At 42.0% G+C, this 125,671-nt stretch overlaps 1 protein-coding gene and 1 non-coding gene across 19 annotated transcripts; one reads left to right on the forward strand and one right to left on the reverse strand.

The window, feature by feature from the left end:
- Positions 1-30,793: 30,793 nt before the first annotated feature.
- Positions 30,794-102,790, forward strand: TBC1D31 (TBC1 domain family member 31). Of its 18 annotated transcripts, none has more exons than XM_021942595.2 (22): positions 30,797-31,059; positions 35,322-35,468; positions 37,830-38,050; positions 44,501-44,679; positions 54,254-54,405; positions 57,956-58,115; positions 61,438-61,638; positions 65,687-65,863; positions 69,113-69,192; positions 69,270-69,416; positions 73,960-74,093; positions 78,886-79,019; positions 79,338-79,517; positions 81,126-81,358; positions 81,933-82,085; positions 83,061-83,196; positions 86,935-87,027; positions 91,252-91,392; positions 93,072-93,266; positions 95,529-95,667; positions 100,997-101,089; positions 102,443-102,790. In XM_021942595.2, exons 1-22 carry the CDS (start codon positions 30,983-30,985, stop codon positions 102,574-102,576), a joined length of 3,306 nt encoding a protein of 1,101 aa, XP_021798287.2. In that variant the 5' UTR covers positions 30,797-30,982; the 3' UTR covers positions 102,577-102,790. The 18 variants fall into 18 exon arrangements, with proteins under 18 accessions (XP_031525587.1, XP_021798288.2, XP_021798292.2 ...); XM_021942594.2 differs by having other exon boundaries at positions 30,802-31,059; positions 100,994-101,089; XM_021942598.2 differs by having other exon boundaries at positions 30,808-31,059; positions 37,977-38,050; positions 100,994-101,089.
- Positions 102,791-107,847: 5,057 nt separating this feature from the next.
- Positions 107,848-107,920, reverse strand: TRNAM-CAU. Its single transcript has one exon. It is a non-coding gene; the product is annotated as a tRNA-Met (tRNA).
- Positions 107,921-125,671: the final 17,751 nt, after the last annotated feature.

Below are 125,671 nucleotides of genomic sequence, written 5' to 3' on the forward strand. Positions count from 1 at the left end.
CGGGAGGTGGGGGTTGCAGTGAGCCGAGATCGCGCCACTGCACTCCAGCCTGGGGGACGAGGGCCAGATTCCGTCTCAAAAAAAGAAAAAAAGAAGAAGAAAAGAAAAGATACTGAGTAGAGTTTCCTGTTGTTTTGGGATTTGGGGCCTACAGTTTAAGATTGCTAAAGTCTTCCCATAAAGACCACCAGGAACAAACCTGTAGTCCACAAAGTTAGATTTATTAACTTGCTGCAGCAAGGGAGACTGCACTCCAGAGGAACCTCAATGCCTCTCATCAAACAGAAGTGTCATTATTGGGTTTTGGGAATGAGGGGAATTTTTGGTAAAAATTAAATGGAGCAGTGTTTGATAGACTCAAAACAAAGCAGAGCTGTGTGTAGCATCAGGTTAACATTAGACTGAGTAAGAAGCAGGCTTTTTCCTTGGAGATCTCAAAGTTAAGACAAATGTGAAACGTTGGGTCTGAAAACTCTATGTAAAACTTTGTACCCGTATTGAAAATCGTGTGTCAAAGTCACCTGCATGGCTCAGATGCTCTGGACGAGAATGGGATGTTCCATTCACACGGAAAGAATGTCAGACAGCAGAGTTTCCAACATTCTGTAATTGTAGAGAATATTTGTCAGCACCGTATCCTTGATGTTAATTAATAAAAACAGGTTTTGCAGAACAAAAAGGCATTAAATATTCCACAGTGTAATGAGAGTAAACAACATTTGGGGACCAATGGATAGCAAATATATAAAGAACACAGCCGGTGGGAATATAAATTGATACAGCCTTACAAAAAGATAATTTGGATATAAAATAAAAGCTAGCTATTTATATAAATAACAGATAATACTTGACGATATTGCCTGAGATTTATTCTGTTTATTTCCCTTTACCACCACCACTATTGTTTTGTACCCACTACTCATACCCAAGGTACAATGAAAGAAAACAGGGGCCATCTGGCTTAGGTGGAGGGCTAAGGAAAGTTTCTCTGATAAACTCATAAGTACACGTGCTTGAGAAAAAGACAAGAACAAGAAAAATACACACCCAATATCTGGCAGTGTTTATTTCTAAGTTGTGCTCTAGAATTCACAGAGAGTGAATGCTCTGGAATTCAACTTCAGCCTTTAGAAACACTGAAGTTTAAATCACAGCCAACGGTAGGCCAGGCGTGGGGGCTAATGCCTGTAATCCCAGCACTTTTTGGGAGGTTGAGACAGGAGGATCACTTGGGCCCAGGAGGTGGAGACCATCCTAAGCAACATAGCAAGGCCCTGTCTCTAATAAATAAATAAAATTATGGCAACACCACTTTTTAGCAATATCATGTTGTAAAAATCAGTTAACCTCTCTGTCCTTCCGTGTCTTTATCTGTAAAATGCAGAAGAGAAAAGTAATGATAGTACTGAACTCTTAGGATTGTTGTGAGGATTTAAATGAGATAAATTTATGTACAGTACTTGAAGCAATGTTACTGCTATTCTCTTTTGTGCTTAGCTGTCTTTTCTTTGAAATGTTTACTATAAAAGTGTATCACTTTGTAATTTTTAAAGAGTTAATTAGTAAGGGCACTTGCCTGCCTGCAAATTGTCCTACCCTAAGGATAGAGCAGCTGTTTCCAAATGACAGTGGGTATAAGGATCGCCAATGAGAACTTGGCCCCTCCCTTGGAGATTTCAAGTTTCATAAGTCTGGGACGAGCCTAAAAAAAATCTCAATTTTTCAAAAGCCCTCCCTCCCTGCAACTTCCGCGTGATTCTGATAGCAGCTGATCTGCAGATTATTCTTTGAGAACCATCACATTAAACATTTATTTTTCTGTTCTCTCTATATATTGGAATAAACTATTTTAGGCATAAAATACAAAGATAGTTTAATATTGGATATCTTAAATAAAGGACTTCCTCAATCTTCCCAGATAGTTTGCTTTAGAATTTATCACTTAACTTGTAAGGAAGTTCTTGGGTTGCTGCCATCAATACAAGCCATCTTTTAAAAACTTACAGGTAAATGATATTGGGCTAAATGCTACGAAAGAATATGGAGAGGTAAGGTGGAAAAAAAAATGTGGAGATGTAGGCATTCCATGAATTATTGATGACAATGTACATTGATTGGTACAGCCTCTACAGCAAGCAATTTGGCAATATTTAAATGCACTTCTAGGAATTTAAGCTTTAGATAGACTCCCACATATTTTTTAATGTAAAAGGATAGTCATTGCTGCATTTTTAAATATTTTTAACTCTGCGTTGCCTGAGGAGGTGCTGCATTTTTTGAAATAGCAAAAGATTGGAAACACCTGAATATCTGCCAATGAGAAATTGATTAAATAAACTTGTTTATCCATATAATCCAATGCTAGATAATCTTTATTAAAATAAAACAACTTTGTATACCCCAAAGTGGAATAATCTGTAACATATAGTATTAAGAACAAAGGGCTGGGCACGGTGGCTCATGCCTGTAATCCCAACACTTTGGGAGGCCGAGGTGGGCAGATCACGAAGTCAGGAGTTCAAGACCAGTCTGGCCAACATAGTGAAACCATTCTCTACTAAAAATACAAAAAATTAGCTGGGTGTGGTGGTGTGCGCCTGTAATCCCAGCTACTCAGGAGGCTGAGGCAGGAGAATCCTGTGAACCCAGGAGGCAGAGGTTGCAGTGAAACAAGATCGTGCCATTGCACTTCAACCCAGGAGACAGTGCGAGACTCCGTCTCCAAAAAAAAAAAAAAAAAAAAAAAAGGCCGAGTGTGGCGGCTCACGCCTGTAATCCCAACACTTTGGGAGGCTGAGGCTGGCGGATCACCTGAGATCGGGAATTCGAGACCAGACTGGCCAACGTGGTAAAAACCTCATCTCTACTAAAAATACAAAACTTAGCCAGGCATGGTGGCATGCACCTGTAATCTCAGCTACCCAGGAGGCTGAAGCAGGAGAATCGCTGGAACCTGGCAGGCAGAAATTGCAGTGAGCCGAGATCTTGCCAGTGCACTCCAGCCTGAGCAACAGAACAAGATTCCGTCGAAAGAAAGAAAGAGAGAAAGAGAGAAAGAGAGAAAGAAAGAGAGAGAAAGAGAGAGAGAGAAAGAAAGAAAGAAAGAAAGAAAGAAAGAAAGAAAGAGAGAGAGAGAGAGAGAGAGAGAAAGAAAGAAAGAAAGAAAGAAAGAAAGAAAGAAAGAAAGAAAGAAAGAAAGAAAGAAAGAAAGAAGGAAAGAAGGAAAGAAAGAAAGAAAGAAGAAGGAAAGAAGGAAAGAAGGAAGGAAGGAAGGAAGGAAGGAAGGAAGGAAGGAAGGAAGGAAGGAAGGAGTACAATGTGCATAATATTGTAGTATAATACAGTGTAATAGCCACTCTACCATTGCATTGTACAGAAAGCACACACCCAGATATACATACAGTGTTTGCTTAAAATAGCAGTTACCTCTGGGAAGAGGAGCTTGGAAGCAGGGAGACAGGGATGGGAAGATAATATTTTATTGCATATCCTTTTCTACCTTTTAAATTTGTTCCATGTATATGTGCTATGTATTTAAAAGCTAATTTTACAGATATAGGGAGATTTGTTCAGAAAGGAATGTGTTTAATGTCAGAAACTTCAGAAAGATCGAGGTAATAAAGATGGCCTTAGCCATGCCTTTCCTGCTATAATTGAAATATATTTCCTACTGTTTATATAAAAAAACAGAACCTTAAAAAATTGGAGGGAAACCAACATTTCAGTGCCCAGTATTGCCTAGCACTGGAGCTTGGCCCTGTGCTGCTGAACGCTACTGACAGAGGGCTAGGGACTCAAATACCACTCTGTCCCCACAGCCACAGGAGTACCATCCTTGTGGGATGCCTGCCAAGTCAGTGGCATCTGTCTTCCATAAGTTCAAAGCACGATGCAAGTATGTAATTAATCTTGATGTTGACTAGTAGGCAAATTTGTTAGTTCCACCTTGTAGATGAAGATGCTATGGTGGCCGGGCATCATGGCTTACACCTGTAATCCCAGCACTTTGGGAGGCTGAGGCGGGTGGATCACTTGAGGTCAGGAGTTCGAGACCAGCCTGGCCAACACGGGGAAACCCCGTCTCTACTGTAAATACAAAAATTAGCCGGGCATGGTGGCAGGCCCCTGTAATCCTAGCTACTCAGGAGGCTGAGGCAGGAGAATCACTTGAACTCAGGAGGCGAAGATTGCAGCTAGCTGAGATCGCACCATCACACTCCAGCCTGGGCAACAAGAGCAAAACTCCTCTCAAAAAAAAAGTAATATGTACGGTAGGTAAACTGGCAATAGGAATAGGAAACGAAAAAAGAAGAAAAGGAGATTTGGGCTGGTGAGGGAAGGCCTCGCTGCAAACTCAGAAGATATTGAGTACACACCTCGGGGTGGTGAAAGAGCAAGCAGTGTGGAGATCCGGGGGAAGAGCAGTTCAGACAGGGGGAATGGCAAAGACCTTGAGGTGGGAACGTGGCTGGCATGGAGACCTTAACCACGAAGACCCATGTGACTGAGTGGAGTGAGAGTGGGGACAGAGGGTCAAGAGACAAAGGAAGGAGAGAGTCACTGGAACCATGGAGGACGCTGTAGGTTATTGAAAGGACTTTGTATTTTGCCGTTCTTACCCACCAGACCACACTGCCTCTCGATCATTTTGTTGAACTGATTTCCAGGAGTGGGATTTAAAATAAAAAGATATTAACAGCTCAATGACTCTTCCTCCTAGAGATGGTGTGATTGTGAACCTAATCAAACTTAGGCTACAGGGCCCCTCACTTGCACAGGCCTTTCCAAGGCTCTGTGCAAAACTTTGTTTTTTTGTTTTTTTTTTTTTTTTGAGGCAGAGTTTTCACTCTGTTGCCCAGGTTGCCCAGGCTGGCATGCAGTGGTGCGATCTCGGCTCACTGCAACTTCCTCCTTCTGGGTTCAAGCGATGCTCATGCTTCAGTATCCCGAGAAGCTGGGATTACAGGCACCTGCCACCGTGCCCAGCTAATTTTTATATTTTCAGTAGAGATGGGTTTCACCATGTTGACCAGGCTGGTCTTGAACTCCTGGCCTCAAGTGACCTCCCCACCTCGGCCTTCCAAAGTGCTGGGGTTACAGACATGAGCTACCATGCCCAGCCCCATATTCACAATTTTATATGATGTTTCTTGAAGTAGGTCCTCCAAACTGTATAAATTCTAGGTCCAAAAAAATCCAGATCTGCCCACATACTTCATATTGCCATTTTGCTTTTTGCCTTAGAAAGGTGACTCTGGGCCAGGTGCAGTGGCTCGCACCTGTAATCCCAGTACTTTGGGAGGCCAAGGTGGGTGGATCACCTGAGGTCAGAAGTTCGAGACCAGCTTGGCCAACATGGTGAAACCCCATCTCAACTAAAAACAAAAATTAGCTGGGCATGGTGGTGCACACCTGTAATCCCAGCTACTCGGAGGCTGAGGCAGGATAAGTGCTTGAACCTGGGAGGCAGAGGTTACAGTGAGCTGAGATCATGCCACTGCACTCCAGTCTGGGTGACAGAGCAAGACTCCATCTCAAAATAAATAAACAAATAAAAATAAAAATAAAAATCTCATTCCAGTCCTACCTGCCCTTCCTCCCACTCAAGTCAAAGCCCTTCCCTCCCCTTCCTCTTTCTTTCTCTCTGAAAACAGTCAGATGCCCCAAGAGAATGGCATTCCAGAATCCTACAACTATAGCTTTACCACACCAATGAGTTATGTTACATATATACTAACAAGTATTAATTGCTTTCACCAGAAACAGGAAGAGCCAACCTTGGCAATATAGCAAGACCCCATCTCTACAAAAAAAAAAATAATTTTTTAAAAATTAACCAAGCATTATGGTATGTGCCTATAGTCCCAACTACTTGGGAGGCTGAAGTGGGAGGATCACTTGAACCCAGGAGGTCAAGGCTGCAGTGAGCCATGATCACAACACTGCACTCCAGCCTCAGCAACAGAGCAAGACTCTGTCTCTAGAGAAAAACCAAATAAAACAGGAAGAGGGTCTCAGATCGTGCCCTCTAGAATGTGAGCTCCATGAGGACAGGGACTTTATTTTGATCACTTTTGCGTCCCCAGTGCCTAGAACTGTGCCTGGTACAGAGCAGGTGCTTAATAAAGGCTTGTTGGCTGCAATGAATTGTGATTAATCCTAGAACTTTTCCCTACCCTTATCCCGATCACCACTATCCAGGCTAGGTTAAATACCCACCACCAACTTCCTCTGTACTCCTAGAATACCCTGCACAAATCACCATCATTGCACTTAGAACATGGTTTGATAACTGTATGTGTGGCAGCTGTCTCCTCCTCTAGAGTATAAGTTCCACACAGGTAGAACCTGGATTTTATGGCTCCTCAAACAAGACTAAATAAATTGCATGAGCAAATCCTGACCTCTCCACCTTCAAAATATATCCCAAATCAAACCACTTCCCAACTTTTCCACTGAGCTATGCCTGGACTTTTTTTTTTTTTTTTTTTTTTTTTGAGATCTCCGTCTGTCACCCAGGCTGGAGTCCAGTGGTGCGATTTTGGCTCACTGCAACCTCTGCCTCCCGGGTTCAAGCAATCCTCCTGCCTCAGCCTCCTGAGTAGCTGGGATTACAGGTGCATGCCACCACAGCCCAACTAATTTTTGCATTTTTAGTAGAGACGGGGTTTCACCTTACTGGTCAGGCTGGTCTCGAACTCCCAACCTCAGGTGATCCACCTGCCTCGGCCTCCCAAAGTCCTGGGATTACAGGAGTGAGCCACCGGACCCGGCCTCCATGCCTGGACTTCTGCAGTGGAGTTCCAATTGGTCTCCCTGCTTCCATTGCACCCCACTGCAGTCTGCAATCCCACAGGAGCCTAAATGAGACCCTGTCACTCGCTTGCTCAAAGCCACATTGCATTTTATTCTAGCTAGAGTGGAAAGCATGATGGGAGGTCCTTACCATGACCTTCTAGGCCCTATATGATGTGAACCCTGGCAATTTCTGTGACCTCTCACTTTTCCCTTGTCACTCTGCTCCAGCCTCAATACCTTCCCTGCATTGGACAGGCCAAGGCAATTCATGTGATTGCTACATCTTTAGCCTGAAACACACTTCCCCCAGAGGAGTGGTGCTCAACCCTATCAGACCAAATGCTCTCTTTTAAGATATTTGCTATCCCAATCCCACAATGAAAACCATAGGTTATAAATTACAACTCCAATAAAATAAATATAATGCCCTAATTGTGATATAATGAGAAAGAAAGGAAACCAACTTCTACTATAACATAGATTTTAATGTTAATGCTCAGGCACAACTATATTAGCAAATGTCATGAAAAAGTCTGGCGCTTGCAGTTATAGAGTTATGGTGAGTTGACAGCTATAAATGCAGACAGATATCCATGTGTTGTATTTGTGGCTCAAACACCACCAGCTGAATCAAATGGCATTGGTTACATGAGTGTCCACAATGGTGGACAGCCCTTGGAAAAATTCTGAATATAATAGAGTGCATAAAAATTCAAATGTGATAAAATAGAAGACAGATTCAATGATGTAAAAATAAAATGTGTTAGCATGACAAAAAATCACGTAGAGGTACATGACAAAGTGGGAGAAAATATTTCCAAGATATATCATAGATAAAAGGCTAAAATAACCAAGTATATAAGAACTTGTAAAAAATGAGGGGGAGAAAGACTAAAAACCTGATAGAAAAACAGATAAAACACACGAACAGATAATTCACAAAAAAAATTAAATTACTTAAAACATTAAAAGATGCTCAACTTTTCTCGTAATATGAGAAATGCAAATTAAAATCATACTGAGATACCATTTCTCACGTATCAGATTGGCAAAAAAAGAGTACAATAGGAAATGTATAACCATAGAAACAATACATACATTTACACTTTAACTTGCCAATGTCAATTTTAGTAGTTTACCTTGAAGATAAACTTGTAACAGTATAAAATATTGTACAAAAAATGTCAGATACCCTAATAAGTGAAAAAAGCAAAGTGTAAAATAGTATATAATGTGTTACTTTTCATGTAAGAAAGAAGAGGAAAGAAGAATACACACACAAGTGAAAAAGAATTAAAAAGCTGGGTGTGGTGGCTCATGCCTTTAATCCTAGCACTTTGGGAGGCCAAGGCAGAGGCATAACTTGAGGCCAGAAGTTTGGGACCAGCCTGGGTAACATAGCAAGACCCCATCTCCACAAACATAAAAATTAAAAAATTAGCCAGGTTTGGCGGCACCCACCTCTAGTCCCAGCTACTCGGGAGGCTGAAGTGGGAGGATCACTTGAGCCATGAAGTGGAGGCTGCAGTGAGCTGTTATTGTACCACTGCACTCTAGCATGGTCAACAGAGTAAGTCCCCATCTCTAAAAGGAAAAAAGTGAAAGGGAAAAATAGTACAATCTTTCACAATGAAAACAGCAGAACAATTAAAAACAAAGAAAGAAAGAAAACAGTAGAAGAGTGGTTGCATTTCAGGAAAAGTTAGTGTATACTGAATCCCTATAAATATTCTTTATGTTATATGTAAAACAGAGTTAGTTCTAGGTTCAGATATTACAAACAGGGTTTTCACTCACAGCAGTGTCTGAGGAACTGACAAATTGTGAAATGTCTTCCTAGCACCCCTGGCCCCTGCCCTATGTGGCAGCATGTCCCCTAGTTATTGTGATAACTCAAAACAACACTGTTGCAGATTGGATTGTGTTCCTCCAAAAGATATGTGGAAGTCCTAGCGCCCAGTACCTGTGAATGTCATATTTGGAAATAGAGTCTTTGCAGATGTAATCAGGTTAAGCTGAATCTTACTGAATCAGGGTGAGGCCAAATCCAATGACTGGTGTCTTTTTTGAGACAGAGTCCAGGCTGGAGTTCAGTGGCATGATCTTGGCTCACTACAACCTCCGCCTCCCACGTTCAAGCGATTCTCCTGCCTCAGCCTCCTGAGTAGCTGGGATTACAGGTGCCCACCACCGTGGCCAGCTCATTTTTTATATTTTAGTAGAGATGAGGTTTCACCATATTGGCCAGGCTGGTCTAGAACTCCTGAGCTCAGGCAATCCATCTGCCTCGGCCTCCCAAAGTGCTAGGATTGCAGGTGTGAGCCACCACACCCGACCGACTGGTGTCTTTTTTTTTTTTTTTTTTTTTTTAAGATGGAGTCTCACTCTTGTTGCCGAGGCTGGAGTGCAATGGCACAATCTTGATTCACTGCAACCTCCGCCTCCCGGGTTCCAGCAATTCTCCTGCCTCAGCCTCCCGAGTAGCTGGGATTACAGGTGCCCGCTACCACACCCAGCTAATTTTTTTTTTTTTTTTTTTTGTATTTTTAGTAGAGACAGGATTTCACCATGTTGACCAGGCTGGTCTCGAATTCCTAACCTCAGGTGATCTGCCCGCCTTGGCCTCCCAAAGTGCTGGGATTACAGGCGCGAGCCACTGCACCCGACTGGTGTCTTAATAAAATAAAATAAAATAAAATAAAATAAAATAAAATAAAATAAAATAAGACACCTGACTGGTGTCTTAATAAAAAAGAAAAAATGTGGACACACACACACAGAGAGAGAGAGAGAGAGAAAGAAAGAGAGAGAGCGCCATGTGGAGACAGAGGCAGAAATTAGAGCAACACATCTACAAACCAAGGAATGCCAAGATCGCCAGCAACCTCTAGAAACTAGGAGGAGGGTGTGGAACAGACTCCCCTTCAGTGCCTACAATAGGAACCAGCCCTGCCAATACTTTGACTTAGGATTTTGTGTGTGTGTGTGTGTGACAGAATCTCGCTCTGTTGCCCAGGCTGGAGTGCAGTGGCATGATCTCTGCTCACTGCAACCTCTGCCTCCTGGGTTTAAGCGATTCTCCTGCCTCAGCCTCCTGAGTAGCTGGGATTACAGGTGAACCTCGCCATGCCTGTCTAAGTTTTGTAATTTTTTAGTAGAGACAAAGTTTTGCCATGTTGACCAAGTTGGTCTTGAACTCCTGACCTCAAGTAATCCGCCTGACTTGACCTCCCAAAGTGCTGGGACTACAGGTGTGATCCCAGCCATCACACCCCGTCTTGACTTAGGACTTCTGGCCTCCAGGTATGTGAAAGAATAAATTTCTGTTCTTTTAAACCAAACCTCCACACAGTATAGTGCACTACTGAAAACCTATCTTGGGCCAGGCATGGTGGCTCACACCTGCAATCCCAGCATTTTGGGAGGCTGAGGCAGGAGGACTGCTCGAGGCTAGGAGTTTGAGATCAGCTTGGGCAACATGGTGAGATGAGACTGTGTCTCTAAAACAGAAGAGAAAGATGGGGGAGGGGAGGGGAGAGGAGAGGAGTTTTTAGGTCTTCCTTCTGTATAGCTTAGACAACACCCTTCAGTGGTACCTTCCCTGAACACTTTAACCAAAATACCATCCCACACCATCAGTCTCATCCTTTTATTCTGCTTAAATGTTTCCTTACTTTTCATTACCCAACATATCATTTATTTATTTTCTTATTTGTTCATTGTCTGTCTCCCCAGCTAGAATGCAAGCACAACTTGGTTTTGTTCACTGCTGTAGCCCCCGCTGACCCAGAGCAGCTCTTGCACACAGTAGGAACTCAATTAACAGTTATTGGCCAGGCGTGGTGGCTTATGCTTATAATCTCAGCACGTTGGGAGGCCAAGGTGGGTGGAGCACCTGAGGTCATGAGTTTGAGACCAGCCTGACTAACATGGTAAAACCCCTTCTCTACTAAATACAAAAAATTAGCCAGGCACAGTGGCGCATGCCTGTAATCCCAGCTACTTGGGAAGCTGAGGCAGGAGAATTGCTTGAACCCGGGAGGCAGAGGTTGCAGTGAGTGGAGATTGTGCCATTGCACTCCAGCCTGGACAACAAGAGTGAAACTCTGTCTCAAAAAAAAAAAGAAAAGAAAAGAAAAAAGAAAAAATTGAGCTAATAAATGGGCATCCCTTTATGAAAAGAGCACAAATGTGGCTGTGTGTAGTGGCTCATGTTTGTAATCCTAGTACATTGGGAGGCTGAGGCAGGCGGATCACGAGGTCAGGAGTTTTACACCAGCCTGGCCAATATGGTGAAACCCCGTCTCTACTAAAAATACAAAAATTAGCCAGGAGTGGTGGCACGCACCTCTAGTCCTAGCTACTCTGGAGGCTGAGGCAGGAGAATCACATGAACCTGGGAAGCGGAGGTTGCAGTGAGCCGAGATCGCACCGCTGCACTCCAGCCTGGGTGACAGGGCGACACTCCGTCTCAAAAAAAAAATAAAGAGCAAATGTAACCTTGGTATCATGAGGAACAGGAGAAAACCATTTACCCAAAGAAGAGAGCACAGAGAGGCACCAAGAACACCTGAGAGCCAAAAGACTCAGAGGAAAAATAAAATAATTTGAGATGTTTTAGTGAAAGTTGAATGTGCAAACTCTTTTAGTCACAGAATATTATTGCTGTCACTGCAGACGTGATGTGCAAACATGCATATGCTTGATTGGCAAGGCATTTGAGCCAAAAATGCTACATCTGTCATGTTTGTTTGAAGCCAAGCCAAATAGGCTGAACACACATTTAGAAAGCGCTAAGAGAATTTTATACCTTGTACTTGCTGTCAAAAGCAGCAGGGGAAAATGTGTTGAAAAGAGAAAGTGTACATACTAAACAGCCAAAATGGTGCATGTGGCAAGTTACGTGCAGGGTTTCTCATCCTGGGCACTGTTGACATTTTGGGTTGATAGTTCTTTGCTTGTGAGGGGCTGCCTGTGCATTGTAGAACAATTTGCAGCATCCATGGCCACCCCAAGACAGAAACTTTTCCCCAGTTATGACAACCAAAAATGTATGCAGACATTGCCAGATATCCTCTGTGGTGGGTGTGGGGGAGATGGCAAAATCACCCCGTTTGACAACCACTGAGTTTGTTTGGGTTTTTTTTTTTTTTGAAATGGAGTCTCGCTCTGTCACTCAAGCTGGAGTGCAGTGGAACAATTTCAGCTCACTGCAACCTCCGCCTCCCAGATTCAAGCGATTCTCCTGCCTCAGCCTCCCAAGTAACTGGGACTACAGGCACGTGCCACCATGCCAGGCCAAGTTTTTGTATTTTTAGTAGAGTCTGGTTTCATCATGTTAGCCAGGCTGGTCTCGAACTCCCGACCTCAAGTGATCAGCTCACCTTGGCCTCCCATAGTGCTGGGATTACAGGTGTGAGCCACCACACCCAGTGGAACATTTCTTTCTTAGATGCCAGCATCATGTGAAGAAGCTCAAGCTAGACTACTGAATGATAAGAAGCCGTGTGGAGAGAGGCCCTGATGGATGAGAAGCCATCTTGGATGTTCTACCCCAGCTGAGCTTCAGCTGAATGCAACCGTGAGGCCTTGGCTGTACCATGCAGGGCAGAACTGTTCAGCTGAGCCCAGTCAACTCATAGAATTGTGGGGAAAAAAAAATGGAAATCACAGTTGTTTTAAGCCAGTAAGTTTTGAGCTGGTTTGTTGCATGGCAATAAACAACTAAAGTATTATCAAATGTCTAAGTTGGTAAAGGTGAATGCACTGTTGCAGCCAGCTCACACCAGCTACAGGAGCCAAATGCTGAATTTTCTGGGTCAATTATTAAACACAGCTGTTATTAAAAATTAAATTAGAGCACAATTCACAATTGCAAAAATGTAGAACTAGCCTAAATGTCCATCAATCAATAGGTAGATAAAGAAACTGTGGCATATATATATATGATGGAATATGACTCAGTCATAAAAAAGGAATTAATTAATGGCATTCACAACAACCTGGATGGAGTTGGAGACCATTATTCTAAGTGAAGTAACTCAGGAATGGAAAACCAAACATCGTATGTTCTCACTCATAAGCAGGAGCTAAACTATGAGGATGCAAAGGCATAAGAAGGATACAAAGGACTTTGGGGACTCAGGGGGAAAGGGTAGGAAGCGGGTGAGGGATAAAAGACTACAAATTGGGTGCAGTGTACACTGCTCGGGTGATGGGTGCACCAAAATCTCACAAATCACCAATAAAGAACTTACGCATAACCGATATCACCTGTGCCCCAAAAACCTATGGAAACAAAAAATTTAAAAATATATTTTTCTAATTAAATCAGGCTGGGTGCAATGGCTCATGCCTGTAATTCCAGCATTTTGGGAGGCTGAGGCAGGAGAAACACTTGAGCTAAGAGTTTGAGGCTGCAGTGAGCTATGATTGCACTGCTGCTCTCCAGCCTGGACAACAAAGGTAGACCCTGCCTGTAAAAACAAAATTAAATTAAATTATATAAACTTATATTAAAACACATTATATTTCAAAAGATAATAAGTGCCAACTTTCTATTTATTTATTTATTTTTCAGATGGAGTATCACTCTTGTTGCCCAGGCTGGAGTGCAGTGGTGCGATATCAGCTCACTGCAACCTCGGCCTCCCAGTTCAAGCAATTCTCCTGCCTCAGCCTCCCAAGTAGCTGGGATTACAGGCATGTGCCAGCATGCCCAGCTAATTTTGTATTTTTAGTAGAGATGGGATTTCACCATGTTGGCCAGGCTGGTCTCAAACTCATGACCTCAGGTGATCCACCTGCCTCGGCCTCTCAAAGTACTGGGATTACAGGCATAAGCCGCCACGCCCAGCCTTTCTAATTACAGTAATGCATTTTACTGTTATCTATGCTCTTGAAGTCATTTATGTCTACTGTGTCTGTACAGTGAACATACTATATAATAGTGTACTGTTGCTCACCTTTGTCCAACTCTGCATTCAGTGATATTATACTGATAGCCTGAAATTGGCCATCACAGGAGTATTTCCACCACAGAAATTGCCAAATGTTATACACCAGAACTCTTTTTGTCCAGAGAGGCAGTCATTAAACATTTACAGCACATCACTGGTACCCGCCTGGCAGGGCTTTAATAATAGCTAGCACCCGTTGAGAACAGCCTGATGCTGTTCTAAACTTTTCCCAGCTCTGTGAGGTCAGTCCTATTATGATACTGATCTTACAGATGAAGAAATCAAGGAACAGAGAAGTTAAATACTTTGTCCAAGGTTATAGTACTATTAGAGTAAGCAATGGAGTGGAACTCAGGCGTCTGGGTTTCATGCCTTTAAGTATACTATGCATATTTTCCCAACCATTACTCAGGGTACAAGATCTAATAAATGCAAATGTATTTAGTGGGGAGAACAGAACAGAAAACGTGAAATTGGAGCTCTAGGTTTACAGTACCAATGAGTTAGAGGTTTTAATATAATGCAAAATTCAAATAGAACATCCTATGGGATTTAAAAACAAAAAGGAGGCCAGGTGCAGTCGCTCAGGCCTATAATCCCAGCACTTTGGGGGGCCAAGGCAGGTCAGTCACCTGAGATCATGAGTTTGAAACCAGCCTGGCCAACATGGTGAAACCCCGTCTCTACTAAAAATACAAAAATTAGCCGGGTGCGGTGGCGGGCGCCCGTAATCCCAGCTACTCAGGAGGCTGAGTCAGGAGAATTGCTTGAATCCAGGAGGCAGAGGTTGCAGTGAGCCGAGATTGTGCCACTGCACTCCAGCCTGGGCGACAGAGGGGGACTTTATCAAAAATAAATAAATAAATAAATAAATAAATAGGAAGCAAGACCAAAGAACAAACTAGAATAAAGTGAAAAGCAGCTAACACATACCTGGCACAGATGTCTAGTCAATGTTGCTTCCATTACCCTCTCCATGCCCTAGATGTTCACAACTACTTCCTTACAAAGAAATTCTCTGCAGGGTTAAGTAGCTGGGCCCAACTTCTAGGGCTTGATGTCACTAACAGACAGTACTCTTCCAAAGTCTATAGAGTAAATCAATGATCCATTGTGCTTATCCTCTTATCTTTTTCTTTCCTCACATGGAAAGTTGCTTGCAGTATTTCTCAAACCCATCAATATAATAAAAACAAAAACACTTGGAAAAAAATGGTTTTTACTACTAAGGCCACATAGAGAAGGAAACAAACCGAAGAGCCAGTTGATGTGATGTTTGGCTGAGGAGGGGTCTGTTAGATGCTGATTTCTTGCTGGTCATCCTTACGCCTCAGGGAGCGTGCCCGAGGAGGGATGCTGCACTGCCCTAGAATACTTTACTGGACAATAAATGCTTAGTTCAATCACTTTGTCTTCCATCCTTGCAGCAATTAGAGGCATTTTGCTCATAGTTTACTGGCATTTTCTCATGCTTGATTGAGAGCCTGTCCTCTGAGCTCACAAATGTTATTAGGCGCCTACAAATCAAGGCTAATTATTCAGTCCTGTGGAAAATTGTCCCACCATCTTTTGACGCCCACAGCCTTCTGCCCAGGGAGATCTTTGGAATAGGTCACTACCTGCAGATTATAATTTTACAGCCTAACTGATAGAATCTTCCCAAGCTGGTTTATACTAGTTCCTGCAATAGCACAATTAGATATTAATTTTTCTGGCACGCAGATGCAAATTTTTTTTTTTTTGAGGGAGAGTCTCACTCTGTCTCATAGGTTGGAGTGCAGTGGCACAATCTCAGTTCACTGAAGCCTCCACAGTGAGCTTGTGATTCTCCTGCTTCAGCCTCCAGAGTAGCCGTGATTACGGGTGCTTGCCACCACACTCAGCTAAGTTTTGTATTTTTAATGGAGACAGGGTTTCACCGTGTTGGCCAGGCTGATCCCAAACTCCTGACCTCAGGTGATCTGCCTGCCTCGGCCTCCCAAAGTGCTGGGATTACAGGTGTGAACCACTGCCCAGCCTGCAAATATTTTTTTAAACACAACTGCCAACAACTGGGAGATTATAAAATTATGCCACATCCTATGTGATGAAATATTATGTAGTTCTGGCTATGGCCCAAGAGGCTCTAAACTGTCTTTACTTCTTAGGACAGCTTTAGATGTCATAAAGGCTGATAATTCCACCCCTGCCTCCTTTCCTGGCCACGTGGAAGGGCTCTAAAGATGGGAAACTTGCAAGCAGGGCTCATTCTGTCCTGGGACTGGGAGTTTCACCCTTTGGGCTCCTCCTCCCTTTAGAGTATAGAAAGCCTTTTAGAAACCTAATCTATATCAGCAGTTTTCTCATTGTATGTGGGGATGGTCTTGCTGCCTGTCAACATCAACATCACATTTCCTCCTCTCCTCTGATATTGTACTACTTCAGCGGTAGGTGCCAAATCCTTTTGATTATACATGAAACACTGCCCTTGGTTGCTTTCATGTATGTTTTATGAGAACACCTCAGCATGAATATTTATTAAAGCAGCTTGGAACACATCTCTTTGATTTTTTTCTGTTCTGACTCATTAAAGTGGGGAGAGAGGGAGGTATGCTATGTCATAGCTCACCTGCAATGGTTTCTGCCTTCTTCCTCCCCCTCACAAGGCCAAATAGTTGAGCCATTTAGGCAATGGAAAGCATTGCCTAGGTTTGCATCAGTTAGCAGCATGACACATATTTTTGTTTTACTGATGAAACAGAACTGTTTCTTTTGCAATGCCAGCTTTCCTACACAATAGGTCCATAAATTTGTCACCTAACTGTTGCCTGATTTGGTCAACACTTCTTCACTTTTTGTGAAGCAAAAAAAGCAAAAAAAAAAAAAAAAAAAAAAAAAGCTACTGTGAACTATGACACAGTGTACCTTCCCTCTCCCAGTTTTAATGAGTCAGAACAGAAAAAATCAAAGAGATGTGTTCTAAGCTACTTAAATAAATATTCAACTTTTGCCTGAAGCTTCAAACTCCTCTGAGTGATCTTCCCACTGCAGTCAAAGGGATACATTTAGAAAAAAGCAGTTTCCCTAGAACCTCTCAGGATAAGATCCAACCTCCTTAGAATGGCAGATTTGGTATATGTATATGTGTATGTGTATATATATGAGGAAGTTTCGCTCTTATTACCCAGGCTGGAGCGCAATGGCACGATCTCGGCTCACTGCAACCTCCGCCCCCCGGGTTCAAGTGATTCTCCTGCCTCAGCCTCCTGAGTAGCTGGGATTACAGGCACCCGCCACCACGCCGGGCTAATTTTTGTGTATTTAGTAGAGATGGGGTTTCACTATGTTGACTAGACTGGTCTTGAACTTCTGACCTCAGGTGAACCACCTGCTTGGGCCTCCCAAAGTGCTGAGATTACAGGCGTGAGCCACTGCGCCCGGCCGGCCAGGTTGGTCTTGAACTCCTGGCCTCAAGTGATCTGCCCATCTTGGCCTCGCAAAGTGCTGGGATTACAAGTATGAGCCACTGCGCCTGGCCCCTAAAATATATATATACACACACATATATATACATATATATATTTTTTAAACACATTGTTTCAGTGTGTTTCTTGTTCTAGTGATTTTTTTTTCTTTTTCTTTTTCTTTTTTTTTTTAAGACAGGGTCTCGTTCTGTTGCCCAGATGATCGTGCAGTGGCACGATCTTGGCTCACTGCAACCTCCACCACCAGGGTTCAAGCGTTTCTCCTGCCTCAGCCTCCTGAGGAGCTGGGACTACAGGTGTGTGTCACCATGCCCGACTGATTTTTGTACTTTCAGTAGAGACAGGGTTTCATCATGTTGGCCAGGCTGGTCTTGAACTCTTGGCCTCAAGTGATCTGCCCATCTCGGTCTCCCAAAGTGCTGGGATTACAGGCATCAGCCACTGTGCTTGGCTGGGTCTTTTATATTCTAACTTCAGCATAACTCTCATTCCTCTGCCATTCTCCATATAGAAATAACAGTAACTGTTATTGTTATTATTGAGGGCTTTCAAAGTGCTAAGCATTGTATATGCCCAATGACTCCTTGTGCATCTGCCCTTTAGTTGAACAGAACTCTTTTAGTTTCTGGAAGGTATCCTGTCGCTTCACAACCTCCTGGATTTTTATGGATGCTATTTCCTCCCCTAATGTCTCCTCTGCCTTGGTAAGCTCCACCCATCCTTCCCGACTGAGCTCTTGCATCATCGCCTGCTGAAGCCTTCCCTCACCCTTTTTTTCTTCCAATTCCGTCTACTCTCCAAATAAGAGGAGGCAATGTTTTAGCTCTAGTACAGGAAAGTCAGGAGGCCAGATTAACTTCTGGGGCAATTAGAACAAGGGATGTGGCCGGGGGCAGTGGCTCACGCCTATAATCCCAGCACTTTGGGAGGCCAAGGCGGGTGGATCACCTGAGGTCAGGAGTTCGAGACCAGGCTGGCCAACACGGCACAACTCCGTCTCTGCTAAAAATACAAAAATTAGCCGGGTGGGGTGCCACATGCCTGTAATCCCAGCTACTCAGGAGGCTGAGGCAGAAGAATCGCTTGAACCCGGGAGGTGGAGGTTGCAGTGTGCTGAGACTATGCCACTGCACTCCAGCCTAAGTGACGACAGAGCAAGATTGTGTCTCAAAAAAATAAATAAATAAAATAAAAAAACAAGGGACATAAATGCTTCCACGATGCTCTCTTCCCACCGCTTTTTCCAGCTTTGTCTTGAGCTTTAGCTATCCCCTCTCAGAGTCATCACCACAAAGCTATTGCTTATGGCTACTCCCTATCTTTGCTACCAGGGAGTTCTCACACTCAAAAAAAAAAAGAAAAAAAAAAAAAATCCCAGCACTGGGTTCTGATTGGCTCAGTTGAGTCAGGCCCCAGCCCCATGCCAATTATACGACCAATGAGGGTGGGCTAAGGAGCCGGTCCAGGAAGGATTTGGCAGAGGGCAGTAGGTTTGCGGGTGGAAGTAAGAGTGCTGGGCAGGCGGAACTATCCATGTTTACAATCCTTCCCCAGCCCCACTTCCTCTGTGCTTTATTATGTTTTAAAAATGCTCTCAGCATTGACAGCCTCTTTATGTACCAACACTTCCTTTCATACGCAAAGGAACTCTTTTGCCTTTCCTTTCTTTTCTTTTTTAAAAAATTTTTTTAAAAATTTAATCCTTGCTTGGTTGAAACTTCATTTTCTTTCTTTCCTTTTCCTTTTTTATTTTTTAAACAAGGTAGGCTAGACTAAGCTATGATTGACGTTTAGTAGATTAGAACAGAATTTTGTTATAAAGGTTCCCAGAGATTTTTAACCCAGGTTAGCAATAAATTCTTTTGTGGTCTAAGCAATGGGTCTTTTGGAAGTATTACAGAACTACATCAGTCTAGCAGACCAGCAGACCCATCTACAAAGGCAGAGAAGCATAGGAAATGCAGAGCGAGACAATGGAGTCAGCTAGGTCTACATTTCAACCTTGGCTTAATGGCTGTATGACCATGGGCAAGTTACATAACCACTTCAAGCCTCAGTTTCCTCATTAGTCAAATGGGGACAAAATTACTGCATTAGGTGGGATGGGCAGTGTGATGGTTAATACTGAGTGTCAACTTGATTGGATTGAAGGATGCAAAGTATTTATTCTGGGGGTGTCTGTGAGGGACTTGCCAAAGGAGATTAACATTTGAGTCAGTGGGCTGGGAAAGGCAGACTTACCCTTAATCTGAGTGGGCACAATCTAATCAGCTGCCGGCAAGGCCAGAATAAAAAGCAGGCAGAAGAATGTGAAAAGACAAGACTCGCTGAGCCTCCCAGCCTACATCTTTCTCCCTTGCTAGACGCTTCCTGCCCTCGAACACTGGACTCCAAGTTCTTCAGCTTGCAGATGGCCTATTGTGGGACCTTGTGATCATGTGAGTTAATACTCCTTAATAAACTCCTCTTTTTTTTTTTTTTTTTTTGAGACGGAGTCTTGCTCAGTCGCCCAGGCTAGAGTGCAGTGGTGCAATCTCAGCTCACTGCAAGCTCCGCCTCCCGGCTTCACGCCATTCTCCTGCCTCAGCCTCCTGAGTAGCTGGGACTATAGGTGCCTGCCACCACGCCTGGCTAATATTTTGCATTTTTAGTAGAGACGATGTGTCACCGTGTTAGCCAGGATGGTCTCGATCTCCTGACCTCGTGACCTCGTGATCTGCCCACCTTGGCCTCCCAAAGTGCTGGGATTACAGGTGTGAGCCACCGCGCCCGGCCAATAAACTCCTCTTTATATATACATCTATCCTATTAGTTCTGTCCCTGTAGAGAACCCTGACTAATACAGGCAATAACAAGAAACCACCAAAACTCTTCCTTCTGTATAGAAAGCCTTTTCCACCTCATCCTTCCAGGCCTAGCTCAAGTGTCACTCTTTTTTTTTTTTTTTTTTTTTTTTTGAGATGGAATCTGCCTGTGTCGCCCAGGCTGGAGTACAGTGGCATGATCTCGACTCACTGCAACCTCTGCCACCCGGGTTCAAATGATTATCCGGCCTCAGCCTCCCAAATAGCTGGGATGACAGGCACCTGCCAATGCGTCTGGCTAATTTTTGTAGTTTTTGGTAGAGACAGGGTTTCACCATGTTGGACAGGCCGGTTTTGAACTCCTGACCTCATGATCCACCCGCCTCAGCCTCCCAAAGTGCTGGGACTACAGGTGTGAGCCTCTGCGCCTGGCCTGTCACTCTTCTTTTAAAATCTCTCTCTCTTTCCCAGATAATTAATCACTCCCTTCTCTGAAATTTACCAATACCTCAGTTATAGATGGTCCCAACTTATGACAGGCCAATTTATGAGTTTTTGACTTTATGAATATTCAAAAACAATAGGCATTCAGTAGGAACCATACTTCAACCCATAGAAGCATTCTGTTTTTCACTTTCAGTACATTACTCAATAAATTTCATGAGCTATTCATGGAATATTATTATAAATTTATTATAAATATTATTTGTTATAAAATAGGCTTTGTATTGGGTGATTTAGCTCAAGTATAGGCTAATGTAAGTTTTCTGAGCATGTTTAAGGTAGGCTAGGCTAAGCTATGATTGACATTCAGTAGGTCAGAGGTATTAAATTCATTTTTTGGCGGGGTGCGATGGCTCACACCTATAATCCTAGCACTTTGGGTGGCCAAAGCAGGAGAATCACTTGAGTACAGGCGTTCAAGACCAGCCTGAGCAACATAGTGAGACCTCGTCTATACAAATAATAAAAACATTAGCCAGGCATGGTGGCATATACCTGTGGTCCCAACTACTTGGGAGGCTGAGGTGGGAGAATCGCTTGAGCCCAGGTGATTGAGGCTGCAGTGAGCCATGATTGTGCCACTGCACTCTGGCCTGGGTAACAGAGCAAGACCTCATCTCAAAAAAAAAAAAAAGCATTTACTTATGATTTTTTTTTTTTTTTTTTTGAGACAGAGTCTTACTCTGTCGCCCAGACCAGAGTGCAGTGGCGTGATCTCTTCTCACTGCAGCCTCCACCTCCCAGATTCAAGCGATTCTCCTGCCTCAGCCTCTCGAGTAGCTGGGATTACAGGCACTCACCACCACGCCGGCTAATTTTTACATTTTTAGTAGTGGTGAGGTTTCACCATGTTGGCCAGGCTGGTTGAACTCCTGACTTCAAATGATCCACTCACCTCTGCCTCCCAAAGTGCTAGAATTACAGGCATGAGCCACCGTGCCTGGCCAACTTATGGTATTTTTAAACTACATTGAATTTACCAGGACACAACTTAATCATAAGCTGAGGCACATCAGTATAACACTGATCACATGGTATTACAGTCACACATGTATTTCTCCCTAGAACTTCCCATTCCACCCCAAGCTGTGAGCTTTCCAAGAACATGAAACTCATCTTATTTTGCCTCTGCAACTCCAGATACTTGTACAGGGCCTGATGCCTAGTTGGCATTCAAAATATTGAGTGAATGATCCACCAATGATTAAATCAATGAGTGACAAGAGCAAGATATGGCCTACCTATAGAGAGGATAAGAGCTAATCCAGGCCCTTTTCCGATTTTGATAGAAAGAATTTTGCAGACACATTGAATATGTCATTTATAAGCCTTAAGTTTTTCAAGAGTAGTTACTAAGCCAGTTTTTTTGAGAATCATTGGGTTGAGCTGCTGTCTCCAATTTGGGGTATCAAAAGTTGACTCTACTTGGGTAACAAAAAAGAATAGAGGTGTGGAAAATAGGTGCCAGGGTTTCTTTGTGACAAAAGTCAAAATGAAGTGACGTATCACATGTGTGTCATGAGAAATCCCAGAAGAAATAGGGAAATAAGTGAGGAGGGAATCCTATTTCCCACAAAAAAGAAACCTCTTTTGGAAGGTCCAGGCTTGATGTTGATAACTTCAAGGGGTATTTTCATAAAATGCAGCCATGTTTTTGTGTGTGTCAGGAAGAAAACTTGTGTGTAAACATGAATCATGTCTGCTTGTGGCCTTCTGAATGCATACCTAAAAATATGAAATAACATTTTCTTTGCAATTATGCAGAAGAAAAATGTCAAGGGATGCATAAATGAGCTTCTATGTTGTATATTTAGCAGCATGGGATGTGGGAAATGCAAGGGTGTTAAGGAAGCATTTTTCCATTCTTGCCATTTGCAGGTGAGGAAGGTGAGACTCAGAGAAGTTGTGACTTACCCAAGATCATGCAACAATGTAGTGACTGAGCTGGATTAGAAACTCAGCCTTGTTTTTTTTTTTCTTCTTCTTTCCCACTATAGTTTGATAAATTTTATATATATATATATATATATATATAGCCTGAAGTAGTTTAGGTTTAAATAATAGCTCAATTGTTCAACAAACATGTCTTAAGGGCTTACTATGTGCCTAACACTGTGCCAGATGCTAGGAAGCACAAAACAAGTCAAGTCCCCCACTCAATACATATATTTTGTCCACTTTTCTTTTTCTTTTTATCTTGTAGAGATGGGGTCTTGCTATGTTGACCAGTTAGTTTTGAAATCCTAGCCCCAAAGGATTTTCCCACTTCCGTCTCCCAGAGTACTGGGATTACAGGTGTGAGCCACAGCACTGGTCTTTTGTCAACTTTTTCCATGCCACACTCTGCTAGGCTCTGGGGAGCTGTCTTCGTGAAGTTAACAGTCCTGTGGGGCAGGCAGCATTAATCAAAGAATCACACAATTAATGAGTATCTTACATGGAGGGAAGAGAGTTCCATAAGTGTGTAATCTTCCCAATATTTTTCCTTTTCTTTTTAAAATTTTTTCTTTTTTTTCTTTTAAATAGAGACAGGGTCTTTGCTGCCCAGGCTGGTCTCGAACCCCTGGGCTCGAGTGATCTGCCCACCTCGGCCTCCAAAAGTGCTTGGATTACAGGCTTGAGCCACCGTGCCTGGCCCTCAACATTCTCACAAGGCAGGATTCTAGTTTCTGGGTCAGCTTCTAGGCTCTTTTTGACTCCTGTTAATGAGAAAAAGAGCTAAATAAGCAGAAAGATAAAGCTGAGCTTCTAACAAAGAGTTTAGAGTTAGAAACCCTAGTGTTTATGGGCGCTGAGGAAAGTTTTAGAAGAGAAAAGGAGGAAGCCCTGAGGGTTGTGGAGATTTTAGATACTGAGAAATAGGGATGGTATGGGAGTTTTTAATGCTTTTCACCAAATATTTTAGGCTCTGCCCCATTCCAAACACACAGTAGGTGTTGTAGATTGCATTACTGGTCCCCATTCTGCACTCCTCCCTGGATCCATGAAACTTTTCAGTGCTCTCCTGCCATGAATGCAATATAATACTCTGCCTTTGGGCTCAGCCACATACTGGCTTTGGCCATTAGGAAGAGGTGAAAGGGATGGTGTGCCAGCTCCAGGACTAGAAGAATTGCATGTCTGCTTGCTCACCTGCACCACTGCCGCTGCCTTGAGAGCATGCTTGGTTAGCTTGTGGGAGGATGAGAGACACTTGGAACAGAGTTACTGCGGTTGCCCCAGATGAGGTCAGCCTACAACGCTGAAAACCAGCTGGCCCCTAGATATGTGTGTGAGCCCAGCCCAGATCAGTGGAGCCACCTGCTGACTCCAGATGCATGAGCAATAAATGCTTATGGCTAAATGCTAAAGAGGTTTGGTGGTTGTTTTTTCACAGCTTTATTGCAACTATATATAACTGATTTAGCAATATTGCTCTTCCTAGTTCTGTGTTAAGGGTATAGCCATAGTTCTGAGGCATTTTTTATTCACATAAATACAATTCAAATAATCTCTCTAAGAGCATCAAAGAGAAAGCAGTTAATAACCTTTAGCAAACTTCTTAAAATATCCCCTTCCCACCTTATTCACTGAGGCTAGACTAAGTTATGCCACAGTAAGTTCATCGTCTTACGCGAAGGAAATCAAGTATGCAGACACAAGAAGTGAATTGCAGTAGGAACGAAGAGGTTTTACTAGGCACAAAAGAAGGAGAACAGCTCTCTTACCGAGTGGGAGCCCAAACGTCCAGCCTGTGGTAGAGTGCTCAGATTGCATAAGAAAGGAAAAACAGAGGAATTGTTGTCCTACACGAGGTTACATGGGCCTGAACCAGGTTTGGACCAGGTGTGACATTTGCTGCAGGCCCACCTGAGGGCTCAGCCACCACCCCTGATACTTATTATGCAAATGAGCTTTCTACTTGGCCAGCACCATGTTGTCATATCCCTTATATGTTTGTGAAAGAGAAAGATAGCAACGCCATTTTAATTGTCATAGATCCCAGGTAGCCTTTTCCTATTGTACAACTGCTGTGTTACCATCTAGAAACTTCTAGCTTGCTTGTCTATCTGCAGCTCAATTTGAGCTGCTCCTTGTTAGAAAGACTCAAAATGATTTGGGGGCTGCTTTTCATTAAAAGGAAAACCTTATAAGAACTTCCCCTACCCTCATTATCCTGCCTAAATAATTTATTCTTTTTTTTTTTTTTTTTAGGATAAGGTCTTGCTCTCATGCAGCCCAGGCCGGGTGCAGTGGCTGGATCTGCCCAGCTCTGCAAGCTCCGCCTCCGGGTTCGCCATTCTCTCCCGCCTCAGCCTCGAGAGTAGCTAGGACCACAGAAGCCGCCACCTCGCCCGGCTAATTTTTTTTGTATTTTTTAGTAGGCGAGGGGTTTCACACGTCAGGCCAGCCAGCATGGTCACCGATCTCCTGACCTGTGATCCGCCCGCTCGGCCTCCCAAAGTGCTGGGATTGGGGCTTGAGCCACAGCGCCCGGCTTGGCTAATTTATTCTTAACTCCTATATCAGTTCTGGTCATGAGTTGGGAGCAAAAGCAATAATGATGTTTCTGGGCTGGAACATTTAATTGCTGGTGTAAGAACCTCTAGAACTCTTTTCCTACTAAGCCATCAACCACAAACTTTTGAAATACTAGCTGCTCCCTCTGTCTGGATCCCTGAGAGAATGAGATAAGCTGAAAACCCAGCCAAAAAAAAAAAAGCTGTTTTAAGCGATTAATCTAACGAAGATTTTGAAATTGTTCATTACTGTGGCACAACTTAGTCTAGCCTCACTGAATAAGGTGGGAAGGGGATATTTTAAGAAGTTTGCTAAAGGTTGTAACTGCTTTCTCTTTGATGCTTTGAGAGAGATTATTTGAATTATGCAGTATGTGTATTTATTTTGAATTATGCATTATATTCTTATAGACAATAGTACAGTATATTTTCAATTATTTTTGTTAGCTTTTTGGGATAAGGTCTCACTGTCACCCAGGCTGGAGTGCAGTGGGCACGTCAAACCCACTGCAGCCTCCACCTGCCAGGTTCAGCGTTCTCACCTCCAGCCTCCCAGTGGCTGGGACTACAGGTGCCCACCACCACACCTGGCTTCAATTTTTTGTATTTTTAGAGGCCGGGGTTCACCATCAGTGACCCGAGGCTGGTCTTGAACTCTCCTGACTCAGGAATCTGCCTGCCTTGACCTCACAAAAGTGTTGGGATAGTGGTACCATTGCACACAACACCCAACTTCAATTTGCTTGCTAATCTGTTGACTGGCCTAGGTTTTTTGAGAGTTATCAATGTAGTTACCAAAGAGCTGGGAAAGAGAATAGTTTCACTTCTTCAAATATCTTGACACTTTTCCCAAACCAAAAGGGTATTCAGATGTTGGGCAATCCGCCGCTGTCCATAAACGCTCCCTCGCCAAAAGTAAAGTACTCTACTTTTTCTGTCAAATTATATATTATCATGCATAAAAAGAAAGGGCAATCAGCCTTCAAAAGCTGTGAGAAGTCGCCAATGTGTGAGAGCACAAGGAGAAAGGGCTTTGCAAAGCCAAATCTAAAATACCCTTAGACACACACGACTTTCCATTCTTTTCATATATTTGGAAATACGAAAAAACAAAGGAATCAACATGACATGGGTTTGGGAAAATATTTCTTGAATCACTGACGCAAAGAAATTACAATCATAAAAGAAAAGTGGATGGATATTCTGAACATTAATAACTTCTGCTTTTTGACAGATACTGTTAAGAGAATGGAAAAAAAGGCCATAGTCTGAGAGAAAATATTTGTGAAACATATACAGAATAAAAAGTTTGTATCCAAAAATATATAAAGATGCCGAAAGGTAGGCGGGCCGGGCCGCGGTGGCTCAAAGCCTGAAATCCCACTTTGAAGGAGACCAGGCGTGAGGATCCATAGCCCAGGTCAGGAGATCAGACCATCACAAGCTAACCCGGAGAAACCCGTCTCTACTAAAAATACAAAAAAAAATTAACCCGGAAGCTGAGGTGGCTGAGGAGGCCTGTAGTCCCAGCTACTCAGGAGGCTGAGGCAGGAGAATGGGCTGGCGTAAAAACCCGGGGAAGCACGGTGAGCAGAGACAAGGCATGGGCAGGACCTCATCTCAAAAAGAAAAAGAATAATAAAAGCTTTTCTTTAATAAGTTTAATAAAAAGCTCAAAAACAATTAAAAACAAGGCAAAAGATATGAACAAATACTTCACCAAGGATGTATGCAGAAGGCAGATAATCCCGTGAAAAGATGTCGAACGTCATTTGTCATTTCAGAAATGGAAATCATGAGATACCACTATGATATGGAATGGCTAAAATTACAGATTCATCATAGATGTGGAGCACCTGGAACTCTCTCATACTATTGGTGGACATCTGGAACTCTCTCATACTTTGGTGGGAATGTAAAATGGCATAACTACTGTGTAAATGCTTGACAGTTTCTTAAAAGTTAAACCTACTCCTACTATATGACCCAACTATTCCACTTCTAGGGTTTACCCAAGACAAATGAAAGCACATGCTTATACTAGGACTAGTATAAGAACGTTCACAGCACTGTTATTCGGAATAGCCAAAAACTGGAAATAACTCCAGTGTTCATCACCAGATAGATCAGGTGGATGGATAAACAAATTGTTGTATATTGGGCCAGGCATGGTAGCACACACCTGTAGTCCCAGCACTTTGGGAGGCTGAGGTTGGTGGATCGCTTGAGCTCGGGAGTTTAAGACCAGCCTGGGCAACACAGTGAGACCCTGTCTCTACAAAAAATACAAAAGATTAGCCAGGCATGACACCTGTAGTCCCAGCTACTCAGGACGCTGAGGTGGGAGGATCCCTTGAGCCTGGAAGGTCAAGGCTGCAGTGAGTCATGGTCATGCCACTGCACTTGTGTCTGAGCAACAGAATGAGATCCTGTCTCAAAAAAAAAATTGTGGTATATTGATGTATTAGTCCATTTTCACACTGCTTTAAAGACATACCCGAGAGTTGGTGATTTATAAAGAAAAGAGGTTTATTTGACTCACAGTTCCACAGGGCTGGAGAGGCCTCAGGAAACTTATAATCATGGCAGAAGGAGAAGAGGCACATCTTACATGGCAACAGGTGAGAGAGTGTCAAGTAAAGGGGATAGAGCCCCTTGTAAAACCATCAGATCTTATGAGAACTCACTCACTATCATGAGAATAGCATGGGGGAAACTGCCCCTCTGATCCATCCAATCACCTCCCGCCTGGTCCCACCCTTGACATGTGGGGATTACAATTCATGATGAGATTTGGGTGGGGACAAAAACCCAGACCATATCAATTGATGCCATAAAAAAGAATGAACTACTGTACATACAAAAACACAATTGAATATCAAAATCCCAAATTTATGATGAATGAAAGAACCCAGACCAACAAAAAAAGGAAAGACACCAAAGTACAATACATACACATAGTCTATGAATCCATTTATATAAATTTCTAGAAAATGTTAACTAAAGAAAGGAAAACAGATCGGTGGTTGCTTACAGGCACAGTGGGGTGGGAGTACAAAGATTACAAAGAGAAATGAGGAAACTTTTAGGGATGATGGATGTTTTCATTATCTTGATTATGGTGATGGTTTCATGGGGGGGTTTAGCTATCTAAAAACTTATAAAACTGTACACTTTAAATATGTAAAGTTTATTGAATGTCAATTATTTCTCAGTAAAACTGTTTATATGTACACTTGGAACACTAATTGGTAGTCACTTCTGCTCTAGTTCCTTTCTGAATTGTTAGTCACTCAATAACAGGTACATATGTGTCTATGTAATATATATACATATATGTATATGTGTACATTCTGTTTATATATGTATATACTATTTATATAGTACATACTATTTATATGTACGTAAATACATATAAAGGTACATATTTGTGTGTGTGTGTGTATATATATATAAAGTCGTGGCGGTCATGGGCGAGCTTCGCCATGCAGAGCACTGACCTAGGCAACAAGGAGAGTGGCAAGATATGGCACCGCAAGCTGTCCCTGGCCACGTGGGACAGGTAGAGGCCGTGGCGGGAGGGCGCAGGCTGTGGAGGGGATGGAGACCAGTGAGGAGGGGACGCCGGGCGTCAGGCATATATACACACACACACATAAATACATATAGGCTAGGTGTAGTGGCTCACACTTGTAATCCCAGCACTTTGGGAGGCTGAGGTGGGTGGATCACTTGAGGTCAGGATTTCAAGACCAGCCTGGCCAACATGGTGAGGCTGGTCTTCCCCATCTCTATTAAGGAAAAAAAAATACAAAGATTAGCTAGGCATGGTGGCACAAGCCTGTAATCCCCGCTACTTGGGAGACTGAAGCAGGAGAATCGCTTGAACCCAGGAGGTGGAGGTTACAGTGAGCTGAGATTGCGCCATTGCACTCCACCCTGGGCAACAGAGCAAGACTCCACCTCAAAAAAAAAGAAAGAAAGAAAACATATAAAGGTCCAAACTATGCACCTTTGTAAATACATATAAAAGTCCATATAAATAGTACACCTTTATACTATACAAAAGTATACTGTATACTAAAGGTATATTTATATGTAAATAGGTATATAGTATACCTTACATATGTAATAGGTATATAGTATACCTTATATATATTATACGTATATAGGTATACTTATACTATATATCTTTATACATATATATACCTTTATATATGTATTATGTAACATATATATACATATTCGTGTGTATATATACATATAAACAGTATGTGCCTGTTACTGAGGGACTAATGATTCAGAAAGGAACTAGAATATAAGAAACTACCAATTAGTGTTGTAAATGTATACGTGTGTGTGTATATATCCATATATACCCGTTGATAACAACATAAAGCTTAAACATCTGCATTAGTATTTTTTTTGAGAATTTGCTTTTCTGATCAAGAGTTTGAACTTTTCCAATATCATGAGCATACAATTTTTTTTAACGTCATTTTTCTGTTGTGGAATAACACAGAGACTAGGAATGGAAAGACTTAAGGTTTCCTTGTCTGCAAAAGTGGATAATATTAGTACTTACCTGTAATAGGTGGATTGGTGGTCCCCCAAAATATATGTCCACATACTAATCCCAAAATCTGTGACTGTTACCTTATTTGGAAAAAGGGTCTTTGCAGATGTAATCAAGGTAAGGATTTTGAGATGAAGAGATCATCCTGTATTATTCACATGGACCCAATGGCAAGTTTCCTTATAAGAGAAAAACAGAGGGAGATTCTAAACAGACAGAAGAGAACAAGACACATCCTGGAAGAGAAAGACGTGTGAAGATGGAAGCAGAGAATGGAGCCATGCGATCACAAGTCAAGAAAGCCAGCAACCCCCAGAAACTGGAATAGACAAGCCAGGGAATCTTGCTTAGAGCCTGAAAGGAGGCTGCAGACACTTTGATTTCCGATGTATGGCCTCAAGAACTTCCGAAGAATACATTTCTGTTTTTTACATCTCCAAGTTTGTGGTAATTTGTGAGGGCAGCCTCAGGAAATTAATGCACAACCTCACAGAGCACTAAAAATGAAGAGAATTAGTACTACATAACTTGTACATTTGCTACAAGGATTAATTGAGTTGATATATTCGGAAAGCAAGTAGAAAAGTGCCCCATACCTAGGAAACACTCCGGAGGCACTAGGTGAATTTTTATCAAAGGAACACTAAAGTCAAGGCAGCCAGTTGTTATTATTGCTTTCCCGGACCGTGATTGGTGGACTGGACATCACAATGCCGGAAGGTCCTGTCAGATTACGGAACTGAAGAAACAAAACAAAACCATGAGCATGGTGAAAAGGTCAAGAAGAATGGACTATTTCATCTGTAAGTTTCTTTTGAGCCCGAACGTTCTATGAAAGGAACCCATCAGTTCTCAATGTATTTGTCTCCTTCTCTGCATTTGTCTCCTTGCTTCTCTTAGTTATTTCTATACAATTCCTTAATCCCTAAAAGCAATTTAGAACGGAATGCAGAGACCACAGGAGAAAATCACTTTTATTGCCTCTGATGGGAGCCTAAAACCCCACGAGGGTCCCAAAAGGCAGAATTCCCAAGCCAATTCCTCGCGGCTATGATCCACCTGCAGAAAACTACGATTCCCAGAAGGCTTTAGGTCCGGGGGCGGGGAGACTGAGCTCAGAAAGAGGCGGAGTCTAAGAGAAGGCCTTTGGTCGATTCCATCGTCCAGAGAGGGAGTGGCCGCTTGGGCGGAGGTTGGTGGGAGGGATCCGCCTTCCGATTGGTTGTTATTAGAAAGGGGGTTGGTACGGCCGGCTGGTGCAGTATCCAGGCCGCCGTGGCCGGCGCTCAAATTTCCCGGGCCGGGAGCGCTGGGCCTGCCGGGAAGGCACCGGGACGGTTACCCAGCGGGCCCCCGGCGGTCGTGGGCGACCTTCGCCATGCAGAGCACTGACCTAGGCAACAAGGAGAGCGGCAAGATATGGCACCGCAAGCCGTCCCCGGCCACGCGGGACGGGTAAAGGCCGTGGCGGGAGGGCGCGGGCTGTGGAGGGGACGGAGACCGGCGAGGAGGGTACGCCGGGCGTCAGGTAGCGGTCCGAGTTCTGGCTCTGACCTTGCCCCACATCCTTGGATTGGATGACCTGCGGTGGAACAGGTGGCTCCGGACGCCAGGGTCCGCTGAGACCCCCTTCTGAGTTCTGGGAGCGGGGGTCTGGTCCGGGACAGGAGGAGGCAGGTGGTTCTCAGACGTGGGAACTTGCGGCTTTTGGTGTGTGCCGGGACTCTCCTGCTTTAATGATCACGGTATCCCGCTAGTGCCCCTGGCACGTAGTAGGTGTTCAGTGAGTATTTAACAGTTGCAGCTGGAGCAGAACTCCTGAGGGAGATGCAGGCTGGAAGAGCAGGACAATTCTGCCTCTTCCAAAGGCTGCAGTTTATCCATCCTTAAATCCTTGGATGTGTTTAGACGCACAAGCATTCATCAATTTGTTGAGCGCCTACTGTGTGCCAAGCACGCCTCTAAGTGCTGGGGAGGGCGAAGGAACAAAACACACTTCCGGGTCTCTGGAGTTCTCTAGAGTTTACATATTGGCGTGTATGTAGGGGCAGGGGCGTTCATTATGCATTGCCGGGGGGCTTCTAGTACGGCCAGCGCTACTTTTCATTCTGTTCCCAGTTACCTGTCCTGTTTGAGGCTCAGCCTGTCTTGTGTGATTTCCGTGGAAGCCTTTGCTACAAAGCGTTGCCATTTGGATTTCGATTTCTGCACGCAGAGTGGTCTTATTGCTTCTAATTCCCTAGGATTTCACGGAAATCGCTGGAGTTCCTGTTTCAGTGTGTTTCTTGTTCTAATAGTGATTTTTCTTTTCTCTGAGATGGAGCCTTGCTCTGTCGCCCAGGCTGCAGTGCAGTGGCGCGATCCGGGCTCACTGCAACCTCCACCTCCCGAGTTAAAGCGATTCTCTTGCCTCAGCCTCCCAAGTAGCGGGGATTACCGGCGCGCGCCACTACACCCGGCTAATTTTTGTATTTTCAGTAGAGATGGGATTTCACCATGTTAGCCAGGCTGGTCTCCAACTCCTGGCCTCAGGTGGTCCGCCTATCTCAGTCTCCCGAAGTGTAGGGATTACAGTCATTAGCCACCGCGCCTGGCCTCTAGTGATTTTTCTGTTGATCCTTTGGTTGCTTCTTGACAAATCAGACCTTTTTTTTTTTTTTTTTTCTCCTTGAGACAGAGTCTTGCTCTGTCGCCCAGGCTCGGGTGCAGTGGCGCGATCTCCGCTCACTGCAACCTCCGCCTCCCGGGTTCAAGCGATTCTCCTGCCTCAGCCTCCCGAGTAGCTGGGATTACAGGCGCACCGCTCCCGGCTAATTTTTTGTATTTGTAGTAGAGACGTGTTAGCCAGGATGGTCTCGATCTCCTGACATCGTGATCCACCCACTTCGGCCTCCCGAAGTGCTGAGATTACAGGCGTGAACCACGGCTCCCGGCGGACAAATCAGTTTTAAGTGCCTGCTATGTATATCCAAAGTGCAAGGTTTTACCAGCAGCTTGTTTGGTTCCTGGTTACTGTCAGGCCTCTTTATCAATGCCGCTGTCTCAACTACATTGAATAAAAAATTTTGTCTAAAGTGGGGATTCCTTAGGTTTTTCATTTTCAAATTTTGAGTTTGTGTAAATACCACTCCCACCTCTGGTATTCTCTAAACATTCTAAAAGTTATAGCCAACTCACCTTTCTCTTTCTTGCTGGTACAGAATATCTAGATATATGTGCAAGATTCAAAAAGTGAAAGAAATGAGTTGATTATCCAAATGTCTTGTTTGCTTTTTCCACTAAAACATAGCTTATTTCTGTGTTCGTTAAAACCCATTGTTCATGCTGTTTAGACAGGCAGAAAGCACTGACTTGGAGTCAGATGTATTTCGTTGAAGTAAATGTCCGTTTACCAACTCTGTGACCTTGGGCAAGTTAATCGCTAAGGCTGTCAGTGGGGATAATCGGATTTAGCAGACAGGTTGTCTTACACATTTGGTGCTTAGTAAATATTTGATATTCTTCTTATGTTTGAGAACTGAGGAACTCTGTCAGGCAATCTGTGGGAATCTGAAAGTAAGTTGCTCTAAAATAAATATTTTATGTGGGATTTATATGAAAAATCGGAGGGGCTGAATGTCACTATTGTGATTACATTTACAAGGTAGGATTATAATTGAGTATTTGTTTCTTAGTGTATTTCTGTATTTTTCATATTTTGAACAATGATTATGTAATTTTGTAGCCAGAACATGTAATAAGTGTTATAGAAAATAAGACTGGAGGAAAAAGTTGTTTGCTCTGAGTTTAGTTGCCATGAAACATTTTGATATTGTTTGTCATTTCTATACATTTATTGTTGTGTTTTTAATTCCTTGGGGACTAGATACAAATAAGCATTGTTAAGAATTTTACTGTTTCCTTTAACGAATCTAAAAAGCCTTATGTTTACATAAACATGAAGAAAATGTTTAATCCACTTAATTCAATATAGCATGCTTTAATCAAGTTTTAATGAAGATAAATGTTTCTAATATAAAATCCAAAAACTAGGCAAGGTGCGGTGGCTTATGCCTGTTATTCCGGCACTTTGGGAGGCCAAAGTGGGCAGATCACAAAGTCAGGAGTTCGAGACCAGCCTGGCCAACATGGTGAAACCCTGTCTCTACTAAAAATACAAAAAATTAGCTAGGCATGGTAGCAGGCACCTGTAATCCCAGCTACTCAGGAGGCTGAGGCAGGAGAATCACTTGAACCCAGGAGGTGGAGGTTGCAGTGAGCTGAGATTGCACCACTGTACTCCAGCCTCTATGACAGAGTGAGACTCCATCTCAAAAAAAAAAAAAAAAAAAATCCAGAAATTTATGAAAAATCAATTAAGATAAAATTTTCATGATTAAAAACTATTGTTGCAATAAAGAATGGGATTATTCTGGCCTTTGTGACCAGAATATACACACATATTATTTTAAGGAGTTATTTTGTGCTGTAATTTAATTTTATGAAGTTTTCTTTCAACAACAGGGTATATGATCCTTCTCTCAAAAAAGGGTAAATTTAAACAAATATAGCTGTGTATTCTTGTCTTTCCTGTTATGAAAATAGTATGTAATCATTAAAGAACATGTCTAAAATATAGAAAAGTAGAAAGGGGAAAAAAATTAACCATATCGCTATTACCTGCAGACAGCTGCTGTTAATATTTGACTGTGTTCATCTTTTTTTCCCTATATGTAGATTTTTCTTTTCCTTTGGAGACACGGTCTTACGTGTCACCCAGGTGGGAGTGCAGTGGCATGATCACGGCTCACTGCAGCCTTGACCTCCCCAGGCTCTGGTGATAATGCCACCTCAGCCTCTTGAATAGCTGGGATCACAGGCACATGCACCATGCCTGGCTAATTTTTTATGATTTTTCTAGAGACGTGTTTGGTTTTGATTTTTCTCATTTATTTTTTCTTCTAAGTGTGTGTGTGTGTGTGTGTGTGTGTGTGTGTGTGTCAGTGTTTGAAACTTCAGGTTAGAATATTTTCATTTTCATTTAACAGTTTAATCATTCCATATGTGTCTCTAGAATATAAACTCCCTTACTTTTTTATATAGAAGTATGATTAATATGGGTTTTAAAGAATGATTTCTTAAAGCATTTGTTCATTCAGCAGGTGTATTTTGAGTGTCTTTTGTGTATTGTAGGCCAGGTGCTGGGGTACAGTAATGAGCAAGCAGTGGTCCTGTCCTTACAGAACTCACCTGCCAGGGTATTCATGGTAGATACATTAGAAATGAAAGTAAACTCATGCGCACTGAATTCACTGTGAAACATTCCATACACAAAAACAAAATCTCATACCCTGTTGTTGTGTATCACTTAATCACCGTTTATAAATCTGTTTATATGTGTGTTTATTTTTTTAATGTCTGTCCTTACTACTAAACTGTAAGTGCCATGGAAGCAGGGAGCATATCAAGTATTCTTAGCACCTGCCTTGTTCTGCATCTGACACAATGAGTTTTCAAGTAATTGATGAATAAATGAACAGTAGCTGCTTTGACAATGAGTAGCTTCTGAACTGTTTTTCTGAAATCCTGGTAAGATTGATTCTAGAGGAGAGGCAGTATAGCGGTAGCAGTAGGAGAGGGAAGAATGAACAGACAAAATGCTTTACTTGCCACATTTTTCATAATATCAAGTAATATGTGATATAGAATTTCAATGTTTGGGTTTTTTTCTTTGACAGAATTATAGTGAACATCATTCACAACACTTCCGATTACCATCCAAAAGTTTTGCGATTTTTGAATGTGGCTTTTGATGGCACAGGCGACTGCTTAATTGCTGGGGACCACCAAGGAAATATTTATGTTTTTGACTTGTATGGAAACAGGTAAGCAGATACTGTTGATATCTACGTTATTTAACAAGTTATTAATTCACTGAGTGTTTTCATACTTGCTATTCATTATTCATTCAGAAAGATTTATTAAGTTCTATTATATTTCAGGTACCTTGCAAAACACTATCATAGGTGCTGAAGGAAGAAAGTGGGAAAGGACAGAATGATAATACGGTTCACATTTTAGAGAATTAAACTGCTGGTTTTAATAGTGTCTCTAGTAGTTTTTTTTTTTTTTTTTTCCCTTAAATTTAAAAATTTATTATTGCTATTTTTTTTTTCTTCTTCAGATGGAACCTTGTTCTGCCGCCCAGACTGGAATGCAGTGGGACAATCTCAGCTCACTGCAAACTCCACCTCCCAAGTTCCAGCTACTGTGCCCAGCCCATTATTGCTGATTTATCAATTTCTGGTACATCAGGCAATGTAGAAAGAGCGCAATTTTCCTTGCACATTGTTGTTATGGCATGCCATATCTAAGAATTTTAAAGAATTGATTTTCAACTGGGTGTGGTGGCTCAGGCCTGTAATCCCAGCACTTTGGGAGGCCGAGGCGGGCGCATCACTTGAGGTCAGGAGTTTGAGACCAGCTTGGCCAACTTGGTGAAACCCTGTCTCTACTAAAATACAAAAATTAGCTGGGCGTGGTGGTGTATGCCTGTTTTCCCAGCTACTCGGGAGGCTGAGACAGGAGAATCACTTGAACCCTGGAGGTGGAGGTTGCAGTCAGCCGAGATAGCGCCACTGCCACTGCACTTCAGCCTGGGCGACAGAGCGAGACTCTGTCTCAAAAAAAAAAAAAGAGTTGATTTTCACTCTTCTTCCTCTTCTCTTCCCTTGTGAAACAATTTAGTCTGAAAGCAATGAGGTGGGATTGATGGAGGTAGATATTCATGCAGTGGGGCTAGGTGGGAAGGAGAGCTTCAGCAGCCCAGAAAGAGAGACAGAGGGTGTCTGCATGGTGAATGGGGCAGTGATGGGAAGCTAGTTTAATACAGAGGGCTTTTATCAAATAAATATATTAGGGATAATGAGGGCCAGGTTTCTCACTCTTAGAAAAGAGACTTAAAAATTATGGAAGGCAGAAAACTAGAATAAACCCCTTGGCATTGTATTGGAATTAGACATATCAGTTTGAACCCCTGGTTTTGAATATATAGAGATAGATATAGAACTAAATAGAGGTATGTACAACTATATGTACACATATTCCTTAGCTTTGTACACTCAGAGGGCCTGGGAGCAACAGCATGCCGGTAGCAATGAATATACCCCGTGTTGAGTTCTTATTTTCAAAGTACCACGTTCTACTAAAAGGAATCAAGGATATTTGCAGAAATGGCCAATTTCAGAATGTGGACAGGGAAAGTACAGGAAGAGCCTGTAACATTTTGTAGCCAGAAAGAAGGAATTGTTCAAAGAATGTTCGGGATGTGTCAAAAAGACACAGTTGCCAGCTTGAAGGAGCTCCCTCTGGTCATGTTGGAGGTGGGTCGTCCATTGAATAAAATTGAAATCTATGAGTTCATGTTGGAATCAACAAACAGTTTAATAAGGAATGGATATTGAATAGTCACGAAGTACCTCCCCACAAAATACGTATTAATTATAGAGGAAAAAAAGAGTAATTATATAATGAAGAAGCCTAGCAAACGCTGCCTTAATCAAATGACTAAAGTTAATACAACCAGTAGTGGAATGAATCAAAATTTGTGTGCCACCTGATAGGATGCAGTGAGAAGAACACAGCATCATTTCTGTGATATTCCTGCCGAGATATATAACCTGAATCTAATCAGTGAGATCATCACACAAAGCTAAATTAAGGACATCTAATAAAAAAACTGTCCTGTAATCTTCACAGGGGTCAAGATCATGCAAGTCGGGTAAAGACTAAAGAACTCCTAATCTGAGGGAGATGAAAGGGACATGACAAAGGCATGAATCTGGGCTGATCCTTTTGCTATAAAAAACATTATTAGGAAAATTGGCAAAATTTGATTGGAGTTTTAGGATTAGATGGTGGTAATGTATAAATGTAATTTCTTGGTGCTGATGGTTATATTGTGATTATGTAGGAGAGTTTTCTTATTTATAGGAAACTTGATCTTGGTGACTTGTTCTCAAATAGTTCAAGAAAAGACGTGACATATAATTTACTTATCTGTGATTCATTAGGTAAAAATCTATAAATCATTGTTTCTGCCCTTTACCAGAAAAGTAATGGGTCCAACTTTTCTACCCTTTATTCTTGTTTAACTTACCTCACCAATTCCCAATCTGAAATCAGTACCACTGTATTTGCTAATACTCCTGAAAAAAAAAAGTAATTGTTGATTGATTTCATGACAGGATAATGAACTTCAATATTGAGGATTCTTTGCACTTCATTTGCTTATCTACCGTTACTTACTTTGCCTATTCTCCACCAAGTGTCGCAAACCTTTACCAATTTCCTTGTCTCCTTTCGTTGGACTCCATTCTTACTCTGACTGCCAGGCCTCCTGATTCATGGGAAAACAGACATCTTCAAGCTTTCCTTTCTCCTTCCGCATTGCAGCCTCAAGTATATTGTAAGTTCAGCCCCCATTACGTTATTCGTAAAGTTCAGCTCTCATTACCTTATTCATAAAGTTCAGCCCTCATTACCTTATTCATAAAAACAGGTGATCTTAATTTCTTCTCGTGCTAATCCCTATCTTCTATAGCGTCCCCTGAGACATTGCACCATGAGTGTTACTATTTTGTCCATTGTCCCCTTTTCACTATTGGTTGTTGGGGAGAAAAAATTACTTTTCCTCTACCCTTCTAAATTCTCAACTGGGCCCTTTGTAACAAAAGATAGATTAACAAGAGCAGAATGAACAAGTTATTAATTTGTATCATGCATGTAACACATGAGAATACCCAGAGTATCCAGGTATTAGTGTGAGACACTATCAACTTGTATCGTGCATGTAACACGTGACTGTCCAGGTATTACTAACTCAAAAAGTGGCTTATACTCTGGCTTATATAGCATCTCTGTCAAAGAACAGTACATTTTTAGAGAAGTGACAAGACAAAAGAAGAGGACCTTGAGTCTCTCAGGGGAGCAAATTGTGGGAAGGCAAATATATGGGAAACTAATGGTAGTCATATATATTTCTCTGGTGCTATTTCCAGGATGATGAAGATCTAAAGTCAACTCCTGTGATCAACTGTTATCCTTCCTGGTAGAGAAGGGAAGAGGGACACCTTTGTAAATGTATGCAAATTCATGTTAACTTTTAGACAAGGGCAGAGAGCTTTTCTTTTTTTTTTTTTTTTTTTGAGGTGGAGGCTCGCTCTGTCACCCAGGCCAGGGTGCAGTGGCGCAATCAAGCGCACTGCAGCCTCCGCCTCCTGGGTTTAAGCAAATCTCCTGCCTCAGCCTCCCAGGTAGCTGGGATGACAGGTGTGCACCACCACGCCAGGCTAATTTTTTGTATTTTAGTAGAGACAGGGTTTCACCACGTTGGCCTGGATGGTCTTAATCTCCTGACCTCATGATCCACCTGCGTTGGCCTCCCAAAGTGTTGGGATTACAGGCATGAGCCACCGCGCCTGGCTGAGAGCTTTTCTTATATCTGCTTTTTCTCAGTTACCTTCAGCTCAAAGTAATGCTCATGCCAAAGTGGCATGCTCTGATATGGCATATTCTGCCACCCTTCACTAAAAACATCTGTGGCTGAGCTGAGCAGTTAGCGGCAGAGCTCAGACTTAAAATCAGACTTGAGCTCAGACTTAAAATCAGGTTTGATCATAAAGCCCAGTATACTGGGCTCCCTCAAAATCTTCCTAATTGTTCAATCCATTGGTCACTTTTCAGTTCTCATTTTACTAAAACACTAACCACTCTTGTCTTCCCATGCTGCCTGAGATTCTTTTCTTTGGCTTCATGGTACAGCAGTTGCTGAATTTTCTACCTCTCTGATCATTTTTCCCCCTTGTTTTACTGACTCTTCTTCCAGGGACTGCCCCTTTCATGTTGTGCTCCCCAGACATCTGTCTTTGGCTTGCTTCCTTCCATATTTCAGGCACTCTTTTCAATAATCACATCACCACCAAGCCTCAGGCTTCATCTGCCATGTAAACACTGTTGACTTAGACCTACTTCTGCTACTACTACCTACTAGAACTCTTCTAGATTGGGCTCTCCAGGGGCCACTAACTTGCATGTAACTCTTGAGCCCTTGAAAAGTGATTGGTCCAAATTGAGATATGAAGCATGTGTAAAATTAAAATACACACTGGATTTTGATGACTTAATATGATAAAAAGTGTAAAATATCTCAATAATTTTGAATTGATTAAATATTGAAATACTAATGTTTTAGATACATATTGAGTTCATAAAGTATATTAGTCTGTTCTCATGCTAATAAAGATATACCTGAGACTGGGTAATTTATAAAGAAAAAGAGGTTTAATGGACTCACAGTTCCATGTAGCTGAGGAGGCCTCACATTCATGGCAGAAGGCAAAGACACTTCTTACGTAGTGGTGGCAAGAGAGAAATGAAGACCAAGGGAAAGGGGTTTCCCCGTATAAAACCATCTGATCTCGTGAGACTTATTCACTACCATGAGAATAGTGTTAGGGAAACTGCCCCCATGATTCAATTATCTCCCACTGGGTCCCTCCCACAACATGTGGGAATTATGGGAGCCACAATTCAAGATGAGATTTGAGTGAGGACAGAGCCAAAGCATATCATATATTATTAAGATTAATTTAACCTATTTCTTCTTACTTTTCTAATATGGCTCCTAGAAAAATTTAAATTACATATGTAGCCCACGTTGTATTTCTTTCAGACAGCATGGCTCTAGATCAGTTTCACAGGGCCTTAAACCACATGTTTAAAAGCAGATTTATCATTTCCTACCCCCAAACTTATTCCTCTTTTGCCTAAGTTCAAAAGCTTAATTTTCTGTAAGTTAAACTCTAGCTAGGTGCCCAGTACTCTACTGAGCACTCAACATGTATTATTTCATTTAGTCATCACAACAGCCTTGTATCTAGTCTTATCTTCATTCTACACAAGAGCAAGTCCTGATTCCCCCTTCTTCACTCCGTGTTTAATCCATACCGAGCCTCTGCTTGGCTTCTGAAACCTCTCCTATTTATGCTCCCATATCTCTGGCTGAGATTTTCTGTAGTAACTTTCTTAGTGATCTCGTTTATTCCTTGTCCCTCTTCCCATTTGCCATTGCTGCCAGGATCATCTTCCTAAAACACATACCTGGTTGTGATTCTGTTGTGCTAAACACTTACAGTGGTTTCCTATTCTACTAACATCCGAACTCCTTAATGTGGCACATAGCACCCTTCATAATCTATTTTTGGCCTAAAATGGTAGCTCATTTTTCTGGGTTTCATTTTCTTCGTCTCTACGGACTCCTTCCACGTGGAATTTATAATTGTGGGAAGAATTTGTGATACTAATGCAATGATTTCTTAATAGGTTCAATCTTGTTCAGCGAACAGCACAAGCTTGCACAGCTCTGGCCTTTAATCTTCGTAGGAAATCTGAATTCCTTGTGGCATTAGCTGATTATTCTATTAAATGTTTTGATACAGGTAAGAACTTCTGTTTTTCTTTTGAAGCAGAGTAAAATATAGAGTGAAGAACTGCAAGAAGTTTGTCACTCTGTACAGCTTGAGGGCGCAGTCCCCATGACTGCTCTCGCTTCAGACACTAGGTGCAAGCTGGGGGTCCTAGGAACAGCCTCACTTTAGATCGGTTGACTACAAAGTCAGGGTTTCCTGACTGCTGTCAGGTTTCATAATTCACTAGAACAACTCACAGGACTCAGGAAAGCCTACACTTAATGATGATAGTTTTAATATAGCAAAAGGATAGATACAAAGTATAACTAGCCGAAGGAAGAGAAGCATGGAGTGGAATCTGGGAGGCTTCCAAAAGGAAAGTGTCCATTGTCCTCAAGGATGCATTGCCCTCCCAGACAACCCTCCCAGCATTGGTGTGTGGCTGGCCATCTGTGCCAAGCACTGTTGACACAGGGAGTCAACCCAAGCTTTGGTGTCGAGAGTTTTTACTGAGGCGCCATGACATAGGCATGACTGATTGGATCATTCCCCACGTGGCTGGACTCCATTTCTAGCCCTCCTCTCCTCCTAAGAAGTTAGTCTGATGTCACTCGCCCCAAAAGCCCTAAACTTCTAATCATGTGGTTGACCTTTCTTGTGTGATCATCTCCCACTCTGAGTCTTCTTAGCATAAACTATCTGGTATAGTGTGAGGGGCCCGCCAGGAATAACAAAGACACCCCTAAGTCACGGGTTTAGAGGTTACCTCCCAGGAGCCTAAACAGAAGCCAGACTGCGCTGTAAAGGTCAAATTCCTTACTACACAGGTACAATATCTTTTTTTAATATAGCCTGTGTGTTTTATACCACATTATGTTTTTAAATTGAGAACATAGAGTTCTGTAGACTAAACCTATTACTCTTAAAAAAGAGATATTTCAACTGTATTTTTTTCTTATTAAAATAATCAATGTGTTATAATGTTCAGCAGATGTATAAATAATAATATTAAAGATAGTGATAGCTAACACATAGTGTTTACTCCCTGCCAGGGACTTTCTGTGGCTTTATACACATTAATTAATTTTAATCATCATCATAACCCACAGAGATGAATACTATTATTATCCCCATTTTGCAGATGAGGAAACTGAGGCACATGGATAACTTAATCAGAGTCCCTCAGTTTATAAGCAGTGGAGCCAGAATTCCAGCCTAAGTGGTCTGACTGTGGAGTCACTGCTCTTAATCACTGTAGTACACTCTCATCCTACATACAAAGAAGAAAACTCACAGTGATTCTGCAGTACGGCCTAGAGACGCAGTGTTTTCATAATGGGGCTCTCTCTTTCCAGTCTGTTTTCTATGTATATACTTTTTTTATCTTCTAACAAATGCATAATTATCCTGTCTGTATTGTTTTGTGGGATAATTTTACCTCATTAAAATTCATATCGCATATCTAAAATCAATACCTAACATTCCACTGTATAGATGTTTACCATAATTTTTTAACCTATTACCTATTGCTGGACTTTCAAACTGTTTTCAATTTTTGGCATTACAAACATTGCTGTGACAAAATATCAGAAAAATGAAGTCTTTATAACTCACCTTTCCTTAAATTCCACTCTTCTCCTCTTTTTCTTCCTTGTTCTGTGTTCTTATAGTTGCTCCTACTTCACTGAACCCCCACCATGAAGCCCCTTCCTTAGACACTGTCTCCTTCCTTCTTTCTTTCCCCTCTCTGCCAAATTCTGCTTCTTCGCAGTATCCATTGATGAATTCTGACCCTTGCTTCCCCTACCCCATGCTACTGAAATTTCTGTCTCCAAGGTCCTTAGTAACCCTAACCCCTGATCGTTTAAGTCATCTTTACAGTTTTCATCCTACTTCTCTATAGCATTTAACAATTGGGATTACTTTGAAAGTTTTTTGTTTTGTTTTGTTTTGTTTTAGTTTTCATTCTATTACCTTGGTTCTCCTCCTGTCTTTCTAACTGCTTCTCAATCATGTCTCCTGAATTCTTTCAGTGGTTCCTAGACTTTGGATTTTTGACCCAATTAAAAAAGTGGAAGAACTCACATAGCTTGTCAACTTTTAATATTGCTAATTGACATTGGAAAAAAATACAATTTCATAAAACAAGGGATTTTCTTTCTACATAAACAGGGAGTGACATAATACAAATGAAAGAGTAGTACTTTAAATTTGACTTTATGAAAAACTCACTGCATTATCTGTATTTTTCTCTTTCCCTGAAGACCAGTGGAAAATTTATCATTAACTAACGCCAGACCTCCGAATGGTGTTTGGAAACCACTGCTGTTTCCCTAAGGGATTTGTCTGTTTCTCCGTCTTCAGTTTTGACCTACTTTGTATCATAACGTTTCCCAGATTTATATCTTGCTTTCTGACTATTCTCAAGTTCCATCTTTCTGGGGGGAAAATTCTGATCATAAAAGTAAAACATGCCTACTGTAGAAAACTTGCAAACATACAAAAAAGTGTAAAGGAAAAGAAAAATCACCTACGCTTTTACTAGCCAGTGATAATGATCATGAATAGTTTTTGGTACTTTACCTACCAAACTGTTTGCTCTGCTTACACAAATACACACAAGTACCTCAGACTCAAGCTTAAAAACCAAATGTATTATCATTATCTCACACTGATAAACCTGTTCTTCCTCAGGTATTTATTATTATTTTTTTATTTTTCATTTTTTTAGAGATAGGGTTTTGTCATGTTGCCCAGGCTGGTCTCAAACTCCTAGGCTGAAGTGATTCACCTGCCTCAGCCTCCCAAAGTGCTGGGATTACAGGCGTGAGCCACCGCCTGGCCCCTCCTCATGTATTTCTTACATCCACTAACAATATCACCATCTGCTTAAATAACTAAGCGGGAACCACTGGAGCCTTCACTTCTCTTGTATCTCAGAACATCAACTTGATCACTAATATTTTTTTGTTTTTCTCCTTACTAGCTCTTGGATTTGTTCTTTTCTCCATTGCCACTTTCTTAGTTGAGGCCCTCCCTATCTCCTGCCTGGATTATTACAGCAACATATAAATTAGTCTTTCTTGTTCAATCTCTTCCCCTCCACCAGATATCCTCAAAGTGCTCTTTCTAAAACACAGACTAAATGTGGTACTCTTTTACATAAAATTACCTGCAAGAGAAAGCCCAAACTCACTAGCATAAATTTTGAGGTTATTCTGCATCAAAGCCTTTGTCAGCCTTGTCTCCTACATGAATGAGGTGTTGCTAACATGTCCCGTCATACTTTATCAACTAGCCACAGGCTTCCATTTTTGTGGATATTAATGGAGGTGCCTCATGTAATACCTAACCACCTATTGGATCAGTTCATCTATGGCGTTTATATGTAGTGTTATTTCTAGACGTACAATGTTTTACCTGGGTAACAATTTTACTTTTTACCACAGTCACCAAGGAGCTAGTTAGCTGGATGAGAGGACATGAGTCATCAGTATTTTCAATCTCTGTGCATGCATCAGGGAAATACGCCATTACCACTTCTTCTGATACAGCACAATTATGGGACTTGGATACCTTTCAAAGAAAAAGAAAGCTGAATATTCGCCAATCTGTGGGTATACAGAAGGTCAGTGACAGGGGACATCTTGGCCTGTTGTGCTTCTCGGGCTAATTTCTTGGTCAACAGGGTATATAAATGTATATGAGTAATGATTTACTTTGTCCTTGTAGCTCTGTAACTCAGCAACAAGCAAAGCAAAGTGACCAACACAAAGATGTTGCCTATAGCTACAATTTATGACTTAGTGAGCTCTTTTCTAAAATTATAGCTGTGTAACTTCAACTCTCCTAAGGCGAAAGTCACTTAGTTGATTGGTTTTGTTTTCATTTTTAACCCTCTGACATTTTATTATGAAAAATTTGAAACACGCAGTAGATTTGTAAGAATTTTTGAACACATGTACATTCAGCATCTAGATTCTACCGTTAACATGTTACTGTACTATCCTCTACTATACTTTACATGGTACTATACTCTCTTATGGGCCTATCCATCCTTCTTTCTTTTTCTTTGTTTTGAGACAGAGTCTTGCTCTGTCACCCAGGCTGGAGTGCAGTGACATGATCTCAGCTTACTGTAACCTCTGCCTCCCAGGTTCAAGTGATTCTTCTGCCTCAGCCTCCCAAGTAGCTGGGACTACAGGTACACACCACCATGCCCAGCTAATTTTTGTATTTTTAGTAGAGACCGGGTTTCACCATGTTGGCCAGGCTGGTCTCAAACTCCTGACCTCAAGTGATCTGCCCACCTCAGCCTCCAAAAGTGCTGGGATTACAGGTGTGAGCCACCGCACACCCAGCCACTCTGTCCATCTTTCTGTCCCTCTGTTCATTAATTCTCCTAATAATGTGTGTGTGTGTGTGTGTGTGTGTGTGTTTTGTTCTGAGACGGGTCTTTCTGTCACCCAGGCTGCAGTGTAGTGGTGTAATGATAACTCACTGCAGCTTGGGTTCAAGCGATCCTCCTGCCTCAGCCTCCCGTGTAGCTGGGACCACAGGCGTGTGCCACCATGCCCAGCTAATTTTTAAATTTTTTATAGAGACAAGGTCTTTCTATGTTGTCCAGGCTGGTCTCAAACTCCTGGGCTCAAGCAGTCCTCTTGCCTCGGCCTCCCAAAGTGCTGGGATTACAGGCATGAGCCACCGTGCCCAGCTGTGTGTGTGTTTTAAAGTAAACTTCAGACATCAGCGTACTTCCCTGTAAATACTTAAGCCTTTACTTAATTGACTAGGGGTCAATATTTGTTGATGTAAAATTTATATATAATGAAATATTTAAGTCTTAAGTATTCATTTATTAAATTTCACGAATACACACACCTGTGTAACCTGTGTAGATGTAGCATTACCATTATCCCAGAAAATTCCACCGTCTCCCTCCCTGGGTGACCACCACTCTTCTTTTTCCTACCATGGATTAGTGTTGCCTATTCTAAAATTTTGTATAAATAGAACTATACAATAATAGTTTATGTAAGGCTTTTTTCGCTCAGCATAATGTTTTTGAGATCCATTCATATTATTAATAATTTGTTCTTTCTTATTGCTGTTTAGAATTCCATTGTATAAATATACCACCTTTTAAAAATCCATTTCTTTTGTTTTTTTCTACCTATGTAGAAACATATGGTATATGGGCCTCCAGATGTATTCTTGTTCTGAGCCCCGCAAGTGCCCCAGTTTGGTTCTGTCTTTTCTTTTTACAGACAAGCCACATAACCAACCTCTCTGGGCTTCCGTTTCCTGAGCAGGAAAATGGGTCTGTGGTAACCACCTTACCAGGGCTAGTGAGAAAATGAGATAAAATAAATAATTCATGTCAAGGGCTTGGCAGAGTGCCAGGCCCTTATATAGCAGCTCCTATTGTTATTTTGTCCTTTATGTCCCCTGGCTGTCATCTCCTGTGATTTCCTATATGACATCCAAACTGGTCTCTTTCATAGGGTTTCCATGCTGCTGCCCCCTCCTCCCTCCTTCCCACACCCAGTAACCTTCCCATTCTCTCCACCTAGTCAGATCTCACCCTTTCTTCAATTGTGATAATAGCTACTGAATCTATTTTCAGGCATTGTATTAAGAACTTTCCATACCTTATCTCAACTCGGTCCTGACACTGCCTCAATGAAGTAGGCAGTGTTTATTGTTCCCCAAACACAAAGACACTGGGATCTGGAGACTGGAAGCACTGGCAGCTGCAAGTGCCAGAGCCGGCAGGGTGTGAAGCCAGATTGGAGCCTTTCTGCAGAGTCAGGCCTCCCAAATCCTGGGATGGAGTCAAGGAGCCTTTGGCTGTTCCACCCTTTTGCAGTGCCCCGGTGACTCTTCCTCCTCCAGGCCCCCATATCCAAGCCTGTCATACCTCTTCAGCTCTAGGGGTCTGTCTGTGACTTCCACCCTAAGGGAGCTGGCACTTTGTGTCACACTACATTGTCCACATCACCGATTCTCCCTCCCTCTCTCCCCTTCCTTCTTCCTCCCTGTTCTTTTTTTTTTCTTTGAGACGGAGTCTGGCTCTGGCACCCAGGCTGGAATGCAGTGGCACAATCTCAGCTCACTACAGCCTCTGCCTCCCAGATTCAAGCGATTCTTGTGCCTCAGCCTCCTGAGTACCCGGGATTACAGTCGTGCGCCATGGCAGCCAGCTAATTTTTGTATTCTTAGTAGAGATGGAGTTTTGCCATGTTGGCCAGGCTGGTCTCAAACTCCTGGCCTCAAGTGATCCACTCACCTGGTCTCCCAAAGTGCTGGGATTACAGGTGTGAGCCACCACGCCCAGCCTGGGCACCTGTTCTATGCCAGGCTTTGGTGTTCAAAATGTTAGAAGTGGAGAAGTCAGAGGAAGATGGAATTATAGGTCTTTCCTCTTCAAAACTTTCTGTTTGGCTGATTTTATTCAAATGAGCACGCAGGCCCTATTCCTCAAACCCACTTCAAATGTGGCATTGCTAGGTTGTTTTAGTCCAAGGAAGGCCCTGTCTCCTTAATGCCCACCATCTTTTGCTTTTCAGGTTTTTTTCTTTCTATTTCATTAGCTAAATATTATTTTCAGGAGTATCTGAGTCTCTTGTGTGATTAATTATTTTGCTTCAGGTTATATTATACATGCAGTACTGCTTTTAATTTCTAGGTTATTAACGTGAACAGCTAGCAGTGCATGTCAACCAAAAATTTACTTTGTAGTCTCCATGGAAATCCCAGAGTCCTTTAATGTGCTTTTAATAATTAAAAAGAGATAAAAGTTGTGCCAACTTATTCATTAGGGATTTAGGCCAAATGTCTTAGTAGGTCTTTTCTTCTTTAATTGCTTTAGTGCTTACATTTTGAATTTTAAGTTCCAAAGACGAGAACATTGGGAGTTGAAGCCACGTGGAAACAGAGTTATGAAACAATGACACATGACACAGAAACCATCTGTTCTTTTTACTATGAAATTAAAATGAGTATACGCTGAATAGTTGCCAATGCAAACCTTGCTTGGACATTTAGATATTTTAGTTTAAAAATTAGGACTGTGGAAAATGTATGTATACTGTCATGTGTGCCTAAGTATATTAATGTTAGTGCTATAAGAATAAAATTAAATGTGAAAATGTATGTATAGTGTGATGTGTGCATACAGTAAATTGCTCTAAAATAATAAAACAGGACGGGGTACGGTGGCTCACGCCTGTAATCCCAGCACTTTGGGAGTCCGAGGCGGGTGGATCACTTGAGGTCAGGAGTTCGAGAACAGCCTGGCCAACATGGTGAAACCTCATCTCTACTAAAAATACAAAAATTAGCTGGGCGTGGTGGCACATGCCTGTAATCCCAGCTACTGGGGAGGCTGAGGCAGGAGAATCACTTGAACCTGGGAAACAGAGGTTGCAGTGAGCCGAGATTACACCCTTGCACTCCAGCCTGGGCAATAGTGAGACTCTGTCTCAATAAAATAAAATAAAATAACACCATAGTCCAAGTTATCAGCAAATTTTTCTTAAAGGGCCAGTAAATATTTTTGACTTTGCAGTTCAAGAGCAAAATTATATGACCATTCAGAATGTAACCATTTAAAGCCAGGTACCCAGCTAAGGTGGGCGAATCCCCTGAGCCCAGGAATTCAAGACCTAGCTGGGCAACACAGTGACACAGTGAGACCCATCTCAAAAAAAAAGTGACCATTCTTAGCTCCTGGGCTGTACAAAGACTAGAGATGGGCCAGGTGGTGACCACTTCTGTTGAAAACAGGAAATAACTGTAACCTGAATACTAAAGTAAAATGTTCGTTTTTTAAAGTTTTTTTTTTCCCGTGACACAGCCCTCAGGAGAGCCTGAGAACATGTGCCCCTAAAAACATTAATCTTATCAAATTCTTACTAAACTCATATTTTTATTACAGATCCTGATTCTATATTTTAAATGGAACTTTTATTTATTTATTTGTTTTGATGACACATGCAACCCTTCAGTAACTTGCTTTGGGTCTTCTGTTACGGATTTCAATTTCGATGGCTCTTTTAATCTAACCTAGTCTTCTACTTTTTTTCTCATGACATTAATTTTCTGGAGAGATCAGACCAGTTATCTTAGAAAATACCCCACATTCTGGAGTTGTTTTTTCTGTTTCATCATTATTGTTTAACTTGTATGTCTTTCGCCTGCATTTTCTATAAACTAGATATTAAGTCTAAAGGTTTGAGTAGATTCATGTTAAACATTTTTGACAAGCTATTTACCTTATATGTAGGAAAAAATAGTAAACAATACAGGTTGAGGATTCCCAATTCAAAAATCTGGAATCCCAAATGCTCCAAAATTTGAAACTTTTTGAGTGCCAACATGTTACTCAAATATCAGGCTCAAAGGAAATGTTCATTGGAGCATTTAAGATTTCAGATTTTTGGAGTAGGGATACTCAATTGGTAAGTATAATGCAAATATTCCAAAGTCCAAAAAAATCCAAAACATTTCTGGTTCCAAGCATTTTGCATAAGGAATACTCAGCCGTAGTCCCTCCCTCAGGGTTGGTTTCAGCACTGAGTGTGATAATCTACGCAAAGTTAGGACAGTGCTGGTTGTGTAGTAAGTGCTTAGTAAAATTACATCTGTTGCTGTTGTAACCATCAAGCCTATGATAGGATTGTCTCAGTGCAATTAGATAATTTGCCTAAGCTGTAGGGTGCCAGGCACATGGGCTCATGCCTGTAATCCCAACACTTTAAGAAGCAGGCTGATTGCTTCAGCCCAGGAGTTGGAGACCAGCCTGGGCAACATGGCGAAACCTTGTCTCTACAAAAAAGACAAAAACTAGCTGGTGTGCTGGCGTGTGCCTGTAGTCCCAGTTACTCAAGAGGCTGAGGCACAAGAATGGCTTGAATCCAGGAGGCAGAGCTTGCAGTGAGCCAAGATCACACCACTGTGCTGCAGTCTAGGCGACAGAGCGAGCTCCTGTCTCAAAAAAACAAAACTGGGGGGTAACTGTTATTTATTTATTTTTTAGCTACATTATATTAACAATTCAGAAACCCAAAAGTATTTAAATAACTCAGCAGCAAAATGCGATCTGACCTCAATTCATTTGGCAGCAAAATCTGAACTGAATTGACGTGAGGCTGAAATATTAATATATTTGAGTATGGGGCATTGCCCCAGGTCGCCTAAAGTTCTACATAATGTTATAGAATATACATCATACTACCTATCTAAAATTGGAAATCTACATTCTGAAGCCCCAAGGGTTTCAGAAAAGGAACTATGGAACTTTGATTTCAGAGTGTTTGTAAAGAACCTACCACTGTAACCTCTTTCCGCTGATTTTTGTAAGCAGTAATAGTAGTAATTATTAGTAATAGTAATAGATACCCATTGTTCAGTATGTTCCATGAACCTACATTTTAAATAGTTATTTTCAAGCTTTAATCTGGAAGGGTAGATACCATTATCCCCATTTTGCAAGAAGGGAAACCGAAGTTCAGAAATATTAAGTACTTTGTCCAGAAAGATTAAGTAATCTGTTCAGTATCACATAGTTTAGAAGAGAGTTGCAGTTTGAATTCAAACCTGTCTTTATCTAAAGCCTTACTGCTTCTCAGGTAAACCAGTTATACCTTTTCAGATTAGTACATTTTTATTCTTTTGTTGATGCTTGGAGGTAAGATATTCGGCTCATTAGTTAGAGATTTTGGAATCCCCGGGATTTGTGATTACTGTGGTATCAGAAAGGCTTTGTGATGGATATCAGAAAACATCTAATAAAGAGTGTTTTGCTGAACTTAATTCAGCCTGTGTACCCAGGACACTCAATAAATTACTGCCAAATAATACATTTGACCTTAACTTGCTAATATTAGTATCCTAAACTCTTTAAACCTTGAAAAAGGGCCAGACACAGTGGCTCACATCCGTAATCCCAGCACTTTGGGAGGCCAAGGCAGGCAGATCACTTGAGGCCAGGAGTTCTAGACCAGCCTGGCCAACATAGTGAAACCCCGTCTCTACTAAAATATACAAAAAATTAGCCAGGCATGTTGGCACGGCCCTAGTCCCAGCTGCTTGGGAGACTGAGGCAGAAGAATTGGAGGTTGCAGTGAGCCAAGATCGCGCCACTGCTCTCCAGCCTGGTGACAGAGGGAAGACTCTGTCTCTAGATAGATAGATAGATAGATAGATAGATAGATAGATAGATAGATAGATAGATAAAATAAACCTTGAAAAGAGTTCATCTACCTCCTCAAACTGAATTGGAAAGCTTAGGAATTTTGTGTTCCACAAGGAAAAACTGCAGCTCCATCCTTGAAACTAACCCCCCAAAAAGTATACTTTGTTAATGTTTTGAAGTCTTTCCTAAGGTTTTTATGTTTCTCAAGAGATGACACTATCTAAATAATAATGACATGCTTCATTAGAAACAATTTTATAATCATTAAAATATGGCAATTAAAATCACAAATCTAGTAATGAATAATCATGTAGGCAATAATCTATCACAGTTATTCCGCTAAAATAGCAGTTGATGCTCATTAACTTTTAAGCTTCTGCTTTTCCCAGTAGGAATAAACTTTATTACTTTTCCAGAAAAGTGACTGCTAATTATAATAAGAATTTCTTTTTCTTTTTTTTTTTTTTTTTTTCCTTTGAGACAGAGTCTCGCCTGCCGCCTCCAGGCTGGAGTGCAGTGGTCGGATCTCAGCTCACTGCAAGCCCGCCTCCCGGCTCACTCCATTCCCTGCCCCAGCTTCCTCCCTCGGAGTAGCTGGGACTTCACAGGTGCCCGCCCACCTCGCTTGGCGGTTTTTGTATTTTTAGTAGAGACGGGTTTCACCGTGGTCAGCTGTGGATGGTCTCTGATCTCCTGACCTCGCGGATCCGCCCGCCTTCAGCTCCCAGTTGGGATTACAGGCTTGAGCCAATCACACTGGCCAAGAATTTTCTGGAAGTCACTTTTTGACATCAGTTTTGAAAGAGTGTTTTAATGCATTCATTGTAGATCATAGAAATCTGTAAGGCCTTCATATTATAAATCTTCCTAACAGTGAATCTGATAGCGAAAGATCTACCACAGGTTGTCTTTAGCAAAGTGAGCCAAGGATGAAGTGAGGAGCTTGATCAGGCCCTTGCCTGATCTATCAGTATCTGATGTAGTTGAGTTAGTATTTTTTATTGTCTTGTTGGCATTAATCCTAAGTAGATTATTTTTGCTAACCAGTATGTTCTCTAGTGCATTATATATGTGTGTGTGTTGTATCGATGACACACAAAATCATATTCGAGGCCACTGAAACTTTTATGAGAAAATATTGGTTAATTTCCGTTAATAATTTTGTATTAACAAAAGGAAGCATTGTTTAGGCTTGTGATAGAAAAATGGAAATTAGGAGTATAAAGTGATGGCATTTTCAACTTTGCTATCAGTTTCACTCTCAGTTGTCCATTAAATAAACTGAATCTGTAATAAGATAGGATTATATATGCATTTGCACCTTTTTACTCTTATAAAAAAAATGCTTAACACTTACTTATCTTGAAACACTTTGCCTAATATTCCCAAAGGAGTAACTTTTTTTCTTGAGATGGAGTTTCACTCTTGTCACCCAGGCTGGAGTGCAGTGGCGCAATCTCAGCTCATTGCAACCTCCACCTTCCGGTTCAAGTGATTCTCATGCCTCAGCCTCTCGAGTAGCTGGGATTACAGGCACCTGTCACCACACCCGGCTAATTTTTGTATTTTTAATAGAGATGGGGTTTCACCATGTTGGCCAGGCTGGTCTCAAACTCTTGACCTCAGGTGATCCATCCACCTCAGCCTCCCAAAGTGCTGGCATTACAGGTGTGAGCCACAGTGCCCAGCCAGGACTAACTTTTAAAAGCAAACTGACTAATTTGGGAAGATACATATTTTAAGGCTGTTGACACATATAGTATAGTATATTTAACTAATTTTTACTCCCAGTGGCAGTGTATGACAGTGGCTTTTTTTTTACTATATATGTGTGTGTATATATATAGTATATATAGAGCTATATACTAATATAAACACTATATTAAATATTAACTACTGATAGATGTTTAAAAAATATCAAATGTTGGTGGGAGTATAGGGAAAAGGCACTGTCATACACTGCCGTTGGAATAATATATACATACACCCCATTTTGTGGGAGTAATATGTATATATAAACACATCACATTTTGTGTATGCATATATGTGCCTTCTTTTGAAGACAGAGTCTTGCTCTGTCATCCAGGCTGGAATGCAGTGGTGCAATCTTGACTTATTTGCAACCTCCGCCTCCCGGGTTCAAGGGATTCTTTTGCCTCAGCCTCCTGAGTAGCTGGGACTACAGGCACGTGCCCGGCTAATTGTTTTTTTTGTTTGTTTGTTTGTTTGTTTTTGTTTTTGTTTTTTTTGAGACGGAGGCTCACTCCCTCGCCCAGGCTAAAGTGCAGTGGCAGGTTCTTGGCTCACTGTAACCTCCACCTTCCGGGTTCAAACAATTCTGTCTCAGCCTCCCAAGTAGTGGGGACTACAGATGCCTGCCACCATGCCTGAGTAGTTTTTGTATTTTTAGTAGAGCCCTTGTTGGTCAGGCTAGTCTCGAACTCCTGACTTCAGGTGATTCCCCCGCCTCGCCTCCCAGAGTGCTGGGATTACAGGTGTGAGTCACCACGCCCGACCTAATTTTTGTATTTTTTTGGTAGAAATAGGGTTTCACCATGTTGGCCAGGCTGGTCTCAAACTCATGTCCTCAAGTGATCCACCTGCTTTGGCCTCCCAAAGTGCTGGGATTACAGGTGTGAGCCACCACACCTGACCAATGTGCTTTATTTTTGAAGTAAAATTGATACTCAAAATTATATCTTGTTTTCATTTAACTCTTTAATAATATTAGGTGAAATTTTTTAAACTGCCATTTAGAATTTTGTGACTTGTCTAGTCATTATAGTATACCTAGTTTTCGTTTGAAGGGTTTTTTTTTTTTTTTTGGTTAATAATAATTTATGAAATAATCAGTATTACTCCTTGTCATATATTAGAAATGTAGTTTTCTCCAACTTAAGAAAAGAATATTTGAATAAAGAAAAATAGGCTCTTGTATAATTTTAAATTTAAAGAGTACTATGTGAACCTTGTGTGAAAACTAACTTTCTCTATTCCTCCTTAGGTTTTCTTTCTACCGTTAAGTAACACCATCCTCAGCTGTTTTAAAGATAATTCCATTTTTGCCTGGGAATGTGACACACTTTTTTGCAAATATCAATTGCCAGCTCCACCTGAAAGCTCTAGTATATTATACAAAGTGTTTGCTGTGACCAGGTAATGTGCATTTTAAGACACTAGGAATATTTAAGAAATTTAATTTCTGGTAAAAAATTATAAATTTTCGTTTAGTTTTTATTCAGTATCTTTTTGTCATATTAGAAAAAGTTACCTTCCAATTTAGATATGATCTGCTGACTTTTTTTTATTTTGCGAAATATCAAATATACACAAAAATAGAAAAATACATGAACCCGTAAGAATTTCTTCTTTTTTTTTTTGTTTTTTTTGTTGTGTGTGTGTGTGTGTGTGTGTGTGTGTTGTTTTATTTATACCAGCATTTCCTCCATCAGAACCACTAAATATTTCCATAAGCTACAATAATCATCAATGAATGGCCATTTCTTTTTTTTTTTTTTTTTTTTTTTTGAAGTGGAGTCTCGCTCTGTCGCCTAGGCTGGAGTGTAGTGGTGCAATCTCAGCTCACTGCAACCTCCGCCTCCCGAGTTCAAGTGATTCTCCTGCCTCAGCCTCCTGAGTAGCTGGGATTATAGGCATGCGCCACCACACCGGCTAATTTTTGTGTTTTTAGTAGAGACGGGGTTTTGCCTTGTTGGTCAGGCTGGTCTTGAACTCCTGACCTCGTGATCCGCCCACCTCGGCCTCCCAAAGTGCTGGGATTACAGGCATGAGCCACCACACCCGGCCATTTCGCACCCGGCCATTTCTATTTTTATCAGTCATTTCACCTACTTCCCCAATGCATTGTTTGAAGTAAAACCTAAGTATATCATTTTATCCATGAATATTTCAGTTTATCTCTGAAAGATAAGGGCCCTTTTGGAAATATAACCATAGTATTATCACACTTTATTTATTTATTTATTTTTTGAGACGAAGTCTCATTCTTGTCCCCCAGGCTGGAGTGCAATGGCACAATCTCAGCTTACTGCAGCCTCTACCTCCCAGCTTCAAGCAATTCTCCTGCCTCAGCCTCCCAAGTAGCTGGAATCACAGGTGCCTGCCACCACGCCTGGTTAATTTTTACATTTTTAGTAGAGACGGGATTTCACCATGTTGGCCAGGTCGGTCTCGAACTTCTGACCTCAGGTGATCCACCTGCCTTGGCTCCCAAAGGGCTGGGATTACAGGCGTGAGCCACTGCGCCCGGCCTATTATCACACTTTTTAAAAATGAATAAGAATATCTTAATATTGTCATATATCTAGTCATATTCAAATGTCCTTGATTTGTCTAATAATTGGTTTTTATGATTGATTTGTTTGAATAAGAAGCAAAACAAGGTTCACACATTGTATTTTGTTGATGTAGTCATCTTTTCTTTTTCCCTTATAGTTTATTCATTAAATAACTGGTTATTTCTCCTCTTGAGTTTTCTATATTCTGGATTTTGCTCTTTGTCTTCATGTGGTATTGTTTAATATGATCCTCTGTTATCTGTATTTTTCCTGTATACTGGTTATACCTGTATTTTCTAAAAACTGGAGGCTTGATCTGATTTAAGCACAAGAAGACATTACACAAGAAGGTGGTTTCTATACTTTCATCAGTAACAACATAGAACAGTTTTCTTTTGTGATGTCAGTAGCCATCGGTGATCATTCCCTAGATCCAGTACGGCCTTAGAAGTTAGCAAAATGCTGCTGTTCTAATTCTCTCATTTCTTCTTCACTTATTAGTTAATAACCTTCTATAGAAAGAAACTTCTTCTCATCTACCCTTTGGTTATTTTGACGTACAGTTGTAAAGGAAAGGCAGGATGAATGCTTAATGTTCTCCTCTTTTTTCTTAAACTAGTTTTAAAAGTAATGAACTGGTTTATTGGCATCTTTCAAAAGTAGCTAATGAAGTTTTATGTCTTTAATCTTTGTAAATTCATAGGCTTAGAGTAGTTAGCATGTTTTAATACCTTGCAGCCGTCATTCTTAGATGTTCCAGTTCTCTCATCTTTGACTAATAGGAACCTCTGTTCACTGGCTTTGGCATCCTTTTACTACAACTCCAGTTGCCTATGATAGCTTTCATGCTTTCTGATGTGACAAGATGTTCCAAGCTTATCTGGTACAATTCCTGCCCTAACCCTGGAATTAGCCTTTTCTCTAAAGAGTCTGGGTTCTTTTTTGGGAAGTGGTATTTCAAGACCCTAATCTGGATGCTAGGGGTTCTATTTTGACTAGGCCGATCCTTGTTTCTAGTCAGGGGAAAGAGTTACAAAATATATGTTAATTCCTCTCTTTTCTCACCTTGTTCTTCTAAGTCATCAGTAAATCCCATCAATTCAACCAAACTATATCTCAAATTGGTCAATTTGTTTTTATTCATTGCTGTGGGTGGTACCCTAATCCAAGCTACCCTAGCCTCTTTTAGACGACTATAATAGCCTTCTTATTTGTTCTCCCTGTTTTCAATCTCATTTCCTATAGTCATTCTCTGCACAGCGGATAAAGTGGTTTTTATAAATCAGTAAGTCAGATCATGTCACTTTCCTATTTAACCTCCTTCATCATTTAGAGTAAAATCCAACCCCCCACCCCTCATTTCCCCCGAGGCCTTCTGTCATCTGGCCTAGGCCTCCCTCGCTTCGTCTCATTTCCTTCCTTAGTCTCCTCTAGCCACACCCGAGTATAGCAGTGTACTTTCATATGGCAATGCACTTGAGTATGACCTCTTACTTACTTTTCCTTATATACTAACTTTACTGCTTTTTCAGCACTTTTGTACCAGCCAGTCTGGAATACTGATCAGGATAGAATTCTTCCTCCAGATCATCCCATGACTGGCCTATTTGTGTCATTCAGGTAGCAGATCCTCCTTTCCCAGCTTTCATCACCTTATTTTGTAATTCTGTATAGAACTTATTACCCGCTGAGAACAAGTTCATTTATTTGTTTGTTTGCCTTCCTCTAGACTGAAAATCCTGTAAGAGCAGGATTACTTGACTTGTGCAGCCTTAACTGACTGTGTTCCTGGCTTCTGGGACCATACCTGGCTTATAGCAGACACTTGAAACATAACCATAGTATTATTACACTTTTTACAAATTAATAAGTCCTTTACAAGTTCTTGTTGAATGAATGAGCAACGGCCTTGCAAGTCAAAACAACTTATCTTTTTGTACCTTATTAAGGTAGCTTTCTTTGAGCAGGAAAAAAGTTTGGGCTGTTACATTTTTTCATGTAGCCAGTATCACCAATTCTGCATGGCTGTATGTGAAACACAGAGAGTTGGATAGTGATAAGTGACCTTGAGATTATGCTAGAAAATATAAGTGTTATGTAAAAAACCCACAATCAGGTCATTCAATGTTTGGTAAACGGGTGCCTTAGCACAGTAGGTAAAAATATATATACTATAAACCTGAGCTGTCCATACAAGTATTTAAATGAATACAAATTAAATACAATTGAAAAATAAGGTCCTCATTAACATTGGCCACATTTCAAGTGCTCGGGAATCACATGTGACTAGTGTGACCATATTGGATAGCACAGGTACAGCACCTTTCTGTCATCACAGAAAGTTCTGTTAGACAGCACTGCTATAAACAATTGCACCTGCCTTACTTTCTCGCTTTTTTGTTATATAGAGATGGCCGAATCCTGGCTGCTGGAGGCAAGTCAAATCATCTTCATTTGTGGTGCTTGGAAGCTAGGCAGCTCTTTAGAATTATCCAGATGCCCACTAAAGTTCGAGCCATTCGTCATCTAGAATTTCTTCCTGATAGTTTTGATGCTGGTTCTAATCAGGTTAGTAACATAAATGTAGGGCACTGTACTTTTTGCGAAAGAACGCATCCATCTCTGAACTATCTTAGCTCTTATTTAACTTACACCTTGTTACAAGAATTTGAAATTACAAATATGTGACTTTTGTGAAGAGTCTAGAATTGAAAAAAATTTCAAAATCTTGTATTCTTTATACTATTGACAATTTGCTCTTCTTATAAAATCAGCAGACTGAAAATTTATATTGTACTCTGTGGTTTGCAGTGTGCTTTAGCATGCTAGTTTTCATTTGTTCCTTAATTGTTTGGCATAGGCAGGAAAGATATTCTCCCCATTTTACAGATTCTAACGCTAACAACTAGAAACATTGACTTGTCAACATTCCTGTTAATTGTAAGGATTAAAGATTGGACTAGAACTAAAATTTTTTCGTTGTGTTGTTATTTTATTTACCCTAACTGGTTGCTCACTCCTGTGAAACGTGTTTTTTATTGGTATCTTTCTTTAGTTTACAAAGTGCTTCTTCCCCCCCTTCACTTATTCCTTTTTAAGAGTTGAGTTCTGTCAAACCTTAACTTTCTTATTTCAAATAGACTGTCATGGATCTTGTATTTTAACAGATTAGATATATGTTTTCCATATATATGTATACATATGCATGTATGTGTATATCGTGTCCATTTTACTTACGTTTTTGATTAGGTAATATATTCATATGGTTGAAGACATAAAACAGCACACAATAGGAAGTCTGTCATGCCTTTCTACCATTTGTCTAGTTGTTCACCTCCCCCCATATCCACTGTTGTTACGTATAGTGTTACGTTTTTCCCATTATTTTATACAGCCTTGCACCTTTTATTCTTTGGGTTTTTTTGTTGTTGTTTTGAGATGGAATCTAGCTCTGTCTCCCAGGCTGGAGTGCAGTGGTGCAATCTCGGCTCACTGCAACCTCCACCTCCCAGGCTCAAGTGGTTCTCCTGCCTCAGCATCCCAAGAAGCTGGGACTACAGGCATGAACCACCATGCCCAGCTAATTTTTATATGTTTAGTAGAGACGGGGTTTCCCATATTGGCCAGTCTGGTCTCAAACTCCTGACCTCAAGTGATCCACCTGCCTCAGCCTCCCAAAGTGCTGGGATTATAGGCGTGAGCCACTGCGCCCAGTCTACCTTTTATTCTTAAGTTGGAAATTGTTCTATATCAGTGCAGAACTTCTTTCTTTTTTACAACTGCAACACTATGCAGTTTATTTTTTAAACCAGTCTTCTATTGGCACTTAACCTATTTTTAGTCATTTTCTGTGACAAATCATGCTCACTGAATAACTTTTTACAAGTGTCATTTCACACATCCTCTTTGTAGGATAAAATCCCAGAGTTGAAATAGTGGCATAAAGGTTATGTGCATCTGTCATTTGGGTAGATCTTGCCCAATTGACTTCCAGAGGAGTTGCATCAACCGCAGATGAGGGGCTTTGTTTCCTGCAAGCCAGCCAACAGGAGGGCTTTATAGACTATCACCTCCAAACTGCCTTTTACAGTCTTTTGTATGATTAATGACATCAGCATTTCAAGCAATCACATGGTGGCATCACCTACCAGCCACTGCCACTGGGAAGAGAACCTGAGCTTAGACAAGGCAGCATGGGGGTTTATTTGCTTCAACTTTTTTATTACATGTTTTTTTTTGTTTTGTTTTGTTTTTTGTTTTTTTGAGATGGAGTCTCTGTTGCTCAGGCTGGAGTGCAGGGGCACAATCTCGGCTCACTGCAAGCTCCACCTCCTGGGTTCATGCCATTCTCCTGCCTCAACCTCCTGAGTAGCTGCGACTACAGGCGCCTGCCACCATGCCTGGCTAAGTTTTTGTATTTTTTAGTTTAGACGGGGTTTCACCATGTCAGCCAGGATGGTCCCATCTCCTGACCTCATGATCCTCCTGCCTCAGCCTCCCAAAGTGCTGGGATTACAGGCGTGAGCCACCGCACCCGGCCTTTATTACATGTTTTTAATTTTTGAAATTATGAGTTAAAATTTAAACTTTTCTCAGCTTCCCTCCTACCCCTCCACTATCCTTGCAACTCACAAACTCTCCATTCTCCAGATGTTACTTAAAGTATTTGCTGAAAACAGGTAGACACTGGGGAGCCTCAGTGGCAGTGACAGGTTTGTGTGGGGGCAGCAGGGCTGGTGTTCGCTTCGATTAGCTATGGAAAGGGTACAGGAAGGCAAACCCTCCACCCTCCTTGTTCCTGATAGCCAGTGTGGAGGCAAAAGTTAGGAACTGTCTGTCTTAGTCTGTTTTGTGCTGCTGTATTGGAATACCACAGACTGGGTAATTTATAAACAACATAAGTTTATTTCTCACAGTTCTGGAGGCTGGAAAGTTCAAGATCTAGAGGTTGGCATCTTTTGAAGGCCTTTGTTCTCTGTCATAATATAGTAGAAGGCCTCATATGGGTGAGAAAGGGAGGGAGGAATGGGAGGGGACAAGAGGGAGGGGAACTCATCCTTTTATACCAAACCCACTCCCATAATAACAGCATTAATCTTTTCATGAGGGCAGAGCCCTCATGCTCTAGTCACCTCTCATTAGGCCCTATCTGCCAACACTGTTGCATTGAGCAAGTTTCCAATACTTGCTGTTGGAGAGACACATTCAAATTGTATCATTGTCTAATCCTCTCTGTCCCCTGCATGATATGCCTGTGGGAAGGGAAGATTCTTAGGGCACCTTTCCATAGTCCACCATGATAGGTTCCTTGCTGATTCTGATTAGATCCAGGGCATAATCAACATGAGCCATAAGTTGTGATTTTAAAATATATAATATCAGGCCAGGCACAGTGGCTCATGCCTGTAATCCCAGCACTTTGGGAGGCCAAGGCAGGCAGATCACCTGACATCAGGAGTTTGAGAGCAGCCTGGCCAACATGGTGAAACCCCATCCCTACTAAAAATACAAAAATTAGCCAGGCATGGTGGTGCATGCCTGTAATCCCAGGTACTCGGGAGGCTGAGGCTGGAGAATTGCTCGAACCCAGGGGTTGGAGGTTGCAGTGAGTGGAGATCGTGCCACTGCACTCCAGCCTGAGCAACAAGAGTGAAACTCTGTCTCAAAACAATAATAATAATAAAATAAAACATAATATCTCACTGAGAATAGAATTTCCTCTAGGTGTCCCCCTCGAAATATATGTATTTATATACACACACACATATATATACACACACACATACATACACAAACATTGCATACATGTAAAGACATGTATATAGTATGACTTTCAGATATTCACTGTCACATGGTTTTAGGAGTTTATATTTTTTCTCTCTACTCTTAGGTTCTTGGAGTACTAAGTCAAGATGGTATTATGAGATTTATAAATATACAAACTTGTAAACTTCTCTTTGAGATTGGGAGCCTTGATGAAGGAATTAGCTCATCAGTAATTAGCCCACATGGACGGTACATTGCATGTATTATGGAAAATGGAAGTCTAAACATATATTCAGTTCAGGCTTTAACACAAGAAATAAATAAGGTATGTATGATCAAGTAATCAACATCAGCTTTTTATAACCACTTACCTATTATATCATCAAGAGTAAAATCTTTATGCTACTGTTTCTCACTCACCTGGAACTTATCCATTTTTCTGGATATATGTTGTTGCTCTTACTCCCAAAGCCACATCTCTGACCTTGATTTCTCACATATGCTCTATTCTTAAATTGTTGCCTTCCTGAGGGACATCTCTGTTTGATGTCTCTCATTTAGGTGTTACTCATTATCTCCTTCCAAAAGAGTTCTTCAATCCTAGTTTCTTCACTTCTGTCTCATGTTTTCTTCCCATCTCATAAGCTAGAAACCTTGAAGCTCTATGACTTCCTATGCCTTTATTTCCTAAATCCAGTCAATACTAAGTCATTTAACTTGTTTTTTTTTTTTGAGATGGAGTTTTGCTCTTGTTGCCCAGGCTGGAGTACAATGGTGCGATCTCGGCTCACTGCAACCTCCGCCTCCCGGGTTCAAGCGATTCTCCTGCCTCAGCCTCCTGTGTAGCTGGAATTACAGGCGTGCGCCACCATGCCCAGCTGATTTTTGTATTTTTAGTAGGTATGGGGTTTCACCATGTTGGTCAGGCTGATCTCGAACTCCTGACCTCATGATCTGCCCACGTTGGCCTCCCAAAGTACTGGAATTACAGGCGTGAGCCTCCGCACCCAGCCCAACTTCTTAAATTTGAAATATCTATAAATGTCTATAAACCTCTGTAATTGCTATCCTTGTATTGGTCTTCATTAACTACTCTAGACTAACGGTAATTTAAAGAAATATCTTAAACTCAGAGCCCTCAGTGCCTGCCCTGCCCATCCTACCATCTTCTAAAATAATTCATCATCATTTTTTAACTAATGCTATTTTAGCGGCTTCCTTCCTTCACCTGTGGAATTAAGTCCAGACTCTTCTGCCAGGCTCTCAGTGTTCTCTCCAATCTTGTCTACCTGTCTAACTTATTTCCTCAAATTTACAACTTCCCTCATTATCCCCATAGACACCATCCTTATTTCTGAATCTATTATCCACAGCATCCATTTCACTAAAATGCACACCTCTCTTCTCTTCTCTGGTTATCTAAAACTCCCCCAGCTAATCAGTCATATTGTCCGTGTGTCTTCCAGTCTGGAATTGCACCTTGGTAACTCTAACAGAGACTTCGATGATCACCTGGTCTAACCTTTTCATTTTACACAGGAAGAAGTTCATGCTCAAACTTAATCACGCAGCTAATAACTAGCAGTTCTGGGTGTTCCAATTCTTCCAAGATCACATGAGATTGGGTACATTTGGAGTAGCATTTGCCACCTTTTTTTATTCTAGAAAAAGTTTGTGCCTCCTCCTTTTTGTTTTCTTTATCTTTTAAAAAATTATGCAAGCAGTGTCTTGTTGCAGAAAAAAATAAGAATATACAGAATAGCAAATAGACAAATACAAATCACTGAAAGTCTCACCATTCTCAGATGATTCTGATTTACACGTTCCCAATTTCTTTTCTATGTATGTAAAGATATACAGTCACTCCTCATTATTTGTGCATTCTATACATGAGAATTCACCTACTCACTAAAATTGATTTGTAACTTCAGAATTAATACTTGCAGTGCTTTCATGGTCATTCAGGGACATGCACAGAGCAGTGAAAATTTGAGTCACCAGATACCCTTGTTCCCAGCTGAAGTCAAACGAGGCAACACTCTGTCTTCTTATTTCAGCTCTCATAGTGTAAACAAGTATCCTTTCTGTGGTCTGCTTAATACCATTTATTTTTTTTTTTTTGCATTTTGAAGCTTTTTGTTAAGATTTTACTGTTTAAAGTGGTCCCCAAGCATAGCGCTGAAGCGCTATTTATTGTTTCTAAATACAGGCTGTGGCTTCCCTTATAGAGAAAATACGTATGTTAGATAAACTCATTCAGAAATGAGTTATAGTGCTATTAACTGTGAGTTCAATGATAAGGAATCAGCAATATGTATTAAATAAGATGTCTTTAAACAGAAACACACATGTATGTATTGATTGATTAATGAGGCTCTCAGGAACCTGACTCTGTGTTTCCCCTAGGAGCAGTATTTCAGTATTCACTAATTGAGTGTTCGTGGTGACTTTATAGAACCACTGCAAATAGTGAGAATTAACTATACGTATATGCTTATGTGTGTGCACGCGCACGTGTGTGTATGCATACTTGTCTCTAAACATATGGGATTATACTCTGCTGCTCTTTTGCCCTTTATATCATTATATATACTATATAAATATATTTTTACATTATAATATGTGCTATATATTAATAAATTTTTTAAAATGTATTAATATCTGCTCTTAGAGAGTTTTCAGCCTCTGAATAGTCAGTTTTACAGTACTAGCTAAACCTTCTTCTTCTTTTTTTTGAGATGCAGTCTCACTCTGTCACCCAGGCTGGAGTGCAGTGGTATGATCTCGGCTCACCGCAGCCTCCGCCTCCCAGGTTCAAACAATTCTCCTGCCTCTGCTTCCCTAGTAGCTGGGATTACAGGCACGTGCCACCACACCTGGCTAATTTTTGTATTTTTAGTAGAGATGGGGTTTCACCATGTTGTCCAGACTGGTCTTGAACTCCTAACCTCGGTGATCCACCCACCTTGGCCTCCCAAAGTGCTGGGATTACAGGCGTGAGCCGCTGCGTCCGGCCTTGCCAAACCTTCTTAATAGAGGCAGGCAGAGATCTGAGAAAAACTATGGTAAGAGTGAGTCATTGAGTTCCTTTCTGCTTGTTGTCTGTTGAGCAAATTGAGATCACATGAATAGAAAAGCTAGCTTAGAAGTAGAATGATCTTTTTTATTTTTTGGACACATTCCCAGTACCATCAGTGTCTTTATGGCTGTTCCAGGCTACATTAATGTTCAGCTCTATATTCTCTGTAAATCATAACTCACCTTTGTCCCATTTTTGCCAGTTTTATTTTCTTGTCATTGGAAAATTTCTGGTATTGTGGTAATAGAGTAAATGAATTCTTACGTGTTAAAGGTTTAACACTACAAAGGCATGTCAAGTCAGGTCATATCTCAGGTCCTTTTTGGGAGGTTATACTTCATGGTAGAAGATAAAGGCTCAAACAGGGGAAATTGTGACATTACAATGGACATTTTAATAAAAATGTAGAAGAATGGATTGAAGTCAAAAAACAGTTTAAGGATATTAAAGATGGGTAATATTCATAAGTCAGACCACTATTAATCCCATCCCATAGATGAATTGAAGAATTGAATCATAAACTGTAAATGGTCATTGTATTTGAATTGTATTTAGAACTTAGAAAGCCTGAGTTACCTTATTTGCTCACTTCCTTTGAAGAAGGAAGATCTTTTGATTTCAAAGAGAATATTATTTATGGAGAAAATGTTCTAGTGAGTAATGTTACTTTAAGTAAATTGAAGTTGTTCAGGTTTTTTTCCCTGTCTGATGGGCCCCATAAAAATGAAGGTATAGGTTCTAGGTCACATTGTCTGAACTGCTTAAGCTGTTGATACAATAAGGAACTAATAGTGATCGCTAAGCAGATTAAAACATTTAACCAAGGGATAGAGAGGCAGAGGTTCCATGCTTCTAGAAGAAAATCATTTGGCAGTTTCCTCTTAGAAATTTCACTTGACCCCAAAGAATATTAGGATATTTCTGTCAGAATTCTAGAGGGCCATACCTCTAACTGTACCTTTTTTTGCTGTAGGTAATAATCACCTTACTAACTTCACCATGTATGTGTAAACATGATTTGGTATCAAATGATTTAAGGCCAGCTTTCAAGGAATAATTATATTTATTGCTATTGTTAATCATATATCTTTATTATGTTCTTCAAAAGGATTCAGCACAAATTTGCTTTATTAGTCAAAGCAAATGTTCCTAGACATTTTACTTAGGTTTTTTGCCTGAAGAATAATTCTACATATTAAGGCATGTTATTAAAGCAAACTTTGAAAATCATATATTAACAGGCCTATCTTCCAAGGATATCCACTAGAATACATATATTTATTTTTCCATTTAGCCACCTCTGCCTTTAGTGAAAGTTATTGAAGATTTGCCCAAGAAAAAACTGAGTTCCAGTGATCTTAAGATGAAAGTAACATCAGGGAGAGTACAGCAGCCAGCAAAACCCAGGGGAAGCAAAATACAAACTAGAATATTAAAACAAGACCTGACTGGTGATTTTGAAAGTAAAAAGGTAAGAATATTTGGTAATTAAACTTTGTTTGTCATGACTCTGCTGTAGACAAGTCTTGTGATTCCTAAGCCATCACCACTCTTCCCTCTCTTGGGAATTAAAGAAAGAGAATAAATGAAGAGAATAAAGTTGTAACTGAAATTATGTACAGGCTGGTCTCAATCCTGGCCTCAAGTGATCCTCCCACCTTGGCCTCTCAAAGTGCTGTGATTACAGGCATGAGCTTCCACACCCAGCCATATTAGTTTGAGAAATAAAGAAAATATAGCTATTAATAGAGATGTTACATTATTTTCAAGGGATTTTAAAACTTTTTGATGACAAATATATACACACACATATACAAAGTACACATTAAGTATACAGCTCAGTGAACTTTCACGAAATGCACACACTATGTTACCAGCACCCAGATCAAAAACTGGAATATTACCATCAGCTTCTTGCTCCATTCCACGCTCTCTCTCCCTTACCCCCGCCCACCCCAGAATAGCTACTTAACTGAGGTTTCAGGCATCCACTAGGGATCTTGGAACATTTCCTCCTCAAATAAGTAGGGACTGCTGTAACTTCTTTTTTCTTTAAGCATTTTTTAATTGTAAAACTTGCAACACAGAAGAGTATCTAAAACAGATTACAGCTTAATGAAAAGTAAAAAAAGATTACGTATGTATCCTGTGTCAGGTGCCTGCAAGACCATCCTTAGGTTTGGTGGTTTATTAGGACTCAGCATGTTGTCATATTCATAGCTATAATATATGAAAGTGATTTTGCTTTGCAAAATCAGCAAAGGGAAAAGACACATGGGATGAAGTCCAGGAGAAACCGGGCACAAGCTTCCAGAAATCTTCTCCCACTGGAATCACAGGACATCCTTGATTCCTCCATCAATGAAGTGTGGCAATGCGTGTGAAGTATTGTCTACCAGGGAAATTTATTAGAGACCTGGTGCCCAGGACTTTTACTAGACGCTGGTTCTGTAGATACCCTGTTTTAACAGGTTTCAAATTTCAGACTTCCAGAAGGAAGGCGGGCATTCAGCATAAGCCACATTGTACAAACAGTTTAAACACAATGAGCCACTCTTTATTGGTTCTGGGGGTAGTGAGAACTCTCCTGAAATTCAACTTCTAGACACCAGCCAAAGGCCGACCTTGCAAGTAAGTCTTCTAAGGGTAGCAGGCTCAGACCGGCTTGTGTTCACTTTTTTCTGCACATACCCATTTCTACATGAAGAAATAGAGCATTACCAGTAGCTTTGGAGCCCCCTGTGTGCTTATCCCCCATCACAATTTTCTCCCTACCCCATATATATAACCATTGTCCTTGCTTTTGTGTTAATTATGCCCTTGATTTTCTTTATAGTTTTATAACCTCTTCATGTAACTTTAAACAAAAGATTATTTCTTTAAAGAAAAAAACTGAATAGCAGACACAAGCCTAGCCTAGTTGTGTAAAGATTGGGCAATATTGCTCCTATTTAATGAATGCTTTATTGCAAAGATAAGCTGAATGGTATCTCTGAGATATTCTGGCTTCAGAGTTTGCAGGACCTTTTCTGGGAAAACTGGTGGGAATGGTCATGAGTAACTTCGGGTATTAAAAGGCTCATCATGTCAGGGTATGTGGCAGCATTGTAGTGTGGATCAAATCTGGATATCCTGCAGAAATATGTTGAGGAATGGAGCTGCTTCTGAGGAAACCATTGCCAGCTCTAAGAAGTAGGTCAAAGTAGAACACTTCGATGGGGTGAAGTGCAAGTCCTCAGCTAATCTTTGCATTAGCACCCGGAAAGGAAAGAAGGAACTTTATCAGCTCATGGTCAAGAACAGATCAAATTGAGGCCAAACTCTCCAGGGCACATTTTCCTTTGTTTAAAAAGAGGCTTCAGTGGCAGCAGGTATCTTGATGACGAAGGCAGTCTTCCTGGATCATACTGCTCTCATTTGCTCTAGTTGCCTTCTATACCTTTAACATGGCCCTCAAGTATCTTCATTCACCATCATCTTGGGTTTTCCCTTCACCCTTCTCTTACATTGGACTACCTGTTTCTTGTGGTAAAAAGAGCACTAAACACAATCAGAAAGTCTGGCTTCGAGTCTTGAGCCAAGATTTAGCAGATTTGTGACCATAAGCAATTTACCAAACTTCTCTGATGTTCCCATTTCTCAAGTAAAGGAAGACATCTCATCTGTTTTATAGAGTTGTTAGATCCAGTTGAGATAATATATGAAAACAGCTTTATAATCCTAAATTCTATACAATATTTTTTATTAAGATAAAAATTGACTTAAAAGTCTTAGATATAAGGGACTATCAGCAGGAGCTGATGCCTGTTGGGATAAAATGATGTACTCCCGCATGTTTTTCTGCCAGACCTTTCTTTGATGCTTCAATGTTAGGAATTGCCTAGAATTTTAAGGAAAGAGAGATGGGGAGGAGCTGTCAGAATGGATTGCTCTTGATGCAGGGGTCAGCAGATGACAGCCCATGGGCCTAATTCAGCTATTCAAGCTAAGAATGCTTTGTGCATTTTTAAGTGGTTATATATAAATATATGATCTTGATTTTTCTTCTTGGCCCACAAAACCTAAGATATTTACTAACTGGCCTTTATTAGTCCATTTTCACACTGCTATAAAGAATACTACCTGAGACTGGGCAGTTTATAAAGAAAGGAGGATTAATTGACTCACAGTTCCACATGGCCGTGGAGGCCTCTGGAAACTGACAACCATGGCAGAAGCTGAAGGGGAAGCGGACACCTTCTTCACAAGGCAGCAGGAGGAGAGAGAGGAATATGTGGAGGAGGGACTGTCAAACACTTACAGAACCATCAGATTTTGTGAGAACTCACTATCACGAGAACAGCATGGGGGAACTACCCCCACGATCCAGTCACCTCCCTCCAGATCCCTCCTTCAACGCGTGGGGATTGTGGGGATTATAATTTAAGGTGAGATTTGGGATTTGGGTGGGGACACAGAGCCAAACCACATCATGGCCCTTTACAGAAAAAGTTTGTTGAGCTCGTTTAGGGAAGGTACTATATCATGAACTTTATTGGCTATGTGGATGCATGCTCAAGAGAGGGAGAGAGGGGAGTGGGGAAAAGACCCCTAATACACAAATATGTCTTACTATGTGTTGTTTTCTAAAGTTGGAAAGTACTGTGGACTAGATTACCATTTGTCACCTTTTCAGTTTTAATGATCATGTCATTTATTAATACTGTCTTTTTCTTTACAGAACGAGTTACCAGATGGATTAAACAAAAAGCGTTTACAAATCTTATTAAAAGGCTACGGTGAATATCCAACAAAATACAGGTACCATGTAAATTCTGTATGTTACATCAATTTTACTCAAAAACAATTTGGGGGGTTAAAATATATTTTTATTTCAGAATGTTCATTTGGCGCTCTCTGCTGCAACTGCCTGAAAATCATACTGCATTTAGTAGCCTCATAGATAAGGGGACTCATGTGACATTCCTCAACCTTCAGAAGAAATACCCCATCAAAAGTAGGAAACTACTCAGAGTATTACAGAGGTATGTTCTGTATATTGCAGCAACGTGTATGAGACCTGTAACTAATAATTGCAATGTTTTAAAATCTCCTGTTTATAAGATATTGTTTTGTCGGTTTGATTATCCTTATGTGAAATGTTGGTTTAGTTTTAAAAATGTACATACACATATATTACATGTGAATATTAGTTTGCGTCGTGTTCTAGAAAATAGGACTCTTTCAGATTAATCTAAAAGAACATCCCAGCACTTTGGGAGGCCAAGGCAGACAGATCAGCTGAGCTCAGGAGTTGGAGACCAGCCTGGCCATCATGCGAAATCTATCTCTACTAAAAATACAAAAATTAGCTGGGTGTGGTGGCGGGCACCTGTAATCCCAGCTACTCGGGAGGCTGAGGCAGGGAGAATCGCTTGAACCTGGGAGGCAGAGGTTGCACTGAGCTGAGATTGCGCCACTGCACTCTAGCCTGGGCGACAGGGCAAGACTCCGTCTCAAAAAAAAAAAAAAAAAAAAGAACAAAGAGGCATAGTGGAAAGAGCTTTGGATTTGAAGGCAAAAGACCTAGTTTTGAATTCTTATTCTACCACTTAATTATTGTGATGTAGGATGTATTATTTTACTTCTTAGCCTTAATTTTTTTATCTAAAAGTGGGAGTAATAACACCAACATCATAAGACTATCGGGAAAATGAGATGAGAATCTCTTTGAGAATGCATATGCTAGAGTCCATTCCTAGGAAGCATCCAGTAAATGTTAATAATAACAGTAGCTCATCCTTTAACATGCTTTTCATGTGTTAGGCACATTTAACTTATTTTGTAGGTAAAGAAACTCAGGCATAGAGAGACTAGGAAATATGATCAAGTCACAGCAGTGAGAGAGCTAAGATTAAGCCCAGATTCCAGAGTCGAAGACTTTTTTCAAAAATAATTTTTATTATGAAAAATTTCAAGCATGAATAAAAAATAATGTAACAAATATCCCCATGCCCATCATCCAGCTTCAGCAATTGCCAACTCATAGCCAATCATGTTGGGTGAATATTCCCACTCACTCTACGCCCCACATCCCAACATACACACACTCCCCATGCTAAATATATACATATGTATCCCTAAAGGATAAGGACTCTTTTTCTTTAACATAAGTACACTACCATACTCACACACAAAAAAAGAATTAATAATTCTTCATTATGTTCAGATATTCAATCAGCATTCCTCTGATTGTCTTAAAAAATTTTCTTATGTAAACTTGTTCAAATCAGGGTTCAAACAACATGGACACATTACATTTGGTTGATATGCCACTGAGATTAATCTATAGACTCTGATACCTCTTTTTTTCCTTACAATTTATTTGTTGGAAAAAACTAGGTCATTTAACCCATACGGCCCTCTATGTTCTGGATTTTGCTGATTTTATTTCATGGTGTTGTTTAACATGTTTCTCTTTCTCCTGAATTTACTATAAACTGACAGTTAGAGCTAGGGGCTTGATCTGAGTGAAGGTTTTTATTTCCCCCCTTTGGTATTTGTTTCTTTGGCTTGCAAGAAAACTTCCTAGGTGGTTTTATGTACTTCTGTTAGGCAGATTATAATTCATACCTGGCTGTCTCTCTTTTGGTGATGTTTTTGTCCATTGATGATTATTGCCTAGATCCATTATTTCACCAGAGATTATCTAAACAGTAATAATATAATTCTACTCCTTCTCATTTTATAATCCGGGAAATTTCTCCAAAGAAAAAGTTCTTAGGATCAACTATTTGGTTACTGGAAGATACAACCCATGTAGGAAAGGCACGTTAAATGCTTGGTATCTTTTTTTTTTTTAACAGTTTTCAGAATAGTGGACTGATTACCCTGGAGCTCCCCAGAATGATCAGTGTATTGATTATGAACTCAGATGGAACATAGAGGCCTTTTCAGTGCATAGAACCAGGAGTTCATACTAATATTTTCAATTCAGATTTAAGATTACAAATTTGCATAACTTCTTTGATTTTATATTTGTATCTTTTTTCTTATGCTAAAAATCTTGATTTCTAACAGCATTGACATAATTCCTTATTTTCTTTAACGCACATGCACACACACACAGTCACACGATGGTTTTTAAACTTCGTATATGTATGCTATATAATAAAAACTATGTAACTGTAAATAATAACAATGTGAATATTATGATTATTGAAAGCAGTCAAAAATATCTTTTATAGTTCTTTTTGTCCTTAGGTTATATCCCACTAGGCATATATAATCAAATTATTGTTTTCATTTTTGTTTTTGTTTTTTGAGACAGGGCCTCACTCTGTCACCCAGGCTGAAGTGCAATGGCTTCACTGAGCCATGATAGCACCACTACACTCCAGCCTGGGCAACAGAGTGAGAACCTGTCTCAAAAATTAAATAAATAAAATTACCGGTAATAAGACGTCAGTATGATGCACATCACTTTTGTGAAATTCTTGCCAAAAATATGTAACCTCATTCTAATCATAAGTATCAGACAAACCCAAATTGAGGAACAATCTAGAAAATAACTGATATTCCTCAAAAATGGCATTGTCATGAAAAATAAGGAAAGACTAAGGAACTCTCACATTGGAAGAAACTACAGAGACAAAACAAATGTAATGTTGAATCTGGGGTTGGTGAAATGAAAGAAATAACAGAAAAATTATATCAGTGGAAAAAATGGTAAAATCTGAGTAAAGTCCATAATTTAGTGAATAGCATCGTGCCAGTGTTAATTTCTTAGTACTGATAATTGTGCAAGATGCACTTGTACTATGTGCAAGATGTTAACATTAGGGGAATTTAGGTCAAAGGTATACAAGAACTCTACTATTTTTGCAGGGTTTTTTTTTTTTGTAAATCTAAAACGATTTCAAAACAAAAAATTTAAAAAAGGAAATTAACAGTAAAGGTATTAGAAGTACATGTGAGAGAATTATAATCCCAGAGTAATAAAGACCTTTCTAAGTATGACATATCTAGAAGAGGTTAATAAGAATAAAAATCTCTGCATGTAAAAATAATTCCCAAAACAAAGACTCGTGTAAAACTGAAAAAAACATATGCAAAACATGGCAAATGAAAGGCTGGTTTCTTTAATGTGTAAAGCACCTATATAAATAAACATGTAAAGGACCAGCCAGTAAAAAAAATGGATAAACAATTTCATGTACAGTTCACAGTGGTAAAATGGTTCTTTTTATTTATTTTTGTTTTTTGTGTGTGTTTCTTTTAGAGACAGGATCTTGCTCTGTCACCCAGGTTGGAGTGCAGTGATGTGACTATAGTTCACGCAGCCACAAAATCCTGGACTCAGGCAATCCTCTTGCCTCAGTCTCCTGAGTAGTAGGCATGTGCCACTAAACCTGGCTAATTTTTAAAAATTTTTTGTAGAGATGAGGTCTTGCTCTGTTGTCCAGGCTGGTCTCAAACTCCTAGGCTTAAGCAGTCCTCTTGCCTCAACCCCCCAAAATGTTGGGATTACGTGCATGAGTCACTGTGCCCAGCCTAGAAGTGGTTCTTAAACATGAAAAGATGCTTAATCTTTCTCATAGAAAGAGTAATGCCAATTGCAACTACATTGAAGTACCATTTCTCACCTAGATTAAAGGTTTTTTTAAAAATGGTTGATAATATGCTGGCAAGAGTATGAAAAACAGGCATCCCTTTAGGCAAGTCATAGGAATGTAAGTAGACACTTTTTGTGGGGGCTGATTTGGCACTGACTTTCGAAATTACAAAGGCATGTATTCTTGACTCAGCAGTTCCACTTTAGGAATTTCCAAGTCTGTATTCTCATGTGAAGAATGATACACACTGTATGGTTCATACAGTGGCATTAAGCACAGCATTGCTTATAAAAGACTGAAAGCAAATGCCCTACAATAGAGATCATGTTAAAGAAATGAAGGTGGCTGGGCACAGTGGCCCACGCCTCTAATCCCAGCACTTTGGGAAGCTAAGGCGGGAAGATCGCTTGAGCCCAGGAGTTTGAGACCAGCCTGGGTAATATAGTGAGACCCTGTCTCTACCCACAAAAAAGATTAGCCAGGCATAGTGGCATACATACACCTGTAGGCCCACCTACTCAGGAGACTGAGGCAGGAGGACCACTTGGGCCTAGGAGTTTAAGGCTGCAGTGAGCCATGATTATGCCACTGCATTCCAGCCTGGGTGACAGAGCAAAGCCCTGTGTCAGGAACACAAAAGAAAAAGAAGAAATGAAGATGTATCGGTACAAAGCTATCGTATCCATCTGTAAAATGTCGTAAGGAAGTTCTGCATATAACTGATATAAACTATTTCCAAGATACCATTAATCGAAAAATGCAAAGTACAGAACAATTTTTATAGTATACTACCATTTATGGTTTTTTAAGAAAGGATTTATGTTTGTAACAGTGATTACTTCTGGAGAGGTGAACTAGATGATAGGGGTGCAAGGAAGAATTTTCACCAAATATACTTTTTGTGTCAAATTTTTATCATGTGAATATGTTATTTATTCAAATAAATTTTAATACTAAGTTATTTTATTCACAGAACCTTATCTGCATTAGCTCACTGGTCTGTCATTTTTAGTGACACACCGTATCTTCCACTCTTGGCATTTCCATTCGTAAAATTATTCCAGAACAACCAACTCATCTGTTTTGAAGTTATTGCTACTCTTATAAGTAAGTAAATACTTATTAAAGTATGAGATCAAGAATGGATTCTTATACATTTTCCTGATGTCTTTGCACCTTTGCAACATTTAACAATTCTAGATGTCTCTACTTTTAAGTCACCAAAGTGTGAAACACTAAGGTATCAAACATAAAATAGACAAGTGAAGCATTTATATGTAAACCTTTTTATTTAGAAGAAAATTTGGATAGTTAAGTTTGAAAAGATATTACAGACTGGATTTAGATAGTAAGAATGAAGCAGATCCTTCACTTACTGAAAGACAGTTACTCTTCATAGAACTGTTGTAATTGTAAAGCATTGCTACTCAGGAGGCTGAGGCAGGAGAATCACCTGGACCCGGGAGGCAGAGGCTGCAGTGAGCTGAGATTGCTCTACTGCACTCCAGCCTGGGCAAGACAGAGTGAGACCCCATCTCAAAAAAAAAATAATAATAATAATAATAATAATTTATTGTCTGCATAATCTGCATAATATGGTATTTCATCTTATAGATATATCACTTATGTATTCCGCAACTGCAAGAATTTTATTTTTCTAATTTTTCCATACTTTTAAAGCAGTTTCTTGTTGTTATACTACTTTTACTTCATGTTATATATATTTCCCTTATTTTTATAAATTTCATAAACAGTTTTATTGGCTATTATTACATAATGTGCATGTACTAGTTTAATCTTCTTGGATATTTAGATTGTTTCTAATTTTAACCTCTTTTTTTTTGAGATGGAAGTCTCACTCTGTCACCTAGGCTGGAGTGCAGTAGTGCTATCTCAGCTCACTGCAACCTCCACCTCCTGGGTTCATGTAATTCTCCTGCCTCAGCCTCTTGAGTAGCTGGGATTACAGGCACCTGCCACACACACCCAGCTAATTTTTGTATTTTTTTAGTAGAGACAGAGTTTCACCACATTGGCCAAGCTGGTGTCGAACTCCTGACCCCAAGTGATCCGCCCACCTCGGCCTCCCAAAGTGCTGGGATCACAGACGTGAGCTGCCCCCCGCACCCGGCATTTTATCTATTAAAAGTAGCACTGTTATAACTATCTTCGCATACAAACATAATCGTTTCCTTTGGGTAGATTCCCAGAATTGGTGTTATCAGGTCATAAAATGTGAATAATCGATTCCCCAAAAGGGTTGTCATATGGTTTGGATGTGTGTCCTCTCCAAATGTCATCTTGAAGTGTGATCCCTGATGTTGGAGGTGGGGCCTAGTGGGAGGTATTGGATCATGAGGGTGAATCATTCATAAATGACTTAGCACCGTTCTCTTGGTTGTAAGCGAGTTCTCGCTCAGTTAGTTCACACGAGATCCAGTTGTTTAAAAGAGTGTGGTACGACCTGCCCTGTGCTCTCCACTGGCACAGGTGTGAGTCTGATGGATTCTGGGTGACTCTGCCTCACTGAGGAAAAAGAACGAAACATTAGCAGGCAATTCCAAGAAGCTGAGAGGCAGAATGTCATCACCTGCGATCTTTGTGCAGATTTGCCAGGAGAAGCACAAGAAGCACCCAGATACTCCAGTCACCTCAGAGTTTTCTAAGAAGGGCTTCAGAAAAATGGAAGACCATGTCTGCTAAAGAGAAGGGAAAAGTTGAAGACATGGCAAAGGCAGACAAGTTTCATCATGAAAGAAATCAAAACCTACATCCCTCCTAAAGGGGAAACAAAGAAGTTAAAGGATCCCAATGCATCTCACAAGAGGCCTCCTTTGGCCTTTTTCTTGTTCTGTTCTTAATATTGCCTTGAAATCAAAGGAGAACATCCAGCCTATCCATTGGTGATGCTGCAAAGAAACCGGGAGAGACGTGGAGCTACACCACTGCAGGTGACAAGCAGCCTTTTGTCAAGAGGGCTGCAAAGCCGAAGGAAAAATGCAAAAAGGATATTGGTGCATACCAAGCTAAAGGAAAGCCTAATGCAGCAAAAACGGGAACCGTCAAGGCTGAAAAAAGCAAGAAAAAGGAGGATGAGGAAGATGAAGAAGATGATGAATAAATTGGTTCTAGCACAGGTTTTTCTTCTTATCTATAAAGCATTTAACACTCCTGTACACACTCACTTCTTTTAAAGAAAAAAATTGAAATGTCAGGCTGTGTAACTTTTGTTTAAACTGTACAGTGTCTTTTTTTATATAGTTAACACCCTGTTGAATGTCTTTAGATAGCCTTGTCCTGGTGATATTTTCAATAAGATTAACTTTGCTTGGTACACTATAGGGATTATACATTGGCATAGAAGTTTAAAAGCAAGTTTTTGTTAATCCACAGCACAAATTAGTTATTTTGTATGGGGATAGTAGTTTTTCATAGTTAATTTTCTCTAAGGTAGCTTATACAAAATAAATGTTTTGTTAACTGAGTACCACTCTGAAATTGCAACAACAAAAAAAAAAGTTGCAACTGTTTTGTTGACATCCTGAATGCTTCTAAGTTTAAACACAATTTTAAAAAATTTACTGACCGGATGTGGTGGCTCACACCTGTAATCCCAGCACTTTGGGAGGCTGAGGCAGGCAGATCATGAGGCCAGGAGATTGAGACCATCCTGGCGGCCACTGTGAAACCGCATCTCTACTAAAAATACAAAAGAATTAGCTGGGCGTGGTGGCGGGCACCTGTAGTCCCAGCTACTCCGGAGGCTGAGGCAGGAGAATGGCATGAACCCAGGGGGGCGGAGCTTGCAGTGAGCAGAGATCTGACCACTTCACTTCAGCCTGGGCAACAGAGCAAGACTCTGTCTCAAAAAGAAAAAAATAAAAATAAAAAAATTTCCTGAACTTCAGCTAAATACTAGCACTGCTGGGATATGCCATTGTTTTGGCTTTTAGGTTTTTAGCCTAGTTGGGACTTAGAAGACATTTTGAAGGAAAAGTCAAATCTATGTATAATTTGGAATGTATTTGTAAAAGTCTTTTTTAGACACTAGAGTCTCTTTTATGACAAGACATAAAGTCTTTTGATTTAGCAAAGAATCTCCACACAATTATCGTTTCTCTGTATTTTGCTATCTGTCAGTTCTCTCTCTAGGTCCTCTACCCATGCATTTGTGGTGCATCAAAGCAGAATAAAAATACTTAAGAGCAGGCAGATGGTTACTGTATGCAGTAGGATATCCTTTTGCTAATGAAAAATAGTGCTCTCTTAATGAAGACTGTAAGGATCAGGGCTTTGGGTGCGTGTGTGGTGTTTTAAATTCTCAGAACTGCCAGTGTCTGAGACATAACAGGTACTCAGTTGCTGAACCATATTTTCCTCTTAAAATTAAGAGCTGGGCTGGCCGCAGTGGCTCACACCTGTAATCCGAGCACTTGGGAAGGCCAAGGCAGGCAGATCACCTGAGGTTAGGGGTTCGAGACCAAACTGGCCAACATAGTGAAACCCTGTCTCTACTAAAAATACAAAAAAAAAATGAGCTGGGCATGGTGGTAGGTGCCTGTAATCCCAGCTACTTGGGAGGCTGAGACAGGAGAATCGCTTGAACCCAGGAGTCGGAGGTTGCAGTGAGCCGAGATCACACCACTGCACTCCAGCCTGGGCCACAGAGTGAGACTCCTCCGTCTCAAAAAAAAAAAAAAAAAAAAAAATTTAGAGAGCTACAGAGAATTTGAAATATTTTTTAAAGCTCAGTCTTTGCAAGGTTTTATTTATGACTTCATTATTAACCCAAATTTAAATGATCAATAATGAGTGAAATAATGGAACTCCAGAATTGGAAAGTTCTTGTAAACCACTGTAATATAGTATTCTGTTGAGAAAGCTTTCTTTTGCTATTTTGAGATAGGAGATCTTATTATCAAAGGATGAATCTACAACTCAATATTTAAAATTAAAAAAGTTTAAAAATTAAGTAAAGGAGAGATTAAACATAGTCTTACTGAACAAAACAAACCCATGGTCTTATATACGGTTTTGAGAACAATATGTGGGTCGTTCTACTGATTACAGAGCGCAAGTGAGTCAATGTCAGCCTTAGAGTTAGTTGAATTTATTCTACTTTGGACTAGCTGACTTTCAAAGAATGCCATTGTTACCGATTTGTTGGTTTTCTTTTTCTTTTTTTTTTGGAGACGGAGTCTTGCACTGTTGCCCAGGCTGGAGTGCAGCGGCGCGATCTCGGCTCACTGCAAGCTCCGCCTCCTGGGTTCACGCCATTCTCCTGCCTCAGCCTCCCGAGTAGCTGGGACTACAGGCACGAGCCACCATGCCTGGATAATTTTTTGTACTTTTTAGTGGAGACGGGGTTTCCCCGTGTTAGCCAGGATGGTGTCGATCTCCTGACCTCGTGATCCGCCTCCCTCGGCTTCCCAAAGTGCTGGGATTACAGGTGTGAGCCACCGCACCCAGCCAGATTGGTTGGTTTTCAAGTCAAGTTTACTGAAACAAATTGTCAATGATCAATTAGATATAAAACCAGTCCTGGTGACTATTTACTGGTTATTCCTTGTTACCATGGTTATAGAACAATCAGTCTTTTCCTCGAAATGAGGACATTTTTATTGTCATTATAACATTTAAGGAGTATTTTGGGAAGTTGTGTCTATTTGTTTTAATTAACACTTTTTCATTGACTACTGTAAGGAAATTTGCAAAATTTCTACAAACATACTATGTTAGCATGATAGAATTTTAAAATCGATGTCATATAATATAAAGAGTTATATTTTTTATTATTCATGGACATATTGGAAACATAAAGATTGGATACATTTAAGAATTGCAAGGGTTTTTGATAACATAGATATTTAAAGATACATTTCTTTTTTTTCCTTCATAGTCAATTGGTGTCAACACTGGTTTGAATATTTTCCTAATCCTCCTATCAATATTCTTAGTATGATAGAAAATGTTTTGGCATTTCATGACAAGGGACTGCTGCAACACTTCATTGATCATGATATAACTTCCCAGGTAAGAAGCATAAGGTTTTTAGAATAACATGCCTTATTTTGTAAGCTAACGTTGGTTCTGATATAAACAGTATTTTCTTGAAGGAGTATAATAAAAAGCATACTACATGTTGTGTTTTTAACAGTATTCCATTCTTTTTCTTCATTAAACTGCCTTCCTGAAAGTCTGTAAAGAAGGGTCCAAATTAAGGTAGTTATTTTCATAATTATGTATTTAATATGATTTTCATAGCTTAAATCGAATGTAAGGTAATATTACCAATGACTCTGTTTTTACTTTTCCCTAGAAAAATGATAAATTTTTCCTTATCTGTTTTAGCTATATGCATGGCCTCTTCTTGAAACTGTGTTCTCGGAAGTGCTGACAAGAGAGGAGTGGCTGAAACTGTTTGATAATATCTTTTCCAACCATCCTTCCTTCCTTCTGATGACTGTTGTAGCCTACAACATATGTTCTAGAGTGCCTCTGCTCAACTGTAATCTTAAAGATGATTTTGAGGTAACGATCCTTGTTCTTAACAGAAGGTTCTCAAATATCAGTTATTTCTCTCTCTCTCTTTTTTTTTTTTTTTTTTTTTTTTTTTGAGAAAAGAGTCTTGCTCTGTTGCCCAGGCTGGAGTGCAATGGCGCGATCTCAGCTCACTGCAACCTCTGCCTGCTGAGTTCAAGCGATTCTCCTGCCTCAGCCTCCGAGTAGCTGGGATTACAGGTGCGCAGCACCACGCCCAGCTAATTTTTGTATTTTTAGTAGAGATGGGGTTTCACCATGTTGGTCAGGCTGGTCTCAAACTCCTGACCTCGTGATCCACCCACCTCTGCCTCCCAAAGTGCTGGGATTACAGGCATGAGCTACTGTGCCAGGCCATATCAGTTATTTCAATTGAAAGATCCTTTTATTTGTTGAGTCCCTGTTATGTGTCAGACACTGGTGCTAGGTGCTAGGAATATAAAGGATAACAAGTTAGACCACATCCCTACCCGTGTACAGTTTATAGACAATAAAACAGGCAATTATAGTAGGCTAGTAGTCTTATAATCATAGCTTAAGAAAAGAATCATGGTAATATTGGGGTTTGTGCTTTTTGCTTTTTTTTTTTTTTTTTTTTTGAGACAGAATCTCCCTCTGTCTACCAGGTCGACCAGGCTGGAGTGCAATGGCGCAATCCCGGCTCACTGCAACCTCCGCCTCCCAGGTTCAAGTGATTCTCCTGCCTCAACCTCCCGAGTAGCTGGGATTACAGGCGCCTGCCACCACACCCAGCTAAGTTTTTTGTATTTTTGATAGAGACGGGGTTTCACCAGGTTACCCAGGCTGGTCTCGAACTCCTGACCTCAGGTGATCCACCCGCCTCGGCCTCCCAAAGTTCTGGGATTAGAGGCGTGAGCCACCACACCCGGCTGCTTTTTGCTTTTATAAAGGATGTTTAACAGTTAGAGTGTTGTTATTCTATGCATAATCTTATCATGACCTATCTGGTCTTAGTCTGAATGCTTATTACACATGCAAAAGGTAACTGAGAATTTTGAGAATTGGCAGGAAAGTGTCTGAAAGAAAGCATTAAGATCATTATAAAAAGTAGATGCTCTTTTGGTAGACAAGATGAATTAGTTGGGTTCTTTTGTGTGTGTGTGTTACTTATTTAGTGGTTACTGTCCAATTAAACTTTATTTTTACTTCATGATCCCATGATACGTTAATTTGGATCTTCCAGCAAAACAAGATAATGTGGAAACATTTCAGATATTTTTAAAGAATCAAGCTAATTTATTTTCAAAGGCTAATTTATAATTTATTTTGGATTTTGAAGAAAAAAAAATCCAAGCAGAATTTGTTCCATAGTTGAAGCATTCTTTTTCTACTGTATTAAAAGCCTTCATTTTTTAATTTTATGTCAGAATTTCTTATGATTGTGAAACTCTGTTACATTTTTTAAATAAATTGTCTTCGTTGTAAAACTTGAATAAAGAAAAGCTTTAATGAATTTACAAAAAAATGTATATTCTTAAATATAGATTCACTTTTTTAAAAAATTCTTGCTTTAATTCTACCTACCTCATAATTGATTTGTCTGGTAAATCTCGATTTAAACACCAAGTTTTCTTACAGTTTTTTTTTCACCATCGGAATAACCTGGATATAAATGTTGTGATTAGACAAGTTTATCATCTCATGGAGACCACGCCTACTGACATTCATCCAGACAGCATGCTTAATGTTTTTGTTGCACTGACAAAAGGGCAGTATCCAGTATTTAATCAATATCCAAAGTTTATTGTGGACTATCAGACACAAGAACGAGAAAGAATAAGGAATGATGAATTGGATTACTTAAGAGAGAGGTAATTATGGAATAGTTTTTCTTTTTCTGATACCACAAAATGTGTTTTAAACATAATAAGAAAGTTTTAATGAAAAAATACATTTGGCCGGGCGTGGTGGCTCACACCTATAGTCCCAGCACTTTGGGAGGCCAAGGCAGGCGGATCACAAGGTCAGGAGTTCGAGACCAGCCTGGCCAACATAGTGAAACCCCGTCTCTACTAAAAATACAAAATATTGCTGGGTGTAGTGGCGCACACCTGAAGTCCCAGCTACTCAGGAGGCTGAGGCAGGAGAATCGCTTGAAGCCAGGAGGAAGAAGTTGCAGTGAGCGGAGATCACACCATTGCACTCCAGCCTGGGCAACAGAGTGAGACTTCATCTCAATAAAAAAAAGAAAAATACATTCACATTATGAGTATTTGTGTAAAATCAGGGTTTGAAGGCTAGAAATATTAAAGATAGTTAATTCTTACATATGGAAATAAAATGGATTATACATTAATCGGTATACATTTTGTGTTTTGATGATTCTTGGATTTAAATTACTTAACTTTCTTCTTTGTGTTTTCATAATAATATTACCTACTTAAGGCAGACAGTTGAAGATATGCAAGCTGAAGTTGACCAGCAAAGAGTTGAAGATGAAGCTTGGTACCAGAAACAAGAGCTGCTTCGTAAAGCTGAAGAAACAAGAAGAGAAATGCTCTTACAAGAGGAGGAGAAAATCATACAACAAAGACAGAGGTATGTGTTATCCCTTTAAAAAAAAAATCTGGACATAAAAATTGGTTGAATAATTTTTATGCTCTTTCATTTTTTCATTTTAGGAACAACATTATATATAGGATTACCCAGCTGTGGCATTTCTATTAAGCAACTATTAAGTTAATAAAAAGAATCTTTATATACCACTTTTCAAAAAATTGCTATGTAGTAAAATATAATTCTAAAGCTATACTGAATATAATCTAGATTTGCACGGATTAATGTTCCTGGAAGGACATTATTTAGAAACATTATTCTATAGTGGGCAGAAATGCTTTGTCATAGAGTGCTGGGTACATCACCTGTAGTGGAGTATAATTTTTTTAATTGTGTTTTAAGCATACCTGTGTGACCTGACAATTGTAACATAAAATGATTATGTCATTACTCATTTAACACTTTGGAGGACAGGGGAATGAGTATTAAATGCATATTCAAAAGTATGTTAGCTGGGTGTGGTGCCACATACCTATAGTCCCAGCTACTAGGTAGGACCGCTTGAGCCCAGGAGGTCAAGGCCAGCCTGGGCAACATAGTGAGACCCTGTCTCTTAAAAAAGAAAAAGAAAAAACTTAAAAATAAATACGTAAAAGTATGTTAATAAGATAAAATGTGTAAATTAAGTAAAGTTATGGGATAAACATTGAGACTAAACCCAATTGTTGGGAAACTCACTTCTGTGTTTATTGATTCATATTCTTAGACGGAACTTTATGTAACAGATTTAGAGTGTGGGTTAAAAGGAAATACTGAACTGAGCCGGTGAGCTTTCTGCTAAAATTCTCAAAGCATAAGTATACATCATCTTTGGTAACGATGGAGCAGTTCTGGCATTCTTTCAGATAAAGGATAGCAATTGTATTGAAATGATGGGCATGGTAGACCTGTTATGAAAAAACTAAGTCATATTAGGAATTGCTTTATTTGTTCCACTTGATGTATTTTGTTTTTAAGGCTAGCTGCTGTGAAAAGAGAGCTGCAAGTAAAGGAAATGCACTTACAAGATGCTGCAAGAAGGCGTTTTCTGAAGCTTCAGCAAGATCAACAGGAAATGGAGCTAAGAAGACTGGATGATGAAATTGGGAGAAAGGTTTATTATTCTTACCTTAGTTCTCATACATCATCTCCATTTACTCTCACTTAAATGTAATGAACGCCTTCAAATTAAATAATATTCTTAGAGTCCACCATGAATACTAAATAGCCCCTTTAATTTTATTTTCCTCTCAGCTTTTCTCATTCTCTTTTGTATTTCATGAATGGCTAAATATTTAAGAAATGCCAGGAAAATTAGTCAAGTGTCCTTAGTGACTGTTTCTCTAAAAATAGAAATATCAGTATCAGTTAGCCATTAAGTTAATTTTTTGTTTTTTTTGAGACGGAGTCTCACTCTGTTGCTCAGGCTGTAGTGTAGTGGTGTGATCTCAGCTCAGTGCAACCTCCACCTCCCGGGTTCAAGCGATTCTCCTGCCTCAGCCTCCCAAGTAGCTGGGATTACAGGTGCACACCACCACACCCAGCTGATTTTTGTATTTTTCATGAGATGGGATTTCACCATTTTGGCTAGGCTGATCTCGAACTCATGACCTCAGGTGATCTGCCAACGTCAGCCTCCCAAAGTGCTGGGGTTACAGGCGTGAGCCACCACACCTGGCAGTTAATTTTTAATTAGGGGACATATTCTTTTTTCATGTAAAAATTATCTGTGGCCAGTATAAAAATAATTTCCAGTACAAAATATATAGAATTAAAAATGGACTTTCTCCATCAGTCCTCATATCATCCCCAGAGAAACACTTTTAAAAAATGGTTAATTGGCCAGGTGCAGTGGCTCATGCCCATAATCCTAGCACTTTGGGAGGCCGAGGCGGGCAGTTCACCTGAGGTCAGGAGTCCGGGACCAGCCTGGCCAACATGGTAAAATCCCATCTCTACTAAAAATACAAAAATTAGCTGGGCTTGGTGGCAGGTGCTTGTAATCCCAGCTACTCAAGAGGTTGAGACCAGAGAATTGCTTGCCCCCGGAGGCACATGCTGCAGTGAGCCGAGATCCGAGATCACGCCACTGCACTCCAGCCTGAGTGACAGAGCGAGACTCAGTCTCAGAAAAAAAAAAAAGGTTAATTATATAGCCTTTCAGGTATGTTCTATAGATAGAGGAGTAATTATAGTCATGCTTTCCTATATTTATACAAAAATGGGATTATTCTCATTATACATTGTTTTTGTGACCTGCTTTTTAAAATTACATATGTTGAATATCTTTTCATATGTTATGTGTATCTATTTCTTTTTTGTGGTTCTATAATATTCCATTGAATGAATAGCTTATTTAATGCTTTGTTGTTGGACATTTAGGTTATTTGCAGTGTTTTGCAAATAACCATGCTACATCATAAAAGTCTTTTTACTTGCACACATACTTTTGTTGAGTAACTTCTAAATTATGCCAAATTGTTCTCTAAAAATGAAATGGCTTAAGCTATTTTAAGACCGTAAGAGTACCCATCCCCTAGTATAGTCAATTGTACTGCATCAGTCTTAATATTTGCCAAGCAGATAGATGACAAATAGTCTATTTTAATTTGCCTTTTTTTATTGTTAGTGAGGTTAAGTATCTTTTCTGTTACTTATCTTCCATTTGTAGAATTACACATTACATATTTGTATCATTTGTCCGTCTTTCTGTGAAGTTAGACTTAACTTTCTGTCAGGTTAGCTTACTTATTTCTAAAAGACAAGTCAATTGTCCCAACACCGTTTGCTGACTACTAGCCAAGTCATTTGCCAACCGATGGTTTTTACATATTAAATTCTGTTACATACTTGATCTCCTTCCTTGCTTTTTCTATTCCTAAGCCAGTACCACACTGTTTGAATGACAGTAGCTTTGAAGTGTTTTACTAACTAGTCCTAATTCTCACTCATTAGTCTTCCTTTTCAGAGTTTTTGTCAGTGTTCTCCAATGTTTATCATTCCAAATAGACTTTAAGAATTGTTTCACTTTTGGAATTCTCACCTCTCCCAATCCCATTGGAATTTTTATTAGGATTGCACTGAATTTATGCACTAATTTAGAGTTTCAAGCCTAGTTTTGATAAAATACAAAGTATTTTTTAAGTCTTTTTTTTTTTTTCTTTTTTTTTGAGACAGGGTCTCATTCTGTCACCTGGGCTGGTGTACAGTGGTGCAATCCCAGCTCACTGCAACCTCCACCTCCCGGGTTCAAGCAATTCTCATGCCTCAGCCTCCTGAGAAGATGGGATTACAGGTGCCTGCCACAACACCCAGCTAATTTTTGTATTTTTAGTAGATACGGGGTTTCACCATGTTGGTCAGGCTGATCTTGAACTCCAGACTTCAAGTGATCTGCCCACCTCAGCCTCCCAAAGTGCTAGGATTACAGGCGCCTGGCCTAAGTCTTTCAAAGTATTTTTAATTCATATGTATTAGAAATCTATTATCTCTTTATAGCATCATACTTATTGTTTTGTTTAAGCCTTGTTAATTTTAAATTGGTTTTCAAACTCCAAGATTTCTTTTAATTTTCTCGTCTAGTGAATGAGATTGATATTTCATTACTATAGAAAAGTGTATGTTCTTCCCACAAAGTAAGCTCAGAACTCTGATGTCTTTATTCCAAACCCCTTTGAAACAGGAGGCGGCACTTTTTGGTCCAAGAATTCTATAAACTCCTTTCAGCAACATGATCTGGCCTCTGCCTACCCTTCCAGCCTCCTGTCCTCCCAGCTGCCTGTTCTAATGTTGTGCTCTGACCCTGCCAAACCGCAAAAGTTCGTCTCGTGGTTCAGGCTCTAGCAGGAAAGGCTGCTTGAATCTGAAATGACAAGTACATGTGACTGTGAACATCTGTTAGCAGCAAGCAAAGCCGATCGGTTTTTGCTGTGGTACATAGCTGTTTGTATCTCTGAAAATTCATAAGCAAAAGAGCTCAGTAATTGAAATTCCTAAAAAGCGTGATTTGCTATGCCACACCTCTCCTCCACTTCCTGTCACTATTGCTGTTCTTACTTCATACAATCAAGCTTCCCCCCACCTTTGAGCTAGCTCCTTTCCTAATAACCTCTTTAAATTGAGCTGGTCCTGGTCCATGTTTCTCTTTTAGCCTTTGGATATATACGTTTGCACATCCAACTATGGTCTCATTTACTGTTTCTCCTATTTTAAGTATTTGATAGCATGTCTTTTACCATAATGACAATATCTAACATTTCACCTTATATCTAAGATCATTTCTAAGAGTCTCTAGAGAGTGCCATATCCCATATGCAAACCCTCTAGTATATAGGAATAAAAAACTTCCAACTAATCAAATTTTGGAAATAGGCGAACTCTAAATTAATTCACTTGGAGCAGAACACACACAGGTCGAACCATCTGCAAGAAATTTAAACCTAGAATTGGTAATTGTCAAGCCGAACTTATAAAAGTAGAGAAGTTTAGTCAAAAAGAACATTAAATAAATGTTATATTTTTATCTACCCCAGATTTAAATTGCTCAAGTTTTTCTAACTCATGATATTGGTTACTGTAATACTGTAAGAACTGCTATCTGTTCTTCCAGTCTGAGTAGATGGGCATATGGTATTGTGCTTTTTATTCTTAAATTAAACTTCACTTTAACTGAGAGATTATTCCTAGATTCTGCAGTGAGTATTAATCTTTGTCAGTTACTCTGGTTTCAAAAACCCGATTGCTGTTATTTTAAATACTGTTAGTAGGTCGTTCAGATTACAGGATTACTAAATCTATTAAAAATTATTTTGTAAATTCTTTTTGGTATTCACAGTTTGTTGTTTGGCCATAGGTATATATGAGAGATCGAGAAATTGCTGCCACAGCCAGAGACCTAGAAATGAGACAGCTGGAACTCGAATCACAAAAGAGACTTTATGAGAAGGTATAATTCAGTTATTTCCAACACAAGAAAAGCAGGTTTTGGCCAAGCTCAGTGGCTCAAACCTGTAATACCAGCATTTTGGGAGGCTGAGGTGGGAGGAGGATCACTTGAGCTAAGGAATTCCAGACCAGACATGGGCAATATAGTGAGACCCCATCTCTACCAAAAATTAAAAAATTTAGCTGGGTATGCTTACCTGTAGTCCCAACTACTCAGGAGGCAAAGCAGGAAGATCACTTGAGCCCTGGAGTTCGAGGCTGCGGTGAACCATAATCACACCACTGTACTCCAGCCTGGGCAAACAGAGCGAGACCCTATCTCAAAAAAAAAAAAAAAAAAAAAGAAAGAAAGAAAAAGAAAAGCAGGGTTTGTATAAACCCATTTTAGACTGTATTTATTCATGGTTTTCTAGCGTTCGTTTTATTCACTTTTTAAGCAGAATATAGTGCCATGCAGGATTGTAAGGTAGCCAAAATGTCTGAATGTACAGTTTGTTGTAATTATTTAATTCATGTTTCTGTTAGCAGCTTAGTCTAGTGTCTGAAGCACCAGATGTAGGCCCCAGATTTTGCCTCAGGATTTTTTACCAACTTACTAAATTTTCCTGTAATTATGTAATAGTGACTACAAAATTATCTCAATACCTCACAAGGATCCTGAAAGGTAAATCAGTCAGGAGCTGTAAAGTACTTTCTTTCTTTATTTGTATTTTTATTTATTTATTTTTGAGACAGTCTTAGTCGCCTAGGCTACAGTGCAGTGGCATCATCTCAGCTCACTACAACCTTCACTTCCCCTGCTCCAGTGATTCTCCCACGTCAGCCTCCCCAGTAGCTGGGACTACAGACATGCGCCACCACACCTATCTAATTTTTGTGTTTTTTGTAGAAATAGGGTTTCGCCTTGTTGCCCAGGCTGGTCCCAAACTCCTGGGCTCAAGCAATCTGCATACCTCGGCCTCCCGAAGTGCTAGGATTACAGGCATGAGCCACCACGCCTGGCCTGTAAATTACTTTACATTGGAATCTTCTGGAGTTAAATCAGCAAATATCTGCTTAGTACTTACTGTTCAGTTTTCAAGACACTGGAAAAAAAAGGAGCTTTGTTAATATAAATTTTTATTATTTAGGAAAAATGTTTTGTTACTCATTTAGTGTTGAAACTGTACGTTTTCACTTCTTTCAGCCCACGTAAAAAGTCAGACTTTTTAGCCTGGGCAACACAGCAACACCCCATCTCTACTAGAAATACAAAGAAATAGCCAAATGTGGTGGTGTGCACCTGTGGTGCCAGCTATTCAGGAGGCCAAGGTGGGAAGATCACTTGAGCCTGGGGGACGGAGGCTGCAGTGAGCCAAGATTGTGCACTCCAACCTGGGTGACAGAGTGAGACCCTGTCTCAAAAAAAAAGTCATACTTTTAGTTTGAAATTAGCGATAACTGTGAATTCATAATACATAACATATATGTTTGATAGCCATATTAGGTGAGATTTAAACCATATAGCATCCATTTACACCTATAACACTTTTAAAGTCTCCACACTGAATTTCTTCTAGAACTGAGCAAGGGATTTATAGTTTGGCTGAGTCTCCCATGATTTGGAATTAGATGTAATTCATGTGGACTAAGCTAAACTTTACTTTTTACTGTCTTTTCTTTAGGGGTGGAGGATAGTGGCAATTGAAGGGTATAATTTTAGAACTAACAGAGAATTTGCAAGGAAAGTACTAAGAATTTCCAGATATTTGTCTCTCAGATTTTTAAACACTAACATTCTACTAAATTTGCTTTCTCTTCCTCTTTTTCTCTACCTATACACATATGTACACACAAATATATACTTGTTTTTCTGAACTGTTACAGTCCCGATGCTCCTTTACCCCTAAATACTTCAGTGTATATTTCCTAAGACCAAGGAGTCCTCTTATATAACCACAGTACGGTTCTCAAAATCAGAAATTAACATAAGATGATCTGATATATAAACCTTATTCAGATTTGATCCATTGTATCCAAAATGTCCTTTAGAGCAAAAGAAAATCTGAGAGCTCATCCATTGTTTTGCTGTCATCATTTTAGTCTCCTTTAAAATGAGATATGTTCCTGACTCTTTGTATTTTATGACATTGATATTTTTTGAAACATGTAAGCCAGATAATTTGTAGAATGTCCCTTAATTAGCGTTTGGCTATTGTTTCTTCATGAGAAGATTTAAGTTATCCATAGGAGTGCATAACTTTAATCTGTGGCAGTCTTACAACAGAAGTTATGTTTTGAGATGGAGTCTTGCTCTGTTGCCCAGGCTGGAGTGCAGTGGCATGATCTCAACTCACTGCAACTTCTGCCTTCCAGGCTCCAGCAATCCTCCTGCCTCAGCCTCCCAAGTACCTGGGACTACAGGTGCGTACCATCACGCCCTGCTAATTTTTGTAGTTTTTATAGAGACAGGGTTTTGCTATGTTGCCCATGCTGGTTTCAAACTCCTGGGCTCAAGCAGTCCTCCCACCTTGGCCTCCCAAAGTGCTGGGATTAGACACATAAGCCACTATGCCTGTCCCATATTTCTTGTTTTTTTTCAAACAATCATGTGATTTTTTGTTGAAAACTAGACATTTTGAATACAGTGCTCCCCAACTTATGATGGGGTTATGTCCTAATAAGCTCATCATAAGTTAGAAATATTGTAAGTTGAAAATTCATGTAACACCCTGATAGACCCATCATAAAATAAGAAAATTATTACATCAACTATAGGACCGTCTGGCATATAATGTGGCAATTTTGGAAATAAGATTGTCTCCCCTCCCCAGGGTTTCTTCTTGTTTCTTTGCTTAGTGACTTTTCTGAACTAATTTTGAAAGTCCATATCTTTTGTTGTATATAGCCACTGATGTCTCTATTCAGGTAGTTTGGGGGTCAGCAAATGATTGGACAGAGATTTTAATAGATTCTTTGAACCAGTAAGCTTCTAGTAGTTGTTGAGGAGCTCTGTGTGCATGTTAGGGCACGCCTTTATCACTCAGCTAGGCAGTTGCTGCTTCTTAGATTCCACTTCCTGGTTATGCAAAACCTCAGAGTTAACCAGAAGTGTGAGATCTTAGGTCTTTCTCAGGTCTGAGAACACAGCCCTGAGCATATGCACAGCCTTACACATGCACATGACCTTCCAGGAATCTATCTGAGATTTTTTAAGCCTCCTGTGGACATCTGATTCTCCAGTTTTTCCTGTTAAGCTTTTTGCTTAGCCTATTGGTTGCTCTCCCAAGATCCACTGCCCCAAGCAGCCAAGATATTCAACAGTTTGCTCTAATTGTTCTCAACAACTTCTCCAGGGATAAGACTATTCTGCACTAGGCAAGCTCTGAGTGAGATTTTAAAAACACAGCCTTAGGAGTGGTCTTTCAGGGAAACACCAGAAAACTCAAACAATGACAGTTCTCCAGCAATGGTGGTTTGAAGGAGCTCTGTCCAACCCCATTTTGCTTGGCTTCCAGGCTGCTGGTTGTCAAGACTAATGCATAGGCTGGACACCGTGGCTTACACCTGTAATCCCAGCATTTTGGGAGGCCAAGGCAGGCTGATCACTTGAGGTCAGGAGTTCGAGACCAGCCTGGCCAACATGGTAAAACCCCATCTCTACTAAAAATATAAAAAAAGTTAACCAGTCCTGGTGGTGGGCACCTGTAATCCCAGCTACTCAGGAGGCTGAGGCAGGAGAATCACTTGAAAACCCGGGAGGGGGAGGTTGCAGTGAACTGAGATCGTGCCACTACACTCCAGCCTGGGCAACAGAGTGAGACTCTGTCTCAAAACAAAACAAAACAAAAGACTAATGCATAGCTTGGGAGTGGGGTGGGAACAGGAAAAATGCAAGATGAAATGTCAGAGAGCTAGCTGTTTTTACTGAGATTCAGCCATTTTTATAAGTAAATGCTCCCCAGATAGCTCCAAGCCTTTGGTTAATTTCCAGAATGCTGAAAAAGTTCATTTTGACTTGTTTTTTAATCCATGTTCTCAATGCTTTTATGGTTGAGAGGATTTCCAGGGGTCCTTACTCTGCCATTTTTGCTGATATCTCCAGTCTTCGCATTTTACTTTGAAAATTAGATGATTGCAGCTTTTATTTGTGTGCATATTACTATTCTGAAAAAAGTTGTTTTTGTATTCTAGCATTATATAAATCAGTGTTTTTTTTTTTTTTTTTTACAAATGATTTTAACAGAATCTTACTGAAAATCAAGCAGCTGTTGCAAAAGAAATGCGAGCAGATGCAGATGCCTATAGACGAAAAGTGGATCTTGAAGAACACATGTTTCATAAGCTGATAGAAGCAGGTGAAACACAGAGTCAGAAAACTCAGAAGGTAAAAATACGATCCATTTAGTGTATATGCAGAAGAGAAATTTTCATCTGTCACCCTCTTAAGAGAACAAAATCGAAATTAAACTCTGTAAAGTTGAATTAGTTTGTTTCTTTGCTTCAGTTGTCACAGTTCCTAGAATCTCACATTGTTTCCTTTTATATATAGGATGTTTACTTCACTGACAATCATATGCATGTCTTTTTCCTGCAGTTTGAGGAAATACAAAGGAATTTCCTCAAAGAAAATACAAAGGAATAGTGACTTACAAGAAAATACGAAGGAGTAGTGACTTAGAAGAAAATACAAAGGAATAGTGACTTTACAAATTATACTGTCCTGGCCAGGCGCGGTGGCTCAAGCCTGTAATCCCAGCACTTTGGGAGGCCGAGACGGGCGGATCACGAGGTCAGAAGATCGAGACCATCCTGGCTAATACGGTGAAACCCTGTCTCTACTAAAAAATACAAAAAAATAGCCGGGCAAGGTGGCGGGCGCCTGTAGTCCCAGCTACTTGGGAGGCTGAGGCAGGAGAAAGGCGTGAACCCGGGAGGCGGAGCTTGCAGTGAGCTGAGATCCGGCCACTGCACTCCAGCCTGGGCGACAGAGCGAGACTCTGTCTCAAAAAAAACAAAACAAAACAAAACAAAACAAATTATACTGTCCTTCTATGTTCTGCCTCTGAAAACTGTCCCTGAGTTGATTAGGTTCAAAGCATCAGGTCCCTGCCTGGTATGTAAGCCAGCACTTCCAAGTGTATTGTGTGGACTATTAACTATTATTCAATAAGATGGGGGATGGTCAAGTAAGTATTGGAAATGCTGTCTTAAAGTGAGGTATTTTTCATGCCAAATTTGAGGATACTGTACATTTGTGAATATTTAAGAAAATTTCCCAGATGTATTTCAGAGAATTTCTTATGGAGTACGCTTTCAGAAATGCTGACTTAAGTGAATTGAAATAGAACTTGAGACTTTCAAAGAAGAGCTTTCTCTATTACGTCTTTAACACAATGTTAAATGGGTATGTGTACCGGTCTGCTCCTGTTCCGAAAACCAGGAATAGTGTACAGTAGATACCTTCTGTTCTACAACAGTCTCTTAGGTGATTTCCTCAAGATATTCCTTTTTTTTTTAATAGGCTTTCGTCCAGTCTGTTAAAATGGGCTCTTCTTCAGAGTGCTGAAAACATGGAAATTGTTGAATCCCACCCATCCCCTAGCTGATAAGTTCTTAACCTTAGCTGTAAATTAGAATCACTTGTAGAGCTTTTTTTTTTCTTTTTTTTTTTTTTAATGTAGAGACTGAGTCCCATTCTGTCACCCAGGCTGGAGTGCAGTGGCATGATCTCAGCTCACTGCAACCTCCGCCTCCTGGGTTCAAGCAATTCTCCTGCCTCAGCCTCCCTAGTAGCTGTGACTACAGGCACCCGTCACCACACCCAGCTAATTTCTACTTGAAGAGTTTTTTAAAGGTGCCAGTACCCAGCTGTCCAGTGGTTGGTTTAATTGGCTTGTGGTGAGGCCCAGACATCAGCTTCTTTTAAACACTCCCAGGTGATGCTAATATGCAGCCAGAGTTGTGAACAACCGCCCTAGACACGTGGATACATTGAATGGTTATACCTTCATTTTATATGTTAGCAGTCTGACCTTGTTTCTGAAATATATAACTTTTTCCTAGGTGATTAAAGAAAATTTGGCAAAGGCTGAACAAGCATGCCTAAATACTGACTGGCAGATTCAGTCTTTACATAAACAAAAATGTGATGATCTACAACGAAACAAATGTTACCAGGAAGTAGCCAAACTCCTTAGGGAAAACAGAAGGAAAGAAATAGAGATATTAAATGCAATGGTGGAGCAGGAAGCCAAGAAGGTAAAACTAGTGTTATCAGCTTTTTGTTATATCAAGCATTGGGTTTTTTTGTTTTTTCTTTTTTTTAAAGAGACAGAGTCTCACTTGGTTGAACAGCCTCAAAATTCGAACTCCGGGCCTTAAGCGATCCCCCTGCATCAGCCTCCCAAAGTGCTGGGATTACAGACGTCAGCCCCTTTACCCAGCCTAAGCACTGAAATTTTGAAGTAGTACAGAGTCAAATGACAAAAGCATCAAACCAAGTCATTCTTGCTGGAAAAGATAATCTGATTTTAATAGGTGTTTGTCAGAGAAGTCATCTAATATTGATTCTACAAAAAAATGATTAAGCGTCTTTCTCATTTACATTAGTGTGCTTCAATTTCTCAACTTCCTGGATTTTTGTTCTGGCTGCTTCAATAATATTAGTGCTTTAATTTAGCTCATTCTTTATACTTACAATGTAAAAGATGCTGAATAGGTAGAAATGGTCTGTAGCTGCTAGTAACAAAACCCTACACTACAGTGACTAGGAACAGGATAGATATATAGTCTGGAGGTAGGGAGTCCAGGGTTAGTACTGGGGCTCCACCGTTATCAGGGGAATGTCCTCTTTCAGCCTTTCTGCACCTCTTCTTAGTGTATGGCTTTCATTTTCAAGGTTACCTGCCCATCCAAGATGACTCCTGGAGTTCCAGCCATGACATACCCACTGCAGACAGCAGGGAGAAGGGAGAGCACAAGTGCGAATGTTCTGCCTCCCACCTGAGTCACACTCCCTTCTAACTTCTTTCCAGGAGTCCCACATCATATTTCGAGCCACATTTGTCAGCAAAGGATGCTGAGAAAAATAATATTCTTCACAGGGAGCATGATCATCCCAAATAAAATTAAGATTCTTTTCCTATCAGTTAATAGGATAGCTAAAAATAAAAACAAAAGATTCTATTCCTAAAGAAGAATCAAAGAATGGAGTCCGAGGAGGTAATTAATAGTATATGTCACACGTGTGTATCTTTTGGTTGCTCCTTCCAAAGACTCTGGGATCTGTGCTCTGGAGATATTTTTGCAGGTACCATAGACTTTTGTAAGGACACTGAGGAGCTGGGGAAAGATCAAGATCTAGATACCTGGCTTAATTGCTTCTCTCTGTTGCTGTATCACAGTGTCTATTCTGAAAGCTGGCTTCTTTCAGTGTATTTCCTTCAAGTCACTATTCCAGATTCATTTTCCTCCTACCCCATCCCAGTGGCATGGAGCCTTATCTTATAACCCTTTCATTCTAGGACAGGAAGAAGGGCTTGGAGAGGGTGGGAGTAATACCCAGAACCCTGAGGCTGTTCTCAGGAAAACTGGGGTGGAAACTCACATTCTCAACATAAACATTGCTGACACTAGGGCTAGACTGTGTGAAATTCACTGCTGCTGGACTTTGGGTAAAATGGTATTTTTGAGAGTTGACTGAGAATCATTGTAAGGGCCTTTCACGTTCTGCAGAAATCCTTCCTTCTGTCTATCTAGTGTCCTGTGTTATAAAGCTGATTTGACCACTGCGTGGCCTTGGGAAGCTGCTCAGAATCAGCCCCCTCATCAGTAACATGAAAGGGATGGATATCTGTGATCCTTCCTTGCCCTCCTATTTTGTGATTTTTTTTAAAGTTTTTGTTATTTAATGCATTATTTCTATAACATAAAAATAATGTGTTTCCATGTAAAAGCTGTAGCTTTTCCAGAATTTTGGCAAACTTTAGGAGTTGGATTTTAAATATATTTTAGTTACCTTCTGAGCTAATTTTAAGATTATTATTTTCCCATTTTATGGAGAAGAAAATAGGGGTGAATAGAGATCACTTGACTTCCCTGTGGTCATCATGTGGACGAGAGCTGGGCAAAGAGTTCATTCTCTGAATTTTGTAGATTTTATTATTAAGATGTAGCATTCAAATTAAATAAAATGCAATTGCCACGAATACAAACCTAGCTTAGTCTTGTAAGATTTGAGATTTGAAACTTACTGAAATGCATTATTATTTCAGCAACTATTGGGATATAGTTGTGTGCTTTGTGGCACTCTGTAGTACTGCGGGTTGGATAAAACCTGCCTCTGCTTTCAAGGCTCCTAATAGCCTTGGGCCAACACACATTACCGTAACACCAAACGGATCCTACTTGCCATGGGAATATAAAGGAAAGTGGATAGAGAAGACAGAAGGGGCTTATTCTACTGTGAGATGTGTATTACTATACTTTTTATGTAATTTTTTTCCATTTATTTGAATTTAGTGGAAGGAAGCTGAAGGAAAAGAGTTCTGTTTGAGATCAGCAAAGAAAGCGTCTGCTCTTTCAGATGCATCTAGAAAGTGGTTTTTAAAGCAAGAGATAAATGCAGCTGTAGAACATGCTGAAAATCCATGTCATAAAGGTGAGTGTCTTGAGAGGCCTTTCTCTCCATGATGTTACAGATTTATTCTTTTAGTAGGGTCTATTATTATGATTTTTTTTGTTTTGTTTTGTTTTTTGAGACAGGGTCTTGTTCTGTCACCCAGGCTGGAGTGTAGTGATACAATCATGGCTCAGTGCAGCCTCAACCTCCTGAGCTCAAGCAGTTCTCCCATCTCAGCCTCCCAAGTAGCTGGGACCACAGGCGTGCATCCCCACACCCAGCTAATCTGTTAAATTATTTGTAGAGATGAGATCTCACTATGGGGCTGGGCGCGGTGGCTCAAGCCTGTAATCCCAGCACTTTGGGAGGCCGAGACGGGTGGATCACGAAGTCAGGAGATCAAGACCATCCTGGCTAACATGGTGAAACCCCGTCTCCACTAAAAAATACAAAAAACCAGCCCGGGCGACAAAAAAAAAAAAAAGAGATCTCACTATGTTGCCCAAGTTGGTCTCAACCTGCTGGGTTTAAACCATCCTCCCGCCTTGGCCTCCCAAAGTGCTGGGATTATAGGCGTGAGCCATTGTGCCTGGCCAATGAATAAATTATTGGGATGTATTTTGGCACTTCTATTCAATCTACTGCTCAAGTAAAAGGTGATCACTGGTTACTATATTTTTGGTGGGAAAGGGTGGGCTGAGGAGGGACTATTACAAAAACAGAGCCCCAATGGAGGAAAAAGTTTGTGCAGACTGTCCTGTGGAGTTCTGTTTGATTCTGTTGTTCCAAGGTGAAATATGTGCTTTGCCAAAAGCTGGTCCTCAGAACAACAGTATATTCAAGTACCACAGGGAAACTTCTCATAGGATCTGATCCAACACTAGGTTTCAGTACAAGGCTTATAGTGGCATCAACTGAAAAATCAAAATTATAATTTAAAACTCTAAAATACTCTGGAGGCTGAGGCAGGAGGATCTCTTTGAGACCAGGAGTTTGAGGCTGCAGTGAGCTATTATCATGCCACTGAACTCTAACCTGGGCAACAGACAAGACCCTGTCTCTTTTAAAAAAAAAAAAAAAAAGTTTTCCATAAAATTCTAGAGTACAGTTAACAAGGCACTTTTATTTTACTATGTTGCCTTTTATAATGTGAATACGTTGCTTTTTAAAATAATAGCTTTGTTGATACATAATTCACATGCCCTATAATTCACCTTTTTATTTATTTATTTATTTTTTTTTTTTGAGACAGAGTTTCGCTCTTGTGTCCCAGGCTGGAGTGAATGCAGTGGCATGATCTCAGCTCACTGCAACCTCCACCTCCCAGATTCAAGTGATTCTCATGCCTCAGCCTCCGGAGTAACTGGGATTACAGTCCCAAGCCACCATGCCTGGCTAATTTTTGTATTTTTAGTAGAGATGGGGTTTCGCCCTGTTGGCCATGCTGGTCTCAAACTCTTGACCTCAGGGATCCACCTGCCTCAGCCTCCCAAAGTGCTGGGATTACAGGAGTGCCCAGCACCGCACACAGCCTAATTCACCTACTTAAAGTGTATTATTCAATGGCATTATATTATCATGTACTAAAAAATACACTTACAGAGTCGTGCAGCCATCACCACAAGAAAATTTAGAGCATTTTTCAGCACTCCAAAATAAACCCAGTACCCGTTAGCAATTACTCCTCGTTTCCACTCACTCCCCCAAGCCCTTGGCAACCACTCACTACCTTGTGTCCATTCACCTATTCAGGAAATTTCATGCAAATGCATGTAATATATGGTCTTCTGTGTCTGGTTTCTTGTACTTGGCATAATGTCTTGAGATTCAACCATGTTGTAGCATATATCAGCACTTCATTCCTTTTTATTGCTGAATAATATTCCATTGTGTGGATATTACATGTTTTTTCAATCTATTCATCAGTTGATGGGACATTTGGATTCTTTCCAGTTTTTGGCTTCATGAATATGCTGTGTGCATTACTTTTCCATTTCACAAATTTGAAGAGTGAAAATATAGTTTAGGTCATTTAATTATGCCTACTTTTTTTCTTTTTTTAAAGACAGAACTTCACTCCATTGCCCAGGTTGGAGTGCGGTGGCACAATCTTGGCTTACTGCAACCTCTGCCTCCTGCATTCAAGCGATTCTCCTGCCTCAGCCTCCTGAGTAGCTGGGACTACAGGCGCATGCTACCATGCCCAGCTAATCTTTAGTAGAAATGGGGTTTTGTCACGTTGCCCAGGCTTGTCTCGAACTCCTGGCTTCAAGTGATCTGGCTACTTTGGTCTCCCAAAGTGCTGGGATTATACCTCACCCGGCCAAATCATGCCTGCTTTTAAAACCCCTCATTACCGCTCCTATTTGAGATTTAGTGGTCCCAGATAGCACCAAGGGTACTTCGGGGAAGTGGAGAAGAGTAGGATGTGACCCTGCACAAATTAAATATTTAAAACTGGCTTACAAAAGATAACAACCATGGGAGCTGTCACTTCTCCCTCACCCTCTCACACTTACCCTTGATTTTGTGTGTGTGTGTTTGTCTGTTTTTGTGAGACGGAGTCTCACTCTGTCGCCAGGCTGGAGTGCAGTGGCGCAATCTCGGCTCACTGCAACCTCCGCCTCCCAGGTTCAAGCAATTCCCCTGCCTCAGCCTCCCAAGTAGCTGGGATAACAGGCACCCACCACCACGCCCGGCTAATTTTTGTGTTCTTAGTAGAGACAGAGTTTCACCATGTTGGCCAGGATGGTCTCGATCTCTTGACCTCGTGATCCTCCTGCCTGGCTCTCCCAAAGTGCTAGGATTACAGGCATGAGCCCCCATGCCCAGCCTTACCCTTGTTTTAGAAATAAAAATAGAAAATATTTAGAGCGCTATCTATGTAGAAATAGAGAAAAGTAAGAAACTGTAAAAAAAAAAAAAAAAAAGCTTTCCTTTCCTCATCAGTGGTTTTCCTACACGTTTGCCCCTCTGCCTCCATGATGTCTTCCTTCCATGCTAGCTAAATTTTTTTGTCAGACCAGTCAACCGTGTATATTTTTGAACGTTGCTAAATTTCACCACTGGAGAGAATTTGATTAATAAACATCCAGTTTTCAAAAGTCTTAAGTTTATGACTGAATGATCTGTCAGTCATTTTCTTAATCAGGGTATATAGATTTAATCAGATTCATTTAATCCTAAAACCAGGAGGCAATCACCTACCATTAAGAAAATGACATTTTTGGGCCAGGCGGCTCACTCCTGTAATCCCAGCACTTTGGGAGGCCAAGATGGGCGGATCACAAGGTCGGGAGTTTGAGACCAGCCTGGCCAATATGGTGAAAACCTGTCTCTACTAAAAATACAAAAATTAGTCAGGAGTAGTGGTACACCCCTGTAATCCCAGCTACTCAGGAGGATGAGGCAGGAGAATCGCTTGAACCCAGGAGGCGGAGGTTGCAGTGAGCCAAGATCTCGCCACTGCACTACAGCCTGGGCTACAGAGTGAGACTCTGTCTCAAAAAAAAAAAAAAAACCCTATACATGTTCAAAAAATACATATGTTCAAGACCTCACCTATAGTGATTTCATTCAGTAGGTCTAATAATAGTAATAATTCCATCGGTAGCTCTAGGGTAGAAACTAGGGAGCTAGATTTTTGTTTTAAAGTTTCACGGGTGAATCTCCCCAGCCAGTGTTTGAAACATTGCTGGAGACAAAAGGAAATCATTAGTTGTTTGAACAGAGATAATATTTACAACATAGCCCTTTGGGAAGATGAACTGAACAGGAGTGGGCAGGTTGAATTTTGGAGGACAGATGAGAGGGAGCTGTAAAATCTCAGCTCTGGCTGGGCACAGTGGCACCTGTAATCCTAGCAATTTGGGAGGCTGAGGCGGAAGGATGGCTTGAACCCAGGAGTTCAAGACCAGCCTGGGCAACATAGTGAGACTCTGTCTCTGAAAAATAAAGAAACTTTAAAAAGATCTGAGGAACCACACCTGATTCCCATCTTATCTGTGCAGCAGGTATAGCAGTGGCCAGGCTGCTTGGGCCAAAATGCTGGTAGACTGGGAAGTTCATGACCTTAGTCCATTTGCTACAAGTATTTTATTTCAAAGTTATTTCTGGCCAGGCGCAGTGGCTCACGCCTGTAATCCCAGCACTTTGGGAGGCAGGCGGGTGGATTGCCTGAGGTCAGTAGTTCGACCTGGCTGACATGGCCAACATGACCAACCTGGCCAACATGGTGAAACCTCGTCTCTACTAAAAATAGCCGGGCATGGTGGCGCGCACCTGTAATCCCAGCTACTCTGGAGACTGAGGCAGGAGAATCGCTTGAACCCAGAAGGTGGAGGTTGCAGTGAGCTGAGATCACGCCACTGCACTCCAGCCTGGGGTGACAGCGAGATTCCATCTAAAAAAAAAAGAAGTGTTATTTTTTCATAAAATAGTTCAATCTGCTTTCTCTTTTCTCTGTTCTCTGAACAGTGCAGATTGCAGGCTATGTTTACTACCTCCACCATGTCCAGCCCTTCAGAGGTTTGAAGATGACTCCTAGATTCCAGTCCCCCACCAGTTCAAATTAGTCATTTGGTGATTAGTCACATTACCTTAATGACTCATTGAGCTAAAACTGTGAGTTAAAACCATTATCTAAAGCTTTTTAGAGAGGTAAAAGGCAGACATCTTACCGGTTCAGTGAGACTCCCAGCATTCTGGGCTCGACACATGGAGGCTTAGACGCTAGTGGTGGGAGTAGAAAGGAAGGGACCATTATAAGCAATGTCAGGATGCAAATGTTTTTAAAATCACCTTGGTGTCATACTGGATGTGCTGCTGTAGGAGTTAGGAAACAGTAAAAGCACGGCTGAGGGTGAGTGTAAGTTTTTAGATGAGGACAGTAGTTGATAAAAGTACGGGGAGGCACCACCGGTTGCTAGGGCACTGCTCTGCCTGCTGCTACTCTTAAGAAGGTTTCAGGTCAAACTTGCCTGTGGCTGGCTCTGATTGGCTGAATGTTTTGATGAGGCCCTGCCTGGCTAAAACCAGTAGTGATCAGCTCATAATCATTTCCAGGGAAGCTTTGCTAATCACATTTCATAATCTCTATCTTAATATCCATATGTTTGAGTTTGTTGGCTTTGTGTTTTAGCTGAAACTGTTTTTGAAGTATGTTTTACAGAAACCAGCTCAGCTCTTAATTCTCACTAATGACACTTCCTTGCCTTTTGAATGTTGACAGCATTCTTCTTAAAATAGAAAAGAAAGGAGTTTTTAGCCGTCCTTGGTGATTTTAAGTTACTAGGGACCATTTGGAATTAGTAAGCCTTTCTACTCACTCCCAAACATCATCTTGATCTCCTCACTTTTATAACAGAAGAACCCAGGTTCCAAAATGAACAGGAGGACGCAAGCTGTTTGCCTAGAACCTCACATTTAAATGACTCTTCTGAAATGCATCCCTCAACGCAGAGTAAGTTGATAAGAAAATTATTCTGCCATTTTAAATTTAACGATATTTAAGCAAAATTGTGATGTAAATTATGTTTATAGCATGTGGATGCCATTTTCCCAGGGCACTGATAATGAAAATCCTAAAAGGGAGGCAGCAGGATTCTCTCATATTTCCCAGTGGGAAAACTGGGTGCAGACCAAATTCCAAGTAAAGAAAATGTGCTGAATCCACTAAAGCCACTCCATTTCTTGAGCACCAGCGCTGCTGCCCAAAAACGTAGTTGGAGGTTCTAACAGAAGTCTCTGACTAGATTGATAATATGAGATTAATAACTAATTTGACATCCTTGTGGAAAAAATCTCAGCGTTGTTTTTCAAAGCTATTGCATAGTTGAATTTTCTTAACTCTGTTCATCTGGGCTGGGTGCCCTCCAGCAACCATTGAAAACATGCTGGGCACTCCAGTGGAATTCTGGGCCCTACCAGCAGTAGAACTGCCAAAGGCAAATGGCTTCATGCTGAGTTTTGATCCCTGGACGTGGTTCATTGGAAGGTTTTGGGTTTTTTAGAAGGGACAGAGTAGAAACATGTTACAGAAATGTAGTCACAGCATTAGGCCATCCATAAAGAAGCTAACAGTCTTCCCAGTAAAGTGTATTATTTATTCTTAAAAGGGAGGAGGAGACAAGACACTCTGTTCAACTTTCTTTCAACTAATTGTTTTCAATAAAACTGCCATATAGGTGAAGCAGAATTTAACAAGATCTTCTGAGTTCTTTTGGAAGAACAAACTTTTATACAATGTCCCAAAAAGAAGAGCTTTATAAGAAATATACCTCATACCAAGTCAGGAGATTCCAGTATTGTGTAAAATATTTTTGCTAACTCATATTTTTACATGCATCTATAAATTCTGTGCCAGAATATGAATTAAACCAAAAATCATTCAAGAGTCAGATGAAGTATGAGAGATTCTCAGCTATTCTCTATTCTGACATATCAAAACTTAAATTTTTAACTAGATAATTCTAAATTTTAAAATGGTTATTTGGTAACCTTAGGTTATTTGGCAGCAAAATACAAAAGCATAAAAGCTGGATTTCTTTGGGAGGAAAAACAGTTTTTCAGAAAGATTGTTTATATCCCAAGTATTTCAAAGCAGAGAAGTTCTCTGTTAGCATTCATTCGGTCCAACAAATAATTATTTGGCTTGTAAATGGAACCACCTAGGGCCAGGTAATATGTAAAATTTGGGTTTTAGAATTGCATTTCATTATTTATTTTTACAGCACATTTATCTTTAAAATAAATGCTGTATCATTGCTAACATCAGAAAACTCAGCTTTTCTAAATTTTAAATTTCATTTTCAAGTTTCTTTAAATAGAAGAGCAGTAGAATGGGACACCACGGAACAGAATCTTATCCAGAAAGTGAGGAATCTTCGTCAGAGACTCACTGCCCAGGCTCGGCACAGATGTCAAACCCCTCATCTTCTGGCTGCGTAGAAGGCACCTCAGCTTGAGACAGTCGAGAGAGAGACCTATTTTGCAATCAGTGACACTGATTTTTAGATTATTTATTTAAAATTCCTATAAAGATCAGCCCTTTGTACAGAAAAATGTGTCTATAAAAATTATGTGTTATTTAATTCTGATACTTTTCGGCTTGTAAATGGCTTATTGTACTTTTTACAATAAAAATGTTTTAGAAACGGTTAAAGCTGTGTTAAGCTTTCAGGTTGCAGGGACTGGCGTAAACATCAGTAACTTTAGTCGATAAAGGTTTATCTTAAAGATGAATGGAGAAATAAAGAACAGGAAATGATCTCAACAGCTCTATAGCCTGGACTGAGAGAGAACTCAGCAGCAGGTGGAGAGCACCAGCAGCCTGGAGTGGTCTCCATCACCACCTTCCTGCCCACCTCTGCCTCTGCCAGCGGGACCTCATCTTTGTCAGGGACCCCACCGGACTCGCAACATCTCATCTCTGGCCCAGCTCCTTCTGCCCTCTGCCCACATCTTCTGGCAGCACCGACTCCTCTTCCTCCGTCCCTCCGCTTCCTGGCTCCACAGTGGGGCTGCTTGTGACCTCCCGAAACTTACTCGCTGAAAGAAGGGTAGAAATACTTGATATGAGGATTAAGTAAGGTCAGCCAGGCCAGACATGGTGGCTCACAACTGTAATACCAGTGCTTTGGGAGGCTGAGGCAGGTGGATCACTTGAGGTCAGGAGTCCGAGACCAGCCTGGCCAACATGGCGAAACTCTTTCTCTACTAAAATTACAAAAATTAGCCGGGCGTGGTGGCACACACCTGTAATCCCAGCTACTCGGAAGGCTGAGGCAGGAGAATCGCTTGAACCCAGGAGGCAGAGGTTGCAGTGAGCCAAGATCACGCCACCGCACTCCAGTCTGGGCGACAGAGTGAGACTCCATCTGAAAAAAAAAAAAAAAAAAAAGAGAGATCAGGCCTAAAAAGTTCCTGGCCCAGTGCTTGACACATAGTAAGTGTACAATATGTAGTAGTAATTATTTTCTCTGGTGCCACGAAGCATAATCTTATGGTTAATCAAATATTTTCAGCAAAGTGCTCTCTTTTGCCCAATAAGCAAAGTTCTAAAATGATATCCTGGCATTACATACAGCATTGGTTTCCCAAGAGTATCTTCCTCAGCCTAGTTTTCTGTACATTTTTAGGTGGCTGCAAACATATGCCTGCATGGACCAAGCTGGTGTGACAACAGGAATCCCAGGATATAGAATACGTAGAGTGTGATGGAAACTTTGGTAGACTAGAATTGCTTGCTCACCGGAAAGCATCGAAATTCTGAAATTCTGTGATTCTGCCACCCAGAAACGGCTGTCTATTGCAGTTTTTTACCTCTATTTCAGGTCCTCTTTTACTAGGATTTATACCCAGTCAGGTCTGTTTTGCAGCTACACATACCACATACACATACAAAACCCTCTTTTTTATATCTAGAACTGCAGTAGTTAATTTTTGAAAAGAGTTCCTGTTCATCCAGTGAAAGTGCGCTATGAATGCTCTCACCCAAATGAAGTTTTTATCACATGCTTCCAGTTTTCTCTGAGCCTACATTTCTCCGATAATCTTGATAAAATCACTGCCTTAGCAGATTTCAGATACTTGGTTGAAGCGCCTCAGTCATATGTGCTTGGTTGGTATTGCAAAGGTTATCACATGTAATGAAATATATAAAATACATTTCTGATTATCTCTTCCTGCTTCTTGACATTATATCTTCAATCTTCAATTTCTTTATAATGTGAATTCTCTGGAATTGAATAAGGACTGAACTTGGCTAAAATTCTTGGCTACATTTAAAAAGTTTCTCTCCATTACTCCGTTGAGTTTGTTAAAGAAGAGCGGTCCCTGTAGGCCTTTTCATATTTATTACATCCATAAAGTTTCTCTCTGGTGTGAATTCTGCAATGTTGGCTAAATGTTGGGCTTCAGCTAAATCCCTCTCCACATTTGGCTGCTTTTGGAAAGTTTTTTTCCAATATGAATTCAGTGGTGCTAAATAAGCTGTTAAGTTGGTTAGGAGCCTTTTCGAATTTATTTACATTCATAGAGTTTTTCTCTAGTATGAATTCTCCCAGGTTGAGCAAGATTTCAGCATTTGCTAAAGGTCTTTCCACAGCCATTGCATGTGGGTCGTTATAGCAGCTGACTACAAGGACTGCATGAGGCTTAATTTATTAACACGGGTGTGCTTATCCGAGAGTCTGGATTTAATGTTTAAACTCATTGTGTCAGTCTGGGTCCAGTCAGGAAGCAAACCACACAGTTGTTTGGATGAGGAAAGTTTAATGTAAAGACTTATTAAACTATGATGGGGAGCAACTATGAAGATGTAAAGAGAACTCGACAGAGTATGTAGGACTGAGGAGAGCACTCAAGGAAGGACAGACTCGGAGGGGAGGCTCCTCCCTCCCCCAGGCTTAGGTTCAGACCTGGTCAAAGAAGGTGTGGTTGCGGACCACTGGATATTGGGGAGGGTCTCAGACTTAGCCAGGCCAGGGGTAGTCCGTGTCCCCAGGCAGCAGGAAACAACTCTCCTGGGGACAGACAATCCGAGGCTGGTAAAAATGCACAGGGAGGCAGGGCATAAGGACCCCGCTTGTCAGGGTGGTGTGCAGGCTGGCCATATCCAGAGGGCCACAAGAAACCACCCTCAGGCACAGGCAAACAGGCCAGCAGGCAGGTACTCAGAGTGCGTCAGGGTGGCACTGCTGGCGTGAGGCCTGGAACATGCCAGTGTCCAGACTGGGAAGACTATAGTGACGTGGTCATTGGGCCAGGACTGTGAAGTCATAAAGCAATTGTGCACACTAGGCACACGGGGCAGAGCACGACTAGATGTCCCCCATGCACACGCACCGCTGGTGGGCCATGAAGCAAGAGTAAGCCAAACAGAACATTGGAGCAAGGAAGAGAAGCCCTGTTTCTCCTGCAGTGTCCCTCAGCACCCTCTATTGACAGCTCAGCATCATGCGCATTGTAAGGAGAAAAGCCTCAAGAGCCCAGCCCATCGCTGCAGACCTGAGATGATTGATAACTGCCACTCTCATACCATGGAAAGTGGCTCCACAGTTTGCTTGGTTGGTTAACAGGAATGTGGACTCAATGTTGGCCTCTATCTAATGAGACAGATGCCAGAATTTCCCTGGCATGATGTGGATGCTGGTCTCCAAAGGCTCAGGGAAGTAAGAATGTAGGGGTGGATTGATCACATCTGGCCTCCTCACTCACCTCCCAATGCCACGCTCTGGGTCCAAAAGTAACTTCCTTTATGAAGGCACTGAGCAAGGGAGCACCTACAAACCTGCAAAGCTCTGTGGTGGCTCATGCAACAAGACGCGACGGCGACAGATCCCACCACCATGGATGTGCTCCCTGGTTTCAGTGGGGATAATGGAGGCAGCAGAGGCCAGGTAGCAGCATTTAATTACCAGACAACCATTTACAGTAAAGGGCAGCAGGGCGGCAGTAGTATTAAAGGATTTTTGGCTACTGATAATTGACTACACTGTCCCTAAGAATGAAATAGATAGGTGGCCTACTAAAATGTTGCTTGAGACATGTAACAGGAAAAACTCCAGACCTGGTAGCCAAAAAACTGACTCGAGTCATCACCTTGGAGCGTCATACGTGTCACCCAGTTTCCAGTATGAAAATGATTCCCAGATCCAAAGCCTCTTGATAGAAGGGGAGGCCAGGTCTCCCTGAGGAAGGACCCTGAAGCAGTGCCACATATACGTGCTTATGAGTATTCTTTGACCCTTTCCCAAAGAAACCTCTTGCCATTTACTTGAAGGGTTGTGTACTAGGGAAAAGAAAACACCCATATCTCCCAGGGATTACTGAACATGGGTTCTGAATTGACACTAATTACTGTGGCCTACCAGTGAAAGTCAGGACTAACGGTGGTCAGTTGATCAAAGGAGTCTTGAGCAAAGTTTGAATTACAGAGGGTGAATAGGGCCATGAAACCAACCTGTGGTTATTTTCTGAGTACCTGAATATATCCCTGAAATAAACATACATGAAAAATGGCAGAATCTCCCCGTTGGCACTAAGACCCATTGAGTAAGAGCTATTGTCCTAGAAAGATTCAAGTGAAAGCCCCTGGGATGTCTTCCTTACCAGGATAGTAAACCTGGCTAGTAAAAAGTTATCACAATTATCCCCGGGGGCTGGGCGCGGTGGCTCACACCTGTAATCCCAGCACTTTGGGAGGCCAAAGTGGGCGGATCACCTGAGGTGAAGAGTTCGAGACCAGCCTGGCCAAAGTGGAGAAACTCCGTCTCTACTAAGAATACAAAAATTAGCCGAGTGTGGTGGCACCTGCCTGTAGTCCCAGCTACTAGGGAAGTTGAGGCACGACAATTGACTGAACCTGGGAGGCAGAGGTTGCAGTGAGCCAAGACCATGCCACTGCAGTCCAACCTGGGCAACAGAACGAGACCCTGTCTCAAAAAAAATAAAAAATAAAAAATCCCCAAGGAAACTGAAGAGAATCATGCCACCAGCAAAGAATTGAAAGACGAAGGGCTAGTTATAGCTATTCCATCGTAATTTAATTCGCTATTTGACCTGGGCAGAAGGGAGACGGATCTTTGAGAATGGCTGGGTTAGCAAGAACCTAGTAGGTGAGGACCGCAGTTGCAGCGTCTGTTTCAGATGCGGTCTTGACACAGCTCCCGGCATATGGTATATCCCAGCGCCTGCATGACCTCCCTGAGACCCCTCTCCCCAGACCCTATCATGACCTGCCATGTCCAGATAGGTTCGGTGCCCACCGCTGGCCTCTCATCAATGCTGCTTACCCATCCCGCAGCCCCCTCGCCGCCCCACACAGTGTTCCCAGTCACTCCTCTATTGCCTCCATTAGACGGCCTTGAACCCCGCCGCGCTCGCAGCGCGGTCCTGGACTGTGACTACCCGGACTCCTGCCCTAACCCAGAGCTGTGCTCGACCCCCCGGCGACGGCCAGTACCCAAGGGCAAGGGCAAGGGCGAGGGCAGGTCGAGGAGTCGGGGGCTGCTCCAGGCCCTCACAAGTGCTCTTTCCTGAGCACTCGGGCCGCAGCGCGAGGGTGGTCTTGGCGGGGGCACTTCTTAACAGGTTCACCTGGTCGCCGGATACTCGACGCAGATACGTCTTTTCTCCTTATTTTCAGCCCGGGACTTTGACCAGCAAACAAAACGTTTCTTTTCGGTGGGGCTGTAAGGACAGCAAACAAAAGTATTGTGCCCCGTGTGAGGATCGAACTCACGACCTTCAGATTATGAGACTGACGCGCTACCTACTGCGCTAACGAGGCACCTAGCAAGCGCTTTCGGACGGAGAATTATGAGGCCATACGGCTGGTGTGCTGCGCATGCTCAGTTTTACTCTTACCACCACTGTAAATCCCGTACAGAGCACTCGGAATTCTAGTTCCGCTGCTGTCCCGTTTGTCAATTAACAAACACTGCGGTTGGCTTGTCAGTGCCTCGCTGGGTAGCGGCGACACGGAGAAGGGGAATTTTTCCTCCTATTGTGAATCGTTATTTTTGTATAGTGCGTACAAACCGTTTGCACACTCGTGAACGCATGAAACACTTATTAGGCACCTACTGTGTTCCCGGCCCTGTGCTGGGTGCTGCTTTCACAGGAACAAACCCAGGCTCAAGGAGTCGGGCGAAGATGCGTAATGATTGGAAAACACACACACACACACACACACCCTTCCTGTGGCCAGTGCCCTGTTGCACACTTGAGCTGGTTCTGATTTTTCTTCCTTTTTTTCTTTTTGCTATTCAAACAGGACTTCAGGGAATAACCGTGGAAGCGAGGAGTTAATAATAAGTTAACTGGGAAGCACGCTCTCCTTTCCCTTTCACTCCCCTCCCCTTCCTCCCAGCCCTTTATATAAGCTCATTTACCTACATTATTGCTAAAGGAAACTTCGTGCCCCTATCGAAAATGGAAAACAGGTAAGGGTTTTTCCCTAACACATGTTCAGATGAATACATAACTATTATAATTTTAAAAAACCTCTTCCACGTACTGTCTAAAATCAGCCAGACTGTAGCACACTGAGGATTTGTAAGTTTCGCTGGATGTAAATTTCACCTTATAAAAAGGAAATTAAGACAGAACTCTGGGCAAGGCCGGGCGTGGGGACCCCTGGGGGGAGTGTGCGGACGCCCGCGGGTCTGGGTGCCTCCCGGGGAAAGGACAAGTGATGGACAGGCCGACAGAAGGACAGGGAGTCGGGAGAGGTTCGTGTGGACCTAGGTGGGTGTGCGGATACTCACGGCACAACTCTATCAACTTTTCCGTTTGTCTGAAGTTTTTCCTTAGAAAATATTGGGGGAGGAATTTTTTTAATCACCTAGAATTTGAGAGATACGGTGGGGTGTTAAGGGGGCAAAGGGCAGTATGAGTACAAGCAGGTGGGGACATATCATCTTGACAGCAGACACCACAATTGCTGAGGGTAGGGGAAGGGGAATCTCGGAGTGGATGGGGGTGTGGCCTGCTCGACCTCCGGGTGGGAGAAGGACTGGGAGCTGCCAGGCCGGTGGCCGTGGGGCGAGGAAGGAGGAGTTGGAGGTGGGGCAAGTTGCCGGGACCCCAGACCCGGAGACTGACACCCAGTCCTCGGGAAGCTCCTGGATCCCACGGTCTATGGTGGGAAGCCCAGGACTTCTACCAGCCTTGGGGAAGCGCGCATGCACACGTCCCTGCGGGAATCCGACCCAGGGGGCTTGCTCCCTGGTAAGGTTGCTGGGGCATCCTCTGCGGACTGCGGACTGGGAGTGTCACCTAGATCTAGCTGCTTCTTCCAGATCTGCAGGCCCGAGGAGGTGCTGATTGACCTGCGGATTAAATCCCAATGGTCCTGTCTACCACAATTACAAACAGCCCCACTTTCGGGCGTAGCAGTCCCACGACTGGCAAGCTACCCAACATATTGACTCCTCACTTCCACAGTTATTCCCTGAAGTCGTATTTGAACAGGATGAAAAAGAAAAAAAGAAAAGGAAACAGCCCAAGTGTACAACAGGGAACTAACTGGTCACAGGCATAATGGTCTGTCCGGGCTGTAAACAAGAAAAAGGGATGCTCTATGTTGTGATATGAAATAAGTGAAGAACACAATTGCAGAACTAACAGGGTGTGAGACTATTTCTGTAGAAAAGGGTAGATGTTTACATCTGCTAGTATTTGCACACAAAAAGCTAAGATCGCTGGACGCAGTGGCTCACGGCTGTAATCCCAGCATTTTGGGAGGCCTAGGCGGGAGGATCACCTGAAGTCGAGAGTTCAAGACCAGCCTGACCAATATGGAAGAAACCCCATCTCTACTAAAAATACAAAATTAGCCGGGCATGGTGGTGCATGCCTGTAATCCCAGCTACTCGGGAGGCTGAGGCAGGAGAATCGCTTGAATCCGGGAGGTGGAGGTGGCAGTGAGCCGAGATGCCGCCACTGCACTCCAGCCTGGGCAACAAGAGCGAAACTCAGTCTCAAAAAAAAAAAGAACAAAACAAAACAAAAAAACAAAAAAAGCTGAGATCAATAATTAATACTCTGAGGGGTGGAAACTGTATGGTTGGAGGCAGGGGTGACATGAAGACTCTTTAAAAAAATAAACTTTATTTTCTAAACAGTTTTACAGTCACAGAAATATTGCAAAGATAATAAGAGTCTCCATAAAGCTTTCACCCAGGGTTCCCTATTATTAGCATCGGTCGTTGGTATGTGTTGTTTGTTACAAGTAATGAACCGGTGTTGATGCATTAACTAAAGTCCATCTTGACTCGGATTTCCTTAGTTTTCACCAGATGTCCGTTTTTCTGCTCCAGGACCTCATCCATGACACAACATTACATTTGATGGTCCTGTCTCCTTAGGCTCTTCTCGGCCGTGACAATTTCTCAGACTCTTCCTGGGTTTTGATGACTTTGACAGTTCTGAGGATATTAGTCAGGTATTTTGTAGAATGTCCCTCAGTTTTAACATTTGACTGACAGCTTTTCTGGGATGAAGACTTTTCACTGTATACCTTTGAACAGTTTTTTAAAAACATACTTGAACTATGTTAATCTACAACCTATTTAAATGTTGACGTACATTAATTTAAAAGACGAACTGTAGGAATTAGAAGAAAAAGGAGGAGAGGAGGGGAGGGAGAGGGAGGAGGGAGTGGAAGAAGGGAAGGAGGGGAGGACGAGAAGAAAGAGGGAAAGGAAGGGGGCATGGGAGGAGGAGGAGCAGAAGGAGGAGGAGGCTACCTGGAGGAGCTGGGCTGATCCTGCCTTGGGCCCGGCTCTCCCGGCGACCTCCCGGCTCTCAGACCTGGCTGAGCCTGGCGGCCGCCAGGGGACGCTGTGCCGAGGGCTCGCCGCCGCCGCCCCTCAGGTTTCGGCTTTTTCCAAATTAGCCTTGGGACACACCGCGCCACTACCCGGTGCAGGATACCACGCCGGATCCCCACGCCATGGCGAATCCCCAGCCATCACCCAGACCTGCTCAGGGAGGGGAGGAAGAACAGGAGTTGGGGAGGAAGAACAGGAGTTGGGGCGGGGGCGGTGCAGATATTCCGCTCCATAAAGTGTCTCCAGCTTTTAAAGATGTATGTCCCCAATTTTCCAAGACCTTTCGAGTGAATTTTCCAAGAGCCTTTGAGTGGAATGAAACTCTCGCGGCATCCCAGCCGCGGCGATGGGGTCCCGCTCCTGCAGAGTCCCGGCAGGAGCAGAGACTCGGGAGGGGACCGCTGGCTGCCGGAGCCCTGCTGGCGTCCGGAATGAGGGCGGTCAGGGTCGCCTCCCCACGGGGTCGCAGGTGAGGGAGTGGGGCCGCGCACGGAGGCTCCTTCAGGCGGTGACCCCCAGCTCTGACTCGCAGAGAGTGACTGATGCCGAGGACCCGCTGGGGATCCGAGGGCCTCAGCCTGCGCCTGCGCCGAGGCTCCCTGACCAAGACCTTCCGGCCCCCAGGCCTTTGCACGGGCAGTTCTCGGCCTGATGTGTCCTGCCCTCAGGCTCCTCTATAGAGACGGAGATCTCTTCCTTGCCCTGCGTCAGCCAGGTCGGAGGTCACCTTCCCGCCGAAAACCTGATCACCATTGCCTTCATCTGCCTCCTTCTCCCATCCTCCTCCCCAGGCTGAACGTGCTCCTTCCTCCCAGCTAAGCGCCTTTCCTGCGGTGGCTCATTTACTTCCACTCCTAGAGCAACCTGAAGGGCTCAGTGCTTCAATTGCCCTTCACTTAGGCAAGCGAAACTCAAATTCAAGGTCAGGCGACCTGACCAAGTTCAAACGATCACCGCCCCCTTTCTCAGCAGTTTCCAAATCATTTTCCTCACGTGCATACCCTAAAATAATGTTGAAAAACTTCTGTGCATCTCCTCTCATATTAAGTTAATATCATAACAGTTTAATTATAAACAATTGCAAAAGACATAATTACCAGTGTATGTAAATATGACATTTAAAAATATACCCAATGGGCCGGGCGCAGTGGCTCACACCTGTAATCCCAATGCTTTGGGAGGCCGAGGCGGGCGGATCACCTGAGGTCGGAAGTTTGAGACCAGCCTGGCCAATATGGTGAAACCCCGTCTCTACTAAAAAAAATTACTCGGGCGTGGTGGCACGTGCCTGTAATCCCAGCTACTCGGGAGGCTGAGGCAGGAGAATGGCTTGAACCCGGGAGGCGGAGGTTGCAGTGAGCCGAGATCGTGCCACTGCACTCCAACCTGAATGACAGAGTGAGAGTCTGACACACACACACAAAAAGACAAAAAGTACCCAATGACATCTGTATATCCTGTGGATTCCATACAAACCAAAATCTATTTTGAAATATATACAAATATATCTTCCAACATTTGGAAAGTTTACATTTAATTGCCTCCTTGAACTCATTTCCATTCTAATTCCCGCCACAGAATACTATCCCCCTACAGTACATATTTTATGTTTGAATGCGTTCATTGATCACCTAGCATGCCTCTAAGCAACAAAAAATAGAGTTTATTGGAAACCCATTTTACAGAGTGGAAAGTGTATCTCTGTGTATGCATGTGTGTGTGTTCTGGGAGGCGGACCCCGGGCTGACTGAGCAGGGTAGCTTAATGGAAACCTGTTGAGAGTGCCAGATGGACCCAGGCAGGGTCCATCTTCCCTGGTGCCAGATGGACCCAGGCAGGGAGACCCCCTGGGACACCCAGGCAACCATCCAGGCCCAGGCGATGAAAACATATCCTTGCAGGTGGTTATAGAGAGCCAAAGGAGGGAGCCACGTGGAGGCATGTTCCACAGATGCAGGACTTGGGCCTGGCTGTCAAGAGAAGCCAAGTCACTCCAAATTGGGATGAGCAATGTCCAGAAACATTCCAGTGCCACTGCTGGGGAGGAAAGCGGGAAAAGAGGGGCCTGTTCGGAGGAATGCAATAAATTCTGGTTTTGCTTATTTTCAATTGCACAAATAGTATGTACTCATTCTAAAATACATGCATACAGCCATGCTGTATAAGTCAGCTGTCACTGTGCTAGTGCTGCTTAACAAACCACCTGAAACGTAATGGCTTAAACAGCAGCATGTGTTTTCCTTTCTCTTTTCTTTTCTTTTTTTTTTTTTTTTTTTTTTGAGATGGAGTCTCACTTTGTCACCCAGGTTAGAGTGCAGTGGTGCAATCTCGGCTCACTGCAACCTCCACCTCCCGGGTTCAAGCAATTCTCCTGCCTCAGCCTCCTGAGTAGCTGGGATTACAGGCATGCATCACCACACTCAGCTAATTTTTGTATTTTTAGTAGAGATGGGGTTTCACCATGCTGGTCAGGCTGGTGTCGAACTCCTGACCTCGTGATCTGCCTGCCTCCCAAAGTGTTGGGATTACAGGTGTAAATCCCTGTGCCTGGCCCATTGGGTATATTTTTAAATGTCATATGCTCAGTTTTATATATACTCAGCCTCCCAAAGTTCTGGGATTACAGGCATGAGCCACTACACCTGGCCTTTTATTTTTTAAACAGCTTTACTGACACATAATTCACATACCATATAATTCACCTATTTTAAGTGTACAATTAAATGACTTTGGTTATAGTATATATTTTTTAAATTGTGGTAAATATATGTAACACAAAATTTATCACTTTAACCTTTTTTTTTTTTTTTTAAGACAGAGTGTTGCTCTGTCACCCAGGCTGGAGTGCAGTGGTGTGATGACAGCTCACTGCAACCTCCACCTCCCCAGCTTTAGCGATCCTCCCACCTCAGCCTCCCAAGTAGCTGGGACCACATGTGCATGCCATCACAGCCAGTTAATTTTTGTATTTTTTGCAGAGACAGATTTTTTTGCCATGTTGCTTAGGCTGATCTTGAACTCCTAAGCTCAAGCCATTTGCCCACCTCAGCCTCCCAAAGTGCTGGGATTATAGGTGTGAGGTACCGCACCCAGCCCATTTTAACCATTTTTTAAAACTTTTTATTTCAATACTTTGGGGGGTACAGGTGGTTTTTGGTTACATGGATACGTTGTTAAGCAGTGATTTCTGAGATTTTGGTGCATCTATCACCCGAAGGAGTGTACCCAAAGTATAGTCTTTTATCTCTCACCATTTTAACCATTTTTAAAGTTTACAATTCAGTGACACTAAGTACATTCACAGCGTTGTGAAACCATTGCTGTTTTCTAGCTCCAAAACTTTTTCATCACCCCAGACAGAAACTCAGTGCTCATTAAGCAGTAACTCCTCATTCCTCCTCCCTCAGTCCCTGGTAACCTCTAATCTATTTTCCATCTCTATGTATATATTCTAGATATTTTATATAAGTAGAAGCTTGCCATATTTGTCCCTTTGTGTCTGACTTATTTCACTCAGCTTCAGGTAAGCACGTCTTTTTCTTGCTCATGGATCTGTGTATCAGCTGGGTTCAGTCTGCTCTTCAAGTCTTCGCATTCTCCGTGGACCAGCCATTCACTAAGGCATATTCTTCTGAAAGAGTCACAACAGCCCAAGGGACCAAGCCATGCCAAAGAGGCACATTGAAGGCCCCTGCTCTGGTTACATACATCAAAACTCCCTTGGCCCAAGCAAGTCACATGGCCAAGTTCAACATCAGTGGGGCAGGGAAAAACACTCAGCTTAATGTGGCAGAGGGTACAGAGTCTCAGGCCAAAGGGAAGGAAAAAGAATGAAGGATAATCCAGGCTAGGCACAGTGGCTCACATCTGTAATCCCAGCACTTCAGGAGGCTGAAGTAGGCAGATAGTTTGAGGTCAGGAGTTTGAGATCAGCCTGGTCAACGTGGTGAAACCCCACCTCTACTAAAAATACAAAAATTAGCCAGACATGGTGGCATGTGCCAGTAATCCTAGCCCCCTCAGGAGGTTGAGACGGGAGAATCGCTTGAACCCGGGAGGTGGAGGTTGCAGTGAGCTGAGATGGCACCAGTGTACTCCAGCCTGGGCAAAAGAGCAAGACTCCATCTAAAAAAAAAAAAAAGAATAATCCAAAGTGCCACACACATAGACGTACACAAGTCAAGCCCCCTCAAGTCACTCCTAATCCTGTTCCCCCTCTAGAGAGAAGCCCAGTGAGTGGTCTTCCTACACACAAACATAAAAATAAACACTTGGGTTTTAGGTATCTACAAAAGATCATATGGTACTTATTGCTCTGTGACATTTTCCACTTAGTAAGCTGGACCTCCTTCCTTGCCGATACGTAGATATCTTCCCTGTTCTTAGTAACTGCAGTAGTGTCTCTGAGGAGAGGAGATGTGGACACAGATACACACAGAGAGGAGACCATAAGGAGACCCAGGAGGAAGATGGCCATCTACAAGCCAAGGAGAGAGAACACAGAAGAAACCAACCCTGTCAGCACCTCCATCCTGGCCTCCGGCATTGTGTGGGCATAAATTTCTGTTGTTTAAGCCACCTGGGCTGTAATATTTTTGTTACGTTAGCCCTAGCAGCCCTAGGTCTTCTAATTCTAGAACATCTCATCCTTCCCAATTAGTAACAAATACTACAGTGAACATCTTACGCATGTATTTGATAGCAAATGTCTGAGGAGCTTGTGGACAGCCAAACAATCTGTGCTGTCCTAGATTCGGCAGGTTTGCTGTTTCACCCCAGGGAGCCCAGAAGAATTTTCCATCTCCCTGAGGGTGAGGACCAGAAGCCTCGAGAATGGCCTGAGCTGAGCCAGGGCATTCACAGGCGTCAGGAGCCGGCCAGGGCTTTTCTTTTCACTCCTGGCCTCTTCCTGCACTTCCATCCCACCCGCCCACAGGTCACTGTCTCCATCTGCTTGGCAGGGGTCACAGCTGGACTGTGGGCTGCATCTGGCCTGGCCACAGCCACAGCCTGGCTTCTTGAAACAGTTCTCTGCAGGGGCTGCTCCAGCTGGAGGGACGTCAGGGTGAGTTGGTTCCAGAGTCTATGCACACCGCGACTCCCCTCTCCTTGGCAGTTCTCTCTACTTAAAATAAAAATAATAACAGGGCGCGCTGGCTCACACCTGTAATCCCAGCACTTTGGAAGGCCAAGGTGGGCGGATTGCCTGAGCTCAAGAGTTCGAAACCAGCCTAGGCAACACGGTGAAACCCCTTCTCTACTAAAAATACAAAAAATTAGCCAGGCGTGGCAGCGTACGCCTGTGGTCCCAGCTACTCAGGAGGCTGAGGCAGGAGAATTGCTTGAACTCCGGAGGTGGAGGTTGCAGTGAGCTGAGATCGCGACACTGCATTCCAGCCTGGGCAACACAGCAAGACTCCATCTCCAAAAAAAATAATAATAATAAAAATTAAGATAATTAAATAAAATAATAAAAATAATAAAGATAAAGAGGGAGTCGGGGGCTCCGTGAGGGGAAGGGTTATCAGGGCTGGGAGGAGGCTGGGGAGGAAGGGCCTATGGTGGGTCTCAGTTCCCCTCTGGCGCTTTGGGAAGCAGCAAAGTTTCCCCAGGTCTGGCCTTTTCCCCACAGGCCTTGGTGACATGGCAGGACTTGGCGGTAAGTCCAAGTGTCTCAGCTCCTCATCCTGGCTGTGACAAGCCAGCTGGGCAAGCCGAGGGAGGCCCAGGGAGCCCGGATGTAGGGAGCAGGGAGCAGGGAGCAGTGTTTTCTCCAGATGTGCCCTGCGGGAAGCAGCCAGCAGTTCTTTTGTCATCTGTGCAGGGGAGCGGAAGGCCATGGTCGTCCCAGCTCAATTTCCTACTCAACAAGTGGCCGACGAGTTGTGAGTCAGCCTGTTGTTGTTGGACTGAGAGCCATTGCTCTGCGTGGTCCTGACAAAGCACCCAGAAGAAGAAGGAAGGCCTCACCCCTGCAGATCCAGATGTTCCCAGAGAGCTTCCATTGTCCCCACACTGTGGCCAGAGGGAGCCGTCATAAATGCTAGCGTGTCTAACGTGTCCTGCTGAACAGCCTCGGAAGCTCCCACTGCCCATGACATAGAAGCCAGGGTGCCCGCGTGCCCCTGCGGGCTGACATCCCAGCCCATCTCTTCCCACTCCACCCCCACCCCATACCCCACGGACACCCCATTCCCTCCACCCCGCCCACCCGGCTGATGACTGTCCTGCTGCTCTCCCCTGTGGCCACAGAGAGGCCTCCTGAGCTGGCTCCCTGCTGCTCACCCTCCCATCCCTGTACTCCCCGGACCTTAGGTTCATCGCCGTGCGGTGCCATGATTTCTCAGTTACTGTTGTTCCCACCAGATCACAGGCAGGCACGCAACAGGGGCCGTGCGGTACCCACTGTGCGAGCTCATGGTGGGCCCTGGAGCATTTGTGTGTTTGATGACTGCATGCAACTTTTCCCAGCCTGCACTGTAATGGCTCGACTTTTCTTGAGGGCAGGGACTGTTGTTGACTTATTTCTGCGTCCCCAGTTTTAGTCTGATCAAAGACTAAAGTTCCAAAGGCGTGCAGGCTCTGATTTCTGTAACTCGGTAAACCTTTCCATGGACTGACCCAGAGCGGGCTCTGAGGCCATTGCCCTCTCTCAGTATACTTGGTGGGGAGACAGCGAGGCCCCTAGCCAAAAGAGAGGAAAGAGTTACAGGATTCACCTCACAGGGACTTCCCACTCTGCTCCTACTGACTGATGAGATAAGTCGGAGTGGGTGTGGTCCCAGCAGCCCTGGGGCCCCAAGGAACTGTGGGCCTGCTCCTTCCAAGTTCAGGCCTGGAACAACACAGTGGTTCTGCCCACAGTTCCAACAGGTATAACAGCAATGGGGTAACAGTGCATGTCCCCATCACCCCCCATCATCCCAGGCCAGAGTCATGAGGACACAGAGCCATGGGGCCTCCTCCTTCACAGGGCTACTGCGTCTCATGGTTCTTATCTGCAGGAGCCAGGTACACAGGGACTGGGCTGTCTGAGCACCAAGGTTTTCAAATCATATCACAAAAATCTACCCCTGAGCCTATATCTCAAGCATAGCTTTTGTCCCTGAAGTTGCACAATTAAATTGTGGCAGTTGCATCATCTGGCTCATAGTTTAAGGCTTAGAGGTTTCACTACTTTAGATGACAGTTCGATGGCCCAAGGGAGAAAGTCTGATTACAAAGTGGCATTTACTGGGAGGTCCAGGCCCCCAGAAAGGATTGATCTGGGGATCTCAGAACAGAGACTCCAGCAACCCCCACATACATACAGAGTAGGCACTCCCTGAGTGTGGAATGAATGCATGATGTAAGTTTATAAGTGAATGCATGATGTAAGTCCGTCTGCCTTTTAATATTCAAACATCTGCCCTCACTTCACACATACACGCACACACACACACACACACACACAGAGAGAGAGAGAGAGAAAGAGAGAGGGAGAAAGAGGAGAGAGAGAGAGAGAGAGAGAGCGAGAGCGAGCATGCACAGGTCTTTGCTTATTGAAGGGAAGCAGGGAATTGGTCACAGTGAGTTGATTCAGCCTTACAATTTGTAAGTCACTAGAGCCAAAGAGGGGTGTAAACCAGAATCTTCTAGAGCAAGCTTGTCCAACCCATGGCCTGAGGTCTGCATGCAGCCCAGGACAGCTTTGAATGTGGCCCAACACAAATTCATAAACTTCATTAAAACATTATGAGATTTATGCACGGACCCTTTTTTGTTTGTTTTTTAGCTCATCAGCTATTGTTAGTGTCAGTGTATTTTATGTGTGTCCAAAGACAGTTCTCCTTCTTCCAATATGGCCCAGGGCAGCCAAAAGATTGGACAGCCCTTTTCTAGAACATTGCCTGTCTCTGCAAAAAGAGGCAGTCAGCAAGAGTTGGCAATGGGGGTGGCAGGAGGTTGTACAGTACACATAAAAAGAATACAACCCACTTGGTCCACAGAAGGGACTAAAGCTGGTATTCTGTTCTCACTTGGGACAGAGGCTGCTGGAAGGCAACCAAATGTTTCACTCAACAGGCATTGATGAAGTGCACTTATGAGACAGCCACTGGGATTAAACTGATGAACAACAAGACAGACATGGTTCCTCCCTCATTAAGAGACATTAAGTAGGTAAACAAATGCATAAATGAGCTAATTCCACATTATGGGAAGTGCTGTGAAGGAGGCGATGAGAGTTAAGCTGAAGCCTAATGAATAAGTTCTTTGTTGCAGACAACAGAATCCACTCTAGCTAACTAAGCAGAAAGGGATTTGTTACAGAGAGTTAATTCGTTACAGAATTTCCAGGAGGATCAGGAAACCGGGCTTGGATGCCACAAAACAAGGACAACCCAGCCAGGAGGAGGCCCAACCACACCACAGGACCTCCCTGCTGCTGCCCTCACCTCCCCCTCTGACACACGGCCTGGCACCAGCACTTGCTCCTGTCTAAGCTGCTGAAGAAGAACCAATTCCTGCAAGTGGTCTGCTCAGATGGCTCATGTATGCCTTCCAAGTCGTGCAGGGATGCTCCCACTTGTCAGACCCAGGTCCCTAGAAGAGCTCTGGCTTTGGGTAGGGCTGGGAAAAGGCTTTTTTTTTTTTTTTTTTTCTTTATGATGGAGTCTTGCTCTGTGGCCCAGGCTGGAGTGCAGTGGTACAATCTTGGCTCACTGCAACCTCCGCCTCCGAGGTCCAAGCGATTCTCCTGCCTCAGTCTCCCAAGTAGCCGGGATTGCAAGCATGTGCCACCACGCCCAGCTAATTTTTGTATATTTAGTAGAGACAGGGTTTCACCATGTTAGCCAGGCTAGTCTTGAACTCCTGACCTCAGGTAATCCACCTGTCTCAGCCTCCCAAAGTGCTGGGATTACAGGCATCAGCCACCGCACCCAGCCAGGCAAAAGACATGTTGAACTTCTCAGATGCCTTGGAAGAGAACACTCCAGGGAGGTTGCAGGGAGACCCAAGGTATCTAATATCTCCGCTGTTGCTGCAACACACAACAAAATGGTAACAGGTTTTTTTTTTTTTGGTTTTGTTTTTGTTTTTGAGATGAAGTTTCGCTCTTGTTGCCCAGGCTGGAGTGCAATGGTGCGATCTCGGCTCACCGCAACCTCTGCCCCCTGGGTTCAAGCAATTCTCCTACCTCAGCCTCCCAAGTAGCTGGAGTAGCTGGGATTACAGGCACGTGCTACCACGCCTGGCTAATTTTGTATTTCTTAGTAGAGACAGGGTTTCTCCATGTTGATCAGGCTGGTCTCAAATTCCCGACCTCAGGTGATCCGCCCGCCTCAGCCTCCCAAAGTGCTGGGATTACAGACGTGAGCTACTGCGCCCAGCCTAACTATTTTGATGTCCAGTGGTGTGGCTATGAAAGACGTTCTGTTGCTTTTTTTAATTTTTATTTTATTTCTTTTGCTTGTCTCTTTTTCCCAAATTTTTACAATGAACATGTAATATTTACAAAACAAAGTGCAAATGCCAGTAGTGTTATTTTCAAAGAAAGGAGACACAGTGGAGTCCAGTGGAAGAAGGGTTTCCCAGCCCAGCTTGGAGGGACTAATTTTCTAAACCGTTACAAACTTTTCAAGATATTTGATGCATGATGTACCAAAACATGAAATGAGAGCACAAAAAAGTTCCAAGTGTGGTAATCCTTCTGATTACCCCTGTCAACCTGAGGGCCACTTTGGGCAGGTTCTGACTGTTTGATGACCTGAACTATTCACTATTCATGAGAATCATCTCTAAGTTGTTAAAGAGATGGCATTGGGGCGGGGCACGGTGGCTCAAGCCTGTAATCCCAGCACTTTGGGAGGCCGAGACGGGCAGATCACAAGGTCAGGAGATCGAGACCATCCTGGCTAACACAGTGAAACCCCGTCTCTACTAAAAAACTACAAAAAACTAGCCGGGCGTGGAGGCGCGCGCCTGTAGTCCCAGCTACTCGGGAGGCTGAGGCAGGAGAATCACTTGAACCCAGGAGGCAGAGGTTGCAGTGAGCCGAGGTCATGCCACTGCACTCCAGCCTGGGTGACAGAGCGAGACTCCATATCAAAAAATAAAAAATAAAAAAGATAAGGCAGCCCACAGTTTCTTTTCTGCTCTGCCCTTCTTATTCATCAGCAAGCCAAAGGTAGAGAGTGTTGGTAGAATGTGTGCATATCAAGAAGTGAAATAAAACTAGTTGTGTTCGTTTTGTGCAGCATTTCTACTTTCTGGTAAGAATGAAATACATATGCATGTACAAACAAAATATGGGTTGTGTAATTTCAGTAATTCCATGTACAAGTTAAACGCTCTCATATTTGCATTTAAAATGTCATTGCACAATGTAAACATGAATGCTAACAATCTTTCTTTTTTTTTTAACCGAGACAGAGTGTTGCTCTGTTGCCCAGGCTGGAGTACAGTGGCGTGATCTCTGCTCACTGCAACTTCCATCTCCCGGGTTCAAGCGATTCTCCTGCCTCAGCCTCATGAGTAGCTGGGATTACAGGCACGCACCACTACACCCGGCTAATTTTTCATATTTTTAGTAGAGACAGTGCTTCACCATGGTGGTCAGGCTGGTCCCGAACTCCTGACCTTAAGTGATCCACCTGCCTCAGCCTCCCAAAGTGTCGATATTACAGGCATGAGCCACCGCACCCGGCCTGCTAATAATCTTAAATTTTAAGTGTTCTTTACTTAAAACATCAAGCAAATAAGAAAAACACTACAAGAAGTCAAGAGAAAGATTGCAGAAGGGAAACCCTTTCTGTTTTAGTACATTTCATGGCATTTTTTTCCCTTTTGTTTTGAGCAAAGGACCCCACATTTTCATTTTGCATTGGGCCTTGAAAATTATGCAGCCAGCCCTACTATGACCAGCAGTGCATGTTATCATTTCTTAAAGTTATGCTTTGGCAAAGATGTGGAGCAACTGAAATTGCTGCTGGGGATACAAAATGGTACAGGCACCTCAGCAAGCGCTGTGGCAGTTTTTTATCAAGTTACATAGACACCTATCATAAGACCCAGCAATCTCATGTCCAGGTGTTGACCTAAGTGAAATGAAAGCACATTCGTACAAAAACCAGTATATAAATATTTATAGTGGCTTTAGTCATAAACTCCCCAAATTAGAAACAGCCCAACATACTTCAGCTGGGAAGTAGATAAATGAACTGTGGTACATCCATGCAATAAAATGCTACTCAGCAATAAAAAGCAGCTAGCTACCAACACACGCCACAAGGTGGATGAACCCGAAGTGTGTTATGCCAAGAGAAAGAAGCAGAACTCAAAAGACTTATACTCTGTGGTTCCATTTATATGACATTCTGGGACAGGCAGAAATTTCGGGACAGGTAACACATCAGTTCTTGCCAGGGGTTGGGGCAGGGGAAGCAGTGACTACAAAGAGCAGGGGGAATTCTTTGCAGTGATGGAAATACTCAGTATCTTTTTTTTTTTTTCTTTAATGAGATGGCACCTTGCTCTCTTGCCCAGGCTGGAGTGCAGTGACGTGATCTCAGCTCACTGCAATCTCTACCTCCTGGGTTCAAGAAATTCTCCAGCCTCAGCCTCCCGAGTAGCTGGAATTACAAGCACGTGCCACCATGCCCAGCTAATATTTGTATTTTTAGTAGAGACGGGGTTTCGCCATGTTGGCCAGGCTGGTATCAAGCTTCCGATCTCAGGTGATCTGCCTGCCTCAGCCTCCTAAAGTGCTGGGATTCCAAGCAGGAGCCACCATGTCCCGCCATATTCTGTATCTCGATCATGATGGTGGTTCCATGACTATACGTGTTTCTCAAAACTCAGAGAGTTGTACAGTAATGAAGGGGTTTTTTTTTCTTTTTTTTCTTTTTTTTATTTCATTAGCTTGATTCCAGCCTCATTCTTGAGTCACTCTTCGCCCAGGCTGGAGTGCAGTGGCGCCATCTCAGCTCACTGCAAGCTCCACCTCCCGGGTTCACGTCATTCTCCTGCCTCAGCCTCCCGAGTAGCTGGGACTACAGGTGGCTACCACCACACCTGGCTAATTTTTTGTGATTTTAGTGGAGATAGGGTTTCACCATGTTAGCCAGGATGGTCTTAATCTCCTGACCTTGTGATCTGCCTGCCTCAGCCTCCCGAAGTGCTGGGATTACAGGCGTGAACCACCTCGCCTGGCCTAACGAGGGTACATTTTATTGCCAATAAGTTATACTTTGATTTTTTTAAGTTTCTGCGATATCCTAACCAAACCATCAGAGGCCCCATGGTTTTTATGCATGTCGGAAATCCTGAGCAGTGGAATGGCGATTCTGAAGTAGGAAACTCGAGGGGGCAAAGGCGTTTGCAGCTGTGGCTCTCTGGGAATGGAGCAGAGTTTTCGCCGGATGCTGCAGATGGAATCACTGAGGACGACCCTGCAGAGACGCCGCTCCCATGGAAAGCAACTGTAAGGTCCGGTGCGGTGGCTCACTCCTGTAATCCCAGCACTTTGGGAGGCCAGTGTGGGCGGATCACTTGAGGTCAGGAGTTCAAGACCAGCCTGGCCAACATGGTGAAACCCTGTCTCAACTAAAAATACAAAAATTAGCCAGGCATGGTGGCACGTGTCTGTAATGCCAGCTACTCAGGAGGCTGAGGCAGGAGAACTGCTTGAACCCGGGAGGCGGAGGCTTCAGTGAGCCTAGATCGTGCCACTGCACTCCAGCCTGGACAACAGAGTAAGACTCTGTCTCAAAAAAAAAAAAAAAAAAACAACTGTAAAGGACCTGTGGATGGGGGAGTGGGGTCTAGGGTGACCGGCAGGACACCCTGGACTGTTCCGGCTGCCACTCTGTGACCTTGCCCGCCAGCAGAGGCCAGCGCTGCAGGGGCTCCTCAGCCTGCCTTCGCTGAGCTGATTTTAGGCAGAATGGATTGATTGATGTTGACAGGGAGCTATTTACCCGTCTAATTAATTATGCCAACTAATTTCAACTTAATTGCACTTCTCGGGTCATTGGGTAAGGAGACTGTATGATTTTCATGCTGCTGCAGGCCTTGATGAGGAAGTGGCAGGAGAGGGTGGCAGTCGCCCCTGGAGGTCAAACAGGCACCCTGTTCCTCCAGGTCGCTGTGTCCCTGGCCTGACTTCTGCCCCGTGAACAAGTGCTGGAGTCCTATTTGTGTGCATTCTATCTGCGTGAGCTGGCCTGTGATTCAGGAGCTCTTCACCGTCTGTTCATTTAACAAGTGCTCATTCGGTGCCTTGGACGTGCCAGCCCCAAACTGGGATAGGCACTTGGAGTTCCAAGAAGCTAAGTCATGTCTGGCCCCACTCCCACCCCAAATTGTTCACAGCCTAAAGGAGGAGATTCCCGCTTAAACCAGCAGTTACAGACAAGCCCAATCCAGGCTCTGTCATGGGGCCCTTAAGGAATTTACTTAACCTCCCTGTGCCTCAGTTTCCTCATCTGGAAATACATTACCAGTCTGCGCCAGGATGCAGAGTGTATGCAACAGGACTATCGGTCCCTGCTGCTGCCCTCTCTACCCACCCTGCCTGTTGTCTGTTGTCTCGTAGATTGTCCCATGTTCCGGATTTTTCTGATTGTTTCCTTTTCATGGGATGACCTAAAAAACTTTTTTTTTTTGGGACGGAGTCTCGCTCTGTCGCCCAGGCTGGAGTGCGACGGCGCCATCACGGCTCACTTCAAGCTCCACCTTCCGGGTTCACGCCATTCTCCTGCCTCAGCCTCCTGAGTAGCTAGGACAACAGGCGCCCGCCACCTCGCCCAGCTAATTTTTTGTATTTTTAGTAGAGACGGGGTTTCACCATGTTAGCCAGGATGGTCTCGATCTCCTGACCTCGTGATCCGCCCATCTCAGCCTCCCAAAGTGGTGAGATTACAGGCGTGAGCCACCGCGCCCGGCCTAAAAAACATTTTTTTTTAAATCAAAAGCTTATTGAAGCAGTGCAAAACCAGTACAAAGTATTTCCTTTCTCCTCCTCCTCCTCCTCCTCCTGTTACTTCTTTTTCTTCTTCTTCTTTTTGAGACAGGGTCTTGCTTCTTTTTTTTTGAGACAGGGTCTCACTCTGTAACCCAGGTTGGAGGGTGGTGGTGTGATCATGGCTGTCTGCAGCCTCATCCTCCACAACCCAAGCAATCCTCCCACTTTAGCCTCCCAAGTTGCTGGGACTACAGGTGCATGCACCACCACACCTGGTTAATTTCAAAAAAAAAAAAAAATTGTAGATATGGGGGTCTCACTGTATTACCGGGCTGGTTTTGAACTCCTGGCTCAAGCTTCCCAAAGTGTTGGTATTACACGTATGAGCCACTGCACTCGGCCATTTCCTTTCTTTTGAACCACTGAGAGAGAGCTGCCGACAGAATGCGCCACCATCCCTATTACTTTTTGTGTGTTTCCTACAAGCTAGGATTCTCTCCTACAAACTACAATTGAACCATCAAAATTGGGAAATCAACAGTGATAAATTGCTGCCATTTAATCCTCAGGTCCCCTGCAAGTTCTGCTAACTGTCCCAATATGTCTTTCACAGCAGAAGAATCCAGTGCAGAATCACGCATTGCATTTAGTTATCAGAGCTCTTTAGTCTCCTTCACTATGGAGCAGTTCCCCAGACCTCCCTAAGATACTGGCTTTGATAGTTCCGAGATGAGAGGGCGGTTACTTTGTAGGATGTCCT

The sequence above is a fragment of the Papio anubis genome, chromosome 8, assembly GCF_008728515.1.
Source record: "Papio anubis isolate 15944 chromosome 8, Panubis1.0, whole genome shotgun sequence".
NCBI lineage: Eukaryota > Metazoa > Chordata > Mammalia > Primates > Cercopithecidae > Papio > Papio anubis.

Excerpts from the sequence above, each read along its gene's own strand:
- TBC1D31 (XM_021942594.2), top strand. The coding sequence starts at position 30,983 with ATGCAGAGCACTGACCTAGGCAACAAGGAGAGCGGCAAGATATGGCAC. Across the intron at positions 69,193-69,269 it reads GAATATCCAACAAAATACAG|AATGTTCATTTGGCGCTCTC; the intron begins GTACCATGTAAA and ends TTTTTATTTCAG. Across the intron at positions 91,393-93,071 it reads AGAGTCAGAAAACTCAGAAG|GTGATTAAAGAAAATTTGGC; the intron begins GTAAAAATACGA and ends ACTTTTTCCTAG.